Source organism: Urocitellus parryii, chromosome 10, assembly GCF_045843805.1.
Source record: "Urocitellus parryii isolate mUroPar1 chromosome 10, mUroPar1.hap1, whole genome shotgun sequence".
Classification (NCBI taxonomy): Eukaryota; Metazoa; Chordata; class Mammalia; order Rodentia; family Sciuridae; genus Urocitellus; species Urocitellus parryii.
Window position 1 is genome coordinate 50792739 of NC_135540.1, and position 144179 is coordinate 50936917.

General features: G+C 34.6%; 1 protein-coding gene across 1 annotated transcript; it reads right to left on the reverse strand.

Moving 5' to 3' along the window:
* Window positions 1-4881: 4881 nt before the first annotated feature.
* Tacr3 (tachykinin receptor 3) lies at window positions 4882-87406 on the reverse strand. Its single transcript, XM_026404657.2, has 5 exons — window positions 86862-87406; window positions 49522-49710; window positions 45288-45438; window positions 7363-7559; window positions 4882-5194 (listed from the first exon to the last, which is right to left on the reverse strand). The coding sequence occupies exons 1-5, from the start codon at window positions 87404-87406 to the stop codon at window positions 4882-4884; spliced, it is 1395 nt and encodes a 464-aa protein (XP_026260442.1).
* Window positions 87407-144179: the final 56773 nt, after the last annotated feature.

Below are 144179 nucleotides of genomic sequence, written 5' to 3' on the forward strand. Positions count from 1 at the left end.
GTAAACTTTGAAAAAAAAAAAACTTTCTGCTTTTTCTCCCTTATCTATCAGCCTCTAATGGTTAACCTTCTTATTTCTGAACCTGCATATAACTGTACCTACCTGCATCTCTCTAAAGAAGTGAATTTAGTTTTACATGCTGAAAGGAACTCCTTCTGTTGATTGTCCATGTCCAACCCTTCACCTATATAGCTTTCCATATTCAGGGACCAGAGACAGATAGCAAATTCCCAGAACACATGTATGCAAACCATGAGTTCTCATTGGAACTCTGAAAACAGCCCAGGGTCAAGTGATAAAAGTTCTTAAGTCTACCCATAGCTCCTCAAAGAGCTTTGGATGGAGGTAGAATGGTACAGGCAAAAAAAGGGGTTCGTCTAATATTTTTCTACATGCTCCCAATAATAATGATTATGTTTTAAACATTTTCTTTTTCCTGGTTGGCTTTGTCCTTTTTATATATTAACTCACTTAAACCTCACATTAGCTTTCTGAGGAAATTATTATTTTTCTTTTTATTACGGGTACATTAAGTGAGGCTCAGAGCAGAGAATCAAACACTCCAAGTCCCCCAGATATCCATTAGGGGGCTCAAATTTAAACTGGAGTCTGTTGCTGGGAATAGGCTGGATGCCATAGTTGTAAGATGCTCTATACTCGGCTACGTATGCTTTGAGTTCTATTCCTGTTTCTTTGGTCCTATTCCCTCTACAGAATGATTTTTCTGTACCTTGATAACTTTGCTCCCTTAAATGTTTTGTTTGAATCCAGGAAACTTACAAAAAATGGACATTTTTATGATAAAAAGACAGGGAGGTAGCACACGTTGTTTTGTGTGATAGTTGGGTGACTATGTTTACAAAAGATGAGACCCTCCATTACATATGTTTTAATAACCAACAGGAAAATTGGTATTTTTAATTTTTCATATCATTTTTAATGTATTCAAAGAAAAATACTGAAATTAAATCTATTACATAATACCATATATGCAAAGAACATCAATTGATTAAACATACTCAGTATGATTACCACACTTGAAAATACTATGTTCACTAGCTACAACTTTTATATACATTTATTTCTTGTATGCATATATTTTCCACTATATATATATTAAATCACACAAATAATGACCTTGTATAGCTCGAGTGGACATTATTCTCCATTCCTGTTTGGCTTGAAGGAAAATTATTACAACCTTATTATTCTACTAGGACAGTGTCATGCTTGATTTCCTGAACTTTTGGCACCTTGTCAAAGACAAATGGAACTCAAATTGTTACTGTTAGATGTTTAGCTGCAAATTTATATTTGATGGAGTAATTTATCAAACACTAATCAAAGGTTTTCCAAGTAAATTCTGTATTAACAAAAATGAAATCAAATTTTGAGCTGGCCTTCATTGATTTTTCACATTTATCTTGTTTCCAAATCTTGATACTTGACACTATGCTTCTTGGTATTTCATATGTGTTATAAGATTGGAGGTACTTTGAAGTCAGATGTCTGTTTATAAGAGATTTTCAGGAACTGGAATAGAATATGAATTTGGTGGCTAGGTCAGAAATGTCACTATTATGAGGTTGGGAGGTAGAATAGTGGAATAAAGCAACAGCACACTGAACCACCAAAAAATCCCAAAAGATAAATAAATAAAAAAATGTTAGATCAGATTATACAAGAACCATACTGCTTTTCCCTTGCAGATAATTTCAAACACTTTGTTCAGATGCAAAATAATAAAAAACATAATATTTTCATTTTCTTTTTTTCTTTTAAAAAGAGAATATTTAAAATGATGCAAGACATTTCAGATTTCTCTCAAAATATTTTAGATTTTTCTGATGTTGAGCAAAATCTTAGATAAAATGTCATGGGTTTTTTTTGTCTGCTCAGTATTCTGAGTCAGTGTTTTCTTGCAAACAATGAAGATTCATGCTGAACTTTAATATCAGCATACAGTGAATCTTGGAGGCAAATTCTTCTAAAACCTGGCAAATATGAAACATTGATTTAAAGTGATTTTTTTATTTATTTAGAGTGATTACTGTTGAAACTGATTTCCATATGTACTATAATCCTTAGTGTCAATTTAGACAAAAGATTGAAACTCTTACCTCTTTCATTCATTTACTTCATTATTATTATTGATTACATTTTTGAACTTAAACTCTGCCTGTATATATTGGTTTAAGAGTCATGAATACTGAATGAATGATGTCAATTTTCCTCAAAAGTATTAAAAAGATACATTCAGGCCTCAAGTATTTCTATTACACTAGAAGGGATGGTGTTCAGTGAAGGAACAGCAAATCTACTCAAGGAAAAAAAAAAATTCAAACAAACAAACAAAACTGACCAGGACAATAATTTTACTCAGAAATGTCTTAGCAAATTCCACTGAATTTTCCTAACAGGTGTGAAGGCCAGGAGTTAGATTTTTCAAGTGTATTTTGGTGGTGGCTGTTGATATGAAATTTGAAGGCCAAACTTCATATTTGTATTCTATAGCTAAATATTTCCCATGTGTCTTGTACATTAATTATGCCAGGCCCATATCATTCATATATTTAAGAAGAAAGTTACACCTTAATTTACATACTAGACTTTTTTTGACATTTTTACATTTGATAAGCATTAACATTTTTAAATATGAACATTAAAAAGGCATTATATTCAAACAATTAGATACTAAATAATGAAATTTGATTAAAACATGCACACAAGCTTCCTGGACTTTACTGATTTATTTATGACAACCCTCTAATTACCATTTACTATTTCAAAATTGATTTTTAATTTAATTTTTAAAGTTGTTATATTTATTGTATAATAATATATGCCTGAACACTCATGTATGCATTTTATATGCTTCCTTTTGTTTATTGGTATCATTAAAAGAAATTCAACTCGAACACATCTGGTGAAGTTATTTAGACTTTTAACACGTTGAAACAATTGGGTTTTTCTGATTTTGGCCCCAAAATAGGGAGGAGGATTGAAAGATTAATATGATAGCAATCTACCATGATTTGCCATTGAATAATTGCTTTTATCCTGTTCTTCAAAAAGATATTGGTTCTAATATTGTTAAATGTTACATGTAATTATTTGGACAATTTTAAAATGTAATGATATTTTAAAGAAGTTTTAAACTACACATCCACGTTCTCAGAAAGTTTGTGATTTTATTGGACAGGATTGACAGTATTCCCAATTTAAGGAAAGATGATTTATAAGGACTGAGGTCTGGAAGATAAATTCTTTACTCAGGTGTTCATTGTTTTGTTATGGGTCTCAGAAATGTGCCTACATATCCATCTGTTTGTTTATCTATCTATTTATCTATCATCTGTCAATCAATTTTCTGGTAATAAAAGGGCTTTATTTTTTCCCAGAGAAAGTTGGGGTTAGCTAAACTAGGAAGAGGTCTTTGTGTGAAAGGGTGATTGTTATTCTCTTGCTCACCTGACATTAATTAGCTCATATGTATCCAAACTATTCTAAAGCTTTTTTTTCTAGCACTTGACTTACCTCTCTACATCTTTTTTTATTTACTTGTAGGTATAGTAGTATTTTCAGTTACATTTTCCTCTTTAACTCCTACAACTTTTTTTCCCCATAAGGACTGGCACTCGAAACATATTCTGATGTATTCCACTAGTCCTTGCTTCTTTTTAAATTAGGGGAGTAGAAAAGTACACAGTACTATTGATAAAGTTAATTCTAAAACTTTTTCCTTAGACTAGAGGTGACAAACATCTGCCTTTGAAGTTAGCAGATGTTCCTGTCTCTTCATACCTATGAATGACTTTCTGTAGTTCTTGTCTAATAATTGGTAGCTAATTATAGAGGCAAATGGGATTCTCCTCTTCTGCATTAGAAGGCATCTTTAGTATTATATAATCTACCTAACTTTTAAAAATCTGTGAAAAATAAAACAGAAGAATCTAGGAATTCACTTTGTCCTTTTAAGGTTCTAAAGTTGACTATATAATAGATTGGCATTTAAAATATATAGTCAAAATTAGGTGATTATTTTTTTCTTTTAAAGTCACTTTCTCAGAAAAAATAATTCAGAGAATAATATGTCTATCTGCCTAATGACTTGATGTGATTTTATTTTCTGTTAAGTGTCTTTCAGGAAATCTTTAAACCTTTAACAGCTTTCATGCCACAAAATGAATTTTCTTGAAAAAGGTTTTTTATTACTTCCTACTTTCTGAGGTTAATTTTCCATAACTCTCATGGGAAAAGGAGCCATTGAACTTTTCCATTCTATAGCTGTAGATGAAAAGTTTCATTTTATGTAGAGTTTGTTTTTCCTTACTCAGAATATATTTTAAAGCTTCTTTAATCTTTTGGGAAAACTGTATGTCATTTTAGTATCACAAATGTATACTGTAGTTTTTCAATGAGAGAAACTCGACAATTGTCAAGGTTTTTAAAAATATTTCTTAGGTTGTAGGTGGACACAATACTTTTATTTTATTTATTTATGTGGTGCTGGGTATTGAACCCAGTGCTTCACTCATGCAAGGCAAGCACTGTAGCACTGAGCCATACAACCCAACCCTCAAGTATTTTTTAGATATATATTTTTGCTGCATATAATAATTTAGAGTTTTTAAAGAATGTACTTACATCCACTTCATTTATTATTTTTTTTTTTGCAGGGGGGCAGGGGATGGTTTACTATCTTAGTAGGGTCTTTGTTATATTTACATGCTATCTTTCTTGACTTAAACATAGCTGCCTAAGCAAAGTTGCCCTCCTGCTTCCAGAGAGTATGCAATACAATATTGACAGGCAGGAGAACGGGGACCCACGCTGGCACCATGATGGCCTCACACAAATCTTTCACCTCGGGAAATGGCCTCATGAATACTCCTCCACAGAGGTGTAGGGTGAGCTTATGAAACTGGAGGTGGTGGAGGCCGACTTGGAATCCCCACGGGAGCAGCCACTGAAGCTGGGGTCTCGGGGTGTGGCTCTTTTCTTCCGAGTGGACTTGGTGTTGTCGGTGTCACTGGGGTCGAACACCACTGTCACCGACTCCATCCTGGTCACGGTGTACAGGCTGCTCTGCCGAGTTGGGTGGAACCTGGTGGTTTTGAGCTCCAGCTCATCATAGCTGGAAACCTGGATGAAAGGACACCAGCGGAATGCTCTCTTGAAGCCAGCTCGAAATCTGAGGGGAAGAGGGCCACAGAGAGAAACAGTTATGTTTTCAAAGGGACATTTTCTCCAGCTGCCATAGGGAACCTTACTGAAGGCAGTTAAGCCTGATTTTCTACCCCAATTCAGAGTCTATGCCATGGTATTAGTATTAGTCTTCTCAGTTCTTGTTGGAATAGAATCTTGATGTCTCATCACTGAGAAGGAAGTCATCAAATAGAAAAGGAAAAGCACCAGGTTATTAATATGCCAAAGAAACTAGTTTTCTGCACTAATTGTATACATTTACATAAGTATAATTGAATTAATATGGCTGGTTATAACACTTCAGATGGAATACTGTGTTTAAAAATAGCTTCTCCACAAATAATTCCCATTTATAAATGATAACATCATTTAATGGTAGAATTAATTGTTAATCTTAATGGTTTTTAACCTAATTATATGTGAAAGAGTGAAATCCTTGTTTTGGTAGATGATTAAATGAAGTTTAAAAGCAAAGTATTGCTTGTGCGGTAGCTTAAATTAAGTGACTTATGCAATTAGTGGAAAAGAGTAAGAGTTAATTATTTAACAAACTTAAGGCACAGTGTGGCGGAGCCCCAACTGGGAAGAGGGCTTAGGATTTGGCTTATGCAGCTATTTTTATTAAGACCCATTTCTATTAGTGCATAAAACATCCTGGACATTGTCAACTTTGTGAAATTTAGGCATACCACTCTATTTGTGGAACATAGAAACAAGTTTTTTTTTTTTTTTTTTTTAAATCTGGAAACCACATTTTACTTTTTTTGTAGTCTTTTTTTTGCTAAAGTAATTTTATTGCAGTTGAAATTCATTTTGTTCACATAAGCAGATGTATAAATTATGTCTCATTTTCATTTTTTATTAGAAAGTGATAGTTTCTTAGTGAAAAATAGAAAAAAATTCCTGTCTAAGTAAATTTCAATGAGAAGTTACTGTTATCTGGCCATAGGTGACCAACACTGATATGATAATAAGTTTGTTATTTATGCATTTGACCACTAAAAGACCTATAATCTCAATTTTTTTATATTCTAATAATTATGCTAAAAATTTCACATACTTTATCTCATTTAATCTCACAACCACCTTTGAAGTTGATATTATGTTCTATGTTGCAAGTGGGGAAAATCAGGCTCAGAGAACATTTCATGCTTACATAGCTGGAAAATACTAGGTGTGGATTTGAACCTAGATCATTTTAACTTTAGTATCTGTGATCTTAACTTCCCTACAGAGAAGACAAGGGTAGACCCAAATCAATTAACTCATTTTTTCTTCTTGAGATAACAATGGCTGAAAAACCTAATCACATCTGTTGTTTTGCCAGCAAAGTCAAAGTCAGGCTCCTTTTTTTCTAGTCTTAAATATATATTTTTTTTTTTTGTATCAGGTGCTTGACCACTGAAGAATATCCCTAGACCTTTTTATTTTGAGAAAGAGTCTTCCTAAGTTGCTGAGGCTGGTATTGTACTTGTAATCCTCTTGCTTCAGCCTCCTGAGCCACTGGGATTACATGTATGTACCACCACTCCTGGCTAAGTGTCCTGATATTTTAAAAGCTTTATGAACATTTTTCCCTTGCTCCCTGACTTCTTTACAATCCATCTCAGTGGAAGCTGCATCCTCTAGAAATCACCCCTCATTGTTTCATGGGAAGGAGGACTAGGAGACTAGGATTCTCCTTGTCTTTCCTGTTTGTTATATCACTCCCACAGCAACATCTGTTTTAAAGTCAATTTATGAGACATCTTTTCTAACACAGCCCATTCACCTAAGTCATCAGCTCTCCATCTCATAGACATTATCTGTGCACCTTTATTTCCTTGAAGATTCAAACACAGTTCACCACTTTTAATCATTTCTTTTTCCTTGGCAGGTAAAATTCTGAAGAGTTTGGAGAGAGAAGTGGCCCACATACAAAAAATGCCCAATTATAACCTCTTCAAACACTGTTTTGAGCATGTAATTTTTAAATGTGACATTTTGTGAAGTAGGGTGAACTCCTTAAAAACCAATCTCTGTGCTCCTCTCAGCAGATCTTTACATTCTCCTGTCTTTCTGTATTTTAAATTAGCACCAAGAAACGGGCACAATATGTACTTCCAGCAAAGGCAGGGGTGATAAAAAGCTTGATTGGGTGGGTTCATTTTTTACCTCTTATTCAGACAGCAGTAGATGATGGGGTTGTACATGGTTGAGCTCATTGCCAGCCAAAAGCTGGCCAGGTAGACCTGCTGGATGTATTTCCATCTATTTAATTGTTGATAGATCGCAGTGAGAATGAAGTAAATATGATAGGGTAGCCAGCAGATGGCAAATGTCACCACAACGATGATCATCATTTTTACAACCTGGAAAGAAACAAAGAAATCATTTTTAACAAATTTTAAAAAATTAGGCATAATAGTTCTAATACCTTACTGCAAATACCAGTATAATTAAATACATCAAATACACAGTATGCCTAAGGAATTGTCAATATATTAAAAATGGTGAATATACCATAGAAATTCATGCATGTATACACACATATATGTAAAGATATACTATAAAGCATAAACATGCACATATATAAATATATATGTATATAAATATGTGTATATATGTGTGTATATATACACACATATATATATACACACATATATACACATATTTATATACATATATATATAGATAGCTAGTCAGCTAAGGTAAATCTCAAGAAACACAAAGTAGTTTGGGTTAACTTTCTGTTTCTACCTACCCAAATTAATGAAAAGCACTAATGCAAACATAAACAAATATATTTTAATTGACCTGAAGAAAGTGTTTCCAGAATCCTACAGAGCCTAGGGAGAGAGAAACAGGAGCTAGATATGGCTGTGCTAGACTGTCAAATGGAGAGATTCGTTCAGAGAAACTGACTAAGTTACTCTGGAGGCACATTGGGCTGCAAGGGTTAAGCTGGTTCTCATTATTATAGTCTGTCCAACGGCTTAAGGACATTCGGATTATTTTAATACCATGTTTGCTTTGAAACCTTCTGAATATTAATTTGGTTTCTCATATTAGGTTTCCCTGAATAGTGATTATGAATACTCACAAGAATCTAAGGAAATTTCACTAACTTTAAAATCCACAAATAGGTAAATGGCTTATATAACTGATATTTATCCATTGGCTCTTATGAGTTTAATAAGCATAGACCATTTCCTTTTATTTCAAAGTTTTGAACCATAATATCCTGGAAAGCTCTGGCCTACGTAGAGTGTAACTTTCATTTCTTCTGTACTTGGTCATGAATTCCTGAAAGGTAGAGAGAACCCTGCACTAGTATGGTCACCGGCATATTGCTGGTCATAAATAGATGAAGATCTATTTGAATGATGAATGGCAATGTACAGTTTGTAACAGGAGGTTGAATAAGCAGATGCTTCGTGAGTCTCCAAATCAAATAATTTTTTTCTATATTTCTGTATGTACAAGAAAGGTAGACTCAAAGTCACTCAAAGCAATATAGCTTTATGCATAAAATAGAATTAAATTTTGATGCACAAGGCCCTGGGTTCAATCCCCAGCACCACAAAAATAAATAAATAAATAAACAAACAAAACAAGTAAATTAATTAATTAATTAATATTTCTGAATTAATATTTCTCACTGTTAATCAGTCTCCTAAATTTGTTCTTTATGGGAATTTGGAAGTCATAAAATATTGGAATAAAATATATTCAACAAAACACTTTTGAGGCTTATCACAGTCAGATTAACACAAATCAGAAAAAAATTCTGATATATGGCCTAAGAGACATCTTAAGACAAGGGAACTACATTTTTCATGAGCTGGACTTGTCATTTGACTGAAAGTCGTGAATTTGGATGAAAGTTGGCAAGGTCAAGAATCATGAGAGACATTGTTCTAAAATAGACACAGCATGAAATGGATCAGTGTGGAAGGCAAAGTTTCCCTTGAGGTCTGAACACTACCATTCAGGTGACTAGTACTGAGCAGATGAAAAATTGGGCATCAGAGCAGAAAATTCGGGTCAATAGCTCACAGAATGTCATCACTGACCATGCCATGCAGTTATTTGATTTTCTCAGTGTTCTTCAAATTGCATTTTTTTCCTGAAGAACTATATTCAGATTTTTGAACTTTTACTCATATATCTTATTCATATATTTGTGGAATCAAAGTTAGTTCCATATTTTATCTAAGTTATGCGATATAGTACATATTAACATTTTACTGTCTTATAGTTGCAGAATATGAAACTGAGACAAAGACTAAAAGATTTGACCATTGCAATTCGTGGAACTAAGGGTCTTTAAAACTCAGACTATTAAATCTTCTATTATTCCTTCTTAAAGTTGACAACACGTTGAATACTAGTTGGGTATAGAAAATAATTTTGGGAAATATAATAGAGGATTCATTCCTTACCCAGAAGTTTGCAATATAATGAAAAAAAAGTAAAATCATTGTAAAAATGCATAGAAATGTAGTGAGTACAAACATTTGTCAATAAAATTGAAAATACTATTTACAAGAATGTACATGTTTATTACAATGAAAAATGGCTGAATGCATACCTGCTAACTACAGGGTTGGGGAGATTAGACTGAATGAGATGGTTCTATTGACATTTTCATTGTTAACTGTGGAAGCAGTTATTTCTTGAACAAAATAGGCAAGCTCCCGCTCCAGATTATTCTCCCTGACCTCCCTCTACCTGGAGCCCTCCTCTGTCAATTATTTCTACTGGCTAACTTGCTCATCTCCTTTAAGCATCTGCGTATTGTCAATTTTCTGAGATTCCTGTTTTCACGAGTCTATTTAAAATTACAATCTGTTATTCCAGCACAGTTAGAGGCCCTTACCTTGCTCCTTATTTTCAGTTTAAGTGTTCTGTTTATACTCCTACTAGAATACAAAAGATCAAGACTTTCCTGCTTGTTTTGTTCACTGATGTATTCTAGGCATCTAGACTGGACTTCAGAAATAATGGGTGCCAATTTTGTTTTAATTAAATGAATGAAAATGAATATAAAATTAAATAAATTAAAATACTGGTTAAGTAATGTCTAAGATTTCATTCATTTGTTAATTACGGGTATCATTTGCTCCCTAAATGTAAAATGGACATGTGTGTATAAAATGACCATGCCAGGGTGGCTATTTCCCATTCTGGCAAATAAATTCAGGTAAAGAGAATAAATGCAAAACAACAGAAGCATATGTTGTTTGGGTGTTTCAAAACATTAAATTTCATTCTAAATAAATGTTAAGAGCAAGAAAAGTATGACAATTAAATGTGTCCTCTAATACAGATGGACACAAACTGTCAATGCACAAAATTATTTCCCAACAATAGCAAAAATCTACTAAAGCTATCTGATTCTTTTTAAGAGGCTTCCAAGTAAAAACCTGGAAAAAGTCTAGGAAAACATGGACACAATTAAAATGTATGTGGAGGTACAGCAGAAGTTTTAGATAATTTCTGATTCATGTAGGTAGGATATTTAGGACCTTCTGGCAAATTATTTAGAAATATATTTGAAGATATTTGGGAAAAGCCAAAAAGACCCTAAAAGAAAGTCTCTTCTAAAGTGAAACAATTGTTATATTTTGTTTCTTTATTTCTATAAGATACTGTTACCTCAGCTCCCTGCTCCCAAAAATCATAGAGAATGACTTCAAGTATTGAACTTTTGGGACCCTTGCTTTGATATAATTACAAAGGTCATCTCTTGGGTGGGAGAAATTGTTTTACTTTGTGAGATGCTGAAACCACAAAATTGTGATTATCATCCTGATAAAATGCTGAAGAAAACCCTGTTTGAATTATAAGAAAACCCAAGTTTGAGCATCAATAAATAATAAAAAATGTGTAAATGCTGTGAGCAGATACCATTGTGTTGTGTGGCTAGAGAATGACACTAGAGAGCTATGAATGAGAAGATGGAAAGGGATTAGATGGTAGAGTCCTGAAGTCTTGAGATTTTCAGGCAAGATGAGAGTCTGGGATAGAGAAGATTCAAATTTTTCATTGTGTTTCAGCAAATTTCTTTGTAACTGGACTTAAAGGTTGATTGATATTCGGTATTTCTTGAGGCTGATAGACATATCCTGCTTCTGAGGCAATGGGAGTTATTTTCCATGGCAACATGTATGTTTTCTGCCATTTGTTGTCCTTGGTGCAGGAACTTACTAGCAGAAAGAGAAGTGTTGTAGCCCTTATTAAAGTTATAGTGGAAACAAGTGATGTAGCCCTTATTGAAGTTAGAGTGCTGCTGTTAGTGTTAAGAGTCCATTTTAACCATACAGGCTGGATTGAAATGCATGTTCTAGTTAGTGTGAATAAATTTGGGGCATGTTTTCCTCATGTATCTAAGGGAAAAATATCTCTGATCTTTGTATTGTGTGCAAGTTAGTCTTAAAAGCCTGAAGCTCTTCTCATCTATCACATTTAATTATAGAAGGATGAGTGATTTTAAGGTTTAGGTCATAAAAAAATCAGTCTAGAAATTAAATAAAATACTGCCAACTATTAAAATATCTAGGAGTCATATTTTTCAGTGCAAGATTTAGTCTTGTCTGAGCTAGAAACAGTTAACCTCATGTGAGAGGAAACTTCTAATCTTGGTTAGAATCTCCCCAGAGCATCTGATTTGAAGAACTATATCCTGGGTCATATCCTACCACCTCTCTATACCTTCCCTCTGCACATGTGTCCTGGAAGAGACCAATGCATTTCCTTAAGTGCAAATTATAGGACTGTTTATTTTAACCATAAATTATCCAGCTAAAATAACATTCTCAAGTATAAGCAATTAAAAAAAAAAACCTGTTAACAAAGAACATCTACATTAGGGGATGAGGCTCAGTGGCAGAGCACTTGCCTCGCACATGGGAGGCCCTGGGTTGAATCTTCAGCACCACATAAAAATAAATAAATAAAATTAAGGTATTGTGTCGAACTTAACTAAAAAAAAAAAAAAAAGAAATCTTACAATCCTTCTTCATGGGCTACTTAAGCTTGTTCAGTTTCAATGACTATATTTAAGAATTTCAGTCCCAGTGAGAAAATAAGAACTTAGTAAAGTTCTTATTGGAAACAGTGTGGGTTGTCCAGAGGATAAGTTGAATTTTTCTAGTAATTTCAGTATTAGGAGAATATAAGCATATTATGTTAGTATCATCCAAGAAACTGAACAGTTTCACAATCCAACCAACATGTGCATCCAATTTATAATAGAATAAGGACTACAAAAAATTAAGTGAAGCCCCAAACAATGAAAAAAAACTTATGTGCACATACATGAAAAATGACAGTATTGCATATATGTGCTGTTTTTAATCTATTTCTTTACATTTCATTAGTCATATTTCATTTTCAGTCTCACTTTATTTTTCCATTGGAAACTTGGGCATTGAGAGCACTCTAGGAGTCTAGGTATGTGAGGACTTTAAACCAAAGAGAGGGGTGCAGCCACATAGAGAAGATGAGTGGCATTAGAAAAGTCTGTACATTAAAGGAGAGGGTATAAAGATTGGTTTTAAAGGATCATGAATATAAATTAGAGATAACTTGTAGAGGTTTGTTATGCCCTGAATTGTGCTCCCTTCAAAATTCATATGTTGAAATTCTGATGCCTGCGATCTCAGAGTGTGATTGTATTTGGATATAGTGTCTTTAAAAAGGTAATTCAATTAAAAGGAAGTACTCGAACCCTAATCCAATATGACTGGTATTATTGTAAGAAGACACACAGTCACACAGAGGCAGGATGGCATGAAGACACAGGGAGAAGACAGCCATCAGTATGTCAAAGAGAGAAGCCTGGGAAGAAAGTAACACTGCTGCCCTTTTGTTTCTTAGACCTTCGGCCTCCAGAATTGTGAGGAGATAAACTTCTATTGCCTACACCACCCTGTCTATGGTCTTATGTTGCCCAGCAAACTAACAGAGGCTTCTATAATGAGAAATAAGGTGCTGCTCTAACAAATATTTAAAAGTGTGAAACAGGCTTTGGAACTGGGTAATTGGTACAGGCTGAAAGAACTGTGAAATGTGAAAATAAACAAGCCTGGATTGCCTTGAAGAAAGAGACTGTTGTTAGAAAGATGGGTGAGAAAGGCAGTTCTAGTGAGTGAGCGCTCTGAGAGAAAAGGACAGTAGAGAAAGATTTCATAGTCTTAGCAATGTACATACTGAAATTTGGGAGTATCAAGTTCATTAACAGAATATTGATAGAAATATAAACATCAAAGATTCCCTGGAAAAGCCACCAATGGAAATACAGAAATATTATTGATCATTGGGATGAAGACAGTTCTTGTAGAGTTGAAAAGAACTTGGCAAAATTGTTCTCTATTGTTTTGTGGAAAGTAAAACTTATAAGAGTGATAAACTTGGATATTTAGCTGAGGAGATTTCTAAGCAAAGCATTCAAGGTATAGCTCAGTTTCTCCTTGTTGCTTGTGGTAAAATGTGTGAGGAGAGATATATATTAAAGAATGAATTGTTAAATAGATAATAACAAGAACCTGAAGACTTGGAAAATTCTCAGTCTCTCCATATAGCAAAAACTAAGACAGGAAGTTCTGGAGAGAACACTGAGGATGTGGCTAGACCATCATTTGATAGAGATTACAGAAGAATGGCTTAAAGACCTAACTTGGTATCTCAGCAGAAGTTCTCAATAGAGATGAATTTATTTCAGTAGAAAACTTTGAATGGAACGTGACAGAGTTGGGACAAAATGGAAAAGTTGTCAGACTGTTTTGATTTATAGGTTAGGCCAATAGAACTCTTTTGCTACAACCAGACATTATCTTTCAAGAAAAGGGAAGAAAGACCCCAAAGCAGTTCTGAGGTTGGCAGGGCTGCCATTGCCACTGTAGATTCAAAGGTCACAAACTGTAAGCAGGGCATGGGGGACTGAGGCACTGACCAGGGCCAAGGCATTAGAGTTACTGCCTTAGTGGGCCCAGAGGACATAGCATCGAAGTAATGAGGATTATTCTCAAGCATTAAAATTTAATGAACTTTGTACTGCCAAGTTTCAGACTTGCTTGGGACCCATCATCCCCTTCCTTTTTCTAATCTCTCCTTTTTGGAATGGAAATGTCTATCCTTGGCTTTTCCTATCATTGTATTTTGGAAACAGATAATTTAATTGCCTACAGAGGATCATAGCTAGAGAGAAATTGGGTTCAAAGATGAATCTTACCTTGAGTCTCGCCCATACCTCAAAATGACAATACAATGAGATTTTTGAATTGAGAATTGTTAATGGAATGAGTAATGATTTGGGGACTATTTAGATGAAGTGAATGCACTCTGCATGTGAGAAGGACATAAATCGGGGTCACCAGAGGCAGAGTATGACAGTTGAATTGTATTTGCCCCAAGTTTATATATTGAACTCCCAATCCCCATTAGCTCAGAATGTGACCTTATTTGGACAGAGAGTCATTCAAGAGGTAATTAAATTAAATTAAGGTGAGTTCATTAGGGTGGGCACTAATCCAATATGACTGGTGACCTTAAAAAAAGATTACTGAACAGAGAAGGGAAGACCATGTGAATACACAGGGATGCCCATCTGTACACCTTAGAATAAAAACCTACCCTGTTGGCACCTTGACCTCAGACTTCCAGCCTTCAGCATTGTGAGAAAATAAATTTCTGATGCTTAAGGAATCTGGTATAAGGTGTTTTCTTTTATATTTATTTTTTAGTTGTAGTTGGACACAATACCTTTATTTTATTGATTTTTATGTGGTGCTGAGTATCAAACCCAGGGCCTCACAAGTGCTAGGCAAGTGCTCTACTGCTGAGCTACAACCCCAGCTCCAGTATAAGGTATTTTGTTATGGCAGCCTGAGCAGATTCTCAAATACAATATTGGAGGTGCTGAGGACAGAATGTTATGTGGCTTCATCCTAGCAAAGTAGGAAGCAAAATAGTGCACAGGGTCCCAGTAAAAAAGACATCTCCAGAGAGGTTTAGATTGCCAGTAGAATTGCTTTCAGCAGTATAAGGGCTAGACCAGCAGCTCCACTTCCTCAGTCGGGCCTCTCTTGGGTTATGTATTTTCTTCTTCACAAGCACTCCTTTCCATGCTAATTCCCTTGCAGCAGAAAGAATTACAAGTACCCAGAAAGCTGGCTTGCTGAGTGAGATGATAGATTTGTTTTAGTTTTTACACAACTCAAAAATCCATTTGAATCTGTCACTGGAGCTTAGATTGAAGAGCAGCCCTTTTGCTGATAGCAAAAGGCTTCTTAGTTATCACACTTGGGTATTCACCTTTGAAGGACTGGAGCTGACATGACTTGTTTGCTTTCAGAGTAAGAGAGTTAAAATAGAAAAGAGCCAGAAAACAACTTCTAGTGTTTAAAAAAACAATAGAAATGGATTTATTTATTTCAGGAATCCAAATTTTCAAAACCAATTTCAACAATAATTTTTTTTAAGTAATACCCACATACTATAAACATTGAGACAGATTCATTTTTTTGATGCATCTGTGACATTAGCAAAGGGAAGAATGTCAAATATGGTTTAAAAATGTGGTCCACTTTATATCTCACAAAGTAACATAAAAATGTAATAAAAGTATGCTATTGATAACATATGGACAAAATGTATAAAATAATATCTACAAGAAGGTAGTTGTGTAATGAGAATGCAAACTTGAAATTTTTTGATCAATGTTTTCTGCTCATTCTTATTGGGCTGTGTAGGTTTGTTACCCTGTAACTTGACAAAATAGACAGCAAGCTCCTTCCTTTGCATTTCCATTTTCTCTCTTAAAAATTCTTGAAGGTATGGTAGTATTTTCCTACTTTCCTGGCTATTTAAGGACTTTCTTTTTTGACTTTTTGAACATCTATCCCCCATTTTTTCCTGAGTTACAATCTTGTGACCAATTTCTGTTGATGCAGATTCTGTGCTCATCACGCAGGAAAAGGGCTTCACTCTGTCCATCAACTGGGTTGTTCTAACACTGATTTTGAGAATCACACAGGAAAATAACCCTGATAGTTATTTTGTCCTTTGAAAGAAAGAAGGCCAGAAGATAAGCACTGATAGATGAGTTAGTGGAATTGTGTCCCTCTTTGATTTTAGTAAAAGGCTTAGTGTTTATTTAATTTTTTTCAAATGCCTGAACTTATTTAATGTTCATGCCAAAAGTCTCTGAATATGGAAGTCATTTTTCTAAATTATGGATGAGGGGCTTAAACCTAAGAAGGTGTATTCATTTGTCAAGTTCCCAAGGAAGTCCAGAGATAGGATTACTAAATCTCTTAAATCCTCATTTTGCATAAACCCAACTTCTGAGGCTCCTTAGAAATAGCCCTTATTTCTTTCCTCTTTTATCATGCTCAGCAAGAAAGCAAAAGAATAAGGAAAGAAGTTGGAATGATGGTGTGGGTCGCTTGAAATTGGAGCCTGGTTTATTTAAGTCTACATGAATATGAATAGACTTCTCTGAATAAAAATTATGAAATAGAGATTCAATTCTTCAAATATTTTATGAGCTCATATGGTACAACCTACATTCACATTCTTCAATTAGGAAGAGCACATTTGAAGACAAATGGATAGGAAGTGTAAATCCTTGGCAATCTCACATATTCATTAAACTGGAAGCCATAAGGAAAGATCCACTGAAAGGATGTTTTAGTTTCAAATAAATAGCTACTGTTAGGGGGTTAAGTTCTTTGAAGCTCATAGAAGAGGAGAACATCAGGAACATTTCTGTTTCAGTTATATTTTCTGGAGAAGAGGGTGCAACAGAATAAACAGCTGTGACCTACAGCGGCCTGCTGGACACAGGCATGGGACATCTCATCTCTCTCTGTCCTGGGAGCTGCATGGAGAGCACTGGTAATTTGAAACTGTGACTGTTTTTTGGAAAAGGTTAGGGTTACAGCCTCGCCAGAACAACAGATGTTTTGCTCTATGTGCTGTAACTAGTCCTTTATAAACCCTTCTTATTGATTAATACACTGTAGCCTGAAATGTTGAGCCATCTTAAGATGCTTTTACCATTGACCTTTCATCTGGAATGTGTAAATACTTGATTTGCTTCTTGAAGCAGCATAAATTTAAATTATTCAAGATTATACTGTCCTGTACTGAACCTAGTAGAAAAACAGATCAGTCACCAAAAATGAATATTTTTGTCTTCAATATTTGATGAAGGAAGACAGTTGGTATATAAATGATGTGTTTGTTATCCTATGTGTACTTATGGTGAAGCAAATCTACAAAACTTGCACATGCTTCTCCCTTCACCTGGAATGCCTTGATCTCATTTCTTCACCTATAAAATATTCTACTGGGCAAGGCACAGTAGTGCATGCCTGTAATCCCAGTGGCTCAGGAAGCTGAGACAGGAGGATTACAAGTTTGAGGTCAGCCTCTGCAATTTAGTAAGACCCTGAGCAACTTATTGAGATGCTGTCTCAAATCAAAAACTCTTTTCTTCCTTGAGGAGGGGCCCCTCAAGTCTACCCTGTGAATATCCTCTATTTATTACTTCAGGCATGTAGTATTAGATGCTTTTCAATTAGTATAAAACATCATACATACATTTTGTAACACAGACAGTTGGTATTGTCAAACCTGTTTATCAGGGCACAAGTATTATTTGTCTTTGTGTCTCCAGAACTTAGCATACTTCTTAGCATTCAGTAAATATCTGTTGATCAACGTATCTGATTTTCCCACTCATTTTATGAATAGTTTAATTGTAAAGAGCATCATTTATTTATCTTTGTCTTACCAGTGTTTATTTCTATCATGCAAGATCTCTTGAAAGAAACATATTTAAGCTTAAACCTAGAAAAGGTTTAGGCAAAAGAGTGAAGGTCACATTATTCGTGCCCCTGATAACAGTGTGAATCAAGGCTCCAGATTGGAAGAAACCTTAGTGGATTTAAGCAAATGTGACCAAATGTCACTGGAACAGAGTTTGTGAGTGACAAAGATACACAAAATTTAGTTGGTAGAGTAAGTTGTAGCAAGGTTCCACGAGGTCTTGTACATTATTTTCAGAGTGTAAATTGCTTTTAGGGACTTTAAAAAATATATTGTGAAAACACTGAAAAATTGTAAGCAGAAGCATGAACAGATTTACATTTTAAAGAACATCATCATCACAGGCAAACCTGTTGGAGAGGTTGTCGTAATGGTCCTGGTGCTCAGTGACATATTTTGGAGAAGTAGTGTAATAGAGTTGGAGGTAAGTGGAGAAATGGGAGATATTTTTAGGGAGGAGAGTCATTAAAGCTTAGTGATGTGTTGGATGAGAGTTAGAGGGAGAAGAATTGCCCAAGAGTGACTTTTCTGAATATAGTATCTGGGTGAATGGAAATACTGTTTCCCGATGTTTGAATGGCTGTAGGAAGAGCTGTTTACATGGCAGACATGGAAATTTAATCTCAGAGTGAAGTTTTGTATATTAAAAATTAAAAATATTTGAGAATTTATCAAAACTAATATGCCAAGTTTCTAGACGATTCAACTTATAGGTCACAAAGGAAGTATTTTTTTTTTTAAAGAGAGAGAGAGAGAGAGAGAGAGAGAGAGAAAATTTCTTTTAATATTTATTTTTAGTTTTTGGCAGACAGAACATCTTTGTTTGTATGTGATGCTGAGGATCGAACCCTGGCCACACGCATGCCAGGTGAGCGCGCTACTGCTTGAGCCACATCCCCAGCCCACAAAGGAGGTATTGAACTGAAATATATATTTCATAGTCAGTGAAATGTGTGGATGATATCTAATGTCATAAGAATAAAAGAAATTTCTCAGAGAATGAAAAGGGACAACTAGCCCAGATCTAGCCCTGAGTAACTCAGATATTTTGAAGCCAGATAGAGGCATAGTTGAAAGCAATGTAAAGAGGTAGGAATAAAGATTTTGTAAGAGAACTTACTAGAGCGTGGTCAGGAAATGATATGGGTACCAGAAAATATGTGTGTGTGTGTGTGTGTGTGTGTGTGTGTGTGTGTGTGTGTGTTAGATAAAGACTGTAAGCATTATGTCCATGATGTAATGCAAAACTTAGATAAATTGCAGAACTTAGATAGACTTAAGTTAGAGTCTATACCCGGGTCTAGACACCAGGAATCACCCAGTTATCAGCTGCAAGCACAACCGAACTTAGGACTTAAAAACCCAGCCTTGTGGAAGCCCGTGGGACCACAGAACCCGGACAAAAAGACAGAGACCTCTGTCACTGTTGTCCCCTCTGTGCCAGGCTCCTCTGTCAAGGATCGAGTTCCAGGGATCCAGACTTAGGACACATCACAGGTGTATGCCTGAGACCCTTAGGTGTAGACTCAGTTAGGACTTAGAATTAGGATGTGTGTCTGAAGTGTGATGAGCATTAATAAAATAGATTTGGCTGAATCTACATGTGCCTCAGACGAAGTTTGTAGTAACCACTTGTGACAGGAAAGTCAATAGAAGAACTTTTCCCTCCTTTACAAGGGAGGATTATCAACTTTATAATGCTTTTCAAAATTTTTATAAGAATTTGCAGTTTCCATGAACACAAGTGACACACTGAACAAGAGCACCTCTGGTGGAATTTTGGAGGTGAAATCCAAATTGAAAAGCTAAAAGTGTGAATGAGATACGGAGAAAGGATGTATACATGACATGTGGTTGTTTTGGTTAGCTAGGATGGACAGATATAAGTTGGAAGCTGGTTGGGTGAACAGGTCAGAAACCAAGATAATTTCCTAATATTAGACATACTGATAGATATTATTCCATGGAATCAGCCTATCAGTCATTGGTTACAACTGAGGGCTTTCCAAGATGGTATGAGTGAAAAGAATCCACAAATGTTTGAGAGGTAGGCATTTACTCATTATGATGGGAACAAAGACTCTAGAGGATGTATGTAGGTAGATTTGTGGATTACACCATGGAAAATCTAGAGTCATTTCATCTAATGTCTCTGAGATTCTTAATGGTCAGTGCTCAGTATGCCTATAAAAGTAGAAATAACATAGTACATTCTTAATAAGTGTTCATGGAATAAATGAATAAAGTATGAGACAACATTATTAAATTGATGAGAAATGAATTTGTTCAGGAAAAAAGTATTCTCCCTTATGTCATATATACTGGTGTGAAACTGCAAGTGCCCAGATATTTGATTGCTTCTAGGCAGGCCAAAATATGGAGTAAATAATAGGGTAGTGTGTAGTACATGTCATAACAGCCTAGGCTTCATTTTTCTGTTGGGTTGATTTTTAATACACAACTGAGAAACATAGATATTTGTCTGCTATCCACCACTGAATTCAATTTCAGCAGTACCCACAAAACTATTTTCGAACAGAACTTATTTTTATTAAATGTGATAATGTGTCAATGTAGATTCCTTTGTACTCCAAAGTAAACATAATGGAAAATATACATGTTCAAGAAACTTGTGCTACCTTTCTTCAGCATCGAAACTTGTGCTACCTTTCTTCAACATCAGCAATGCTAAAAATAAAAAAAATGCTTTTAATTATAAGGAATAATTCAGAAAGAGATAACAACTTGGAACTACAATTAGTTTCAAAAGACTACTTATTAAAAACTATTAATAACTAAACAATACTGCAAAAAGAAAAAGTAAGGAACAAATAGTTGCCTCCTAAGACAGAAAGGAAATCAAAATTTGTTGAAGTCTTGCTATGTACAGGGCACTGTTCTACATGTGTTGTATGAATTGCTTCACTGGACCTAAAGAAACCTGTACGTGTTAGAGGTACCCAGCTAGTTGTTTCAATTCTAGTCAAATATCTAGCAAAAACATTTATTTTCTATCAGGGATGTCAAAAAAAAAAAAGAGAGAAAGAGGATACAGGAGCAAAACATAAATTAAACATTCTTCTATACATTAAACTCTTGGTTATTCAGATGAATGAATTCTTATCTCTTACTAGACCTATTTCCTAAGATGCTTTTTAAAAATATTTCCTCATGGGCATGAGATGTTTTGTTTTTTATTTCTTCACATCTCAACAGTGGCACTCACTTTTTTTCCTAACAATTGAGCTTTACATTTAAAGGTCAAATAGTCTCATGATTTCGTTTTCATGACATAATTTAAGTGACCTTATTCGTGTTTTAGTTCATGAAGTACAGCTAATTCTAGCTGTTCCACTTTGCCTTGTTTTGAGCAGCTAGATGTCCTAAGGTTTGTTTGTCTTTTCTTTCTTTCTTTCTTTTTTTTTTTTCCAAATCCAGGCTGTGCTTCCCTGTTCTATAAAGATAAACTGAAAATGTTCTGTTCGGGGATAGAGATCTGCAAAGTCATAGCAGGGAGAGTGTGTCCTGTCTGGTCCACCAGCGTGCATCCCCTGGGGAAGGAAGGAAGGCAGTTGGCCCAGGCTTAGAAAGTGGTCACACATGCACTCTCACCAACTCAGCAGCAGGAGGCAGGTGAGAAAAATCCTGTGCCTTTCTCTCCTTGGCAGCAGCACCCTCTGGACTTCACATGCACCTCTGAGCTCTGCCCACTCTCAGGAAAAGCAGCCAAATGTCAGATGAGAAGGCAGCACTTGGACTAGGCCCTTCCTTGCCACTGTCTTCCCCCAGATGGGTGCATCTATCCAGGCATCCCAAGACATCTGAGCAATTTTGCATTAAAAACAAACTCCTTCCTAAAAGCTATTCTTCCGTGAACCTTCCCATCACAGTAAGTGGCATTTACCAGCCATTCAGTTGCTAAAACAAGATAATTAGAAGTTATGGCCATTTCTTTGCTCTTATTTGCACTCTCATTAAATCCCTTAGAAAATCCTGTTGACCCAGACTCAAAATACCCATTTTAAATCTTTTCATGTATTTTCATCACTATTGCCATAAACTTTGAGGAGGCACTATTATCTCTTCCCTAGGCTAATTCAGCAACCATCTTGTTGGGCTCTACTTCCAAACAGCAGCTAGTGTGGCTTTAAAAAAAAAAAATGTAAAATAGATCACGCTCTACTTAGGATGGTTTTCTTAGTGCATCTGAAATGAAGCCATCCCTTCTTACTGCTGCTCCAAGCGTCTGCTGTATTTTGCTGATTCTCCCCTACTCTCCAGTCTCATTTGTCACAAGCTTCCCTCTCCTTCCTGCTCCAGCATCCAGACTTCCTTCTGATCCGTAAACACATCAGCTGCTCATGTTGTCTCTCTTGACTGGAATGGTCTTCTTGTACATCTCTGTGAGCCACACTTTTTCTCAATGATAAGAACTTAGCTAGGCAGTCCGGCAGGCTTTCTCTGTATTTAGTTCTATTATTTTCTAGATTTTCTCTTTAACACAATGATGACCTATTGAGATTTACCAGAAAGTAAGGAGTAAGGGGAACTCCCTTTGCAATCATCCTTTTTCATATCATTCTGCTGACTTCCTACAACATTTCCAATAAAATTTATTCTTATTTTTTTCCTCTTGGCAGCAGAAGTAGGGTGGGAGGTGTCTCTCTGCCTCACTTGCATGCAAATTCCATGAAGATCTGTTTTGTTGTTTCTCCAGAGCATAGAAGACAATATGATGACCCTCTGAATAAATGAATATTAATAATAAGTACACAAATGAAGAAGTTATAGATAACCCAAAATAGAAGACTGAATTCTCCTATGAGGATCTATGTGAATTTTCCTATCCTGGATTAAAAGTAGTTTTAACCTTATGTAGGCTGCTACAAGAGCACAGTAAAGTTCCTCTTTAGATTCCCTCTAAGATCTAAAACTATTTAATAGTATGTGGATACTATTGAATTGTGCAGAAATGGCAAATAACATTAGGAATATCTTAAGAGTCACAGTTAGTGCTGGTGACCATAGGTCTTTAGAAAGGCAAAGAACTTGCTCTTTAGAACCATAACATAGAAGGGTATGTAAAGAGCCAGGAGATATAAATTCTAGTGCCAGTTTTGCTATTATATTCATGTGTGATCATGTACAAGTTGTTAATCTCTATAAGCCTCAGCTTTCTCACATGTAAAATTTCACTAACCTTATAGGGTTGTGATGAAAATTATTTAAAATAATGCTTTACATCATGACATGGGGAGAACCGTCAAAATGATTATGATGTTTTGATAGAAGTAAAATAATAATTGTTTTATTCATAATTAAATACCATAGACTGGGTGGCTTAACCAACAGGCAGTTTAGGAGGCTGGCAGTCTGAATTAGGGCTCCTGAATGATTGGTATCTGGGGTGGCTTATATGTGGCCACCATCTTGCTGCAGATGGCCAGCACTGTGCTGTGTTCCTGTGACATCTGCTTTGTGGAGAGAGAAAGGGAGAGGGAGGGAGAAGGGGGAGAGATAGGGAGGAAGAGAGAGAGAGAGAGAGAGAGACAGAGAGAGAGAGAGAGAGAGAAAGAGAGAGAAAACAGCAAGGAACAAATTCTATCATATCAGGGCCCTCCTGTTATGACCTCATTTAACTTTAATTATATTTTTTATAGGTCCCTTCTCTAAGTACAGTCATATTGGAGGATATAGCTTCAACATATGAATGTGTGTGTGGGGGGGGGGAATACAAATCAATCCTTAGCAAAATAAATGTAAGATAGTGTCTTCAAAAGCTGTTTTACAAATGTGTTTAATTCTAGTATTTTCTAGATTTTTCTCTCCAAAACAACCTATTGAGGAGCTGGGGATGTAGCTCAGTGGTAGGGCGTTTGCCTAGCATTTGTGAGGCCCTGGGTTCAATCCCCAACATCACCACCACCACCTCAACAGAAAATGACCTATTGAGATTCACCAGAAAGTAATGTTTTCCTTTTAATATTATTTTAATTTTTATATTAATACATCATAACTTATTATTTGACCTGGGAGGTTGGGAGAGTCATATAATATAGAACTTATTTAAGGAAATTCAGAGAAATTTTTCTCTGATTATTTATTTATTCACTATTTTTTTATTGGTTGTTCAAAACATTACAAAGCTCTTGACATATCATATTTCATACATTAGATTCAAGTGGGTTATGAACTCCCATTTTTACCCCAAATACAGATTGCAGAATCACATCGGTTACACATCCACATTTTTCCATAATGCTATATTAGTAACTGTTGTATTCTGCTACCTTTCCTATCCTCTACTATCCCCCTCCCCTCCCTTCCCATCTTCTCTCTCTACCCCATCTACTGTAATTCATTTCTCTCCTTGTTTTTTTCCCATTCCCCTCACAACCTCTTATATGTAATTTTGTATAACAATGAGGGTCTCCTTCCATTTCCATGCAATTTCCTTTTTTTCTCCCTTTTCCTCCCATCTCATGTGTCTGTTTAATGTTAATCTTTTCCTCCTGCTCTTCCTCCCTGCTCTGTTATTAGTTGCTCTCCTTATATCAAAGAAGACATTTGGCATTTGTTTTTTAGGGATTGGCTAGCTTCACTTAGCATAATCTGCTCTAATGCCATCCATTTCCCTGCAAATTCCATGATTTTGTCATTTTTTAGTGCTGTGTAATACTCCATCCTGATATTTTAAAATGTATTTATTAACTTGGCTCTGTGTAGTGTTGAGTGGATGTTCAAAAGTTTAAGTGGATCTTCAAATGGATCAGTGGCCCATGTTTTTTATATCTGTCTTAGATATCTCCACACATGCATTCATTGTGCATGGATCATGTCCATCCATCCTCCTCCCATCCTGCCTCCCCTCCCCCTGGCATTCTTTTGGAGCATGTTTAAGCACATATTCTTCATAAAATTATTATATGCAAACCTTGAAGTCTTCATTGCCCAGAGTGTACTGCTGTGTTGAGAACATTAAAAAGAAAATCTCATTCTCACTTGTGCTTTGAGAATTGTTTGCTTTGCATCTTGTTCCAATATTATGGAGTTAGGCTTACATTTGTTTCATCTATATTTAGCATGTGCAGACTTTATCTGGTCAGGTTTTCACTCAACAATACAATATAGCAACTTTTTCATAATATTTACATTGAATTGAATGCTACAAGTAATCTAGAGATGATTTAAAGTGTATGGTAAGATGTCCATAGTTATATGCAAATAGTATGCCATTTTATTTTCAGGTCTTGAGCATCTGCTGATTTTGGTATTTTCAAGAGGTCCTGGAGCCAGAGCCTTGCTGATACTGATGGAAGGCTTTATATATATACAGAGATACATAGATGGTAATCTAGAGATTATTCAAAATATATGGGGTATATGTGATTATATGCAAATAGACTACATTATTTTATATAAGGGACTTGAGCAACTATTGATTTTGGTATTTGAAGAGGTCCTGGAACCAGTTCCTTGTGGATACTGAGGGAAGTGACGTGAAAATGCTTACACTTTGAGGGGTGCAGGGAAGTAGAAAAGGTCAGGGGTCAGAAGAGAGATGATTTAGTGCAAGATTATCCTTGAGAAGGCATATCCAAGGATCCAGAACACAAATAATGTGTGTATGAAGAAGATGAAAAGAGAGAGACCAGAGGGAAGAGGCAGAAACTTGATGAGACATTCAGAAATGATGTGGCAATTTATGACCAGCTGAATGAACCTCAAAGCCCAGATTGAAGTGAATCCGAATCTAATTCTAGAAATTGTTCAGATACTACAGAAAATCTTCCATTCTGTGGGGTTGTGAAGTTCAATTCAAGGAGCAATGAGACCCAGAAGACACCATGTCAAGATGGCTGGAGGAGGGCATTCACCCAGTCTAAGGGACTATATGTCCAAAGGCCAAATGAAACCCACGTTGAACTTCTACTCCAAGTGAATCCTAGGGCAAAATTAAAGATAGGAATGAGATATGAAGTCATTTGTCAGATTTACCAGTCCTCAAATTGTAGCATACCTACAACTCTCATGAAAAAGGATTCAAAATGAATGTATTAATCCTTTCTTCTTATACTCAATATTTGCATAAATAAAACTACACATTTTTCCACTTAAATAATATCACCTAATACTTTAGTTGGATGAAAAAATGTCTGCAAAGTTACACATTTCAGAGAAGTTAAAATATGATTTATGCTGTAGAGTCTCACAAAGAGACTGTGCTTTTTAAAAAAAATTAAATAAAAAGAATAAATGAAACAAATTCATGTACTAGGATCCTAGGAGCTTCTTTTTGTTATTTTATGTTAACATTTCTTTTGGTTTACTATCAAAATACATGATGGAATAACTACTTTTGGCCATATATATGCATGTGTGTATGTATACACACACACATATGGTAAAAATCTGATGAAATTAACTATAAGAAAGTGTTTCTGAACTATGTTTCCCATCTTAAGACTATGGTGCTTGAGGAAAGTGTGGGGCAAAATTCTCCAGTTTTGAATCATTTGCTTAAAACTACTAGGAAATCTTTTAGAAAAAGAAGAGAGTAAAAGAAGTTGAGTTGCAACATATAGTTTTCCATTCATTATATCACAGGTGATCTGAAATAAATTTAAGTTGATTTATCATCTCATACCACTGGATATAGAGGTTTCTATGCAAAGTCCTTTCCAGCAAAGAATCCCTGGTTTGGTGATGAACTGTTCTAGGAGATGCCTCATGAGATCTTATGGCTAGAAGGTATTGGGATATTGGAGAACTGGGTGTATTCTCAATCAAGCAAGTGAAACAGTGATTTCTAGTTCTCTATGAAATCTTGTTTTAAAATAAAAACACTTTATCTTCTAAAATGTGGATTATCTGTGCCATATGATCTTATAAACACCATTCACTAGCTTTCAGTATCTGCTGAGATATTGTTTATATGCAGGAACTTATTTTATACTAGATCTCCTACCTTTTACTCAGCATGCTTAACATTTAAAGGACCTGTTATCTATTCTAATTAATATTCAAGTTCTTATTTCTAGTCGGTGTGCAACTACTCTTCAATGTTCTTTTCAGTTATTTTATGGTGCTTTTTTCCTTTGCAGATTTACCGTGTGAAACAGGTGTGTCTTCTCTTAACGGTGTCAGTGAAAATAATTTTCCTTATCTGGGCTCAGATGGCTCCAGCAAAGGGCTTTTGAAATGCCTATCACAGAGATTTATATAATGCTGCCACTTCTTGGAGAAGGATGAAATAATGAGGCAGAAGTAATCTGAGGATAATACCTGGAAATCAAAAAGTATGAAGTAATCACAATGTATTATTCCACCAGTTCTGAACATTTCTAAATAAAAACTGATTAAAGAAGGTTTAGGAGGCATACAAATGATTTGACAGAGCCATTAACTTGGAAATACAGTGTGTAAAGCATATAGATGTACAGGAAAATTATAGCCCTTTAGGCATTTAGTATCTGAGCAAAGTTGTAGAGAAAAATCTCCCTGAAATTAAAAAAAAAAAAAGGCAGGAGGAAGATGGAAGACATCTGAAAGACATGGAGTAAATAATTGATTAATGTAAATAAAACATCTCTACAATATGGTGTGACTGGAAAAAATGTGATTTTTTATAATTATAATCCCTTTCTTACTTGAAGGAGAGTAAAATTGGGCCTATGAAGGATATTTTGTTTGCTGAGCAGAGTCACAAATGTAGATAAGGATTCACAAGTTTTGAATTATTTGAATCCCAGGGATAGTACTGTGGTTCTAATTGTAATACTAAATTTATATTTAAAAGGTACAGGTAATGGAATGTGATAGACATCATTATCCAAAGTACATGTATGAAGACATGAATTGGTGTCAACATACTCCGGGGAAAAGGGCACTCTTGTTCATTGCTGGTGGGACTGCAAATTGGTGCAGCCAATCTGGAAAGCAGTATGGAGATTTCTCGGAAAGCTGGGAATGGAACCACCATTTGACCCAGCTATTCCCCTTCTCGGTCTATTCCCTAAAGCCCTAACAAGAGCATGCTACAGGGACACTGCTACATCGATGTTCATAGCAGCTCAATTCACGATAGCAAGACTGTGGAACCAGCCTAGATGCCCTTCAATAGATGAATGGATAAAAAAAAATGTGGCATTTATATACTATGGAGTATTATTCTGCATTAAAAAATGACAAAATCATAGAATTTGGAGGGAAATGGATGGCATTAGAGCAGATTATGCTAAGTGAAGCTAGTCAATCTTTAAAAACAAATACCAAATGACTCCTTTGATATAAGGGGAGTAAACAAGGACAGGGTAGGGACGAAGAGCTTGAGAAGAAGATTTACATTAAACAGGGATGAGAGGTGGGAGGGAAAGGGAGTGAGAAGGGAAATTGCATGGAAATGGAAGGCGATCCTCAGGGTTATACAAAATGTCATATAAGAGGAAAGGAGGGGTAAGACAAGTTAATATAAATGGAAGAAATGATTTACAGTAGAAGGGGTAGAGAGAGAAAAGGGGAGGGGAGGGGAGGGGAGGGGAGGGGGGATAGTAGAGAATAGGACAGACAGCAGAATACATCAGACACTAGAAAGGCAATATGTCAATCAATGGAAGGGTAACTGATGTGATACAGCAATCTGTATACGGGGTAAAAGCGGGAGTTCATAATCCACTTGAATCAAACCGTGTAATATGATGTATTAAGAACTATGTAATGTTATGAACGACCAATAAAAAAAAAAAAAAGATATGGAGAGGGAGAGGCTCACAGCATTGCCTGGGAGCTGACTTAAAAGGATGATGAAAAGAATTTTATGCTTTGAGAAGAAAATTCTCCTTTTGGAGTAAACTACCAAATCCTTGGTAAAATGTACATTTTTCATTCGGGACATATGAAGATTAAAAACCATGATATAAACCGGGCTGGAGGTACACACCTAATCCCAGCGGTTTGGGAGGTTGAGGCAGGAGGATCGAGAGTTCAAAGCCAGCCTCAGCAATGGCAAGGTTCTAAGCAACTCAGTGAGACCCTGTCTCTAAATAAAATACAAAATAGGGCTGGGGATGTGGCTCAGTGGTCAAGCCCCTGAGTTCAATCCCTCATACTCCCCCCACCAAAAAACCCTGCAAACCCTCTAAAACCATAATATACATGAAGTTAATATAGTAATAACAAATAAAACCAGCAAATTGCTGTTTCATGTCATAAAAACAGAAGAGGTAAGAGTCACTTAAAGAGTACTGCAGAGGGAGGGATGTGTCTTGTTAGGCACATCAAAGCATGGTCCCTGTTACAAAGATCACATAAAGATGGGAAGGTGAAATAATTTCAAAAGCAACAGCTTCCTCTAAGGCAAGGATGAAGAAAGAGCAGAGGAATGGGAGGAAGCGGAAGCAAACTGCCAATGAGGCAGGAGAAAGGGAATGAGATGCTCAAGCCAAACAAGCAGAAGGAGAGTTTCCTTGATTTTTTCTCAGCTAAGGAATGCAACTGTCCATATGAGCTGGGAGAGTTCTGAGGAGCCACCCTTTATTCAGTAACTCTCACTTTCATAGAAACTTGTCTTCATAACAGCAACATTTCTACTTGGTGCTAGGACACTACCAGAATTTATGAGGTGGCTTGGATCAAAGGCATCAATTACTAAAGATTTTAAATGACCTCTTGGTTGTGGACTGAGTTGTCCCCACAAAATCAAAACCAAACCAAAACAAAACAATACCAAAAAAACCCAACATGTTAAAGTCCCAGCATTTAGTACTTCAGACTGTGACTGAATTTGGAGGCGGAACATTTAAAGAGGTAGAATTTAGAGTGAGGTCCTATGGTTGGACTCTAATCTAATATGACTGGTATCCTTATAAGAAGAGATGAGGACACAGACCATGTGAATACACCAGAGGAAGACAGACATCTATAAGCCAGGGAGGAGGATTCAGAAGGAATCAACCCTAAGACACCTTGATCTTGGGCTTCTATCCTCTATAACTGTAGGAAAATAAATTTTTGTTGTTTAAGCTAACCAGTTTGTGGCACTTTGTTATAATAGCTCTAACAAATGGAAACACTTTTTTTGTCTGCCACCCCCCCATCATTTCACTCATTTCCTAAATTATATAATTATATGGGGCAGATGTCATAAAATAACTGATATTCATATAGATAATTAACCTAGGTTGATCCATGATGAGTACATGCTCCTACATATCTAATTTACGTAGTTGCTCCTGTGGCTGGGATGGCCAATTTAATCTGATATCTTTTACTAATTACCTCCAGTAGAGATAGCTGGACATATGTCATCCATGCGCCTTGTTAACCAAAGGGACACTAAGAAAAATAATTTTTCTTTGGTTTGGAGGGAAAGACAAAATAGTTATAGCTGGTGTTACCATATGAAGGCCTAAGGAGGGTGAGAGGCTTATGGAAAAATTTGCTAGGTTATCAAAAATGCTATGGAGGTTTGCAGTAAGGCTAATAGTACAAACCCTTAGATAGCCATCATTCTCTTAATTGAACCACTGTATTAATAATTTTACTTGGCCAGGAAATTTATATTTGATGTTGATAAATATAGTCCTGCAAAACAACAAAGTGTTTTTCCTGCTATGAAAGAAAGTAGCATAGTTTAATATTAAGGGAATTGGAAATTTTATAATGAGTAATAAATGCATGACATAAATTCTTTACTAATGAGAAGTTTAGGTTTACTAGGATATTATCTCAAGAATCTAAATAATGTGGAAATTCCTAAGAACTGTTTTACTTGTAGTAGGGCTAAGAAAACTTTCATTTAAATATTCATGAACTATGGAATATTTTGAAGAACAGTTTTAATTTATTCGGCAATAAGATAAATAGGCGTCGTTTTTAGTCTTGAAAATAGTAATACAGTCCTGAGGACATTAATTTTTTTTTCCTGAAAATTTAGTCTACAATCTAGTCTGTGTGTGTCTCAATCAGAGCAGTCTCAACTATGAACAGAATAACAGATTGAACATGAGAAGATTAAATTTCAGAATTGCCTCCCTCTTTTTATAATTTTGACTCTGAGAAAGTCCCATCACATAACTGCACACTTTCTCATGTGTAAGACAAGAAAGTGGCTGATTCACAAAACTCTGTTCACCCATCCACCCCTGCATCAGGCCTTACACCAAGCACTGATTATGTACGATAGCACATAAAGAACATCAGTTGCTCAGCATTTTACAACAGATCCAAGAACTTGGGATAAAATCCCCACTGTGTGTATGTATGTGTGTGTGTTTTTGACTTGCATTTTTTTCTATTAGAGTTTTATATAACCTTGGTTACATAGTAGTTGGGTTCATCCTAGTAAACTCATACATGCATGGAGATCTACTTCACTTCATGGTCTCCCTTTTCCCTCCTGTCCCCCCTTCTCCTTCCCCTATTCAATTGAACTTCCTTTCACTCTCTATTAATTTGTATTTGATTGGTTCTTATGTTATCCTATCCTGCCATTCCCTTTCCTTTATTTTACTCTAGCACCTTCATATGATAGAAAATATTTGAACTTTGAGTCAATACCCCCCTTTTAAGGAATACTACCAAGCCTCATCTGAATTTAACCTAATTTTAATATACCTTCTTCTTTCCTCCTTTTTAAGCTACTCTTATAGCCACTTGAACTTATTTTTGAATGGATTTTAATTGTAGACTGAGAACTATAAATGGTTATTAAATGATTGTTATTGACAAAAGTGAATATTTCAAGTACACCAATAGCCTTAGTTGAGATGATCCAAGTGTGCCTTAAAAATGATTCAAGGAAGGGAAAAATAAGAGAAAATGGATAACATTTAGAGATAAACATTATTCTTAAGAGAGAGAAGACACAATAATGTTACTGGAGATTTACCTTGTCAGAAAAGACAGAAAACATTGAAACAAACTCTGACAAAATCTTGTTGCCCTAAAAGCTACACTGACAGCTGGATGACAGCTCATGAAGATAATATGTTGAAGAGCAAGGACAAATCTATTTTCAGGTAAGAGAACCCACACAGAAAATAAGGTCATTTAAGCATTAAAAATAAAGCCTAACAGTGGCCTGTAAATGCAACCACAATTATTCATGGATAATTAAAGAAGGTAAGGTATACTATTAGTTCCATGAGCAGCAGAATTAGAGGGATTAAGTATTTAGGAGGAATTTGTTTTCTTATAATTTACATATTGATTACATGTTAGAGAAAAGGCAAAAAGTGTTGGAATTAAGTATTAGGATATTATTTTCCTCACTCTTTGTTTACCTTTTCTCGTTTTTCATTGACATTCATTATGATGCTCTTGAACAGTATAAAGGGAAGTAGAAAGACAGATTATTTCCTTGAACATAGTGTTAAATTGGGTTCCAAACCAGATTCCTCCACTTAATTGACCCAATATTTCAAGCAGGCAAAACATTCTAAACCTTGATTATATCATCAGTTGACTAAGTATAATATGATCCTTCAGTATTAATAAGGCTATGAACACAGATAATATATATGATTAATAGTGCTTATTAGGCATATGGTCTTCTCATAACTGAAAGTACTAAAGAAGGAAACATTTCACATCTGAAGGCAAATGTATCCAGATTTTATAACCCAAATGGCTAAATGTATAAAGTAGCAGAGGTCCATGGGGTAGTGTATTTACCACGAATTTAAATGAGATGATTACTATTGTGAGTTGAGCTATTTAAAAAGTAGCCAGATGGTTTCTTGAGCTCTTTGTCTTAGAGATTAATTCCTCTATAAGTTAGATATTTTTGCTCTGTTTTATGGCCACATATTACCCCAACATCAGTTAGCTCTTTTTCAGTCTTTCAAAATAAAAGCTAGAGGAAAATATATATATACCTGCGTCAATCTATCACCGTGCTGAATAAACAGGCACAACTGCATCTCCTGCTGACACATAGTCAGAAGCTAGAAGATTACATACTATTATTAATACAAGTCACATAATTATGATGCAAAACTGGATAAGAATAGATGAAGGCAGGTGAAATCAACATGCTCATTTTGGAGGGCACAAAAATAGCTGGATGACATATCAGTTATTAACTCATTTTTTTTCAAAGGATGTTTTATGAATCTGTTATACTTGCTAACCTGTAGTCAAGAGGAATAGTGCTTTCAGTGGATTTTTATGAATTAGTTGAAAAATTTCACTAAATTGGAAATAAAAGTAAAAAAATAAATATAAATAGAAGTCAACAGTCTGGCAACCCCACCCCTCCTCCATGTTTACTCTGACTTGAGCTCTAAGAGGTCAGGAGAGTAGAAACTGGCAGGAAGGAACATGCTCAGTGAGTAGAGGAATTGATGCTCATGATTCTTAGTAGGATTATTATGCTATTCAGAGTGCATGATGAAATATTCTTCTTACAAACATTTCTGGTCAGAGTATACAGTGAGTTGATATGTACTGTGCTCCTAGGTTACCATTAGTTGTCATCTTCGTTAGTGTGAGCTTTGTATGTGCATCTCTACCTTGCTGGATTGTCCTAAATTTATCTTCTCCATCCCCGCAATTGCTGGATTTTCTTGTAGACTATTTTCTGTCCATAGTGTCCTTGTTTTCTTAGTAATTTCACCTTGAAATAGGATTTGCTTCATTTTCCCTTCACAGTCTCCACATCTAAACATTCATCAAACTCTATTATTTTCAGTCTTTCACATGGATGCTTATGTAAAATCACCATGCATAATGTCTGGGACACATTAGATGTTGGATAAATATTTAATAAATTTCAATCACTCCTTGATATTTATAGTGGGAAGAGAACTTAGAAGTTGTTTAGTCTTCTCATGGTACAAATGAGTTCATGGGTCTGAAGAAGAGATGATTCTACAAAGATAAAGCCAAGTTGCAGTACTAAGTCTAGCACTCAGACATGGTAAATTCCAGTTTCTCACCATTGTGCACGACACTCTCCCTCTCCTTTGTTTTGTATTGCCATCACTTTCCTTCCCAAGAGTTCCTCCCATTCCCTGTGTTCCTTCTTCCTCTTCTTTCTCTCTGCCACATATAATTTACAAAGCCAAATTTTCTCTAAAAATAAGAAATATTTATACCTATCTACTGAGATTTAACAAATGTCTGTTAAATTACATGTAATTTTTGGATTTAGCAATGTAATTATCATGAAGTTGTTTTAGTTGCAGTAAAACCATTAGTTAATATCAGTATGTTTCAGGAGGTTACAATTAAATAAAGAGAATTCATTAAAGAGACTGGTTTATTGTTTTTATTGGTATGCATTGATAGGAGCTTTATGATGCTAAAACTTAATTGAACTAAAAACAAACAGAAAATACTGAGATATATTTCTTAATATATATATGTGTGTGTGTGTGTGTGTGTGTGTGTGTGTATATATATATATATATATATATATATATATGTATACATATTAATCTGATTTTAAAATTTTAACAATTGAAAGACAGGAACTTCACAAAATAGCTGCATGACATATCAGTTATTAACTCATCAGTTATTAACAATTAAATAAAGAGAATTCATTAAAGAGACTGGTTTATTGTTTTTATTGGTATGCATTGATAGGAGCTTTATGATGCTAAAACTTAATTGAACTAAAAACAAACAGAAAATACTGAGATATATTTCTTAATATATATGTGTGTGTGTGTATATATATATATATATATATATTAGTATACATATTAATCTGATTTTAAAATTTTAACAATTGAAAGACAGGAACTTCACAAAATAGCTGCATGACATATCAGTTATTAACTCATCTTTTTCAAAGGATGTTTTATGAATCTGTTATACCTGCTAACCTGTAGTCAAGAGGAATAGTACTGTCAATGGATTTTTATGAATTAGTAAAAAGCATTAAAAATAAAACCTACTGGTGGCCTGTAAATGCAACCACAATTATTCATGGATAATTAAAGAAGGTAAGGTATACCATTAGTTCCATGAGCAGCAGAATTAGAGGGCTTAAGTATTTAGTAGGAATTTGTTTTCTTATAATTTACATATTGTTTACATGTTATAGAAAAGGCTAAAAGTGTTGGAATTAAGCATTGGGATATCATTTCTCACTTTGGTAAGTACATGCTCTCTAAGCCTACTGTTGAAGATTGTTTCCTAAGAATTAATTTTTAAGTTGGTTGCTGATACTTAAATAAATTTTTAGTTGATCAGTAGTACTGGAAAAAAAATTCCCTGGATATAGTATACATATTTTTTTTCAATGGTACTGGTAAGTAAACAAAGATACAAGTCAAAAATTATTTATTTATTTTTTCTTCCTTGAGCAAAACACAGAAAAGATCTATATTATACAAAATTAAGAACCCATTGTTTAGAATCAGATTTTCTGGGTTCAAATCTTAATTATTACTGAAAGACTGGGCAATTTACTTAACCCATCTAATTATTTTTTAGTGTCTGCAAAATGAAAATAACACAGTGCCTTACTGATGTGATTGTCAGGATTTAATTGCTAATCTATTTTTTTCTTTTTATTTTGCAGTTCTGGGTGTTGAACCTGGGGCCCTGTGCTTATTAGGCAATCACTCTGCCACTTAGCTACACTCTCAGGTCTGGCTAATCAATTTAAACCTCTAAAATCAAGTGTAAGTATAGCACATAATAAGTACCAATAAATGCTAGAACTATCACAAGTATTCCTTTTATTAGTGATCATAATTATTTTTTTGTCTTATACACAGACTGAAATACATACTGAATTCATATATCATGAACATTGGTAGCATACACTTTGACACATATATTATCTTAATTACATTCTTTTGTCTACGGATATCCAGTTTTGTGAAAAATCATTTACTGAAGATACTGTTCTTTTCCTATTGTCTGTCCTCAGTATCTGTGAGAGGAATCAATTGGTTTTACATGTGTAGTCTATGCGTCTTCTTTCATTACAGTATCACTGCTATGATTACTAAGATTTTGTAATATGTTTTGATATCAAGTTGCATGATGGCTATAAAGTTTTCCTTTAGTATATGAAAAAATGTACAACACCACTAACCATCAGGAAAATGCAATTTAAAATCACAATGAGATATCACCTTATACTTGTTAGAGTGACTACTACAAAAAAGTTAAAAAAAGAGCAAATATTAGTGAAGATGTGGAAATAATGGAACCCATGAATGCTGCTGGTAGGAATGTACATTCATATAACCATTGAGGAAAATAGTATGGAGGTTCCCCCAAAATGCGAAACTAGTAATATGATGTGATCCAGCAATTTTCACTTCTAGATATATCTTTAAAGGAATTTAAATTAATATGTTCAAGAGATATCTGGAATTTTCAGCTCATTGCAATATTACTCACAAATTGCCAAGAGAAGGAATCAACTTAAGCATATATGGATGGATGATGGTTTTAAAAATGTGATAAATATACATATGATAAATATACATGTGATAAATATACATGTGATAAATATACATGTGATAAATATATATGCAAATATATGGCCTGAAAAAAAGAAAGAAATTCTGTCATTTGAGACAACATGAATAGACTTAGAGGACACTGTGCCAAGTTACTAAACAAGAAACTGAAGGAAAAATACAACATTATCTAAAATAGTCAAACTCATAGAAGCAGAGACTAGAATGGTGATTAGCAGAGGCTGGAGTAAAGGTGGAGGACTGGAAAGATATTAGTCAAAGAGTACAAAGTTTCAATTAGGTAAGAGAAATAAGTTTTAAAGATCTATTGTGGATTGATAGAATTATGTTATGTGCATATACGAATATGGCATAATGAATTCCACCACTATCTATAATCAGAATGCACCAATAAAAAGTAAATTTAAAGAAGGATCTATTAAAAAGCCTGGTGACCATAATTAATAATGTATTTTATGTTTCACAAGAGATAAAAATGCAAAAGAGGTCAAGGTATGTGCCAGAGCCAGCATTTGAACTTGGTATAATGATTGTAAACTTTTGTTCTCAGTCACTATATTCTATTATTTGAAAGTAACTTAAAGGATGACATTCATTTATTAACTCATCAACCCATTCTACATCTCTCTTACCAAATAGTTATTGTCCAATTCACTCAAAGCTAATAAACAAGTTTATCCAATTCCATAAATAGAAATAATTTTAACTACAGAAAAATTATTACAAAAAAATAAAGAAGGTAGAATAATTAAGAAACTTCTTAAACAGAACAAATGGGGTAGATATTTGTCATTGTCAGATTATAGAATATACATTAAAGCTTCATTAATTTAGCCTAGTGTTAGGATGATGCATGAAGAGTCAGTTATATTATAGGAAGAGAGATGAAAGTCCTCATTGAGTTTCAAATAGTAGTAACTGTGACTTTTGAAGTTGTTGGCAAAGATAGATTCCTCAATACCTGTTGATGGAAACAACAGGAAAGCATCTAGAAAGTAAATCTGTAAGGTTTTCCCCAACTCAAATTCATTTCAGATGGAACTAAACTTTAAAAAAACATGGGAAGAGTCACATTAAATCTCTACTCATATAGTAATTTTATAAAACCCATTACAATTGATATAATTTTCAATTGTGTCTGTGTGTAGTGTATCCTGAAACATTGAAAATTATAGTGGTTGTTATATACTTCATATGCTAAGATTTATTTTCCAGATGCAATCCATGATGTCCGAACCTGTAATTGCAGAATGGAAAATGTTAATTTCACAAGAGAAATCTTTTTAAATGATTGTCATGCACTCAAGGGCTCTAGATATAGCCTCCTTGGAGTGCTTATCTTTTCTGTTGTTTTTAAGAAATAAAGTATGACTAATAAACCAAAAATATATTGAAACGCTTGCTGGCCATAGGGAGCAGGGAGAACACTTAATCAAGGGTATGGCTGGTATTTGCAAGGAATGCACAGTGTGGGACTGGGAGGCCCTCCTGATTGTGCCAGGTATAGTGGATGGATTTAGCTAGAGGGAACAAATAGCTATTTGCTCTTGGTAAGCTTCCCTGTTTCATTTAGAAATATTGTATGGTAATATTATTCAAATCCATCAAAAGTTTCAGGTATTTTTGACATTATTTTGGTTTTGGTTTTTTCCTTTTAAGAAAATAAATCTTCTTAGGGAACAAATTCTACATTTTCTCATCTTCCTCTACTGAGTTAAAATATCACTTTCTTGTATCTTTCTGCAATTTCAGAGAAGATGTAGGACAGATATGTTCTAATGGTATTTAGTGATTTATCAGCTAAAAAAGAAACTTTTCTTAAAATACCTGTATGAAAAATAAATGGTAAATAATCATGTATTCCTATATAAAATTCTTATAATATTTATTTCTTCTTTTTGGGGGGAGAGGTTTTGATACATGACAGAAATTTAATATATTTTGTGGCTCTCGACTTTCATTTCCCTAGAAAACTCACTATTAAAATGTTTGGTTTATTTTTCCCATTATTTTTATTGGTGCATTGTAGTTGTATGTAATGGTGGAATTCATTGTAGCATATTCATACATACACACAATTTACAATATAATTCGGACAATATCATTTCCTTTTCCCTCCCCTCCCCTTTCCCTGTGGTCTCTTTACTCTACTGGTCTTCCTTAGATTTTTATGAGATCCCTCCTGATCTTTCTTTTCCTTTTTCCTAAAATATTTAGTTTATACCTATATGATATTTTAAAATACAACACATGAGTGTTTAAAAGATGTTATTATTAATAATAATATGAGTAACAATAAAGTATCATTATGACAAACGGGGAAAGTTGGGTGGAAATAAGTGGAAGTGTGTTGCAGAGATGTGGAAATGAGAGTGACATAAAGATATGTCAATCACAACTGTGGCATGTGTGAGCTCACACATCTACATGATATATTAATATTGGAATTTATGTCATCTAGGTAAATTTAAGTTTTTCCAGCTTATATTTTTATTTCTTCTATTTAGATATTTATGGGTAGAGCGTATTTTGACATATTATACTTACAGGAAGTATAACTTACTCTAATCAGGATTCCATTCTTGTGGTTGTACATGATGTAGCTCTTTTTTAAAAAATAGTAATAAATACAGTGAAGTACAGAAAGAGAAAATGGTTATGAGGACAGTATCAGAAAAGTTTTAGTCTATTCACAAAGCCAGAATTTCAGGTTTCTCAATAACCTCTGCATATTTACTACCATTGATAATATTCAGTGAATTCTCTTAGAAAAATCTATACATATTTTGTTTCTTAGATTGCTAGAGCTGGTACTAAAGGACTTCACAACCGTGAAGCTAAAATTCACCTTAATAGAATAAAATATGATGTAAATATTAAAACACAGAGAAGGCAATGTGCTGTAAAATTCTTGGTTCAGATTTTTTTAATGGATATTTTCCAAGAGTAAGAGGTTGAGTTTATAGGTTAAACTGGAAAAATGAAAAAATACTCCTTGTCCCCCTCCACAGTGGTTGTTGTTTTGATACTATGATTAATTGTGCTCACAGGGAATTTTCTGTTGATATTCCTCATTATAATTAATGTATAGAAAAATCTTAGGGTCCTTTGGAAGTAGTATTATCCTTAATGAAATTTATCTTTTACAATTAGGGCATTATCATTATACATAACATTGTGGCTCATTTTGACATAATTAAACAAGCATGGAATATAAGTTGCTCCAATCCAGTCTTCAGTATTTCCCCTTTCCTTCTTCTCCTCTCCTACCCTGTTCAATTTCCTCTTCTTTACTGGTATTCCTTCTATTTATTTATAGTTTTTTAAAAATAGAGGTTTATAGTTATACATAAAGGTGAAATTTAGTGGGCTACATTCATATATGTGCATAGGATAGTTTAGTGAATTTCGTTCCACTGTTCCTTTTCTCATTTTACCCCACCCCTGCCATCCCCTTCCTCTAACTCCCCTGGTCTCTCTTCTATTTTGATGGGATTCTCCTTACCTTACCTACTCCCTGCCCCCTTTCTTTGGTGAAGCTTCTCTATATGAATGAAAACATTCAGTCCTTGACTTTCTGGGTCTGGCTTATTTTATTTAGCATAATGTTCTCCAGTTCCATCCATTTACCAGCAAATACCCTAATTTCATCTATTTTCATCCTTCCTTATGGCTGAGTAAAACTCCATTGTGTACCACATTTTCTTTATCCATTCATCTATTGACAGGCATCTGGGCTGGTTCTATAACTTGGCTATTGTGAACTGTGCTGATATAAACATTGATGTGGCTGTGTCAGTATAAAATATACTAAAATCTATAGCCATTATAATGAATTCTTATTTAATCAGATATTAATGTCTGGGCAAGAGTTCTCATCCAATTTTGGGTTCTCCATATGGAAAACGGTACAAAAATGACACAAGAAAAGGGAAATCTCAGCATGGAATAAGTATCTGCTTTGTAGAAGGCACAATGCTAAGTATTAGAACCATAGAATTTCAATTCCAAAATTAAATTTTTTAATTAAAAATTGAAATTAAAAAACTTATAAATTTAGTTTAAATTATAATAATGTAACTGTCTTCAAACCTCGATGAGTTTGAGAAAATAGGATGTAAGAAAGCTAGAGAAATGTGTCTAATATCACACTTAAGTAAGGCATTAACTTTGACACCTTTCAAGACCGCCATGGTATCATGATCATGGCACTGTGCTCCTGGCTTTCCTAGTTCCTGAATCAGATACCTAATATCTGATTCAGGAACTAGGAAAATGTCTCCGTACATTTAGTTATGTCATGATCACAGAACTGGTATTCTTGTGATGGATCAGACTTGAACATGGCAGCTCTGAGGGCAGAACTCTGTGGCATGCGAATGGTCCTTCCTCTGAATGTTGATGCACTTCATCAAAACAGATGGAGTAGCTGCCTTCAATAGTACCACACAACTTGCAGGGTTCATAAGGATATCACAAGACTAAAAGACATTTTCCCTAAATTAAGATAAATTTTGTGTGTGGCATTTCCACAATAAGAATTGTTAATAAATGATTTTTGATGAATGAATTGAGCTTGATCTAACTCTTCTGAGTGTTCATTTCTACCGTCTATTCTACCTAGTCACCATTTCTTCTTTTTCACATAGATTAATTTAATAATTTGATCATCAAAGCATTAACTAAGTTTTACATCTAATTCATGTATCTTTTACTTAATATAATTTATTTTCTTCCCATCTTGCTAATCTCCAGCCTTCTAGCATTTATGTTCTAGATAGTTACTCCAAGTTGCCATCAGGGATTCATCTGACTCATTCACACATACATTTTGGGATGTATTTTGTCATTGCCAAGAATCTTAACTTAAATCATTTATAGGAGTATGCCACTACATTTTTCCCACTCAAATTGGAAAGAGATAGTCTCTATTTATGAAAAAATTATGTGGGAAAGATGGATGACATATCTCTGTTTTCAATTGAGTGACTTCAAATTGAAACTACATGGATTTAGTTAGTGATAGATAAGAAGTTAAGTCTTATAATAAACATTACTAATGAGTTTGAGAAACTACATGTTTTTCCTATATAGAACCACTTAAGGAAACAATGATATTAATAAGACTGAAAAAATTTTAAAGTATATTTGATTTCTTTACCAAAACATCCTAATTATAAAATCAGATAGCATCTGCATTTATTTTTTTTCTCGCTCTGCATTTGGTTTTAGGCAAATGATTTTAGGAAAGGAGTCGTGAAGTTTTAGATTCTTTTTAGATCCATCATTCTAGATTCTATACATGATATATCATCCTGAAATACGAAAATGTGTTTTAAATTTGCTTGTGAATTGAACACTAGATATTTAAAATCTAAGTTTTCATATGACAAAACATAATACATTAAATTAAGAAATAATGTTTCAAGTTTTGTTGTATAATTATTATGACTTTACACATATAGTTTTAATACTTTTAACACAGGAAATTATAGTTGAGATTTTAATAGGAAGCCAAAATCTGTGACTTTTCTATAATAAGAATAAAGTAGAAGAGGATCAGTATATTTTTCTAGATAGCATATTATTCTCATTCTGGAATCTCATGATTAATAAAACATGCTCAGCAAACAGCATAATATCAGAAAAGCAGTCTCTCTTAAGAATTCATAAAAATGTAATAACTTCATTTTTCCGAATTAAATATTATAGCAAAGTACCAAATAGTTCACATTTCCTGAAGGAGAGCTTTGACAAGATTATTAACCAACTACCATTGAAGAACAGAATAAACCTTAGCCCAGTCTTTGAGGATTGTATGACCTTAATTGATATTTTGTATTTTGCATCCAGCTGAATATACTTTTACTTAAAGTACAGGAATTCTTAATTTAACTACTTTGCTACAATAAAGAGACTCACTATTTTAAAACATTTAAATAGACAACATATTTAAAGCCAATGGATACAAAACATTCAGGACTTTAAAACAGGATATGTACTATAAATTAAAGATACCCTTGGTTGTGTTATGAGGAATACAAAGTGCTTTGAAAACTAAATTACATAAAGGTTTCTTAATGTATTGTTATAATTTCTTTTTCTCCGATAAAAGACCAGTTCTGGAGATGTGATTAAATTGTTGGAACACTTTTACAGATTGCTTCTTGGATCTTATTAAAGTTCTTAGAGCCGTAAAGGTTAAAAAACTGATTTTCAGGTTCAACATTACAGTTTTAATGATGAAGTATTTATGGAGGTATGTTGACATATTACTCAAAATTAACAGTCTTCTCCCCAGTGCTTATGACAAGCAGTGGTATTATTTTCAAAATATATAATCTTAGGTAGGATATATGTAAAATTTGAGGGGTGGATTTATTTATTCTTGTACATGTATGTTTGAGAGTCAATATCTACCAATTTTTATTTTTAAGAGGATGGCTCATAATTGTTTATGGAGTTTTTCCCCCCAATAGTCATGCTTAATTTGCACTATCATATCCATATTTATCTCTCAAGTCCAGTCTGTATTATCAAGGTTGTGGTTTCTGTTAGACAGCCTATGATTAAATAGTAAGTCCAAGGTAAGACTTATCTATTTGTGACCACATAAAAATGTGAAAATATTATTAGTAGTAGTAATGTTTGTAATTCAAATCATGCCAGAACAATATTCAGATTTTTAGATGGGTACAATTATTATGTGTCAGTTTAAAATTAAAATGCAGTACCAATTTATTTTAAAAAATTAAAAGCTAACTGTATTTTGAAATTTTAAAGTTTAGAGCAAAATCAGTCCATATACTGATGGCCATAAGAGTGTGCAAGAAATCCAAGGACAAGGGTATTTCTTATAAGTCCCTGACTTGGATTTAACTTTGCATTATTTCAGCTCAGAACAATTTGAGAGGGAGATAAATGGACAAAACCTTTAAGTGTCCTCCTTTTCTGAAATGTTCTAGAAGAGTCACACAGGTTGAGTTGATATTTTACTTTGAAGTTGTAGGGTGATGAAATCAAAAGGGAATATTTATTCTTCACTCTCACTGGCTATATAGGGGCAAAGTAAAAATATGCTTCCTTTTGGTTTTGTTTTTTTCTAGGACTCTAAAAAATAAAGAACTGAGATTAAGTTTTCATTTCTTCTTAGAAAATTACTACATGTATGTGGGAAAAATCCTCTACAATCTATAATCATGGGTTTATTTTAATTTGTGTAGAAGTGAACAGGCAAAGGGGCAGAACAAAAAAGGTCTATACCAATGAGAAACAAAAGGTAACTAAGTAGGTAATACAAAGACAGAAATTATTCTGAAATATATAAAACATTACATCAATTATTTGATGTGTTGATACCCAAAACAGTTTAATATGAACAGTATATTTTAAAATAAGGGTTGAAATTGCAAAAGGGTAAAAGAAACTTCAGATAAGATGAACATATTATTGGAGTTCTACTTTCAGTAATACTTTTTAGATGTTGAATGCATAATTTTGTGGTTTGTATGCATCATTTTTAAGGTTAGTTTATTGAAAGAGAAAATCATGTATATAGTTCATACACATATGTATGTAGCATAAGCCTTGTCTAGCATAATTTGTCAATATCAAAGAAAAATCATGGTATTAAAATGGAATCTTTTTGCTGCATTATAGTTTTTAAACCTGAGTGATCATTGTTAAGTGAGTGTATGTTGTTAATTAGTTTTAATATTGTTGAGAGATTTTTAAAGGAAATGCCCATGTGATTGTTAGTAGCTTTACATGAATAAATTAATCATAAATGGAACAAATAAATAGTGATTGACATGCTCATTTATCTTTGAAATAAACCTCTCCAGTATGCAATAGGCACATATTAATTGGAAAGAAAATGATGAAATAAGATACTTTTTAATTTCACCAATTTTTTATAAATCTCATCCATTGAGTCAATGAATCAATGATAAGTGGAAAAAAAACTTTGAAAAAATTTTAGTGAAACATCAATCCTGTTTAAGTTTTAGGTGTTTTCTTACTAAATGTGAAGTAGTCAGAAATAGGCTCTTTTTGTATCAAAGAATTGTAGAAGAGCATGAATACAGTTCTTGTTCCTTAATCAGATGTACATGATGACTGGATCAGGAGCAAGATGGAGGCGGAATAGACATCCAGGAATTATAGCACTTTCTAAGAGAGATGTCATTCCTGGAAGATTATTGAGTACATCATAGGCACTCTGTTCAATCAGGGTTAATTATAGCTACAGTTGCCTAAATAAAATCAGCTGAGATTTCATTTAAAGTGAAATTTTGGCAATTTCTGGTAGAATAAATGAGAATACTCTGAAAAGGGTGATTTTTTAAAAAAAGTATTGCTGTAAGGAAGTAACTCTTGTTCTATCAGGCACTAATATTCTGATATTGTACATAGACAGTGGCTTACAGAATGACAACAACATAGAATACAAAAGAAAAAATATTGGAAAACAAAGGAAAGAAGAATTTTTTGTTGTTGTTACCAGGGGTACTCAACCACTGTTACATCCCCAGCTCTTTTTAATATTTCATTTAGAGACAGGGTCTCACTGAGTTGTTTAGCGCTTCACTAAACTGCTGCAGCTGGCTTTAAAATTGTGATCCTCATACCTCAGCCTCTAGAGCTGCTGGGATTACGGGTGTGTGTCACTATGTCCAGTGGAAAAGAAGACATTTTAAAAAGTGGAAGTAGAATATCAAATCATATTATATTAAAATGCCATGAGTAAGTTTTCCTGTCTCCTGTGTGCCACAGTTTGCACAATGCTAGGCGAATTATGCAGAACAGTACCTTTCGTTTGGCCTTCAGCTGCTCATGATACTTGTCACAGGTATCTCCTGGGATCTCTCCTCCCCAGAGAGTAATTCCAACGATGGTGTATGTGATACCCATGATGAGCAACGGGAAGCAGTACACCAGAATAATGACAATAATGTGGTACCTGTAAGGAATCAGAAAACAATCTTTTGGAAAAAAAAATATGTGGAACTTCAAATTTGTTTAGTTTTGAATCATAATAAAAAAATGCCAAAGATAATTTTCACTTTATGTCCTCATTTCACAAACTGATCAAAATGTCATGAGTAGTGTCACCTGGATTCATGTTTCAAATGCTGCCAATTGACCTATGTTAGTCTTTGTATATGGAAGCATGTAACTGCAGTAAAGTGCTCATTTAATCTATGTATATTTCCTTTGCTTAGTAATAGAGAATGAATGCCTTTCCTCTGCTTGGTTCTCTGTTTAGTAATTATTCAGCTAAGCTAAATATATTAGAAATAAATGTTAAAAATAAACTGTTTTTCATCTAAATGAAAATTAAAAATCAAGTAGGTACTCTGAGCTAAATTGGATACAGGAGTTATTTGTGGTTTTAAAAAATCTGGCAAAGACACATGCGTTTTTCCAAAGTCATGGTGCCTTTGATTTATTAGCTTGTTAAATAACAGGCATACAATATTAGTCATCAATGATTATCAAATTCAATTCTAGGATTCCATGGCTTTCAACCAAAATTATAAGGATTCAATTAGGGAGGAGTAAAAGTTTATGTAATAATTTTACAGACTAAATAGAATTTTACAAACTTTATTGTGGCTTCCATTTTCTTAAGAAGGCTTTACAGTAATTGAGGAGTTTATTATAATAGTCTTATCAATACCTATCACCCCCGCCACTCTCTCTTAAAGTGAATCTTAAACTTTGCTTTTCCATTTCTTAGTAGCTTGCTGTGTCTGATTTAAAGTTTGGTATCAATGGGGAGTGCTCCAGTCACTGTGTGGGTGGGGAGGGAGGTAAGCCTTCAGGCTTACACTCAAGGAGTGTACCTGGGGATGTGCACCTCAGGGATGGTGGAGGAGGGAGATAATTGCAGCACCAACCTGCTGGATTATATATTATCTAGATCCATCTGTTCTGTCTTGTGTTTCCTGTTTTATTATGTATCTGTGTTTGTTCCCATTCTAGCATCTAGAATTTTTTGGCTCTAATAAATGGGCCATTGAACAACAGCAAAGATTCCAGAAATCTGTAGCAATCTAGTAAAAATGTGACACAGAGCTGTGGGCTGGTTGAAACTCCTCTTTATGCTAAAGGAAGAAAAGCCATGATTGTTTCTTTTGCTGCAGTTGCTCGCAACTCCACAACCTGTTTCTCACCTCCTACTGGATAAGTGACCTTCTTACTGTTGCTTCCTGGACTAAAATCAACATGGAATCATTTCAAAGTATATTTCAGTGGTCAAAGGGAGATAAGCAAGCTTCTTAAACAAAAAGAAAAGAAAAAATGCATAATGCATCTGTTTTATTCAGTGTGGTTAATGGAATATGCATCACCTCTGGGAACAGTTTCTATTATACTGTTTGGATATTAAAATGTTACAGAAGTAGCTCTTGTCTGCCTCACTCTGCCCTTAGTTAATGGAAATTCACACTTTCCAGGTAGGACTTTGAATACAGTGTCATTGAGTCAGTTGTAGCTGGGCACCTTCTTATCAGTTAGTCTTGAATGGACAACTCATTAGTGAGTATGACTTATTTTGATTTTTCTCACCTGGATTTCATTGAATTCTTACTTTTGACAACTTCCTTTAAAAGAACACAGTGGTAAACTTTATTCAATGGTACGATTAACAGTGACTTTGGATGATCATTTAAGTTGATATTTGTTTTAGCTAGATATAAGGTACTGTATCTGTACTACAGGAAGCTGATTCTACTGTCTGCTTCCACAGTGTACTTAAAAAAATTGTCTGACTTCATGAGTAAAGACCAAGTTTATCACTTCTGATGATGAGACCAATTAAGATTCATTCCTTGTGCTGTTTCTTTACCAGGAGAAAAGAATCTCTCTGGAATAAAATGAAACTAATTCTATGTTCTAGTATGTGTAAATTTTGCTTGTGCAAAATTTAGCAATTTCCAGGAAACATTGGTACTTTGTTCCACACAGAGAATGAGACAGGTTTAGAGCTCTTGTTCCCTGCATTACTTTAATTAGTAAAGCTTTAAACCCTTTTGCACAACAGACTTGGAAAAGATCATAGTTAGAATTATTTTTAGCGTATTTTTCATTGTAGATATTCAGCTGACTTAAAGTACACAGTAGGCTAAAAAGCAGGTCTGTGACCTTTGACCAGCTAAAACAAACAAACAAACAAAGGATAGAAGACTTCCTGTGTTTGGTCAAAATTTAATGCCATAGAAAATAAAATAATTTTCTACTAATTATTTTTCTTTTTAGATATACATGACAGTAGAGAGTATTTTGACATATTTTACAAATATAGAATATAACTTATTCTTTATCATTCTGCATTAATAATGGTCCCCATCCCTTTGGCATTAAAGAAAGTGTCTACACCTGTGTTTGACTTTTTTCTTCATTATTTCTTAGAAAAATTAAGGGCTGGTGGTGAGAAAAGACTGGTGATAGCCGATCTCCTGTCTATGTATATTTTGTATAATCATTCTTTCCCTCTCAGTAGCTGAAATTTAGAATAGTTGAAGTCTGTAGAAATGAAAAAAGTTGAGGGCCAAAATGTAACATATTTGGGAACAATTCTTTTTCTTTTCTTTTTTTTTTTTTTTTTTTTTTTGGTACTGGGGATTGAACTCAGAGGCACTCAACCACTGAGGCACATCCCCAGTCCTATTTCGTATTTTGTTTAGAGACAGAGTCTCACTGATTTGCTTAGTGCCTCAGTTTTGTTGAGTCTATCTTTGAACTCATAATCCTCCTACATCAGCCTCCCAAGCTGCTGGGATTACAGGCATGTACCATGGCTCCCAGCTGGGAAAAATTCTTAAATTGATTAACTAGTTGTACTATAGCTTTATGAATTTATTTCACTGATGATGTCAAACCTGTTCCTTGTGGTGTATCTGTCCCTAAATAAGTATTTTCTCCCCTCCAATGTGACTTTAAACAGTAGCATCCATTATCATATGTTTGTATTTTTTTAATGTTTCAGATGATAACTACCTTAATTTTACATGTATTTCATCTTTGCAAATTTCTGGATTTGGTGTGTGTGTGTGTGTGTGTGTGTGTGTGTGTGTGTATGAGTGAATATATATTGTATTTAACTTATTTGGCAGTTTTAATTCTGTATTATTTCTTCAAATAAAAGAGGAAAATCTTGGGGAAAAAGTCAATGGAGAAGTAATTCAGTGAGTAAATAATTCAAGGATGATAATGTTATACAAATAAGATTTATTAATTATAATGAACAGAATACAGCATTCAGTTTAATAACTGCTGCCTGATTCTGCTCTACTAGTGCTATCTAATTTTTTCCTTCAAAATTATAATAAAAAATGACTGCTTAAAAGATGACCATTATTTGAATCATTTCTTAGTTTTAAAGAAAAAAATAGGTTATCAAAAGTAGGAAAATAAGCATTTTGTTGTAAGAAAATTCAAATGATCAGAATGACAAATATAATCAAGTTACAATAAATATAATCAAATGTATGACTGTGCTATTTTTCCCTTTTGCTTTTCTTTAGGTGGGTCCAAAGTACAAAATACCAAATTCTAGCTTACACCGTTCCTATTTCCTTTCTGACCCAGTGCTCCGGTTTCTTAATGCTGAAACGAATGAACAAGACCAAATCAAGCCAAGGAAAACTTAGAGGACCTGCCAGGACCTCCCTTCCCTTCCCAGGCTCCCTAAAAGAGCAATCAACACATTTGGGCTTTGGTTCCTCCCTTCGTACTTCGCAATCAATAACAACCCTGCTTTCCTTGGCAAGATGCTTTCATTTGTTATCACTGACTCCAGGAGACTCTCCAGTGCTGTCCCATATGGAAGTCATCACGTTTCCAATTAAAACCAGTGTAACTAATACAGACTTTCTGACCACATCACACTGTCTTATAATAATTTTATGTTTTTTTTTATTCCAAGTAGTAAGTGAGCCCTGAGAGAAACATCTATGTCTTATTAATTTCTGCTCCAAACCACTATTTCCCTAAGTGTCTGATAAATTGAATTGAAAATCATTAGAGAAAATTAACTTACGTGAAATGTTGTTTGGGACCTTCTGGCCATTGAACGTAGCAAAGAGTGCGGCTGGGCATGACTTTGATTTTGGAATAAAGACACTGAGGAAAGGCAAGTAGAAATGCCAGAATCCAAATACTTCCAATGACAATCCTGGTAGCTGTGGCAGACAGTCTGGGTTTCAAGGGGTCAATAATGGCCATATACCTATATGGAAAAAAAAAAACAAGAATGTTTTGTTGATTCTTTTGATGTTGGAGTTTAAAAATTAACTTCAAAGGTATTTCTATACATGCAATTATCTCTGTTCTGGTAAATGAGTTGATGAAGATTTGGGTTGTACAAAGGCAGTAGTCTGAGGAACCTGGCAGACCTAGGTTCAAATCCTATTCTGACAGCTGCTTAACCTTGTTAAACCTCAGCTTCATTATTTTTAAAATAGAAATAAGGACACCCACTTAGGGTGCAGTAAGATCAATAGAAATAATATAAGTGAAGAATATTGATTGTTTGGTGCTGTGCCTACCACATCATCAGAATTCATAAACGTGTGCTGAATTGAATTGAAAAGGCACATAATAGGTGCTTAAAAATACTAGTTCCTCTCCTCAAAGTCTTAATTTCTTTTCTGTCTCTTTAACTTCTTAAAAAATTCTGACAAAATAATATGGATGGTACCTATATAATTGACAAAGATGAAGAACTACAATAAAAAATGTGGTTAACATAGTCATTTAAAAGTAGCAAGAGACAAATTCAGGATTTAGGTAAGATGGGTAAATCAAATTTGAGGCCATGATTTCCTGTTATCCAACAAATTGGACTCACACTGCATTGTGTAAATCTTCCTGGTATCTAACCTAGTGCCCTTACAACTATGTAACTGGAAAACATAGTTATAAATGGGAAAACACATTTGAGGCTCTAGAGAGTACACTTACATATGACTGTCAGTGAATCATGGGAAGTTGGGAACTATGAATTCTTTTTTTTTATTGTTGGTTGTTCAAAACATTACATAGTTCTTGATATATCATATTTCACACTTTGATTCAAGTGGGTTATGTACTCCCATTTTTACCCCGTATACAGATTGCAGAATCACATCAGTAACACTTCCATTGATTTACATATTGCCATACTAGTGTCTGTTGTATTCTGCTGCCTTTCCTATCCTCTACTATCCCCCCCTCCCCTCCCCTCTTCTCTCTCTACCCCCTCAACTGTAATTTATTTCTCCCCCTTGTATTATTTTTTCCCTTTCCCCTCACTTCCTCTTGTATGTAATTTTGTATAACCCTGAGGGTCTCCTTCCATTTCCATGCAATTTCCCTTCTCTCTCCCTTTCCCTCCCATCTCTCATCCCTGTTTAATGTTAATCTTCTTCTCATGCTCTTCGTCTCTACTCTGTTCTTAGTTACTCTCCTTACATCAAAGAAGACATTTGGCATTTGTTTTTTAGGGATTGGCTAGCTTCACTTAGCATAATCTGCTCTAATGCCATCCATTTCCCTCCAAATTCTATGATTTTGTCATTTTTTAATGCAGAGTAATACTCCATTGTGTATAAATGCCACATTATTTTTATCCATTCATCTATTGAAGGGCATCTAGGTTGGTTCCACAGTCTTGCTATTGTGAACTGTGCTGCTATGAACATCGATGTAGCAGTGTCCCTGTAGCATGCTCTTTTTAGGTCTTTAGGGAATAGACCCAGAAGGGGAATAGCTGGGTCAAATGGTGGTTCCATTCCCAGCTTTCCAAGAAATCCCCATACTGCTTTCCAAATTGGCTGCACCAATTTGCAGTCCCACCAACAATGTATAAGTGTACCCTTTTCCCCACATCCTCGCCAGCACTTGTTGTTGTTTGACTTCATAATGGCTGCCAATCTTACTGGAGTGAGATGGTATCTTAGGGTGGTTTTGATTTGCATTTCTCTGACTGCTAGAGATGGTGAGCATTTTTTCATGTACTTGTTGATTGATTGTATTTCCTCCTCTGAGAAGTGTCTGTTCAGGTCCTTTGCCCATTTGTTGATTGGGTTATTTGTTATCTTATTGTCAAATTTTTTGAGTTCTTTGTATACTCTGGATATTAGGGCTCTATCTGAAGTGTGAGGAGTAAAGATTTGTTCCCAGGATGTAGGCTCCCTATTTACCTCGGAAACTATGAATTCTTAGGTAGCAGAATACAACAATTACTAATAGGGCATTATGTAAAATTGTGGATGTGTAACCGACGTGATTCTGCAATCTGCATTTGGGGTAAAATTGGGAATTCATAACCCTCTTCAATCTAAGGTATGAAATATGATATATCAAGAGCTTTGTAATGTTGTGAACAACCAATAATAAATAAATAAATAAATAAATGAATTTTAAAAAAATCAAAAAAAAAAAAGAAAGGTCAAATCTTATTCCCTCGGTAAAAAAAGAAAATGATGTATCTCAGAGAAATAATTTTCAGTTTAAATGGGATACCATATGGCTAATTGCAAATTTGACTAATGTTTAAAGAAGAAAATAATATATGATGTTAAAATTTAATATTTATATCAATAAAGCATTACACTGTTGGCTATTTTGTGTTTTTCACAGACATTTTAAAATACATAAAATTTCCAAAGATGATATTTCTGTCAAAGAATGACTGTTGCTTAGCCTAAAATATTTTAAACTTAAGAAAAATCATTTCAAAATAAGGATAATATAATTTACCAGTTTGTTTATTTCTCTTTGTGTAACTATTAGAACTTTTCATATGTTTATTTTTATGCAGTGCTAAGGATCAAATCCAGTGCTTCACACATGCTAGGCAAGTGCTCTGCCACTGAGTTATGGCCCCAGCCCATTACTATTAGACTTTTAGTAGCAATATTGGAAATTATGTTTACATTATTATTAATATTAACTTTAGTTACAATTTTCCTAACATAATATTCTTTATTCATTATGTTTGATGGCTAATAGGCAAACATGAATCAGACATAAAAAAAATTTGCCCTTCTGTGATTGGCTTATTTCACTTAGCTGGAGGATTCCACATATCTGAGGTTCCTAAAAATAGTCAAATTCCAGGGAAGCAGATAGTAGAATGGTGATTGGCAGTGGGTAGCAGAAGACAATGAGAAATTGTTGCATAGGGTGTTAACTTTCAGTTTTGCAAGACAGAAAACAGCTCTGGAGATCTGCTATTCAATAGAGTACCTTAATTTTCAAGTGGTATAGTTTAAAATTTGTTCAGAGGATAGATTTTATGTTAACAGATATGTTGTTACTGCATAAACAAAATAAAACAAAACAACTCTCCCACATCATATCACAAAGAAAGCTTTGGCAGCAATGGATATATTTAATATCTTGCTTGTTGTGATTATATCATAGCTGTATATGCTTGTTCAAACTCATTGGAATGTATATGTTAAGTAAGTACAATTTTTGTGTGTCAAGTAAATCTGAATAAAAAAAAGCAGAAAAATAAAAACTATAAAATAAAACCTTGGTTTAGGAAAACAAAATGAACCATATAAAGAAAATATAATGAACAGTTAAATGGAAAACTATTTAAAATTCACCTCTTGGTGCTTATGTTGGTGAAGACATTACAAGAAACAATTTTTGACTGCTAACCAGGGCCATTTTATATATTTAGTACCTAGAGTAATATTATCAAGTAGATAATATCTTTATTTTACAGAAAAGAAAATTGAGTTTAAAGTGATTAAATAAAATATTCATAATGACAAGAGGAATTCTAAATTAGTTGTGCCAGTCTTAAAAATCCATATAGTTACTATTTATAGCTTTGGAATATAACCATTCATGTAAAGAATTGTGGAATAGAAAAAAAAGATGTAATGTTGCTAACTTCCCAAAGAATCAGAAGTAGTATTATGCTTTTGAATCCAAAAACCTTTATGTGTAATATTAAAAAAAATCAAACATGAATTGCAAGCTATCTTGCCACTGCTGTTGATAACCCACACAGTATTTATCACAGTATATCAATATGTGTTTCCCAAGCACAACACTTGTCGATAAATTTTATTGTAGTACTAAAATAAATATTCCCCAATTCTATTGTAATCTTTTACTTTTTGTGCCCTAGAAGTTTATAAATGCAATTTGAATATTTATACAGTTGCTTTTATAAGACTAATAAAAGACTCTTGTATGGCTACCGTTGCTCAGACAATTCAAAATAAATTGCAAATTTATTATTAATCAATTGGGCCACTTATCCTGATTCTGTATAAGCTATTTCCTGAGAGGTAAACTATTGTTTTATTTGAATTATGTGGAAACAATTTATGTTCTCAAAATAATATTTTAGTGAGAATAAAAATATTGAAACTTCAGGCAGGCATGTTTGCCATTTCTTGTCTGTTCTATTATTTATTTTTCCAACAAAATATTTATTGAAAGCTTCCTGTGGTATTTCAAACACCATGATAATACAGCACAGAGCAAAAATGACCTTCACAGATCTCAAAGCTGATGAAATAGATAGGTACTAAATTAGTCTATTTTCTGTTGCTATGAAAAATACCTGAAGCTGTGTATTTTATGTGAAAAAGAAGCTCTTTGGCTCACAGTTTGGGAGGCTCAGAGACGAGGCACTGGCATCAGCCTGGCTCTCCTAAGTGCCTTGGGGTGAACAGGACTACAGTGGCAGGAGCACTTATGAGAGGGAACACCACTTGGGAAGCCAGAGAGTGAGGAGGGGCCAGGCTTGCTCTCACAAGAACTAATGGGGATCCCTTGACTGTTAAGTCTCTGAGAGGGCAGCCCTGGTGACCTAACCATACTCCACTAGGCTCTGCCACCATTAAAAATTCCCACCACCATATTAGGGACCTAGCTTCCAATACATGAATCCCAGGGGGATAAATCACAGCCACATCCAAACCATAGTACAATGTAACCAAACGATCTCAACAATTATAAAAATTACAAATGTAAGAATTGTCATAAAGACAAAGTCAAGTGAATGCATTAACTGAGAAAAATATGTTGAGACGATATATGAGTCTTCCTTAAGATACACCACTCTGGGTTGAAACATGGAAACCTGAGTAGACAAAGTGGCAGAAAAGTGAGGGTGGCAAAGAAGATTACTGGGGGGAATGGATAACATATGGAATACTCTTGGGTGCATGGGGGTTTTTAGGTGTTGGATTGTGCCTGTCCTAAAAAGATATACGGAAGACCAAAATCCCCAGGATCCTAGAATGTGCCCTTATTTGGAAAGAGGATCTTCACATAGATTGTCAAGACAAAATGAGGTCAATTCAATATTACTGGTGTCCTTTACATAAAGGGGAAATTTGGAAACAGAGAGATACAGAGAGGGAGTGCCATGGGAAGATGGAGAATTGAAGTGATGTATCAACATGTCAAGGAACACCAGAGATTGTCAGAAACCCAACAGAACTTATAAAGAGGCAAGGATGGATTCCCTACTTGTTTTTGAGAGAGCATGACCCAGCCTACACCTCAGTTACAGAATTTCAGTTTCCAGAACTGTGTGTCAATAAATTTCTATTATTTCAAGTCACCTGTGGTATGTTCTTAAGTCAAAGCAGCCCCAGGAAACTAAAGCAACAGGGAGAAGCATTAGAGACTATTGAAGTGGAAACAAAGAAAGTAGAAGGGGGGCATGTGGTTTGAGATGAAGTTATAGTGCATATTATAGATTTTTTTTTACTATGAAAAGTAATTGAGAGTATTTAACTAGGGACTGGAACGATCAGATTTTCTTTCCAAACCAGTGTCTGGTTTTAATCTGGAAAATGGACTGATGAGAAAGAATGAAAGCAGAGATGCAAGTTACCTGGCAAATATTTTGGTTTGGGTGAGAGAGAATTTCTGCTTGCAATGTGGCTCTGTCCTGAAGTAGTTTTAAATGTAATTTCTATCAAATACTAGTGAATACTTTCAGTAGGAAAATGCTTTTGAATTTGTGACAGATAATTTTCTTGAAAGCAATGCTTTCATTTAAATATATATTAAGTTGAAATTCACCTATAAATATATCTCTAGTATTCAGTGTTTTAAGGAAATAACAAAGATAGTATATATAATCGTTTATTATACATGATATTCTCCTTAGACTTTAAGGTGATATACTTCCCTAAGTACATACAAAGTCCTTTTGCAGGGCAATAGAAAAGCCATTTAATTCAGTTTTACTTCATTTTGAAAGGGGAGGCGTTTTTAGATGAAGAGATGATGCAAAAGATTGCTCATAGGTAAAGGTGTTACTGGAAAAGAGCTGAAGGAACTTCCAGATAGGAACAATAGATATGTCATAAAAATAATTTTAAAAAGTAAAGAAAGTGAAACCTTAAGCCCAGAAAAGAGGCAGAGCCCTCGCTTGCTTTAATTAAATATATGAAAGACTGTAATGTGGGACAGATATTAGAGCACTGTTATGCACTTTATATCTAATGCTGCAATGTTTCTGTAGGAAGATGATCACATCTGTCCTGGGGAACTGAGAATTGTCACCAGAATTTGTCCTTACACTAGGAAAATTGGGCAACCACTCTGGAAAGCAGTATGAAGATTCCTCAGAAAACTTGGAGTGGAACAAACATTTGACCCAGTTATCCCCATCCTTGGCATATTCCCAAAGGACTTAAAATCATCATATTATAGGAAGATGATCGCAACTGCTCAGGGGAACTGAGAATTGTCACAAGTTTTTTTGGGTTTCTCCTTTCTTCCCTCCTTCTCTCCTTCCTTCATTCCTTTTCTCCTCTCTCTCTCTCTCTCTCTCTCTCTCTCTCTCTCTCTCTCTCTCTCTCTCTTCAAGCTCTGTTGGAGGTGTTCAGGAATAGAGTAACCATTTATTGTGTGGATCAAAGAACATAAACTATTAGATGAATTACTGAAATAGATGAAATTAAGCTTTCTCTCAATTTTGAATTCTAGCTCTAATCACAGACAAGTTATTTGAAAGCTAATCATAGTTCCAGGCCCTTACACTTAGGATTAAGAGAAGAAGCATATTGATAGGGACAAACTAGTGTGCTGAAAATTGCACATGTTTGAAATAACTGTTTTTACTTTGTGTGACTTGAAAATGCTACAAGTATGACCTAATTTTCAAATATTACTGAACTCAAATTCCTACCCAGCTATTTGTTTCCCTTACTGGCTTCTTTTTCTATGCTCCATCTATGTATGCAGTTAAAGAAAGCTACATATTAAAATTGGCAAACTAAATAATTTTTGCATGAATTTTTCTCAACCAATAGCTAAATTAAGAGTGCCATGCTCAAATCCCCATCATGTCAGCTTAGAAACAAAATTCCTCATCAAGACTTCTAAAGGATAAGAAGTAAAATCAAGAATCAATAAATGGGATGGTACCAAACTAAAAAGCTTCTTCATAGCAAAGGAAACAACCAAGAAAGTGGACAGAGAGCCTACAGAATGGAAGAGAATCTTTGCCACCTGTACCTAAGATAGAGCATTAATCTCCAGAATATATAAAAAACTCAAAAAACTTAACACCAAAAAAACCCCAACAAATAACACAATTAATAATTGGGCAAAGGAACCCAACAGATACTTTACAGAAGAAGAAATATAATCCATCAACAAATATATGAAAAAATGTTCAACATCATTAGAAATTTGACAAATGCAAATTAAAACAACACTAAGATTTCATCTCACTCCAGTCAGAATGACAATTATCAAGAATAAAAGTAACAATGTTGGCAAGGATGTGGGGGAAAGGTACATTCATACATTGCAGGTGGGACTACAAATTGGGCAACCACTCTGGAAAGCAGTATGGAAATGCTTCAGAAACCTTGGAGTGGAACCGCTATTTGACCCAGTTATTCCCCTCCTCAGCATATTCCCAAAGGACTTAAAATCAGCATATTACAGTGACACAGCCACATCAATGTTTATAACAATTCAATTCACAATAGTTAAGCTATGGAGCCAACCTAGATGCCCTTTAACAGATGAATGGATAAAGAAAATGTGGAATATATACCCAACAGAATACTACTCAGCCATAAAGAAAAAATGAAATTATGATATTTGCTGATAAATGGATGGAACTGGAGACTATCATGCTAATTGAAATAAGGCAATCCTAAGAAATCAAAGACTGAATGTTCTCTCTGATATGTGGATACTAACACAATAAGGAGGAGAGAGGAGAGGAAAGAATAGAAGTTCAGTGAATTAGACAAAGGGGAATGAAGGGAAAGGGGAGTGTAAATGGGAAAGACAGTGGAATGGATCAGACATAACTTTCCTGTGTTAATATATGAATACACAGTGTAACTCCACATCATGTTCAACAACAAGAAAGGGAAGTTATACTCCATGTATGCATAATATGTCAAAATACATTCTACTGTCCTGTATAACAAAAAGAATAAATAAAAAATTACAGAAAAGGGTGTCATGAAAGTGGATGCAAATTATTTTATATATGTCCTCTTGAAATGTGAATGACTTCAGAAGAATCCTGAATGTGACCATATATAATAAAATATGCTTATATTTCATCCATTGGTTTTTCATTATTGGAAAGTGAATATTTTGAGTGCTGTCATTTGAAATATCATATGTACATATTATTTGTTTTGATTCTTTCTATTTTTTCATTTCCTTTGCATAGTCACAAACTTACCAGTCCAATTTATGATATCACCAAATCTGTTCTTTCCCTCCCTTCTAATTACCAATGTCTGGACCATTGAACCAACATAATGTGTTTTCTTGCTATTGCTCTTTCCTGGATTTCTTCACAATTATCTTTCTCAATATATCTTTGTTTCTTTGTTTCCTATAGATTAATAGCAACACTTTACAGTCTTTACTATAGTGACAGTAACATTTTTTTTTCTCTGAAACATAGTACATTATACCAGTCAAAACTCCAGGAAAAACATGTGGCATAGTCCAATAAGAAAACAAAACAGATTTTAATAAAAAGGCCATTTACAGAGTTGTGATTGTGGTGCGAATGATTAAACTTTAGGATTAGCAATACTAAGGAGTGGGTACCACTGCTTTCCCAGGCCTAAAGGATGAAAGGATTCTAGAATCTGAAATTAGGAGATGAAGTGTGAGGAAGACACTCAACCAGAGATATGGATATATTTTGAAGAGCCAGCCAATTTGCAACAGTCCTGAAGGACTATCACTATCACGCCTTCTCTCATTTCCTCCCATTGTCTAGGCAAGGCCAACAAATTCTGAATGAGAGGGGTTCTCTTCATGCAGTACCCACAGTCTTGCGGGTGGGGACATAAAAAAGGATGGAATTCACAGAGAGTAGAGTAGATCTGAACCGAAAAGTAGAAATGATCCCTTTTGTTCATACCTTGGTTTAAGTTCTATACTTGGGAAACTACCTTTCCTTTGATTTCCACTCAGATACAGAATGATCACCACAGATCCTTTCTGTTCTCTTCTTCCTGAGCTAGTTTTTACATACTCAAGTGTTCCAAAGGTATTATGCTCATGCTTAAACTTTACCTCATGATCTCCAAGAGGAAAGGGATACTGATTTATTCTTTCTTGGGTTCCATAATATCTTTTAATGTATCTGGTCCACAGTAGTCATGTAATTGTCAAATGGTGACCACAGATTGTTCTTGAATATTTAGAAATAGGTACAAATGAATCATCGTTTACAAATGAATGCTTCAGAATATATACCATTTTAAGGGGTTAGTTTTCTTTATTTTGCTAAATAGGAATAAAAAAAACATTACAGAGTATCTTTATAATGTCAAAATTACCTTAAACTACACAATACATTTGAACAGAGTTAGATAATGTCAGCCACAATAAATACTCAACCTAAGTCATTCTAAACTACAGTAAACTTGATGAAATTAACATTTGGGAAGAAAAAGATCCATAGAGGTAAACTTAAGACAATAGAAAAATAAGAAATCACATATTTAAAGTGATTCTTAGGTGCTTGTGGTTGACATGGAAAAAATAAGTTTATGTGAAAATTCCAATCTAAGGATTAAAAAAAATCAATTTTTAACACTGTCCCTAGCTTTTCAAGAGAAATTACTTTCATTACAGTAATGTGGAACAGGTGGTGATTCTTTTAAATCTCTCTCTTCAATAACTTTTTGAATAAAGAGTAATGAGATCTTTTCTATAACTTGAACAAGGGCCTGTAGTGTTCAGTGATTCACTGGTTAAATTGAAAGAGTTCATGCCACATTTGGAGAATTTGTAAGTACTTTAGTTGCCCTAGGAATTAATCATTTTATTTTGTTTAATCTAGAGCCACAGCATATCAAACACTTTTCTTATATAGGTGCCTGTGCTAGTTCCAGTATATCATCCTTAAATTCACAGGGACAAGGACATCAGTCAAGTAGGAGAATTTCCAAATGATTTGGGTATTTAAGTCACAATGATATAATTGGTTAAGTATGCAAGTGGGAGAAAGTATTAGATAATCTCAAAACTCAGATAATATAGGTGGAAAATAGATGCCTTTTAATTACATTTTCATGGTATACTGTAAAAGTTGATTTGAGCTCAGTTTAGTCAGTGATAAAAAGAATTTCAAAACTTGCCCCTTTGCAATCATCCACTCTTACAATAAGCTTGAATGTAAAAGTTATCTTAGATTTTATGACTATAACAATAAATAAAAGTGATAATAGTAAATGAAATTAAGTTAAGCAACAATAAAAATGTGGAAAATAGCACAAGGTAAGGTAGTTGTTTATTGTTTTGTAATGACTACTTATCTGCATATCTCATCTATAAATCTGAGATTCTTTATTTTAATTGCCTCTGCACTTTGTGGACTATTACTCCTCCAAGTCTTTCCAAGCTCATGAGATAAATGATTTAGGTCATATAATTTGACTTCAAAGAGCAAGTGTTTTCCAGTTTTGTAATTTTCACATTTCACTACTGAAGCAAATCAGGATGCCAGACAGTTCACCCTGAATGATCAATTTCTCACACTCTGGATTTAAGTTCCATTAATTTCAGAACATTATTCTACTCATTTTATTATCTTCACAGTGTTAACTGACATCTCTCATGGTACATTACTACGTACAAATAGGAAATTAAAATTTAGTTCTGGAGGGTCTGACTCTGCCCTGTCACATTGCTTTCTCTAGTTAAAGACCAATCATGGTCCTGAGTTCATACTTCTCCTGGTCCAAAATAGTTAAACAGAATTCTCATCCTTCCTGGGGAGAACTGTGCTTCTGTGTTTGAAGTGACAATACAGCATATAAATAATGGCTCTTATGGACATCTTAAGATCAGCATATTTCAAATCTCAAGATTGGAATAGTTAGGCAGGTGGCAAAGGTTTTCTGCAGGGACTATCATATTTGGTTTTTAGGAGCCAGAACTCTAACTCAAGGCTGTAGTTGTAATTTTTGTTTTCATGAAATGTGCATTAAGGGTTCTCACTTCAGGAGTTTTCTCATTTTCAGGCTTTAGGTGCAGACATAAAACATCTATAAAACAGCAAGATTATATAGTCACTTTTGAGTTTGGGAAAGCTGGGCAAGAGAAGAGGGTATGGGTGTTTTTAATTGCATTCTACCTATTTTAAAAATGTAAAATAAGGCACTTTTAAACTTTAGTTTGAAGATGCATATTTAAATTATATGATAGATGGTTTATTGTGAAAGCTGTCATCAGAGGAATAAAAACTACATAGCATTTTTCTCTTAAAAAAGGGGGGTGGGCAAAAAGGTAAATTGGAAGCACTTGGAATGCAGGAATTGAGATACAACATTTCATATCTTATTATTTTTGTTATTCTTTTACATATGGAGTCATTTGGTGTAATAAAAAAGGATTTGTGACATCTTAAATTCCACATGGAAAGCCTGTTATTGTACTGATAAACAACTGTTTGTTTTCTGTTTCTCTTAAATACTTTAATTGAAAGTAATCTTTAACTCCTGTCAAATTATGCCTAAAATTATATTGACAGACTATGTGCAAGCAATGTCCAGTCCTTGAGAAAATAAAAGTGGGTTGTGCTCCTTAGATCTTAATGGGGATTAAGGATCAGTGGGAAATCACTTGCAAATATTTTTGTGTGCTTTGTATAATTAGATGAGTTAGGAGCTTTCGAAATGCAACCTCTATTTTGTGATTTTAATTTTTGATTATCATATTATTTGTTAACTAAACATGGGAACAATTAAAATCTGTCTCAAGAGTGTCTGGCTTGATAAAATTTCATCATTCCAGTGTAAAATATGTGCAATATCTAGCTACTTGAAAACCTTCACATAGAAACTAGACAGGGTGAATGACAGCAGGGGATAACTCAGATTGCCAACTGGTGTAGTTAGCAACTTCTACATGTTGCATGCTAATGATATAAAGAAAACTATAGCTTAGTATTCATGCAAAAATTACTACATATTACATACCTAAAACTGAAGGTCTTCAATTCTGCCATATTTTCATCTTCTAAAACAGAATATTATGAGCCATTCATATTAATTTATGAGGAAATAGTATTTAATACTTCTTGCCAAATACTCGATGCTTCTTAGGTTCCATTAACAAGTGGCTTTAAGGAGTTTCCAAGTCTATTCCTACAAGAGTAGACTGATGATTTTACTTCTTTTCAATATAGCTGTGCTTTGGGTTATTATTCTAAGTGGAATAACATTGAATAAACTTTGTTCTAATGGATTCCCTGCTCCTTTTTCATGATTAGCAGCCTCATGCGTTTATAATGTATGGTTTGGATCTACAGGCAAAACTGATTTCAGGCCATGCACGGTGGTACACACTTGTTGTCCCAGCAGTTTGGGAGTAGAAGTCATGAGGATCTCAAGTTCAAAGCCAGCTGCAGCAAAAGTGAGGCACTAAGCAATTCAATGAGACCCTGTCTCTAAAATAAAATACAAAATAGGGCTGGGATGTGGCTCAGTGGTCGAGTGCCCATGAGTTCAATCTCTGATGTCACTCCCCAAAAAACGAACAAACAAATAAACAAAAAAAAAAAAAAACTGGTTTCAGGAAAACAAGTAGCCAATGTGAGCTTGGATACTCTTTCTATTGTTAGCATAAAGAGCTACTTGATTGAGTAGCAATCACAATGACAGAATGTAAAGAAAATGGTGTGAATCTACAGGAGCTGCTGGAATTAGGAGGAATGTTTAAATTAGATTAAGAGAGAAAAACCTGAGCATGCCCAGTAGAAATGAAGGAACATACTGTAACAGGAAATACTATGGACATTTGCTCTAGTCACATTCCACGAGAAGATTTCCAGGTTTATCTAAGGAAAATATATTGTTCTCATCATTATCAAGTGGAACTGCTCTGATAGCTGTATATATACTAGTGTCTCATTTGTACCTTAATATGTAGCTAAGGATGGAGATCTGCTCAGGAGGCATTTTTTTGGACTTTATCATCTTTTACTTAATCCATCCATCACCTGAAATTATTGATGACAAATATAGATTCTCTGGTTTTGTTTTTATCACCATGTAAAGAGCTTGTTAGCTCTCCCGAATAAGAAATTTCATTTATGTTCTCAGTAGGGCTTAATAGGGATATTAAATAATTGAAAAATGTTCTGTAGCTATAGTTGAACATCTACCTGTTTGATAGCAGCAGTCTCAACATTTTTCAAAAGAAAATGCTAATTTGTTCATAGTTTTCTATTTGAATTAATTGTTTTATTTAAGTGTTCTCTCATTCTCCCATATATAGCTGAATAAAATTACTTTTTTGTTTTGTTTGGCTACCCTTCCTTATGACATATTACAACCAACAGTCTCCCTTGTATGCTTTTTAAAGTTTTGAAATAAATTCACTTACCAAATTCAGAATGAGATTGAAGTTTAAAACATTAGAGGAGGTTAAATTGCATATAATATTTCACCCCCCACCAAAAATACAGATTAATATTCTTAAACTTTAAGAAGGTCTCTCAACTCTAGTCACTTTTTGATGATAGCAAATTTACCGTAAAGCATAGTATCTCTCTCATGTCCTAAAATATATTGTCGGAAATTTATTGAGCATACTGTCTTTCTTTGTTGCATCATCTTTTGTTTATAACTCATCTGAAGTCACAGATCATAAAATCTGTACCTGAATGAGAACTTTTATAATGACCCAGTATATTAAAAGTAAAACAATGATAAAAGATCTAACTTTTTAAGACAAATGGAGTGGCTGAGTTACCATAGTGAAATAAGTCAGGCATAGAGACACAGATACTACGTGATCTCACTCACTTGGTATTTGAGAAGGTTGTCATAGAAGTTGTCATGGAAGTTGGTTAGCAGAGGCTGAGGGGAGTAGGGTAGAAGGGAGGGATGGGAGAGACAGATCAGTGGGTCTAAGTTACAGTTAGACAGGATCAAAAAGTCCTATTGTGCTATTGCACAGCAGGGTGATTATGGAGAATAATAACATAGTGTGCACTTCAAAAAACTAGAAAAAAATTTAAATGATAAATGTTTTAGGAATCACATATATTTATTTACCTGATGTAAACATCATATGACGTATATATGTATCAAACTATTATATTGTATGCTATTAGTATGCACATTTTGTCTTTATGTATCAATTAAAATAAATTCAATTAAAAATTGAAAAAAAATTATAAAAAAAGATTCAATGCCTATGTTACTTTTAGACACAGAAACATCAAAGAAAATTACCAGATATAAAGAAACTACTACAAAATGCTGAGGGTCAATTCACCAAAAAGTGTAAGAAGAATCCCTAATGTATCTGATAACAAGAGCTTTAAAATAAAGCAAAAACTGACAGTATACGAATACATATTCAAACCCATAATTATAATTTAGAACTTCACAAACACTTCCTTATTAAAAATTGAAATAAGTCCCTTAAAAATGGGGATGCATTCTGAGAATTGCAATGCCGAATGATTTTTGTCATTGTTCAAACATTTTAAAGTGTATTTGCTTGTGGTATATATACACAATGGAATATTAATCAGCCATAAAGAAGAATTACTTTATGACATTTGCCAGTAAATGGATGGATCTGGAGACTATCATGCTAAGTGAAATAAGCCAATCCCAAAAAACCTAAGGTTGAGTGTTCTCTCTGATATGTGGATGCTAACCCACAATAATGGGATGGGGAAGAAAGAAGTTCATTGCATTAGACAAAGGGGAATGAAGTGAAGGGAGAAAGACATGGGAATGGAAAAGACACTGGAATGAATCTGATGTAACTTTCCTATGTACGGATATGGACATACCATAGTGAATCTCATCATCCCATACATGCACAAGACTGGGATCCTAATTAGAATAAGATATATTCCATGCTTGTCTAAATATATCAAAGTGGATTCTACTGTCATGTGTAACTAAAAAGAACACATAAAAATAAAAAATCAAACATTTACAATTTAAAAAAAATAATAATAAAGTGTATTTGGACATGTGTAGGTTAGGCACTTGATGTGGCCTCAATGCAATTCAGACAATGATAAACATGAGCTACACGAAGTTATTTCCTTGTCACTTGACATACTGTTTTAAGTAAACAATTTTTAGTAAGTAGAAGGAATACATTCTAAAATAACATTAACAGTATAGTATAGTGAATTCATAAGCTAGTAACAGCCATTTGTTATTATCAAGTATTATAGATTGTACATAATCACATGTAATATAATTTTATATAGTAATTGGCAATAAAGTAGGTTTGTTTACACCAGCATCACACAAACACGTGAGCCCTGTGTTGCACTAGGATTTTTCAGCTTCTTTAACTAAGGGACTACCATCACATGTGTGGTCCATCAATGACTGAAACATTACCATGTGGCACTTGACTGTTCTTATAGAACTCAGACAGAAAATCAGCCAGAACATGGCAGAATGAAACAACTCTACCTCACACTGGATCTAACTGATGATTAGAGTACTCAGCCAAACAACAGTAGAATATGCTTTTTAAGTGCAAATAGAACATTCACTAAACAGTCTATATCCTGGAATATAAAATAAAACTTTAAAAATGTGAAAGAATCAAAATAATTTAAAAATCTTCTTTAGTGATAATGGAATTAAATTAAAAAAATCAATAATAGAGATAATATGAAAATTTCCAAACTTCAAAATTACACAAAACACTGCTAAATAATCCATGTGTATTAGTTTTATATGCTGTATTATAAACTGTGACTGATTTTAGTGACTTAAAACAACACACAGTTATCATCTCACAGTTTCCATGAGTCAAGAGTCTGGGGACAATTTGGTTGAGTGCTCCACTTAGAATCTCATGTGCTTTGTCAAGATGTTGGCTTGGCTGTTCCCATCTGCAGTGCTGACTGGAGAGGGATCTACTTTTGTCCCTTGAAGGGTTTTGGGAGAATGTTTTTGAGGCAACAGATTTCATGCCAACTCGCTTATTTAAAGTCATCAGTAGAGAAACAAAGACTCTAGAGCTATCTGCTAAGTGAGATGGAACCTGTGATAACATGAGGTGAGGACCAGCATGACATCCCATCACATTTGCCACATTCTATGGGTTAGATGCAAATCATCCATCCAGCCTTCACTCAACAGGAGGCAACTTTAGGGAGGAAGACTGGGAGGAAGAGAGAATAAGAACTATCTAAAAGTACTACAAAATGGGTCAAAGAAATCTCAAGAGAATTAAAAGGAATTTTGAGATGAATAAATGTAATACAAAATATCAAAACCTGTGGATTCAGCCAGACATGGTGGTACTGTTAGGGAACAGAGAGAGGAGGATGGTGGGAACATGAGGTTAAGAGAGTAATTATATAAAATGGGCCCACTGGGCTGACCTCCACATGCCTCTTTTGCCAAAAGGCAATTAACCTGCATCCCTGCCTGGCCTAAGTGGAAAGGATATGTCACATTCCTCAGGAAAACTACCTGGTACCTGCACAGAAATGCAGGCCTGAAATAATATTGACGAGAGGAACCCAAGTTACTTTGAAGGGAGGGAATTTGGTGACCCTTTATGTAGACCGGAAGAAAGGGACAATTCCTCCTAACCATAAAACCTGTAAAAATGATTAAGAATCCAACTAGAATCAGTCAGCATGGGCCAAGGTGACATAGAGTTGCCATGGCAATGGGGACTTAAAAGTCTGATGTCATCCCGCTGTCAGTCAAAAGTCAAGAGGTAGGTTCACAGATGCAAGGACTATGGGAAAGACTCTTTGGAAACTTCTCTGGTACCCCCAATAAAACTGGAAGGCAGGAGAGGCACATTGTCCCTCGGCTCTCTGAGAAAATGCATCTCTCCCTAGAGAGTGTTCCTTTTCCTATTTCTTCAATAAATGCATTTCTGTTTCTTTGATGGACATGTCTGAAATCTTTGACTTGATCACATGAATCAGGATTTGAAGGGGAGTCTTGGCGCTGCTTCAGTTTCCTGGAAGAGCCCAGTTCTGTAATAGCATATGCCTGTAATCCCAGTGAGTTAGCAGGCTTATACAGGATAATCAGAAGTTTGAGACAAGTCTCAGTAATTAGTGAGGCTCTAAGCAACTTAACAAAACTCTGTCTCAAAATAAAAAATAAAAAAAGGCTGTAGATGTGGCTTAGTGGTTAAATGCTCCGACATTGAATCCCTGGTACAAAACAACAACAACAACAACACACACACACACACACACACACACACACAGAGATCTGTAGGATTCAACTAAACAGTGCTTAGATGTTATTCTTATGTTAAATTTATAATACTAAATGCTTAAAGTAGAAAAGAAAAATAATTGTCAAATAAAGAATTGAAGGTTTTGCCTTAGAAAGTAGAAAAAAACGGGCAAAATAAACTCAAAACAAGAAAAAGAAAATAAATTAAAGAATAAATCAATGAAAGTCAAAGTAGAACAACAATAGAATTAAAAATAAATGAATCCAAAATCAATTCTTTGAGAAGGTAACTAAACTTGGTGTTATACTAGCAAGATTGACAAAGAAAATAGAAAAGACACAAATTACCAATATCTGAAATGAAATAAGTTTTATCACTACAGATACAAGTATTTGAAAAGAGTATTATAGAATACTATGATCAACTCTTCACACATATATTCTCAGATAAAATAGATGAATTTCTTAATATCCACAAGCTACAGATGGTCACCCAAAATGTTGGACTTTCAAAATATGAATCTCTAGGAGAAATGGTATTATGATTGGATTCTATGAAATACTCAAAGAAAATAATGCCCCATAATTGAAAAATAAAAGAGCTTCACAGTTCATTTTTAAGCCAATACCACCCTGATACCAAAGCCAGATAGAGAATATAATAAAAAGAAAGCTAACATTCCTTGTGAAAATAGATGCCAAAACCCCTAATCCCTAATGAAAGTTTTAATCATATATAATATTTATATATAAGCATATATATAATTATATAAGTGCATAATCATTTATATAAATGATTAAAATTATATTAGAGATTATATAAAGAGTCAGAGAGAGAGAGAGAGAGAGAGAGAGAGAGAGAGAGAGAGACAGATACAGAGACAGAAAAAATAACTCCATCCACAACTGGTGTTTATTCCCATAATTCAAGAATTTTTTTTTGTGGGTACTGGCAATCAAACTAGGTTTTTGCTAAATATATGCCCTACCACTGAGCTATGTACTCAGCACCTCAAGGTTTTAATATTTAAAAGTAAATAAATTTAATACAAAGTAACCATGTGAACATATCAATAATGCAGAAAACATTTGATGATGTTCAAAATTTATACATTTATTATAAAGTTACAGCACATTCAAACAAAAAACAATTTTCCTAAATCAGTTGATAAACTCTCTATATAACCTCTAATATCACATCTAATTTTTAAAAGCTGTATATTTTCCCTATGCCCAAAATAATGCAAGAATGTCCACTTTTACCATTTTTATCTGACATCATACCTGAAATGCAACAAGTCATGAACAAGAATTGGCAGGCATATGATTCAAAGGAAGAAATAAATAATCTCTATTCACATTAAAGAATGTTTATGCAGATGATCCTAATAAATCTATTAACCTACCTAGAACTAATTAGTAAGTTCAACAAGAATTCAGGATACAAGATCAGCAAACAAAATTAAAAAGTAATTGTATATATTAGTAATGAACAATTTGAAACTGAAATTTTAAGATACCATTTATATCGTCTTAAAAAAGTAACACTTGGGCATAAAATTAACAAAATATATGCAGGATCTACATGCAAAAACCACAAAATGCTGCTTTAAAAATGTCTAACTAGATGGAAAGAGATATGTTTGTGGTTTAGAAGTTTTAGCAAATTAACTGTGTTGATAATCTCCAAATTGACCTATAGATTTCATGCAATTACAATAAATTCAGGAGGATGTTTTTGTAGACATATAAAAACTCGTTCTAACTTTTATTTGAAAAAGTAAAATAAAGAACGGTAAAAATAACTTTGCAAAAGAAGACTAAATTTGGAAGAATCATGCGACCGCATCCTAAGACTTAGTCTGCACTGCAGTAATTGAAATTGTGGATTTGGCACAGGCATAGATCAATGAAACAGAATGGAGAGTCCAGAAATAGACTTATATAAATATGGCCCATTGATTTTTCCCAAAGGTGCAACAGTGATTAAATGGAAAAATGATATTTTTTCACCAAATATTTCTAAACATTTGGGTATCTATATGCCAAAAAAAAAAATTTACATTGGGCTCAACCTCATACTTCATTCAAAAATTAACTCAAAATGAATCATATATCTGAATGTTCAATACAAAACAGTAAAATGTTTAGAAGAAACACAGGAGGAAATCCTGGTAGTCTGTGCAAAAGCAGAAGAGTTTTTAGATATGACAATGAAAGGATGACTCATATAAGCAGAAACAATAAGTTCACATTTATCAAAATTTAAAACAATTGCTCTACCAAATTCTGTGAAGAGAAGGAAAAAATTAGGACTACAGACCAGGGGACTTGCCAATCACATACCCGACAAAAGACTTATATGCAGAATGTATAAGAGCATTTAAAATGCCACTGAGTAGTGCATATTCCCAGAATGACTGTGTGAAGAGCTCCAGAAAACCTGTGCTTCAAAACCAGTGAAAACATTCTGAACACAATTGTCAAAATTAACTATTACAAGCCTTTAAAATTAAACAAGGGTCAAACAAGTTAACACATATTTATTCATGAAAATCTTCTGGATCTCCATGAGAACAGTCAAAGTCTGTTTATGGTGTGGAAATTCTGCCTGCTGTGGGGACATTTGTTATTACTCTTACCTCTGCTGCCCTGCTGACTTTATGAAAGCAGAGTATGGAAAAAATAAAACCACTCCTGGGGGAGCAAAGACTAGGAAACAGCATTGTCCATTCTCTTTGGGGCTGAGAGAATTAACTCACTAGTTGCTCATCTTGGGGGATTCACAGGGGGCCCACCAAACCAGGCTGGAAGCAACATAAGCGACCCAAAGATTTTCCCTGCCTCAAGATAATAGAGCATCTGCTTAAACGAAAGAAAATAAAACACAATAGCTATCTCAATGGTAAACAATCAGGGAAGGCTAGTAATAAGGTAGAATTCTTCTTTGGAATAAGCAACAAACCAGAGGCCAGTTATACATTTATAGGGTTACCTCTGGAAGTCACTAAAGGCTCTTTTAAAATGGCACATTACCCTGGTGGTCTGGAAGACTGTGCATGCAGAGTTGTGTCCTTACTTCAGAGAGACTGGACAAAGTTCTTGAGAGTTACTGGATGCTGGAGGAAGGTGAGGCAGACTTGTAACTCTCAGAACTCTGTAAGGATCCCATGAGGAAGAATCACTTCCACCACCTTGAGGTGTTTAAGCACAACCTCTGACCTATCTTTGGCAAATCAGCTGACCACTAAAAGCCGACACAGACAAAACTTTCTTTGGATGATAGAGTTAACAATAAAAATCAGGAAAATAAAATCCAGAAACAAACAACTAAGTAGTGACATTATAGGCCACACACTGTGGGGAAAGCAGACCCCACAAAATCAGTATAGACAAGCCATTATATAAATAAACAATAATTAAACAAATAAGAATCCATAGCACCAATAAGCCCCAGACTAGAATGGAGGAATCAGAACTCAGAGAGGCTATATAGTTTATATCAAATGTCTGGTTTTCCACACAAAATTGTGAAACATGAAATAAACAGAAAAATATGATCCAGACATGGAAATAAATGCCTTCATTAAAAATTATCTTATGAGGGCCTTACAAGTTAGACTTAAAGACTTTAAAACACATTAATAATATGTTTGGAAAACTACAGGAAGCTATGTCTTAAATCACTGATTCATCAAAGAGACTATCAAAGACATATAAATTATGAGATAAAATCTCATTTAAATTTTGTATTTATTTAGTAAGCAGCAGCAGCAACAACAACAACAGAAAAATAAAACCTCTGTAGATATTTTTGAACTAGTAGAATAAGGTACCAAAGAACTTATATTGATAGAGATTTCCGATTAGAAAACAGGAAGAAAAATTAAAAAGAAAAATGAGCAGAGCTCCGGTGATTTGTGAGACACAAAATGCAAAATGGGACTATCTAAAGAAAAAGCAAGAACAGGTAAACATTTGAGGAAATAATAATTTAAAACTCCCCAACTTTGATAAACATTAAACTATCTATAAAAGTACTCAACAAACTCAAAGTAGGATAAACACAAAGATCAGTACCTGGACACATCTTAATAGAAGTGCTGCCAAGTAAAGGCAAAAAGGAAAATGAGACAAATAGACATACTTTTGCAGTTAGCAAGTTAAAAGAAACTCATTGCATGCAAGGGAGCCAGCTAAAATTGACAGCTGACTTTTCCTGGGAAACAACAGAAACCTGAAAAGACAGTGGTACAAAGTATTCAAAGTGTAAAAGAGAAAACTGAAAAATATACTGCAAAAACACAGTTGAAATAAAGAGACTCTCAGATCAAAGAGACAGAATTTTTTTAAAAAGGACTGCTCTAAAGTAAATATTCAGGGACTTATCTTCGGGAAGAAGGAAACATCAAATGGTATTTCAAATCTGTATGAAGAAAAAAGTTTAAGTAAACTAGTTGGTTGAAAGTAAAGCAACAGAAAAGGACATACTGTGCAAACATTTAATGACAGTAAGTGAATAAAAGTAAAAGAGATGGGGGCTAGAGTAATATCAGATGAAATGAACTTTAAGACAAAAAAAGTTACTGGAGACAGAGTAGGTATTTATTGGGAATATAAATACAAATAGATACAGATTTAAAAGATAATTTCAACATATATAAAGTAAAACAGATATAATGAAAGAAAAATAGATAATTCAACAACCACAGTCGAATACTTATACTAACTACTTTTGAAAATGGGTAGACCGAATCTAACAAAGATTGATTAGACTTGAACAACACAATCCACGAAGGAGTCTGATTATTTGTAGAACATTAAATCTAACAGCAGCAGAATACACATCTTCTGGGGTAGGGGGCACTGTCTAGGACAGACTATAGCCAGGCTATAATAAAATCTAAGAAATATCAAAGGATTTAAGTAATACAAAGTATGGTATCTGACCACAATGGAATGAAATTTGAAATCAACAAAAGAAAGAAACTTGGAAAATTCAAAAATATGTGGAAATTAAAAAAAGAGATGTTTTAACCAATGGGCTAAAGAATAAATTATAAGCCGTGCACGGCGGCACATGCCTGTAATCCCAGTGGCTTGGAGGCTGAGGCAGGAGGATTGTGAGTTCAAAGCCAGCCTTAGCAACCTCAAGATGCTAAGCAACTCAGTGAGATCCTGTTTCTAAATAAAACACAAAATAGGGCTGGGGATGTGGCTCAGTGGTTGAGTGCCCCTGAGTTCAATACCCAGTAAGCACACCCCTTCAAAAAAAAAAAAACAAAACAATAAATCACAAGGAAAATTAAAAGGTATTTTGAGCTGAATGAAATGAGAACATATCAGAATTTTAAAGAGAGAGTCAAAGAGTACCTCCTGGGAAACTGATAGCTACATATGCATTCCCGTATTAGTAAAAAAGAATGATTCGATTGATATCAAAATCTGATCTTCCACTTTAAGAAATAAACATAAACTAAAGCCAAAAAGAGCAGTAGGAAACAATTAGTAAAAATCAAAATAAAAACAAATTAAAAAATAGAAGATAAAATAACAAAGATAAGAATTGCTGTCCAAGGAAGTACTCATAAAGAAAACCAATAAAAGAAAATAAGTATATAATAATCCTTGTTCTTATTACATGTCCATAAAATTTTCTGAGTAATTATCTTTTCAAATGTGAAGACAATATGCTCATTAGCTGATAGTCTGATGTTTTCTCCAGTTTCTATGAACTTTGTTAATATTATTCAACTGTCCTGGTTTGGAATTAACTCTGATCTATTTTAAGTCTTAGGATAAGAACCAGGCAGGGCAGAGTTAATTCACGAGGATCACTAGGCCTCATAAAATGTTGTAGCATCCAACTAGACAGTCTCTTCTCTGAAAATACTACCTGTTGGAAAATGTAGTGTTTCATTGTAGGTAGACACTCTTCTTCAAACCTAAAACTTGAACTGCAAAGCATCCATATTTTATTTATTTATTTATTTATTTATTTATTTATTTATCTATCTATCTATTTAAGAGAGAGAGAGAACTTTTTAATATTTATTTTTTAGTTTTCAGTGGACACAACATCTTTATTTTATTTTTATGTAACGCTGAGGATCAAACCCAGTGTCCCGCGCATGCCAGATGAGTGCACTACTGCTTGAGCCACATCCCCAGCCCTACCAAGAGTTGTTTTTTTTTTTGCAGAACAAAATCACATGCTTTAGCTAGACTTATGAGAAAAGGCAGAAGATAACAATTTTTAAATCCAGGAAAGAAAAAAAAAAGGGGCATTGCTATTGACCTTATCAAAATTAAAAGGTTATTAGGTATTACTTTGAACAATTATATGCCAACAAATTAGAAAATTTAGATGAAATTTAAAAATGGAAAACAGAGACAAATTACTGTAACTGGCTCAATTAAAATAAAAAATATTAATAACTTTATGAAAAGTAGAAAAATAAAATTAACAATAAAAATATTTCTATGAAGAAAAGTCAGGTCCATATTGTTTAATTGGTGAATCTGCCTAAATATTTAAAATATATATGTTACCAATAGCTCATGTACTATTCCATATAATAGAGAAGGGAACACATCCCCTCTCATCATATGGGAAGTGTTTATATCAAAGTCAAAATATTTCACAAGGAAAGAAAAGTCATAGACCAATATCCCTCATGAATAGAGATGCAAAAATCCTGAAGAGCATATTAGCTAACTAAAATTTCAGAAACAGAAAAGCTTTATTCACTATGACAAAGTAGTATTTATTTCAGGACTTCAAGGCAGGTCTTCAATTTAGGTAATACAGTAAAAGGAAAATAAAAAATAAATAATCATATCAATATAGACAGAAAAGCACTGGACAAAAGCCACCCTCTTTTCATAATAAAACTGTCAGAACATTAGGAATAGAAATAAACTTCCTCAGAGTTTTACAATAAACCTACAATTAAATCACACTTAACTCTTAAAGGCTGAATTCTGCCCTATAATCTCAAACAAGGCAAGGGTGTCTGATTCCACCACTTCCCTTCTTATTTGTACTAGAAGCTCTAGTTATCAAAGAAAACATGAAAAGTTCCTAATCAGTCAGGTAAAACATGAAAATAATGAAAATAAAATAAATGAAAGGCAATCAGATTGGAAAGGAAGAAGTAATACTCTCTTTATTACATATGACACAGTTTTTCAAACTAAAAATCCCATGGAATCCACAAAACTCAAAGCCTAGTAGATTAATAAATAAGTTCACTAAGTTCATGGGATTTATGTGAAATCAAGATACTAGCTATGGACTATCTGAAAATAAACATTAAAATTACTTCATAATAGTCTAGAAAGAATGGAATGCTTAAGAATGAATTTGATAAAATAAGTGCAAGACTTATACACTGAAATCTACAAAGAATTGCTAAAAAATTAAAGACCTCAATAAATAGATAATCAGTATTTATGGAGTGGAAGACTCAGTACTCTTAAACTGACAGCACTCTTCCATGGTAATGTTATCTTTGTAAAACTCTTTATTCTATATCAGTTTGGAAAAACCAGATCCTAAAATCATGAGGAAATTCAAAGGTCCTAGAATAGTCAAAACAATGTTGAAAAAGAAGAAGATAATTGAAAGATGGCTCATATTTCAAAAGTTATTACAAAGGCACACTAATAAAAATGTTGTGTTACTGCCATAAGAACAGGTATATATAGATCAATGGTGTAGAAATATCAAAGATCCCAAAATAAAAGCTTAGATTTATATTCAACAGAATTTTCACAAACATGCAAGAAACTGTAATCTTTTCAACAAATAGTACTAGGATAATTGGCAAGCCACACACAAAAAGACCAAATAGACTGTTACCCCATCACACACACACACACACACACACACACACACACACACACACATTCACACACACACAGCTCCAACTGTATCATACAAAAATGTAAGATCTAATATTATAAACCTAAGAGAACAGAACATAAAAGTGAATCATCACAACCTTAGGTTAGGAACTGATATCTTAGATAGGACCACAAAAGCATATAATAAAGGGGGAAAAGAGTGGCATATTATACTTCTTCAAAATTAAAAATGGTTATTCTTTAAATACACTGTGAAGATAAGCCACAGACTCAGAGAAAATATTTTCAAATCATGTGTCCAATCACAAACTTGTGTCAGAATGTGCAAAGAGCCTTACAATTTAATAAAAATATATAAAATGCAATTTGAAAATAGAGAAAACAACTTGAAGTCTATACAAAAGACTATGTATTGTGTGATTTAAATGATATGAAATTCCAGAGACGTCAAATCTATATTGGGAGAAAACAGTTTAATGGTTGCTAAGAGCTAGGTGTGGAACAGGAATTAACTGCAATTGGAAGTGAGGTTTCTTTCTGGAGTGATAGAAATGTTCTAAAACTGGATTGTGTTGATGGCTACATAGCTAAAAATTAACTAAACATCTGTGAGTTGCATATTTAAAATGAGTACATCTTTTTTCTTTTTTTTGTACCAGGAAGTCAACCCAGGAGTGCTTAACCACTGAGCCACATCCCCAGCCTGTATGGTTTAGATATTTATTAGATGTTTTCTAAAAGCTCATGGCAAGAAGGTTTGGAGGTGAAATGATCAGGTTAAGAAAGCCTTAACCAGATCAGTGAACTGATCCTCTGATAGGGATTAACTGAGTGGTAACTGAAGGCAGAGGGTGTGGCTGGAAGAGCTGGGTTTGTTTTTAAGGTTTATAATTGTCATGGTGAGGAGAGCTTTCTCTATCTCTGCTTCCTGATCATCAGGTCATGAGCCACTTTCTTCTACCATACTCTTCCACCATATTGTGCTTTCTCACCTTGTGCCCCAAAGAATGAAGTTTACCATATATGGACTAAGACCTCTGAAACTGTGAGCCCCCAAATAAATAAACATTTCCTCCTTAAAATTGTTCTTGTCATGTGTTTCGGTCACAGCAGGAAAAAACAAAAGAAAAAAAATTATTTTTTGAGACAAGGTCTTGCTAACTTGATGAGGCTGGTTTTGAATTTTCAATCCTGCCTCAGACTCTCGAACTGCTGGGATTATAGACATGTGCCAATGGTCTGGCAAAATGAATGCATCTTACAATAAATTATAACCCAAGAGGTTATTAAAAATTTTCAAACCCTCAACATTAATAACCCAATTTATAAATGGAAAGGACATTTTGGGGGCAAATAAGCACACACAAGATATTCAGCATAATTATACATTAGTAAAATTTGAATTAAAACTACAGTGAAGGCTGGAGTTGTGGTTCAGTGGTAGAGCACTTGCCTAGCACACAGAAAGAAATGGGTTCGATTTTCAGTACCACATTAAAAAGTAAATAAAATAAAGGCATTGTGTCCATTTACAACTAAAAAAAATTTTTAAAAACCACATTGATATATAACTATACCACATTATAGTTAATAAAATAAAAAGAACATAATATTGCTTGCTGGTTAGAATCTGGAACAAGTGGAGCCTTCTCATAAACTGCTGGAACAAATACAAAATGGTATATCCGGTATAAAAAAAGTTGTGCAGTTTCATATAAAGTTAAATATAATACACACACACACGTATATATCTCAAAATGGTAAATATGTATTTAAATATGTATAAATATTTATGTTTCCATAAGACAGAGTCCTGTAATTTCTCATTATTTTACTAGATAAATGAAAATTGTGTTTTCCAAAACCTGTATAGCCGTTCTATTTATAATTGCTCAAAACTGGGAAACAACCCAAATGTCCTATACAGAGGAATGAACAAACTCTGGAGCAGCCATACTATGGAATACGCTTAATGACAAAAAAAAAAAAAAAAAGCTTTTGATACATTCAATAACTCAGATAATCTCTGGGATGTTTCAATGAAAACAACCAGTTTCAAAGTTTTCATATTATATAACAATATTAATATGATATTTCTCCAAAGACCAAACCACACTGACAGAGGATTGTTCAGAGTTTCCAGACTTTTTGGCAGGTAAAGGGTATGAATATGAAGGGACAGATTGAAGGACCTCCCTTGTGGTGATAGAATTATTCTATATCCTGATGGTAGTGGTTATGGATGAATTTATTCATGCAACACAAATCCTATACCTGTATGTCAAGTAAAATACTTTTTACTAAAATAAAATAGAATAATGCTACTACAATTTACATACCCACAGATCATGACATTAAGCTCTTGATTTATTATTATATTAAATATCCTTGATAGTACTATATTTAAGTGAAAAGATTGACTATAAATATAACACAAAAATTAGACTTTGAGATGTGTTTCTAAATATAAAAAGGAATATTTGATTATAATGAAAGGGTCAATTCAACAGGAAGGCATAACAATCCTAGATTATATTAAGATTACCTCAAAGTATACAAAGCAAACTTATAATCAAGATAAGAAATAATTCCCAACTATAGTTGGGCTTTAACACCCTCTCAGTAGCCAAGAGAACAAGAACACAAAATGAGAATAAAGAAATTTAGTAAGGATAAAGAATATTTGAACGCCATGATTAATCAACTTGCCATAATTGAGGACAGTCATCATGTGAGATGATGTCAAAAATTGTCTCCAATAATTTTGAAATTTTATATATGTGTTGCTAGTAAGATATTTTTCTGAACCTTTCAGAGTGTTTTCCCCTCAAAATTTACCAACAAAATGATGTAACCATATCTAGCTGACAATGAATGAAAATTCCATGCAATGTGTCATTAGATATCTGCCATCACATGAGAGACTTGCCTGTAAGTGAACTGTAGTGTGAGTTCTAAGGCAACGTCTAAGGGCAGAGTCACAGTCATTGATTGCCTGGTTTTCTAATAGTAAATCAACCACAGAATAACAGAGCAATAACAAAGCGTATGCACATTTAGTTCACTGTTCTAAATGAAATTATGGAAGAATAATCTTGTCTTACTTTACAAGAGGTTACACTTTTCCCCAAACCACGAAATATGTACATGTGAAATATATGTACATGTGAAATATAGAGATATGTGTGTGTGTGTGTGTGTGTATGAAAACACAAATTCCCCACAAACCTATCACTACAGAACAACATTGCTATACATCCTTGTTTGTTTAGCACTTTCTTTCACTGTTTTATTTATTCATATGTGTATTTACATGTATATCATTATGCATATACTATATTTTGCATATGTTTATATTAACTTTTAAATTAATATTTTACTCTAATTTTGTATAAAATACTCTCAAAATGTTATTTTTAATCACTGATTAATGCTCACTGAGGGAAAGTCTATTTTAGAACTATTTGTAATATTAAAAATCACAAGCAATCAAATTTTCATAGAAACTTCATTTTCTATAGAGAGGTATAGCAAGAGGGAGAGTTATTATGTCTAAGGGATGAATGATTTCAGTATACATAGCCAAATTGATTTCTCTAAAGTTGTTCTGGTTTAAAACTGAAATGGCTACTTATTCAACTTTAATCATCAATATATCAATATCAAATATGGTAGTTTTAAAAAATTTAGTAGTTTATTTTTAGGCAAATGCGAATTTATTTGATTATTGTAATAATGACTATATTTCATCTATTTAGGTAACAATTGTGTTCTTCTAAAATTGCCGTTTCTTACATTTTTACATTAATATTTTCTTATTGACTTTCAAGAACTTGTTATAAGTTAAAGTTATTAACTCTAACATTTATATTGTAAATGCTTAAACAGTATGTTTGCCATTTTATTATGCTTTAATGTTACTGACATATAATTTAGAGATAATCCCAAGGAAAGAAAATGAAAATAGAAGTTGAAGAAATTCTGGTTAGTAAAAAATCAGAATCCAATTAGCAAAAAATTAGGGAGTCATTCTTTTAAACTCATGAAAAGTTCAGGCAGAGGACGAAGGTTATAATTTGTGAATTTTGCAAAATCAAATGCAGCATACCAAAACCAGCAATCCAAAAATAGAACATGATTACTGCTCCAAGAAACAGTCATGCTTTGTATCAAAATGTTGACATTTAGGGAGAAGTGCTAATGAGAACTCCTGAAGGAAGAACCAGTGTCAGACACACAGCCTCCCCACTGCTAGGGACTCTGAAATAACTGGGAGACCATAGCTAGAAAATGTCTGGATATTCATGCCGATTTTATCACATTTATATTCGTGGACCTGGAGGCTTGGGAAGTTCAGAGTTATATTTAAACCTGTGTTTTTTTTAAAAAAAAATTCTATGTAGAATTTCCTTTTTAGATGTTCTGTCATTTATTTTATCATTTTCTTTTGTTGAGATTTTGAATTTTTTTCAATTGCTTGAATTTTGGTTTGAAAATAATATCCTTGAACATGAATTTATATTACCATCTATGGTTACTATTTAGAACTAATTCTTAAGAGTAGAATGACATAAAAAGATTTAAAGAATAGAGTGGAATGATATAGGTATTGTCAGATTGTATCCTGAAATGGTTTTGTCAATTTATACTTAACTGTTAGGTTAAAGTATATGAAATAATAATTGATAATTTCAAAGCTTAAAAAAAATTGTAGTTTCAGGGCTGGGATTGTGGCTCAGCGGTAGAGCGCTCGCCTAGCACGTGTGAAGCGCTGGGTTCGATAACCAGCACCACATAAAAAAAGTAAGTAAACAAATAAAATAAAGGTGTTGTGTACAAATACAACTAAAAAAGTATATTTTAAAAATTGTAGTTTTATAAATGTATAAAAATGACCTCATCACTGGATGTTCTCTGACAATTTTAATAGATAAAAGTGATCTCATTGCCTTAATTTTCATTTATTTTATTATTTTTATAACTAATTTATGTAACAATCTGTGTGTTTTACAATATTCAAGTTATTATAACAGGGATACATATACAAAGAGGGCCAAGAACAGAATTGACTCTGCCTCTCTTGTGTTCAGTCTGTTAGAGAAAGTTATTAATTTATTCAAATTAAATTTGAAATTTAATCTATAAAAAATGTCATGACTCATATGTTCAGAGAACCTGTAAAAGGACATTTAAATTGGAGAGTTTGCAGAAGTCTTCTCTGTGAAAGTGACATTTGAACTGTTATCCAAAAGAGGAGTACATCTGGCTAATAAGAAATTGAAAGAGGGGATCAGAGGCAGAATGAAAATGGTATGTTCAAAGGCTGTGACAAAAGATAGTATCATACAGCTGTGAACTTGAAAGAGGATCTGAGAGGTGGGAACAGAGATTAGGCCATTGCATCATGGTATGGTTGAAGTAGTTTTCTGGATTAAGAATATCCTTTGCATAAGAACATCAAGAAGACATTGTAGGATTCTAAGTAGTGGTGCAGGAAACATGTTTTCCATGCATGTTTTGAAACATTATTCTGTGTTGCAACACGAACGCATTAAGATGAGTTAAGTTTAGATATGGGAGACCAAGGAGGAGGCTACTGGAGTTCTCTAGTAAAGAATGAGGGTTTCTTATACTAAAGAAGAGGTAGTTAAGTCAGAAAAAGGTAATAGATTTGGGAGCTATTTGAACAACTGGCTGGATGATTTTACTACTTATTGAATTGAGGAACATTGCAGAGAAAAAGATTTGGAAGAAAGATAATGGGAAGAATTTAAGGAGGCTTTCAGATATCCGAGTAGAAATGTCAAGTAGGTAATTGGGTATATACAACTAGAGCTCAAAGCAAGCATTTGCTTTTTGCATTTTGTACCAAATAAATTAAAGTAAAAATTTTATAAAAAAATACAAAAATATATATCTTGGATATGTGTTTTTGTATTTCGATACCAAAATATATCCAAGATCTATAATCTATTAAAATGTTTAATAACTCAGCATGTTAATTTAAATATGACATAATAAGGTGATACTATTTTAGCTATCAAATAAATATACCTGTATATAGGCATTATGTTATGTAAATAAATTCATATATTATATATGGCTACAATGAAGAGAAAGAAAGAGAACATAAATAAAAAATCCATGAAGAGTTGCAATGTGGATGTGAAGATCCTTGGCTGGCTATATTTGGGAAGTAGAATAATGTGTTTGTGTTTCCCCACTGTGCAGGTGTGACACTTAATAATGAACTAGAGAAAGAATATATTCAAATGCAGATACAAGACTGGGAAGGAGAATGGATCAGGATCAGAGACTAGAGACAGGAATGAAAATGACTTGGAGAACTTTGACCATGTACTACAACTTTGAGTTACCAACTTCTCAAGCTATATACAAAGTGCAGGTGAGGAACATACTACTGGAGAAAATATAGTTTATCGTTCCTTACAGTTTTATCCTTGCATCAAGCGAGAATATCTGCAATCTGTGATCACATGTTGCTTTAGTACATGAGTACTGAGAACTCTGTTATTGAGTTGTGCATTGACACCATGCAGTAGGCTTTTGGCCCACTCAGAGGAATGCTAAGAAAAAACTGTAGAAAACCTGTCTTTGCACTTTCAATAATGTAATTGAGGATATTGCCCATACAAAGACTCCTTGAAACCAGAATTTTTTTTTTAACACTTAAAACATATGTGTGCACTGTCGTTATGAACAGTGTAAACTATATTACTAATTTTATTTCCTTTTAATATGTTATCAAGAGGCTTAGTGCCATATTTCAAATTCAAACTTCATAAGATATTAGGACCTCTTTGAACTGAATGTGTGTTACCCTTTTGTCCTAGACATCGTTTTATTTATATAAAAAGATATATATTAATATCTTATTCTACATATATTAATATCTTATTCAGCCAAAGATTTATAAATTTACTAAAAGTAATATTTCCCATATGTATATATTTTTATACATCTTGCCTTGTATTAATTTTTGGCACATATATATTTGTATTTTAATTCTGTGGGCTCTTGTATGCCACCTATAACCCAGAAAAACAATTAGATTTAAAAAAAAAAAAAGCTCTTCATTCAAATTTGATAAATGAAGCTTCAGGAGTGGATGAAATTACGTGGGCACAGAAAATAAAATTAAGAAGAAAATCATACAGAGAATTTAGCTTTGAGGAAACTATGTATTTAATTACTATATGCAGGTAGAGACTCAGAAATATAATCATGAGAAAAAGGCCAGGTAGGAAAGAGGAGATTAGAAGGGACTGGGAGAAGGGACTGGGAGGAGTACAGCCAGGTGAAAAAAGTCAATAACTGAGATATTCCCTAGCTTTGATAATGTTACTCTTCAGGTAGAGAAGAAAAGAAATGAGATTTGAGTGGCTTAAGGAGCATTTATCAGATGAGGAAATGGAAATATAGAATCTAAGCAACTGAGAGTTTTATGTTTGTTTGTTAGGTATTTTATTTCTTCTTCTTTTGTAAACTTTCCATTTATGTCCTTTGTTCTTTTTATCTTCAGTTTATATAATTTTCTTCCTTCCTTCATATATTCTCTCTCTCTCTCTCTCTCTCTCTCTCTCTCTCTCTCTCTCTCTCTCTCTCTTTCTCTTTTGTGTGTGTGGTACTAGTACCAGTGACTGAACCCAGAAGGGCTTAATCACTGAGCTACACCTACAGTCCTTAATTTTTTTTTTTTTTTAAATAGGGCCTGGCTAAGTTGATCAGGCTGACTTTGAACTTGTGATCCTCCTGCCTTAGCCTCTCAAACTGCTGAGATTACAGGTATATACCACTGTGCTCCATGGATTATATCAATTTCTTAGTGTAAAATAATATGTGACATGTAATGGTTTCTTTTTAACACTATACCTGTTAATATACTGAAAAGCCTATATTCTTTAATTGAATGTTCTATTAAATTTATTTATGTATTGCTTTTTTGATGTGCTCATAATTAATTTTATAAGAATTGAAACTATAGTTTTAACAGAACTTTCACACTTCACTAAAGCAGTACTTTTACTGGACACTGATGGGATATTTTTAAATCCTTGAAAAGAACTCCAAGAAGCCAAAGATTTATAAATTTACTAAAAGTAATATTTCCCAAAGTATGGCTCTAATTACTACTTTGTGAATGGTTCAAGGGCATAAAATAATTGACTTTAGGCTAATTTCATCAAGTTTATTATCTGGACTAAATAATGAGCAGAGTATGACTATCACATTAATAAAGAATATTAGCTACATGAACAGTGACCTTCCCTAGAAGATGAATGAGACTGTTCAGTGTACTCAAATCATAGGAATAAATAATTTCTAAAATTTTACCAGAACATTTATATCTACAATATTTACAGCCATATATAAAATTTAACATAATACATTTAGATAATCTGTTACCAGATCAAAACCTCACAAATTTTTATGAATGTTTAATATTATTTCTTCATAATCAATTTTGAAAGTACTTTATAGAGGTTCAATGAATAATTTGTACAAATTAGATTTATAAAAAAGAGCAAAATTGAAGATGAAAGAAATTTAGAAGAGTAGTAGCATATAATATACATTTTTTTCTTTGACTAAAAATATTCCTTTAGTTCAACTACATATTCCTTTTAATAATTATTCATGCCAGGTATGTCTCTGGGTTTTAAAGACATATTTTTTTTGCTATCTTTGTTAGTACTTTGGAGCTATTAGATAAAGCATATCAAATCTCTCTCTTAAGGTATACCAGGAAACAACAATGAATTAAAGATACATGGTATAAACAAGTGTTATATCTAATTTTCTTGAAGATGCTGACTTTGTCCAGTCAAATACAGACTTCACAACTAGTTAGAAGATGTAATAATGCAGGTGTGAAGACTACTGTCTTTCCTAGAGCAGAGTGCTGTGATTGAATCTTAGTTTAACTGCAGGATCTTTGGAAAGCTTGGCATCTCTTAGATAAGTCTAATTTCCAAATGTTATGTTTCAAAATGGCAAGTTTGGGAAGGACAGCGGAAAGAAAAGCAACTTTTCATTGGTAAATAATTCTACCATGTGTGTTTGTGTGGGCAGGGGCATGGTGATGGTGATGAGGTGGCCTTCCAGGCAAGAAGGACTGAAAGATTCTTGACTAGTAAGAAAACTGGAATTTGTAACAAAGCAGTAGATACCATTCTTCAGAGGAGTTGAACTTGTGCCCTCACATTCAAGTTTTTAGTAGAATTATTTACAAAGTAAAAATAAAAAGCAAACCATTCTGGTGCAAATGAGTGCTAAACATTTCACAGAAAACCCAGTGCCTTTTATTATGACAAACGTGTGACCATTAGCTTAAAATTCTCCATTTGTAGAATACAGGTCTTCATAAACCTTTTCAAGCCTAACTTTGACACCATGATCTAAATGATGTATTTCTTTATTAATGAGAAACAATTAAGGATTATTTAGTATTTACAGTTATTTCAATAAAGCACTAATTTCTACGAGCATATCCTAAATATGTCCTCAGCTCATGAGGCAGTTAGGCTATGTAACCATAAGCAAAGGCATGACTCACATAACCCCAGAAGGATTTATTTGCAAACTGTAATCTATAAAATGACTGAAAATCTCAAAGGGTCAGCTTTGCCAATCCATGTTTGACAAGGCATCAATGCAGAAAAATTCCATGGACTGGTAAATTATTGAGAGTTTTAACACCTGTAATATTTACACAGTCTTTGAGTCCAGAAATTATCATAATCAGAGTTTTCTCAACTTCTGTATTTCTTTTTAGCTATTGTCCGCTGAAATAAGAACATTTAAAGAATATTTTCAGTATACAAACCAAGTATATTTCAGATTTTATAGCAAATTGTTCTGTATAAATTTTGTATAGCTGTAGTGATATAAGAAGGAGAAAAGAATAAATAACAAAGTTCACATTAATCTCAAACTAGTGAGTGTAATCAAATAGCATTATGTTATCAATCAAATAGCATTATGTTATCAGTTAAAATAACCATTTCGGAAATGTTGACAGGAAGAAATTGGAAAAATAACCTGTTTTTTTCCCCTTAGAACCGAAATGCCAACTTCACATGCACTAAAATTTCTATCAAATTTTATATTTTGTCTCATTACCACTTCAAGAAGATTGTGAGCATTTTATAAAATTATATGCTAACACATCTCCTCTGATCACAATATTTAAAAAGCAAATACTTAAGAGAAATTTTTTAAAAATATAAAAGATGTACAAACTCAAAGAATATTCACTTCTATATTGGTGGAGCAAGACAGGAGACATTTTCACCTGTCCCAACTTAGGGCTGATTTTGTTCATTTTCTACATTCACTTCCATCCAGAAATGAAAGGGTGAAAGTGTGTGGAAGATCAGAGGTTAGGAGAAAGGGAAAGTACGAGTTCTAAGGCTTTTAAAAAGTGTTACTTTGTGTTTATCCTAGTGAATGTAATAACTGCTTTTTCAACTTAACCCTTTGGGCCTGGTATGTGAGAATAGTTTCTATAGATCTATGTTATTAATACCACTGTGCTTGCCATTTCAAAATAGTAAGCATAGAGGAAAAACTAGAGGAAAAAACATTTGACTTTTTAAAAGTTTTTTTTTTTCTCATAATGGCAACTGAACACAGTAACAATTAGTATTTAGCCTCATTTTACTTTGAAAAAGGTTTGTTAATATAAAAAAGTTCTTTTTTCTTTTCACAGATTAGAACATTGAGACATTAAAGTGACATCATTCCTCTGCATCTTTCATTTAGCAGTCAATCACAAAGCCAGCCCTGGAATCCACTGGTGTGATTTGTTTCTTCTTAATATTGAATTAAAATATATCTAGCTTTCAATAACAGGTAGATTCACCATTGTCTTTTCACAGGGGTGTACATTTCACACTGTTCAATATAAGAAAGTAAATTTAATGCATGCAGGATTTTTAGAAATCAGAATACTGGAACAAGTGTTTGAGGGTCATTCAGCTTCTTTTAACTGCTCACACATCTCAGAATTCCTAGTGTGGATAGAGGTTCATTCTGAAAAAAAATATTTTAAACATCTGTAAAGTAGTGTGTCTCAGTTTTAAACCACTTAATCCTTGGGATTAATGTTCTCCATCTTCTGAATGATTGTTACACACTTCCAGGCACAGGATTTATCCAGTTTATGATCTTCACAAATTATTGGAAATTAAAGCTAACAGAGACATGATGGGAACTGTCAGTTTGGCAGTTGGAGGGAACTTGCTGCCTCTGATATAAATCTACAGCACCGGGAGCCTAAACCTTTGTTGGTTTTGAGACAAAGTTAGGGAGTGGGGAGAACCCTGTGAATGAGGCCCAATAGACCAGAGAAAGGGGGGGAGGTCAGTGGGTAACTGCCAGGATAGTGACCAACAGAAAGAAAAGGAAGACAAAACAAAAACAAACAAACAAACAACAACAACAAAAAAAAACACATTTTACTGTGAACCTAAATTTCAGGCAATTGTTTAAAGTCATTTGAATAAATTTGGTATCATTAAATGTTTCTAGCTAAATGGGTCCTACTCAGAAGGAAAGAATTTCTTTTTTTTTTTTTTAACATCACTTTCCTTTGCCCTCTTCAGTCCCTCTCAGATGCCCTCAAAGAGTTAAGGCTTGAGTGGGAGGAGGCCACGGAACCAGGAACCAGACACTGGTTCAGCCACTGGACTCTCTCCAAAAACTCTTAGTTCCTTTACTTTTGAAGACCCCCACTAAGTCATCATTTCTTTTGTAACTTTATCTTGCAGCCTAGTTCTCTCTCCTTCCTCCTTCCTCCCCCTCTTCTCCTCACCTGTCCACTGCAATGGCCGTCATAGAATAGATGCTGGCGAATACAGCTGTGATAGGAAAGAAGTTCTGGAAGCGGCAGTAGTTGGCGCCGAAGTACCACTCGCTATGAAGCGCGTAGATAAAGTTGACCAACGCGTTAAAAGCTGCCATGGAGGCGTCAGAAAAAGCTAGGTTCACCAGGAAATAGTTGGTGACGGTCCTCATGCGTTTGTGGGCCAGGATGATCCAGATGACAATGAGATTTCCAAAGACCGCCACTGCCACCACCACGCCATATGCCAGGGACCAAAGAGCGATGCGCCAGGACGGCTGCACGAACTGGTTAGTGAGGTTGGCCCGGGGCTGGGAGGACGCGGGCGAAGCCTCAGGCAGTCCCAGCTCGGAGGAAGAGGAGAAGTTGCCACCTGGCACTAGCAAATGCAGCCATTCGGTCTCCGCTGTCCCTGTCGCCGCTCCGACTCCCAGAGCAGCACTCAGGTTCCCGGAGTCCACATCGACTCCTCCCGGGGAGTCTGTCCAGTTCTCTGCGGCTGGGAGAGAGGCCATGGCCCCAGGTGTGTAGCCCGAGACCTCGCCCCACACCCGCTGCCAGCCCTAGCCCACTCCCTTAAAGTTGTTCTTTGCCTCCTGGTCACTGTCGTGTCCGGCGGTCGTTAGTCCCGCTTGGGAAGCGGGCAGACAAAGTACCCAAGCTCTTGCTGGTTAAGGGATGCTTTGGTCCAGCCTTTAATGGGGAGCAAGAGCCGCACTTCCTCTGAGGAGTCTGCAGTCCTGGGAGGCGGGAAGGACAAGATGCGAAAGAAACAATTTGGGACTGTACCCAGTGGGGAACTCAGATCCCGCCCTGGCGGATCTCTGGGCATAGGCTGGAGAACTGAGAATCCTGAGCTGCAGGCGCGCTTTATAGTCTCTTCGGTGACGTTGTGGGGGCAGCAGAGCTGACGAACCCCTTCTCCCGCTCTACGATTGCGCTCCTTTTCTCCATCCCGCCCTTTGGATTTCATTCATTCGCCAGACAGCTGAACAGAACCATGGAGGGCTGACGCGCGCACAAGAAAGGGCTGTATTTTTATCAACTATCATTAAAATCTTTCAAATGTTGTTTTCCTTCCTTCAACTCCCAGGATTTTGCTGATGTACCCGCTCTCAGACGTTTACTGTGGGACGAATTTTTCTAAATAAACTAACCATTTACCCGTAAGGCAAAGGCAGGATCCCAAGTGATCTTTCCGAAAAGATGTGCACACCTGCTGGGATCTGCTGCAGGCTGGGGGCACTGGGATTTGCAACTTTCTTTTGTTTCAGTGGCCTTGGGAGTTTCATTCAACATTCTGCTCCGGTGTTTACATTTCCTTGTCTTAGATCCCCCTTTCCTCTGTTTCTCACTTGGATGGGTTTCCCCGCCCCTCTATTTACCTTCTACAGTCACCAGAAATCAGTTCTATCCACTCATTGCCTTCAGGCTGAGAGAAACAATGGTTTCTTCTGGGGTGGGATTCTAACACGGAGGGTAAACCAGAAATCCCAAGATTTAAGTTTTCTTGAAATACAAGGACGATTTGGGTCGAACTGTATCGCATAGGCAATGTAAATGCATACATTTTTTTTTTTTTAATGTGGTTCCAGCCATTTGTCGCTTTGGTTTTAAGGGTTTGAACCTGAGGACCAGCAACAATAAAGTTTCCCAGGCAGACCAAGGGGGCGACTCAAGAGCTCTGACTAAGAGCAGGTGAGCTAGTTCTTTGTGGAGGGCACATTGGAGAAGTAGTTTGTGCTTAGACTGATCTCACAGGCAACTTTACAGGATGTCTAGTGAGAAACCCTCCTTCATTAGTTTCTTAGCGTGTGTATAGGGATGCATCATAAGGGGTTAAACATTTTCTTAACCATCTTCCACACACCACTCTCTTTGAGTCTCAGTTTCTTTACTCGAAAGTAAAGATTATTTATAAATTTAATTTACAGCATAATTTTGGATTAGGAGTTTCAACAGCCTTCAGCAAAACAAGGTAAGAAGAAGACCCCAATAAATGTTAAGTATCCTTCCTTCTATTTATCAACCTGCATTGCTTCTGAACATTTTCAGATGAAATGGATCTGAGCAGTAAGTAGCATTTCTGATTGGAAGACATTCTGCATTCTTACTTTTTCTAAGTTAGAACATATGTTTCAAAAACCTTGCTGTGATTGCTATGCAAAATGTACTCAAGGTAAATGAATAGAGTTTTCCTTCTTAAAATTTTTGTGACCAAAAGGGTAGTGTATAGAAATGTCTAAGGCAATCTGAAAACCATTATACTGAGAAAACCCTGCTTCACAATAAATGCATGCTAAACATGATCATTATCATGTTATTATTTCCTATTTCTTCCCAGAGAAGCCTGTGAAAATATGTGCTAAATCATAGATAAAGCTAATAAAGACTTCATACTTCCTGATTACTAATTCTAAATTAAATCATTTTATTTTGAAAGGCAAATGGCTTCTTTCTTCCTAATTCAACCTCTAGAAATTATTTGAGTGACAAATGAAAGTTTCTTCCTTCTCAAACGATACAAGAAGGAGTATTTTAGAAATACTCTGTATGACACACCACTTATCAAGATTATTTTGCACTTTTACTTTATTTCTAATACAATCAAATATTATAAGTCTGCAATTCTATCTATATTAGGCTTATAGAATAGTATAGGTGATATGACCCCCCTCCTAAATGAAATAAAATAAATGATAATGATGGAGTCAGAAGCAGATTCAATAAAAAGAGTTTTAAAAATCTTTTTCCTTTCCAAATGAGGGGTCTGGAGGCTTCAAAACATGTCTTTCCTTCTTTGATCTGTCTTAGAATCTCTCTGGATCTCAATAAGTTCATCAGTATTCCTTCCTGTCTATCAATTCTCAGATGTGTATTGAGTGTACTTCTTGGTACTGTGCCAGGTACTGGGAACATGGCAACAAAGCAGTTAGCTATGAACTCTCTCCTCATGGAGTATAGCAGTATTTTTGCCATTAAAGCAGATGCAGAAATAGGAATAAGAAAATACAGAGAAAAAATAAGAAAGTTAATCCAGTACTGTGTCCATTGGATTCTGGATTCTCGGCTTCTCTTAATAAATTTCTTTGTGAGAAGGTAGTAAAGTTCCAAAAAGAAAGACAAAATTATCAGAAGTGTATACCTTGAAAATTGAGGTTGATAAGTTTAGGGCTAATAATGAGGTTTCTTGAGTAAGAGAATTTGATGAACAATCTGCCCATTGTAGCTCCAGATTCTGAATTCTGCTCTTATCTGAGTTCACTCAGCTGTTTCCTTCATTTTTTCTCCTCCTCTTTCTTTTACCATAAGAACTCCAAAAGTATTAGACTTGGACCAGTGAAGGAAGAAGCAGAAGAGCAGAGAAAATGTTAATGATTCAAAGCTCACTTTTTAAACAGGAACTTACACTCTAGTGTTTAAAACCTGAGAAAATGAATATGTACTTATGCTAATGTACAAGACAGCAGGAAAAGAAGTTAAGGTTGGTAGATCTCTTGGTAGATGATGGTAGTAGGTTTTACCTAATAGCAAATTAAATTAGTTTAATTGCATAAGTATCATCCAAATTATGATTCTTTTTGTGAATACTCACTATATATATATATATATATATATATATATATATATATCCCCAATGATCAAGAAGTATGAATGCATTTTATTATGAAGTACTGTATTTAAAAGATTATACTTCTTTCTTTCTTCGATTTCTTGCAATATAGAACTGGCTTTCTCTGGGGAATATGCATAAAATGACTTTTGAAATCACAATCACAATACTCTTAGTTATTAAAAGCATATCATTCAGATTTCATCATATAGTCAGGACTGTATAACCCGGCTGGTTGACAAATAAATGGGTGTGCTCACTTTTAAAAAGAATAACTATTACCTTTCTTTCATTTCTCAAAATAATGGTTAGTATATATATATTTTTAAAGATATTATAATTCTTCTAAATTTCATTTACTATCTATGATTTGCTTAGAAAGTATAATGGCAATGTTTTTCCAACTGTTTAACAACTTATAATAAGAGAATGGACATTTGTCATGCATTAATTATTCTTTTCTCTCTAGCAGCTTGAACTTAGTGCCATATATTTCATACTTTATTTTTTATTGTAACAGCCCTCACCAAAATAAGTATAATAGGATAGAATTTCAGGTAACGTTGCTGGCTAGCTAGTGAAGGAGTTATTTTGGGGCAGAAGAGCTTGTCTAAATTTAATATTTATGTCTTTGACAATGAACTTCTGTTTGACAGTTTTCACTTCAATATGTTCAGTTTTTCCCATTTTGAAAAATTTCCCCTTCTTTTCAATTTCAGTACTTTCACCCCTGATTTATACATTTTTCCTTGATGTTTTTCATCACAATTGCTTTGCAATTACATTGAGTCAGTTTCACATTTTGGGTTTGGGGTGCTGTAATCAAGTTCCTAAATATTGATTGCAATCAATCAATCAATACATCTCCACTTAATTGTGTAGACAGGTGCTTGCATCTTAAAACTTCTTGCTTTCTATCAGATACCTCTCCATGTGTATAATCAGTTTCCATTTCGAAAATATCCATCTATTTGTCAAATCTCTTCCTTCTCTAACCTCTTTCTTAACACTCAGCAAATGATGTTGTTTCCAATTTATCTGACAAAGCTAAAAACCATCAGCCAAGAATTTTAACTTTTCTATGTATTTCATCCATTTTCACCATTTTTTATTATCCTAGCGGTAGTCATTTTTGTTTTTCCTTTGGTACTTTCTTTGGAACCCAGGGATATTTAATTACTGAGTCAAAAACCCAGGCCTTTTTATTTATTTTTATTTTGAGGCAGGGTCTTGCTAAGTTGCTGACTTTGAACTTGTGATCCTCTTGACTCTGCCTCTTGAGTTACTGGGATTATAGTTATATGCCACCATGCCTGTCAGCCATTTCTCTTTCTAAAAACACATTATTTTATCTGTGTTACTTATTCTTTTAACAATTTCTTTTCTTTCTCTTCAACATCTTATTCATTTTTACCTTTCCCTTTAATACTAAGATATATCTAATAATCAACATTAAAATATACTTTCTTGCCTATATCCCCTTTTAGTAGCTATGTTTATTCATTTTATTCAACTTCTTCTATCCCTAGATTTAAATTCAATATTTCTACTTCTTCACTGCATGATGTCATTTTAAAGTATGGAATACTTAATACTGGTCTATCAATGCACTTTTCTATTACTTATCTGCATATTAAGCCAATTAGTCATTTTCCATCCTTAACTTCTTGATCTTTCGGCAGTAGTAGCATTTGGTATTTATATTAGTTTACCAGGCTTTTAATAATAAAGTACCATATACTGAATGACTTAAAGCAACAGAGATTTATTGTCTTACAGTTTGGGAAGCTGAAATGAAGTTGGGGACAAGGCCCTGCAAGAGTCTCTGGGGCTGACTCTATTTCATGTCTCTCTCCTAGATCCTCTACACAGTCTTTGGGTTCTTTAACTCATAGATGGATCACTCTCTAATCTCTACCTCTGTCATTAGATGGTCTTCCTCCTGTATGTCTTTACCATCACTTTCCCTGTATGTTTCTCTATACAAGTTTCTTTTTATAGAGAGAAATTGTTTGAATAGAAACAATCTTGAATCACTATACCTCATTTCAATTTTCTTACTTCTTCAAAGACCATATTTTGCAAACATTGTCACATTTATATTTACCGGGGGTGGGACTTAAACATTATTTTTTGGATGGGACACAATCTGTCCTCAATAGTATGCCTTCTATTCCTCCCAATCATGTTCATTCCGCATGCGAAATATATTCACCTCATACCAGCATCCTCAAAAGCCTTAAGCCATTCCAGCATAAAATCTATATCCAAAATATCTAAATGTCAACTAAAAAGTCCTTACATGTCATCATTTAAATCAGTTATGAGTAAGACTCTCTCTTACTCTTATAGTCTGTTATGGGGCAAAATTCTTCTTCATTCACAGGATTTTGAAGCTGAGAAACAAATTATCTTTTTCCAAAATATAATTGAGAATAGGATAGGATGGACATTCCCATTCCAAAATGGAGATAGTGGAGGAATTAAAGGATCACTATCGAAAGCAAGTTAACAATCCAGTAAGTCAAAATTCATTCCAGTCAAGTCCTGGGAATCATTGTCTATGGTTTAAACTCTGTTCTCTGGGTGCCCATGTCTCTAGGCCTTCTAGAACCCTATAGATCCTTGCCTCTGGGTCCTTGGTGGCATTACCAAGGAGGTGATGGCCTTGCCCATCGGACCCAAGAGGGCAGAAGCCCTGATAACTTCACAGCCATTTTTGGAGCTGTTTGTCCCCTTTTATGAAAGATAACACATGGTTTGTTCTGAGTACTGGTAGTAGGACATTTCCTGTTTCTTACCTATGGAATTCCAGAAGTCTAACTGCCTTTCTTCATTTTATCTTGTCTTTTCCCTTCAATCCATGTTGGCTGTGCTTCTGCTGAGCCAGTTTATTGGATCCATGTGTCACATTCTTAAACTTTCTAATAAAGAAGGATTTTGATTTTTTTTTAGATCATAGCTTTATCACATTTTGCAATATAGACAGGCTGTGAATTTTACAAATATTTCAACATCTTCTGGCTCTTTTTTCTTTAACTGTTCCTTCCTTAAGTTACATCTTTCCTATTGGCATTACACTATCAGCAACAAAGAGAAACCAGGCCTTTCATTCCACACTTTGTTTGGAAATCTCCTCAGCTAAATATCCAAATTCATCATATGCAAGTTTTAGTTTCCACATAAAAACAAAACACAATTCAGCCAAGTTCTTTGCCTCTTTATAAAAAGGACCATTTTACTTCCAGTTTCCAAGAAAATATTTTTCATTTTCTTCTAATACCTTATTGAAATTCCCTTTAGTGTATATTTTTAGTAGTCCCTTCAAGGCAATCTAAGCTTTTTCTATCATATGCTTAAAATTTCTTCCTGCCATAAACCTTACTTAATTCCAAAGCAACTTCCATAATTTTGATTATTCGTTATAGCAGCACACCCACTTCCCCACAAGCCAACCCACAACAATACTATTATTTTCTCATTATTGAGTCTCTCTCTCTGTGGGGATGTAGAACAACTCTCTGCTGTATCTCCCTTCCTCTATTCCCATGTCTAAGCAATATGTTTTGAGATTTTCCTTCCCCTAACTAGCACTTATATTTGGTGTTCCCAAGGATTCCTATCTTGACTTGCTTTTATTACTTTTCCTGACATAGATACTTCACACGAGCCCATATCCTTTCATGAAGCCCATCCTATTAGATGTAATGTGCAGTGTCTATCAGCTATTTTTCCATGGTCACAGACTTAGATACTTCAGATGTCCTACAGTCATTTCCCACTCTACAGGATGCAAACTAAATCTGTCTTCAAGATCTTTAGTCTGCTCTTCCTATTTTTGCCATGTTGATAAGGAAATGCTTGGCTGAATTGAATTTCCCAAACTAGGATATTGAGAGTGTCAAAATTTCTTTGTATTTCCCCATTCCCCTTTGCCACAAATCCAGTAACTTACTAACTTCAGTAGAATGATTTAATATTCTTAGCAGTTTTTAATATCAATTTTCTTATTTAAATTCCTACTTCCTTATTCCCTAGTTCAAATTCCTATTACTTCTCCTGTGGAGTCTATGATGGGCTCAGAACAGATTTTTTTTTTTTAAATTTGATTCTTTAAATTCCCCAGAACTTTCCTTTCTCCTCCCTTCTTTTTTCCTGTTCTCCTTCCTCTATGGGTCTCCCATCCATTTTTATGAAATTACCCCCTCTTTTTTCCCCTCCCTCTAGCTTCCATATGAGAGGAAAACATATGACCTTTGACTTCTGATTCAGAACAGATCATTCTAATTTTAGTCCACACTCTTCCTGTGAACTATTCTCTAACATGGGATAGATGGATCTTCTAGACCTAAATCAGATCAATCATTCCCTTGACAAAAGCCATTTGTTGAAGAGCAACAATGTTGTCCAATATTTGGTCTCAGCTTATCTCAATTATTTGTTTTTTTCTTTGCCCTGGATGGTTCTTTTCTTTATAAAATAAAGCCACTCGCAATTCTTCCGATGCATCCTATTTTTTTTACACACCTAATATTCACAATTCTGTTCCTTCTTCCTGGAAATCCTTTTTTTTTTCATTTCTATTACTTAGTCACTTGTTTCTTAAATTTCGTTTTACTTATTTCCTTTTTAAAGGAAAGTGCCTATGAAAAAGCAGTCTATCACTCTATCCTATTCAGCTCAGATGCTTTTACAACATCTTATAATTATTGATTTACCTGTGTGATTCCCCAATTATAAGAGATTTGAGAGTAGAATGTGAATTTTATTAAAGTGATTAGCATAGTAGATATTTTAATGGAATTGTGATATGCTTAGCATATTATTTTTCTTCCTGTTTATAATATGAAATTGACAGTTCCTAAATTAGATACTGAAGTGCTAATGGGCACGTTTAATTTACAAAAGCATGAACTTTCAGAAATAAATATTATTTCATGGAATTTGTCATTTGTATGTGAAGTTTTTATTGTATTGCAAATTGTAACTTTAGAACTTAATTTGTGTTTTAAACCATGTTCAGAAGAAATGATTTTATGTTGTGTGTAAGAAAACACACCGGTGAATTTCATGTTGGAAATAGTAGGATTGTGCATTGTTCTTTTTCCCTTACTCAAGGGACCTGAGGTTAACACTACTGACTGTTGTTACTGGATTCTCAGATCATGCTAGATTTTGTTTTAGTACTAGGTACGCAGTTACTTCAAGATGACTTTATTTTTTTGCACATAATAGAAAGGCAGAATTTATAAATTCATATTTGATATGTACATAGACATGGAGTATCTAAACACCACATTTAATCATTGTCACAAAATCCTACATTAAATTTCCACAGAACAAAAATTTTTATTCCTCTTCTCTATAAAACGTGTACTTGGAAATATTAATTTCCTTTGATTACTGGACAATATCATTAGAAATGTAGTTTTCACATCTCTACTTACATAGTTATTAGGAAACTACTAATGTGTCAAAATTTTGGGCTCTATTTACTATTTTACTGATAACATTACTATTTTATTTAAATTTTATCTATTTTTTATTTGTTTTTAATAGTTATACATGGCAGTAGAATGTATTTTGACATGTTATACATATATGGATTATAAGTTCCCAGTCTTCTGGTTGTATATGATGTGGAATTACTTTGGTCATGTATTCAGACATGCATAAAATAAAGTAATATTCAATTTATTCTACTATCTTTCCTATTCCCATTTCCCTCCCTTCCTTCATTCCCATTTTTCTAATCCAAAGTGCTTCTATCCTTCCTCCTCCTTATTTTGAGTGATCATCCATGTATGGGAAAGAACACTCAGCTGTTGGTTTTTAGGGATTGGTTATTTTACTCAGCATGATAGTCTTGAGTTCCATCCATTTACCAGTAAATTCCATAATTTCATTCTTCTTTTTGGCTGGGTAATATTCCTTTGTGTATAGGTACCCCATTTTCTTTATTCATTCATCTGTTGAAGTTTAACTATTGTGAGTTGAGTTGCTGTAAACATTGATGTGGCTCTACTACTGTAGTATGTTTATTTTAAGTCCTTTGGGAATGTGCTGAGGATTGGGATAAAACTGAGTCAAATGGTGGTTCTATTCCAAGCTTTCCAAGGATATTCCATACAACATTAGTGATTCTTGTGTGTATTTCCTTTAACAAAATTTAGGCAAAGAGATGCAATCTACATAACATTTTTGGTTTACATTTAAAGTAGTAAGTATAAAAAAGCTCTTCATATCCAGTTAACTGAGAAGGTTTTACAAAACATGAGTGAAGAAAAAGTACAAAATTAAATTATACTGTTTGAGAATGTAAGAAATTAAATCATTTGGAAGTGTACATTTGATTTCCTGGAATTTCTAAATGAATCACTTGTTGGAAGTAAGGCTATAATTTGTTCCTCAGAGGCTTATAATACCAAGAAACATATTAATTTTGTTTTACAATGATCTTTCCTTAAAATACTCAATTTTCACAAAAGACAATCTGAAACTAATCTTCATTCTTTTGTTCACTTATGTCTTGCAAGTTACTTCCTGTATTTATATCATGTTGAATGAATTGTTGTCCCATTTAGTTATTGCTTTCTGTGATACATATGTTTGGAAACAATAGCATAGTTGGGTAAAAAGAATACTGAGATTTTTGAAATAGGGAGTTCATTTTGAATATATAACTTTCTTCTTTGGAATGGTTTTCTTTTTTTTTTTTTTGTAAAAGGAACGAACATGGTACCACAAATGCTTAAAGGTTGGTGTATTTGTGACCAGAGCCTTTATTATAGGCTTTAGTTGAAAGAATGACATTTTTCCTGTGACTTTGGAACTTTCAGTGGGATGGGGAGAAGCTGATCAGCATTCACTGAATTAGAACATACTAACTGAGCATGTATTATATGACAAGTGATAGGGTAGGTTTGGGAATCTTAAAGGACTTGTGCTTTGATGCAGTCTAGCTAGGGAATTTTTCTAAACATAGTCTACTTTCATTTTATGCTGCTATAACAGAATACTTGAGGGCATGTATAGAGAAGAGGATTATTTAGCTCACTGTTTTCAAGGCTGAAAGTTCAAGATTAGTCAGCACTGATGGATCAGCTTCTGGTGATGGCCTTCTGGATACATCACAACATGGTTGATGACTGCCTCAACCCGGCACAGAAGCACGAACCGTTCAAGCGGGGAACAAAGCTTTATTTAAAAAAGCCGCCAGTGTCCAGTGTGCGTCCTGCTAGCAAGCCGGTGGACCTACGTGTGTCACTGGAACCGGGCGCCCGGACCTCCCCCGGAAGTTCCCTCCTACTATCCTTCCCCGACCAATGGGAACTCTCCCATTACATGAGTGACATGAGTAACCTGAGTCCTGTAACAGGCCAAGGTGAACAGCAGGAGTCCAATTACCATATGAATGTAAAGCTTAACATAATCATATCATCTCAATGGCTAGCTGGCAGTCACCTAAACCAAAGGTACCATGTATCAATACTTTTGCTGTGGCTCCTAGCAGATGACATCATGGTGGGAGCATATGCAAGAGGAGAGATCATATGATTAAATAGGAAGCAAGTAAGATTCCGGGGAGGTGAGGGGCTTCCATGTAACAACTTATTCTTGCAAGAACTAACGGGAGTCCTGAAAGAACTAAATTAATACCTTCTGAAGTGACCTAATAATTTTCACCAGGCTTCACCTTTTAGTTCTAGTAGTGTCACCACTCTGAGAAACAGATTTCAAGCAAATGAAATTTTGGGAGACATATTCAAATCATATCCAATCACAGTAAGTAGTATGAAATTATGTATTGGTTGCCTAGAAAGACTAATTAATTTTACCTAACTTGAATAGCTATCATTTAGGGAACATGATACACACATAGCTTGTCCTTTACCCTTAAATTACAGTACTGAGGTATCTGTCGAACCCATTTTGCAGATGAGAAAGCAAAGATTTCAAGTGATTTTTCTTCAAGCCAGATATGTGTTGCATGCCTGTAATCCTAGTGATCCTAGTGACTCTTGAGCAGCAGGTTCCCAAGTTCGAGGCCAACCTCAGAACTTAGCGAGACCCTGTGTCAATATAAAAAAATAAAAGGACTGGGAATGTAGCTCAGTGGCAAAGTGCCCAATGGGTTCAATCCACCTCCCTGCACCCCACCAAAAAGAATTTTTTTCTAAGACATAGGATGGCAAGTGGAAAAAGGCACAGGTTCAAACAAACTGCACTTACCTGCTACGTTTGAGCAACTGCAGTGTTGAAGGTAATATTTAAGAGATTTTAAATTGGAGATTGGATGCTTATGTGCTGTATATAGATGTTACTAAATGAAGCATTGAGTGGGAAGCAATGTTTAAAGAAACCATGAATAAAAGTACCATGAATTCCTCCCCACTTCAAAATTGTAATTTTAAAATTATATATTACAATAATATATGTTGATACATAAATTAAGGAAGTAGAAATTGGTATAATATAAAACAATTTACTAATACATACTATCTTAAGAAAATTCTCACTATTACAGTCCATTCATTTCAGTGTTAACTTCTAATAATTTGATCAAGAAAGCAATCAGAAATTCATACAAAAATTCACATACAAAGACACATTGTAGCAATATTTTTGAGGGTGATAATGTAAATAATTCTGGAATGGTAAAATGATGAAATATGGCACCTTCAAAGATGAGCTTTTACCCTTCCATTTGAAGAACATATTTTAAAGACTGTTAATGATATAACATCCATATTTGTATATATACATAAACACATGTATATAACATGATTATATATATACATATATATACACATATAGTTGTATATATATATATAACACTATATACATATATGTGTGTATATAATTATAGATACATATATACAGTTATATATATCTCTCTATATGTATATATATACAGTTTTTTATATATTTATGTATATATATATATCCTATTGTCTCTATTCCATGAACAAATAATCTACTTGCATGATCACAATGAGAAAAAAAACCTTTAAGAATGTTTACCCTTATTGATTTAAATGGTTACTGTTGGAAATCCTAAACAAGACTGTTCAGGATTTTAATATTTTATTCTTACACATCTCTTTATGTCTACAAATGGATTGTTTACATACCTTTAAAATTTAAATTATGAATAAAAAGATGATCTTGTTTAGGAAATCCTTGATACAGAGAAAGAAGGGGACAAAAGAAAGATGATTTCTGAATCTGAGTGACTAGTTGAAAGAAATATCTTCTTTACTGTGAGATGTCCCCTATTAAACAAAAATTCCAAATGAAGATCCACTTTTATTAAAGATCTGGTATTGTTGACTGGTGAGCTAATTGAATCTGATGATGTTCTAATAGCATTACTATAATATCTCCAAAAATAACAAAACACAGTTAACAAAAATGACACTCTGCATACTTATTAAATTAGTGTTCTGTACTTTAGTAAGTAATGGCTTGAGACAACCAATCAAGCAATAACCATCTCATCTCTTATTATTGATTTTTTTATTGTTCCTAGGAAAGACTAAAGAGTTTAAGCTTTTAAAACAGATGTTAAGGTTTTATTGGGACTCTTACTCTCTTTAACGAACTGGTCTTACCCTCTCTTAGGCTCAGTTTTATCCTCAGTAAATTGTGATAATTATATTTAATCATATATCTTTTGTATTAAATGTGTACCACATAAAGCATACTAAATATGTAATGCTTATACTAACTGAATATATCTCCTAACTATAGATTATTTTTATCAAAAATAATTCATTGAGTACTTTTTGTGTCAGGCACTATTCCAATCATGTTACTTACATATCTTATTTATGTGTCCTAAGGATACTACATGATGCTGATAATATTTTAATTTTTCAATAAAGAACAAAGGTATTAGGATATTAAATAACCGAAGTCACACATACTATATCAGAAATAATGGGAGGCAGAAATTGTATCCAGAATTTAGAACCAGTATCTGGGATCTTAGTCATTTTATTATACCATTGTTCCACAAAAATAAACCATAAAATAGTTGGCAAACACATCAAATGAAAAGTTGAAACTGCAGCTAAGTGCAATTGAATTCATTGTTATTTCCCTAAATTCTCTTCCTCTAATCAGCTCAACTCTAAGAGAAAAACCAAACCAAATCAAACAAACAGAATAACAAAAAACTCTTTAAAGCCTGAACATTGTCTAGTTAAAGTTGATGGCCCAAATATGATTACACTGCTCTTTTGTCTGAAACAAACACAAAACAATAAAAATTTTAAAAATAGGTATGAAAACTTCTGTAATGGAATCTATGAACAGATTCAATTTCAGAGAGCAATAAGCAGAACAGGATTGGCTCATGCAATTATATATCATTTCAAGGCCAAGAGGAGTGTTTGCCAAATGACAATAAATTGGTAGAGTTGAGTTTTCCTATTAAGTGGAATACAAAAACAGAGCCAAAAAAATTGTTATTTAGCCCCCGATTGTGTAAATCAATTAGAATATAATGATATTGTTGCTCCAACAGATTGTGAACAATTTTGAGACCTGTGTAATAAAAAGAAGTGGCAGTACAGGAAAAATTCAGCACAGACATAAACATTCAAGCCATTTTTGCAGAATAGATTCTAAAATTATTTAGGTTAAATATAATTGTCAGTTTTTGATTTTAGAAAGCCAGAGAAACTCAAGGAAGAAATTATTACATAAAAAAGATGACAGCTACACTATAAGATGTAAAGATTTTATACACCAGAGCACAATTCATCAGAAAGTGCTCAGTGGTAACAATAGACTAAACTCAAACTTTCTATCACCAAGAGAAGAATTTGGCCTTTACCTCATTTTAATCTGACAAACAGCTGGCTCAAAAAGAGCACCCCGGCCCTTTTCACATTCACAAACTCAAAGATGAATAATAATTGTGATGGTTGATTTTTGTTGTCAACATGTATGAACTGATATCTGCATAGAAAATTGGTAAAGCACACTTTGGATGTGGCTGTGAGGGCATTGCCAGATAATTTCCGTGTGGGTTAATGAACTGAGTGGGGAAGACCTGCCTTGAATGTGGATGGCATTCTCCAATAGGCTGGGGACCTGGTTGTAATAAAATGTGAAGGATTAAATTCTCATTCTTGCAATGTCACTATTTTAAAATTTCATTTTAAAAATTGTTCTAATTAGTTATACATGACAGTAGAATGCATTTTGACACATTGTATACAAATGGAGCACAACTTCTTCCTCTGGCTGAATATAGTGCACAGTCACAGTGGTAGTATAATCATACATGTATATATGGTAATAATGTCCATCTTAGTCCACTGTCCTTCCCATCCCCAAACCCCTTCCCCTTCCGATTCACTCCTCTCTGCACAATCCAAATTTTCTTCATTCTTCCCCACTCACCCACCTCATTATGGATTAGTATCTGCTTATCAGAGAAAACATTCTGTCTTTGGTTTTTTGGGATTGGCTTATTTCACTTAGCATGGTACTCTTCAGCCCCATTCATTTCTTTAAAGCTGAGTAATATTCCGTTGGGTATATGTACCATATTTTGTTTGTTCATTCATCCATTGAAGGGCATCTAGGTTGGTTCAATAGTTTAGCTATTGTGAATTGGGCTGTAAACCTTGATGTGGCTTTATCACTGTAGTATGCTGATATTAAGTCCTTTGGATATGAGCCGAAGTATATGCCAAACTTTCTTGAGTGGGTCCATGTTTTGCTACTGTGGCCTCTGAAAATCAGACTCCAGATTCTTCAGCCTTCAATTGTGGATTTGCACCAGTGACTCTCCAGGGCTTCCAAGAGCCTCATTCTTGGGCTGGGGCTTCTCCATTGGTTCCTCTTATCCTGAAACTTCTAGCTTCTTGAACCCAGCAGCTCCAGGTTTCTTTGGTGTTCCAGCCTGCAGCCATTTTGAGTTGATTCAACTTCTGATTGTGTAAGTCAATCTAATAAATACCCTCTTATAATTTTATATATTCTATGGTTCTATTTCTCTAAAGAACCTAATACAACAATCTATAACAATTATTAAATACCTAATCAAAGATTTCATATGAAGTAAAAAGCAGAAAACTGACATGATAAAGAAATATACGACGAAAAGTAAGTATCTTAAAGAAATAATTAAGTTTATAAGTGAAAAAGACATTTAAATAAATATTTAATTAAATTGGGTTCAAATAATTTTTAAATTACAAAAATAATAAAATATGTTACAGGCATACAACAAATGAATGGCTACTACAGAAAAGAATATAGAATGCAGGTTTGACTAGAAGCACAATTTAGTAGGTAAAAATAAAAAGATTATAATGTAAATTATAGTTATAGAATAAAGATGTCATCCAACATATGTATAGAGTTTCTGAAGAGCAGAATCAGAGAAAAGGAATGGAAAAATTGTGCAAAAATAAAATATAAGAGTGCGTTCATCAGACTTGGTGGAGAAGGGAATTTCCAAAAGTCTGTTTACAAAAGCAATTCATAAACTGGTTGGAATTAGCTTTTTCAGAATTCTGGATATTAATAAAAAGTTTACATATATAAAAACACGGTCAACCACAATATCAAATCACCTATCTGTTTAATAAATCAATCTCTCCTTGGAATTTTACAAAACAACCTTACTTTTGGAAGACAGTTGGAGAAATCTTCAATTTTCTTTGGGAAATAAGAATGTGTTCCAATAAATTTATTCCCATTGTTTAAACTTATGTTAAAATATAAAGATAATAGAAAGACATTTTTAAGCATGCAAGGACTCAGGTCTTATAATGATTGTTAGAAAATGAATGCAAAAATTCTCCAACAAATAAACAAATGGCGAGTGGAGAATCTGGAATGAAAACACTGTCCACGAAAATAAGACTGAAGAAATTATGATTTAAAGAAGGCAACCCTGAGCTAGAGCTGGGTATGAGCCAATGTGCTGATTCTAGATGACTGAATCTCATATGGAAATGTTTCTAGCAACACACACATAACACACAACACACACAAACCCAACATAGTTACAGATAACATGGGGATTAGCTTCTATAGTCTATACAATAAAAGGTCATAATCTTAAAGTTACTCTGGAGAATCCTTTATATCAGCTATAAAGTATAGGTAAGAACCATATTTCTTAAAGAATGAAATAACTAGTCTTCAAATTTTGGCATACATTTCTGCTTCTTCAATTCAGCTCAAGATGAAAGTACTAAATTATGTTCAGAGATCAAATGAAAAGGTGCATTTCAAACACCAGAACCATATTTACTTGTTCAATGCCTTCACTGTGAGAGTTAGGAATAATTGAAGAGTCTTGTCTCCAATCTCCTCCTCTCTCTAGTATATATGCTAGAAATGAGAAGCATATTATCTGCACGATATAAATTACCCCTGTCTCTACTTTCTTCGTTTTTCTTCTTAGCTCTCATCCCCTTTCATTTCTTCGAGTTTCCCAAGTTTATTTGTTGGGATCTTAAAATATCTAATGCATGTACAATATAATTCCATAGAACTCTCTAGATGATTATTTTGCCATTGGGATTTTGTCTTCAAGTAATGTGGAGACAATATACCAAAAAATAAAAACATTCTTACAAATTCCCTACAAATAAAAATTATTCTAGTAACATCAGGATTTGTTTCCTTTAATAGTTTTATCTAAGTAGCTATGGGGCTGTAGGTCCCACATCTGTGGACTACCAGCAAACCCTAGGATTTTCCCTATTGATTGAAGTGATATTGGTGACATAATTGAGAGGAAAAATTAAATTTTCAAAGCTTATTAGAGACTATATGACTTCAAATATAAGAATGGGTGATTTATGGAGGTGGGTGTTAGTGGTTGGGGAATAGTTGCATCATTCAGCTTCTCTTTAGTTCTAGTGATAGGAGCCCTACAGATACTGTTAATTGAATTAAAGTTCATTAGTGATACTGTGAGATTCCATGATTGGTATATACACTTCTTTGTTTTCCTTTTAATGAACAATTAAAAATTAGTATGTACCAGAGGGGCTGATGTGTCTATTTATGTAGGGCATGTCACATCAGAGAAATAGAAACCTATAATGGAGAAAAGAAGACCTAACTTACAGACTGATGCTCATTTCCTGGTCTTGAGGTTGCACATGGCTAAGATGGAGCCTGGTGATCAGCCAGAGGCGTTACCATGGGTTGTGATAAAAAATCGGACCACCTCTAGGATAGGCTCAGAACCCTTCTGCCCTCGTGGACAGCGCATGTCTCCCCTTACTGAACTCTACCTCCCTTGTGGACAGCTTGTGTCTCCCCTTACTGTCTCTCCTTACTGTAGAATGGGTGTACACGTGAACTCCCCTCACCCTTCTGACCTTTATCCTGATTGGCTCCTGGGCCTTATATTAGTTGTGTGTGCTTCCTCAATAAAGGAGCTCCAGCCTTGACTGGTCTCCCTGACACGTCTGATTGTCCTCCAGTGAGGGAGAGATGGGTGAGGGTGGTCAGTCAGCCCTCTCCTTTCTTGGCTCGTCCTGGCCAGGACGTGTTCTCTCTATCTCTCCTGCAGGTGGGGAGGGAACAAGGACTAAAACCCCCGACATCTGGTGCATGAACAGGGACATGAAGAAGTTGGTTCACCAAAAGTGAAAGTATTGATGAGCCAAGCCAAGCCAGTTCCGAGGTAAGGGTCTCCCTGAAGAGATGGGGCAATCTCACACTAAGCATGATGCTCTGGCTCTTAAAGCACTAAGATTCATGCTCAAAAGCTGAGGTTTAGAGATCTCGGATGCCCAGGCTGTAAAGGTCTGGGAAACCTTGATACACATTGCGCCCTGGTTGGTGGCTGCCCATCTTTTTGATTGGGCCACCTGGGACCGCGCAGACAATGGCCTCCTAGACCTTTTTGATCCTTGGCATGGTCCTCTGAGTTCCATACCAAGTGCTTCTGTCACGGAACACATGGTAGTCATGTGTCTCCCCTTACTGAACCCTTCCTTACGGGATGGGGAGCAGCCTCCGTCATATTGTCACCTCTCCCCCCTCGGAAATTCTCTGCCAACTTGTGCAAACCCAGAAAAGCCTGTTAAGCCACCATCTCGTAAGACCAGCAATGACTTATCCCCATAGTGTATGGCTTTCCCGGTAAATGCTAACCTGGGGGCAATAGACCAGCCTTATGGTATCCCTGGAAGGCCCAATATTTGAAAGAACTCAAAAAGGCCAACTCCAAGGATGGACCTAATTAGTCCTGGGCTGAAACCATCTCCAGGGTCTGGCCCATCAACAGTGTACCACCCAAGACTGGAAAAACTTAACCAAGGCTGTGCTTCCTGGTCCCCTGTACCTGAAATGGTGTGCTTTTTTTTTTTTTTTTTTTATGAGGAGTGCCGTGCTCAGGCTGAGAGGAATCATGCTGTTAATCCCCCAGTTCCTGTAACTTATGGGATGCTGTCAGGGTCCAGTGATCAATTTTCCACAGACCTTTAGCAGGCTGCTATCCCTGCCCCCTACCAGGTACGGGCTTTGGGGCTGGCAGCATGGAAAAAGTTGGAGGAAGGCTCCTCAGAGCCCCCAGTAGCAGGAATTACTCAGAGGGCTACCGAGGATCTTGCCACCTTCATCCAGAGGGTGGAAAAGAGCCTCCAAAGGAAATTCCCCCCAGGGCCCCTTCGGGACCAGTTTGTCAAGATGCTGGTCTGGGAGGGGATGACCACAGACCACAAACTAGCCTGTGCGGGGATAAAGGACAGATCTATGGGGAGGTGGATAGTGGCCACTGAGGATGTTGGTACTCAGGCCCACCAATCACAGTCATTGGTCGTGGCCTTGCAGGCCCAAACTGCTTGGCTTGCTGAGCCCTTACTACTGCCCTCACCTCTTCCAGTGGTGCCGGGAAAGGGGTTTGTCATGGGTGTGCTTAACAGGGCCACTTCAAGAGAGAGTGCCCTACAGGCCGAATAAGACCCAGTGCCCCACAGGATGTCCTTCAGGCCCAGCTAAGGGGCAAACTCCACCTAAGACGCCTTGCCCCGGGTGTAGAAAGGGATTCCATTGGCAGAGGGATTGTAAGTCCAAATTTGATATTGAGGGGAAGCCTTTAAACTAATAACGGGGCACCCTCCATTCCCGTCACCCAAAGGAGGCGCCCTGCCTAGTGACCCACCTAGAGCCCACTGGACAATACCAATAATCCTGGGAATTAGGCCCCAAATGAATATCTTCTTAGCAGGGAAAAAGTTCCACTGCTTGATTGACACTGGAGTGGATCGGACAGTATTAAGGAAAGAGGAGGTTCCCCCACAATGGAAGCTGATTCCCGGACCTCAGATATTGGGGGTGGGGGGGTGATACAAGGTCTGAAGAAACCAAGGATTGGCTTACTTGGAAGGATGTAGATGGGAGTCAGGGAGAGGTATGCCCTCTGGTGGTGTCTGGCCTGACAGCTAATCTGCTGGGACATGATATTTTTGAGGAAGCTGAGGTGTTCATTTCAACAAATCACAAAGGGATATATGACTATATCCTAGAGGAAGAGGAGTACCAGCAACAGTTTGGCCTATCAGGTCACCTTAGCAATTACCCGGTGGGGGGGGGGGATCCACTTTTTGAGATATCCAGGCGGAACACTCCTGCATCCAGTGTGAAGCCTCATCCCCAATCCTAGAGGCCACTGTTCCTGCTATTCCCGCCATTCAATGGCTTCCAGGCCCTCCAGTGTGGGTAGAACAGTGGCCGCTTCCCCTAAATAAACTACAAAAGTTAAAAGAGATAATATCAGAACAACTGACCCTAGGGCATATTAGGTCCTCCCTGAGCCCTTGGAATAGTCCTGTATTTGTCATACAAAAGGCCACAGGGAAATGGAGAATGTTACAGGACCTAAGAAAGATTAATGAGCAGATGACTCCCGTTGGTACCCCCTTGTGAGGGCTACCCTGGATCCCCTCTTTTCCCCTTGATCCCCAGGACTGTGAGAAGTTTGCCTTCTCCATTCCCTCTGTTAACGTCCAGGGACCAGACCAAAGATATGAGTGGGTGGTGTTACCCCCAGGGCATGGCTAACAGTCCAGCTTTTTGTCAACATTATATTTCACAAGTCCTGCAACCCCTTCGGAGGCAATCGGACATAATTCTATATGTTTACATGGATGACATCGTTATTGGGGAGGCAGACGCTAAAGCTTTAGGCTCCACCTATAAGGAACTCCAGACTCTCTTACAGAAGGAAGGATTACATATATCTAATGACAAGGTCCAGACCTTACCCCCTTTTAACTTAGATTGGACTCTGTCTGTCCCTTTAAGCCTCAATTACTTTTCCAGTCGTCCTATACCTTGGTGGAATTACAAAAACTGTTGGGCGATCTCAACTGGTTAAGGCTTTGGCTTCACCTGCCTACAGAAGACCTGCTTCCATTTTTTGACTCTTTAAGAGATAAAGTCCCCACAGATGTCATCACAATGACTCCATCGCATCAATTGATATTCCAAAAGATTCAGACAGCCTTAAATGACGCACAATTGGCTCGCTATAGGCCCCAATGCCCCCTGTCTTTGGATCCTCCCCGGCTCAGAGCTTTCTTCGGCCGCCATTACTGTTAGGTCAGCCTCTCCAATGGATACATGCGTCTGTGGGAGGGGCCCCTGGGGTCTATTCCCAACTTGACCAGTTGTCTGACCTGATAGTTAAAGGTAGGGATAGTTCCCTGAGACATTATGGGTGGGATCCTAATGTTGCTAGTAATCCCCTACCGGTTGTAGGACTTTGGGTCAGAAGAAACCATAGTCAGGTATCCAATGCCTTGGAGGGTTTCATGGGAAAGGTGGATTGTCATTATGGTACTTCAAGATGGGTGACATCATTCTCGAAGTTACAATGGACCCCCCATACTTCTTTCTACCAGATCCCTCACTAAAGTGGTAAATGTCTTCACTGATGGGGGGAAAAGCAGGATCTGCCGCAGTGGTGTACTCTGCCTCTTCCCCTGCCAATGAAGGGGAAAGTACCCACCATTTTGAGCCAGTTACAGGATCTGCACAATTTAAGGAACTATATGCAGTTGCCCTGGCCTTAACCCATGTCCATGGACCAATGAACTTGTTTTCTGACAGCCTATATGTAGTCAACTTGTTACCAACTCTAGTGTCAGCGTATATTAAATTGGACAAAAAACCAATTACTCCTCTAATGATTCAAGTCTGATCCTTGTAGAAAGAGTGGGCTGAGCCCATTTTTCTGCAGCATCTCAGAGGACACCAGGAGTTACCCGGAATCTTGACACGGAGAACCAAATGGCTGATAAATTGGCTACCAATGGGACTCTCGTAGCTACTGCTCAGTCTCAACAGAACCTTCAGATGGCTCAAGGACTTCATGAACTTACTTAAACTGGAGAGGGTTACATCAGAGATTCCCCCTGATTCCCATAAAAGATTTTAAAAAGATCATAAGGACATGTAAATTATGTATGCTGTTTTTACAGGTCCCACCTCTTCAATCCCCCGGTGTCAACCCCAGGGGCCTCAGACCTAATGTTGTCTGGCACTATGCACCTTTTGGTAAATTAAATATATATCTGTGTCTATAGATAACCATTCACATGCTTGTTGGGCAACTGCTCATTTGGACGAAAAAGCTGGACACTCTGAAAGCTATTTCCTACAATGTTTTGCCATTTTGGAATTACCCTTACAGGTTAAGACAGACGATGGGCCCTGCTTTGTGAGCAAATCATTATAAGAATTCTTTCAAACTTGGAATATTCAACACACCACTGGAATACCATACAATCCAAAAGGTCAAGCTATAATTGAGAGGCATAATAAGACCTTCAAGGACCAACTAATAAAACAGAAAGGGGGAAACAACCCCCATGACCAATTAAGAACAGCCATGCTTACATTAAATATTTTAAATTTTTCCAAAGACCAACCTCTAACTGCTTTCCAGAGACATTGGCCTAATCCGACACCTTATTCTTTATTTTCTCATATGTAATGAAAAGACCATTCTGGACGCTGTGCCTGGTTGTGACCGGACTCCTCATTGTTTCCCTTGTGGCATTCATGTTTGTTGGGGGGAGACACACTTTGGGGAGGCACGCTTTGATGCCGTAAACAGTGGTAAGCCAATTTGTTGGTCCTTATGCTCCCCCTGGGAAAGATTGGACCATTAAAGGCTACTGCCATTCCCCTTTGGTGGAATATAACCTCACCTCTTCCTAGTAGATGCCCTATACTCCCACCCCACTCAGAAGTCTTTTTGCCCTTGGTGACCATGCCTAACTTCACCTGTCTTACTAGAAATGGCACTCACTATGTGGGGACATTGAATCCCTTCTGGTGTGGAGGCAATAGGTTTTTTGATGGATCAGTAGGTGGTATGCTCTGTCTTCCTAATGGCACTGCCTTCTTCTGTGGGGATATGGCGTACAGTGTCCTACTGGTTGATTGGAGTCGGATCTGCATTGTGGTCCTCCCCCTCCTCCCTGACATTGGGGTCCTCCCTAATAACCAGTCCCTGCCCATACCTGCTGTTGATTAGTCCCTTTCCAGGCCCTGAAGAGCCATTCATGCTGTTCCTTTGCTGTTGGGTCTGGGGGTGGCCACAGGGATGGGAACTGGACTTGCTGGCCTCTTTACAGATGTACAATAAGCTTTCTTAGCAGATGATAGATGATAGGCACCATGCTGCCAGCACTATCTTGGACCTGCAATTTCAACTCGATTCCTTGGCTGCAGTAGTCCTCCAAAACTGTCGTGGCCTGGACCTGCTTACCGCCAGAGAGGGAGGATTATGCCTGTTCCTACAGGAGGAGTGCTGCTTCTATGCCAATCTCTCTGATATTCTTCAAGATTAGATTAAAAGGTTACAGGAGGACCTTGAAAACTGTCAGAATGAGCTGCAATCAAGTTTTCTATGGACTGGGCTAAACGGGTGGCTCCCTTACCTTCTCCCCTTTGTGGGACCCTTGGTTATTATAATTCTTGTATTTACATTTGGACCTTGTGTAATCAACAGGCTCCTCCAATTTCTCAAGGATCGAGCCAAAGCTGTTCAATTGATGGTGGTCCGGCAGTGATATGCTGTCTTACAAGATACTGACTGGGAATCCTATGAGGTTGGCCATGGCCCCTACCAGGATGTGCAGGTGTAAGTCAGAGGCAAGAGGGTTTTTCTTCATAGGCCTAAGTCACCTCCCTTCCTTGAGATTTCCCATTGGGTCTGCTGACCTGCAGGTGAACTGCCTGAAGATCCAGAGTGGTAGTCAATGATGGGTAAGATCCCCAGAAGGGGACAACCTAAGACAGGCACACTCTCAAGTAAGGCAGACACCCGCCAATAAAAGAAAAAGGGGGAGATGTTAGGGCATATCACATCAGAGAAATAGAAACCTATGATGGAGAAAAAGAAACCTAACTTGCAGACTGATGCTCACTTCCTGGTCTTGGAGCCGTACATGACTAAGATGGCGCCCGGTGATCAGCCAGAAGGCGTTACCATGGGTTGTGACAAAAAAATCGGACCACCTCTAGGATAGGCTCAGAACCCTTCCGCCCTCATGGACAGCTTGTGTCTCCCCTTACTACCTGTAGAATGGGTGTACATGTGAACTCTCCTCACCTTTCTGACCTTTATCCTGATTGGCTCCTGTGCCTTATATTAGCTGTGTGTGCTTCCTCAATAAACGAGCTCCTGCATGTCTGATTGTCCTCTGGCTAGAGAGGGCTGGGTGTGATGGTCAGTTGGGCCCTCTCCTTTCTTGGCTTCTCCTGGCTGGGGCGTGTTCTCCCTATCTCTCCTGCAGGTTGAGAGGGAATGAGGATTAAAAGCCCTGACATATTTACATATGCTTCATTCATGGTTTGTAGAAATTTTCATTTTAAATACTATGATTATTGAAGAATGAAAGTATGTTAAGAGAAAAATAGATATAATTTTCTTATAATGGCATAGGAAATTTTCTGGGCCCACATTTACTCCTAAATATTTGTAGTGTATTTCTTAGAACATTTCTAAGAAAATAATCTATAATCAACAGCTGATTTGATTATGGATTGTCAACATGATTTAGATTAACTTTCAAATACAACTACCTCTCTGAAGATGAATTACATTACAATATTCATATCATATTCTGGCTAGTGTGGTATTCTACAAACTTATTGATCCAGACCTAAAAAGAAAGCATATAATATATATATTATACAATATATATATAATACATATATAGATATATATTATACATATATAGATATATATTTACAATTAAAACATAATTGTACTAATATATATTAAAATATTCAAAAATAAAAAGGAAAGATAAAGCAATTGATAATTTTATAAAAAACACATGTAGGATCCCTGCATATAATCTCCACTTATACAAAATATCTTTGGTCCTTACTTTCATAATTAATTAAAAATGACATTTCTGATGTCACACGGGCATTTCTGTTCCACAACCATTAAAAACAAAATCATGAGGTGGCTACATGTTGGACACTCGCTGCTGGAGGGTGGGTAGAAAATTCAAATGGAGGAAGAAAAATTCCTAGTCAAAATCCTTATACTGTTCACATTTGGGTTGATTACCACAGATATTTCAAATCTTAACATTTCAAGCAGCAAAATCTCACACAGTTTGATTACAGATTGCAGTTAATTTTCTCTTTTTATTGAAGTCAGCAATATTACAATGACGTGATAAAAGAGAAGGCATTGTTTGGTATTTTCTCCCAGTTGACTGAATCTCACAGCACTGCTAATTATGCTAACCCTTTCTTTCTTACTAACGTTACACTTTTTTGGTTTTTTAAAATCTGAAATCTACTGAGGATATTGACAAGGAAGCATGAGACACTGTGGCGGGTGCTCTTGATTCCTCCCCCAGGTCACTTTAACAACCGTGGAGTTGGTCTGCAGGACAGGTGGATAGTTTCTGCTCATGTCAGCTTCCCAATTCAAGCCCCTGGATCCTTAGTTTTCCTAGGCTTGAGGGGCTTCCTGTAGCCCTACAGGAGCTGCTCAGACTCACAGAGCAGAGCAGAAGGCTTAATTTTTCCAGCAGGAATCCTCAGCAAACTCAGGGAGTTTGTGTATGACCATCCCTGAGTCCCCAACCCAGGTGTGATAATTTGGGGCAGTGTTCCAAATGGTTCCAAATTTATTTTTTCCTTTTTTTTCCCCCTTGAGGGTTCATCTTCCTCCTTGAGAAGCTATTGATCCTAACAACTAATGAGACAACTCTGAATACTAAAGCACTTATGGCTGCATGGGATTGGCAATTTAGGGAACAATGATGATTTTCTTATTGGGCAGTTGTTGAAGATGCATATCTACCGAAGTTGCCTTCAACTATGCTTAGCGTCCCCCCAACCCCATACTGATTATTATGCTTTGCTGCCTGGGTTATAACACTTGTGAGAAAAGTACACAGAGATTGTCTCCATTAATGATTCTGAGAGCTGTTCCTAACCCTATTTTCCTCATATGCCTCGTTTCTAAAAAGGTAAATTCCCACAGAATGAAAACCTTTCAGGAACATTTACACTTAGATAGTACAAATACCAGTGTATTGTTATTATTAATATCTTTATTTTATCAATGAGGAAACTGAGAAATAGAGAAATAATTTGAAATGTGACTGGAAGGGCCAGGAAACAAATAGGTGTGCAAATCTCAAACTCAATCATCGCATTCTCTGGCCACAATTTCACTGGGAAGTCATTGGAAGAGGCTACTTTGGGTTTTTATGTTAAATCATCACACAAACATAGTAAAACAGGGTGATGCAAACAAAAAGAATGTCCCAGCAATTAGTAAAAAGTCAACAAAATAAAAGGGAAAAATATAAAGGGAGCATTTAAAAATTATTTATACTTCAATTTATGTTATTCTAGAGAGATGTTTTGAATATTGATTCTGATAATATAGAAACAAAGCCTTTATGAGGGTATTTTCCTTGATGATTTCATTATCTATTGTAAAAGACCCGTGCTTCCCTTATTTGTGTCCTGGCTTCTGTCACCACTATTTCCTAGGCATAGAGAAGGTACATTACTTTCTGCCACCAGCAGATTTTTCCTTGTTGGCTTCTACTTCCAGGACTACAGGATGTTGGGGTAAAATAATCTTCCTGACTTGCAGTGACAGTGTGACAAATGAGCTTACATAATAGATTCTTTTTCACCTTAAGCAATTAGGCTTGCAATTTCCACTCTCTATGGCAGACTTTAAATCCAACTCTGATGATTTGTATTCTACTTATCAGATATTAATCATTTATCCAGGGATTTAAAATTATCTCTCTGGACACACCAGGCTGATAAACATTCATGTTTTTTTCCTAGGGAGAGATTAATAACATTTTGGGGGGATGGGGGAAGCTTGTATAAATTATTTTTAAAATAGGGAAATTTTGATCCTAGTCTTTGTAATATTTACTACTGTGGCTTAAGATGCTACAATTTATTACTTGATAATAAAAATATTATCTGCTATGCTTCAAGGAAAATTGTGTTTCTAAAATCTTAGAGAGTAAATTTATTAAAAGATAGCTTATTTAGAGAGTTAACTCTTCAGACAAGTATTTATAGATTCTCTTGGGTCTTCCTAGGCTTAGAAGAAATTGATATCTTCATCTGCATAAATCATTTCCTTGGATGATTGAAGAAAAAATCAAAGGAAAAAACAAAACAAGTCAAATTATTGAATGTTCCCTTTTTGGAGGGAAGATAGATATCACTTAATCCAGCTCCCTCAGAGATAAACAATGAATCAGTGGGAATTGACATACAGTCATTGCATTACATGACCTGACCTAAGATAGTGAAGAGGCATCATTATGCTGTGCTCAATAAACTACCAGACTGAAAATTGTAATGAAATTAAAAGGGTACATAATTGAATGGGCAGGATATGGTGACTTCTTTGCATAAGGCCTGCTAGTGAAAATATGGTTCAAAGTGGGAATTTATGAATGAAATTTATGTATAATCACTGCTTCACTGTTAGTTGAATTTATTATTGGAATAAATATAACAACCAAATAGGAAAAGTTTCCTTGCTCAAATCATTAGAATAGGATGCTGTTTATATCTTCTCTTCATCCTGTTTAAAACTTAGCATGCTAAATTGGAATCTTTTCAGTGAACTAAGACCACTCTGTGGGTAATTTAAATCTATAGGAAAAATGGAGATCATAAATAAATTTTATTTTAATTTAGGATCTTTTTGATGCAGGAATTAGTACTTACCAACTCTTACCAAATATGACTGTTAAGAAAAGCAGATGGATTCTGGAAGTTAACCAGAGATTACAGAAAACTGAACAGAGTGATGCTTCAAATAGCATTAGCTGTGTCCAATTTGATATTAATAATTATGCTGTCCCATAAATATAGGAAATTGATATTTGAAGATTGATTTCACCAATGCCTCTATCTTAGAAAAAATCAAATTCAATTTTCATTCATTTGGAATGGCCTCTACTGTGCATTTATTGTGTGTCCACAAAATTTTAAAATATTCTACTTATTGCCAAAATCTAGACAGAAGATACTCACTTTTGATTAAGTTGGAAAAAAAGCTCTTTTATTCATTATATTGTTGATATTTCAATATGAGAACAAGCTAGGGCTGAATTAAAAGTGTTTAATAATCATATAATTTCCAGAGTAATGTTGTTCAACCAAGCTAAAGTATAGGAATTATAGCAAATAGAAAAATGTCTTGGCTCAACATGCCATAGGAATGACTGGAGATATTCCTCAGACAACCAAACATAAGTTGTTGTCTCTGCCAGATTCAAAATTAAAACAAGTGGCAGGGGAAAAAAACTGAATTTGTTTTTTAGTTTGTGGAGAAAACATACCACATCTGGAAATTTTACTATCTCCTGCTCATGAAATTATCAGGAAAAATACAACTTTGAAAAACATTAATTCTTAAATTTGATCAAGAAGCGATTTCCTTTAAACTTCAAAAGCCCAGAATACAATCAAACTCATTTGGACTTCACTCTGACACACTTACATGGTTTTGGAACTGTCTGCAATATGTAGCTATGTTGAATGACATTTAGCAAAAGTCTGTTACTGCCACCCAACAGAAACAACTGAGGCTTTTGAATTAGGATATAATATGATGTGTCTTTAATGTACATATAGAATAGCTAGTCTTTTGACTTTGACTGAACTTTCTTTGCAGAAGAGCATACAGTTATTTTGAAGCTGGAAATATTCTTTGCTGCCTGGGTTATAACACTTGTGAGAAAAGTACACAGAGATTGTCTCCATTAAGAGAAAATAACATATTCAAGAACATGCAACAAGGGAAGCCCCTGAAGTTATCAATCACATGAATATACAGGAGGTCACTACATATGCCATTTGGGTCTTCCATTAAAACTATCCCACTCATGATAGCCTCAAAAAAATATTTGGGAATCAATCTAACAGAAGAGATGAAAGACCTTTACAGTGAAAACTATAGAACATTAAAGAAAAAAAAATGAAAAAGACCTTAGAAGATTGAAAGATCTCCTATGTTCTTGTATAGGAAGAATTAATATTGTCAAAATGGCTCTACTACCAAAAGTGCTACACAGATTTAATGCAATTCCTATTACAATTTCAATGACATTCTTTGTAGAAATAGGAAAGGCAGTCATGAAATTAGTTTGGAAACATAAAAGATCCAGAATAGCCAAAGAAATCCTTAGCAAGAAAAATGACACAGGATGTATCACAATTCCAAACCTCAAGTTATACTACAGAGATATAGTAACAAAAATGGCCTGGTATTGGCACCAAAACAGACATGAAGACCAGTGGTACAGAATAGAAGATACAGAAACAAACCCACATAAATGCAGTTATCTCATAGTAGACAAAGTCACCATAAACATACATTGGAAAAAAGATAACCCCTTCAAAAAATGGTGCTAGGAAATCTGGAAATTTATATTGTAGCAAAATGAAATTAAACCCCTATTTCTCACCCTGCACAAACCTCAACTCAGAGTGAATCAAGGACATAGGTATTAGACCAGAAACTGTGTACCTACTAGAAAAAAAAGTAGGCTCATTATGTCAGCTTAGGTAATGAATTCCTCAATAAGACTCCTAAAGTGCAAGAAGTAAAATCAATAATCAATAAATGGGGGGCTGGGGATGTGGTTCAAGCCATAATGCGCTCGCCTGGCATGACATAAAAATAAAATAAAGATGTTGTGTCCACCGAAAAATAAAAAGTAAATATTAAAAAACTCTCTCTCTCTCTCAAAAAAAAGAATCAATAAATGGGATGGTACCAACTAAAAAGCTTCTTCACAGCAAAGGAAATAATCAAGATCATGAACAGAGAGCCTACAGAATAGGAGAAAATCTTTGCTACCTTCATTTCAGATAGAGCATTAATCTCTAGGATACACAAAAATTTGATCCGCAAACCAAAACAAAACAAGAACCAAATGACCCAATCAAGAAATGGTCAAAGGAACTGAACAGACCCTTCACAGAAGAAGAAATATGATTGGTCAACAAATATATGAAAAAGTGTTCAACAGATCTAGCAATTTGAGAAATGCCAATCAAAACTACACTGAGATTTCATCTCATTCCAGGCAGAATGGCAATTATCAAGAATACAAGTCATAATAAATGTTGGTGAGGATGTGGGGGAAGAGGTATGCTCATATATTGCTAGTGGGACTGCAAATTGGTGCAACCAGTCTGGAAAGCAGTATGGAGATTCCTGAGAAAACTTGGAATGGAACCACCATTTGACCCAGTTAGCCCACTCTGCAGCCTATTCCCAGAGGACTTAAAATCAGCATACTGTAGTGATGCAGCTGCAACAATATTTTTAGCAGCTCAGTTCACAATTGCTAAGCTATGGAATCAACCTAGATGCCCTACAACAGATGATGAAAATATGGTATATACAGATAAAAGAATATTGCTCAGCTATAAAGAAGAATGAAATAATGGCACTTGTTGGTAAATGGATGAAACTGGAGCCTATATTATGCCAAGTGAAATAAGCCAATTCCAAGAAAGCAAAGGCGAAATATTCTCTGTGATATGCAGATGCTAACACACAATAAGTGGGGGAGCTGAAGAATAGAAGTTCATTGGATTAAACAAAGGGGAATGAAGAGAAGGGAGGAGGCATGGGAAGAGGAAAGAAGAGAATGAATCAGACATAACTTTCCTATGTTCATATATATGAATACATGACTAGTGTAACTCCACATCATGTGCAACCATAAAAATGAGAAGTTATGCCTGGTGCGGTGGCACATTCCTGTAATCCCAGCGGCGCGGGAGGCTAAGACAGGAGAATCGCAAGTTCAAAGCCAGCCTCAGCAACCACAAGGCACTAAGAAATTCAGTGAGACCCTGTCTCTAAATTAAATTAAAAAAATAGAGCTGGGGATGTGGCTCAGTGGTACAGTGCCCCTGAATTTAATCCCCAGTACAGCTCCCCCCCCAACATGGGAAATTATACTTCATGTATATATAATATGTCAAAATACATTCTATTGTCATGTTTAACCAAAAGGAAAAAAGAAATGAACAAACAAAACCCCAAACAGTAACTGAAGAATTATTTTAAACTGAGGAATTCCATCTAAATACTAAACAAAAAAAAACAACCCAGATCTTCCTCAGTAAGTACCTAATCCATTTGGTTAAACATGACTATCCCAACAATCATTTATCTGAGAATGCCAAAAAATGTAACATGCTTTACAGATACTGTCTCAAGAGTAGAAGGTTGATTGACTCTTGTTATGATTTGCATCTAAAAATATACCCCAAAGTTCATGTGTTAAGCAATCTAGCAATGTTCATAGATGATAAAGTGGGATTAGGAGGGCTGTAACATCAGTGGATTAGTACATTTGATGAAGTAATAAACTGCTATTGCCAAAATAAACTGAATGGTGGTAACTGTGGGAAGGTGGGGCACAGCTGGAAGAAGTAGGTCACTGGGATCATGGCATTGGACTATACCCATCTCTGGTTCCTAGCTCTTGTTTTCTCTACTTCCTGGATGCCATGAGCTGAGCAACTTTCCTCATGAAGAATCAGGAAGAAATATTAGAAACCGGGCAAGAAATTATGCATGTATTTACATCATACCTCATTCTCTCTTCCCCATGTTTCCCTCAATGTCTCAATAATCTATTCAATCGTGAACCTTTTATATTCTCTCTCTCTCTCTCTCTCTCTCTCTCTCTCTCTCTCTCTCTCTCTCTCTCTCACACACACACACACACACACACACACACACAGCTTCATTTGGGGCACAGAGCAATGGTGTTAGCTAACAGGGAACTAAACCTCTGAAATTGAGCCCCAAATGAACTTTTCCTCATCTAAAGTGCTCTTGTCAGATATTTGGTCAATGTAGTAAAAAGCTGACTAACACTCAACCTAGAAAGCATCCACCCTGTGACTGGCTAATAGTTATACCTACTTGAAAAAGGGAAATGGTAAATTCACTCAATGGGCATAGTTAAGATAGGTATTCCTCATGGCATCTGACAAACAATATTATAACAATCAAGATATTGCATGGATTCTCATATTTATTAGGCAATAGCTAATGAAACAGGGATATATCTAGAAAATGCAACTTAAATAATTGGAAGATGAAAGAAATCTCAGTGTGAGCTATGTTATGGAAAATTTTATGGGTTTAAAAGTGGGAACTCTAAGTGGAAACTAAAAATGGTGCATGTTGGTGCTCACCAAAAGAACACTATCCAAATGCAGGTATGAACTAGAATTGAAATACTAATATAGTTGTTCCTTGGTGTCTGTAAAAATTGTTGCCAGAACCCCCATGAATACAAATTACAAGTTTGTTATAAAAGATGGATGCTCAGGCTCTATATGGAGGAGTATTCACATAAAACTTATGCATACTTTATATACTTTGTCATCTCTAGATTACCCATAATACCCAATAAAAATTAAACACTAGGTAGTTATTTTACTATATTGCTTAGGAAATAATGATAAGGAAAAAGAGATTATAGAAGTTCAATACATAACCAATTGTATCTTTTTCCAAGTAGTTTCTATCCACAGTTGGTTCAATTCTCTAATGTAGAACCCAAGAATATGAAAGACCCTGTCTGCTCCTGCTGACTTCTTGGAAATGATTACTTTGATATATGAGATCAAGGGGCATTGAGGAATCAATGACCTCATTGACAGGAAAAAAAAATTATGTCTTGGAATGTCTCACTCAGAATCTTATAATATCTGTAATAATTCCCTTTTTCTCTCCTCCACCTACTTCTCTCTTTTTGTCAACAGGAATGCAGACAATGAAAGAAGCTATGGGCTGCAGAATGAGCAGATCCTGGATGGTCAAGAGCTTGCATGAGGATTACACTGGCCCATTACTCATGATGCTAGATGGATACCAAAGTACCTACATCAGGTTAGACACTCAATCTAGATTTGGATTTACATTTCCATGAATTGAAAAAAAAAAACTTCCAACAAATCTAAAGCAGAAAATTTTCAATATGAATATTCTGTTCTCATGGCAGTTGATGAAGGAATGCATTTCAGTATAGACAAAGTGGAGCAACAGACTGAGAAACATCGTACCTTTTTTATCCACAACAGAGTGGAAAGGTTGAATATTAGAATGGGCAATTGAAGGTGCTATGTCAAACACTGGGAGGTAATAAAAACTAAAAGGATAGCCTAAACAATTAAATTAATATGTGTATGAATATAAAATGTTCATGACTGAATATATTGAAGGAAACTAGGGAAGAGGGGCTGAGGGAAGATATAGACACATGAATAATTTGTTGCCCACTTTCTAATATTTCTTGCTGATTCTTCAATGTGGGACCTGGATTGCATCTATAAATTCCAAAGGAATAAATTATTGTTAAATCTGACCCATGACAGTATTTCTAAAGGAAAAGGAAATTAAAGTGAAAAAAAGGAAATAATAATTCTTTAAGAGAAAATTGCAGTTGAAAGGAAAAAAAATTCAATATATTAAGATTGGCATCCCAGAAGTAATAAGCAATGAAGTAGAATAGAACAAGTACTAAAAGTCTTCATTAAAGAAAATATTCTAAAACAAATTGGTACTTATCATGTATGGTCATGCAATCAATTACAAAAATCTAGCCACTTAGTAAATATTTCCATATATTTAAATTTCTCTAAAAAATGGAATATCTACTATATTTTTCATCCTGTAATTTGTCTTTTAAAAATTATATATATATAATGGTCCCATATAATATGCATACAGCACATTTTATTTAGTTTCAATATATACAGATAATATTCTATTTACTAGGTACAGGAAATTCTACAGTACTATATGATATACTATATTTAAGTATTAAGGATTCTTCTATTGTGAATGATATCACTACCCAATTTTATGTTATAGTTTTTATTTATATGCTATTTATATTCTTTTTAATGGAAATTTTATCTTCGAAGGAAATATTCTTAAAATTGAGTCCCATAAATCTGTTTACTTATGTAACTATAACTAGCAAAGAAAAAAGTAGAGTAAATATCTGTAGATATTGTTTCGTGTAGATAATGTTTCAACAAAAAGTAGAAACAATGTTGCTGCTTTCTAAAAGAAAACCAAACCTTTGTCATTATTGTTAGACTCACACACCATTATGATACAAGTAAAAACACTGAGTAAGCACTTGATTTAAAGTCTTTAAAACTGTACTCACATAAGAAAATTGTATCATAATTATTCATTGTGTAGTAACTTTGAATGTATAAAGTAGATAAGAAAATAAGATTTGCAGATTTTTGCTTTTGTTGTGAAGAACAAAGTCTAAAGGTAGTGACCATCATGTTGAGTTGATACCAAGCTAGCAAGCATTTAGAGAATGAGATACCCATTATAGTTTGAATATCACAGCTAAAAATGATAGATTTATAATAGCCATTTTGACAGCAGAAATTAAAAATATGAGATTATATAACAGTTCAGCACATCATCTTATGGATGAAGAATTCGTATCTACTTTTCAATGTTGTAATTATTGCATTTATGGAATGATAGTGGATATAATATGGCTTAAATAAGTTAGGCTTTCATATCTATCCAGACACAGATATTCACTAATATGATTACATTTTGCATAAGCATGCTTCCATAAAATTATTATTCTCTTTTATGAAGTAATTCCTAGGTATATGTGTGTATATGAAACTATGTAGAAATATTTTAAATAGACATAAATGTTATGTAGTTATATAGTTGTATTTTATATGGTGAATTTATATTATGATTATATTTGTATATAATTTGTTATATATTTATGTTTTTAAATTACATACTTAAATTTTGTTTCTATCATCTATTTCATGTTTCCTTACATGTATTATTTCTTATTGCTACATCTGTTGTCCTGTCATCTGGGAAGCTGTGTGGGAGCTGGCTAGGTGACAAACTGGGCAATGGGTGTGACTAAATCTCTCTCCTTGGCTTCTCCACTCCACCTTCATTATCAGAACTTTATAATGCTTTCTTCTTTTCTTACCTTAGCATTACTCTATCTTCTGATTTGATTAGGTGTTTTAGTGATTCTTATCTTTAATTTCAGTATCTCCTCTTTGTTTTAAGATACCTAATTTAGAAATTTTAATACATATATTTTGACAATTTTTACACATTTTGAATTAATTTTGTAAATGCTGCGAAGTTTATTTCTCACTAATTTTCCCTTCATCTTTCTCTGTCTTCAAATCTCATGATGTATATGTCACTTTCACAATAGTCTGTGGATGCTATTGTGTTGTTCTCTAGATGCCAGTATTGGAAGAATTCCAATGTCAATTTAATTTTGTCTTTTGGGTAAATTTTGCACATGAGATTTTTAGTTTGATTTGTCACTGTGTATGATTTGCTTTTATTCTTAGTTTTAAAAAATGGATTTTTTAGGGGTTGGGGTTGTAGCTCATTGATAGAGTACTTGCCTTGCATGTGTGAGGTACTGGGTTCGATATTCAGCACCACATAAAAATAAATAAGTAAAAGATAATGTATCAACTACAACTATTTTTTTAAACCAGAAATGACATAACTGAATGTGACTTTTAAAAATGAATTTAGCCTGAGTTTTTCCAATTTACAAACCTGTGTTTCTTCAACTCAAGGACATTTTCTTCTCTTTCCAGTTTAGTTTTTATCCTGCTGTATCTGAGCCTTTTAGTTTTCTAATTTAATTACTATTATTCATGCTTTATGTGCCACTAATGTGCTCTTCAGTCTCACCTTTTTCTTTATTTTATCTTTGTTTACATTTTGGCTGTGATTTAGATGTTTCTTCAACTTGATTTGTCAAGCTACTAATTCAAGTTTTAATGATTTCCATCCTCTCATTTGATTCATCTTCTGATTTTGTTTATCTGGTAAATCATGTTGTTTGGTATGCATTTGTTTTTATATTTGGAAAAACTCTTTCTTAAGCCATGGCTAATTTTAGACATTTTGACTGTTATTGTTAAGTTCAAGTTTCTGCCTCCTCCATCAGCTCTGCTTTGCTGGATTTTGTACTGTCTCTTTCTACTCATCTTTCCCTGTGGCAACTGTATCTCTCTGGGGTGGTAGAAGACAGCCTATTTTTTTTTTCTATTTTTCCATCCTAATGAGCAAGAACAGCTAGTAACTCTTTCCAGTTCTTAATTGGATTTTTAGGGCCAGAGAGACTAAGCATAGAACAGGCTTATGATACAATTCTCAGAGGCTACTGCAGATCTCTTGTAGCAAATTCATGTCCAGAGAGTAAACTGTGGCTTTGACTTGCAGCTCTTTCTCCCCAAATTGTCTTTGAACACAACTACCTTCCTGTTGGTGAATAGCACACCTGTCCTCTCAATAGAAACCCCAACAGACCAGAGCAGACCTAAATGAAGAAACCAGAGCCAGCGATTATTTGGTTTGAGAAAGAAAGAATCAAGGACAAAGAGGAAGGAAGAACTATTTAGTATTTTGCTTTGGAGGAATACTGAGCATGTGAGATACCACTGAACTATATCCCCAGACTTAGTTTTATTCTTGTAATCTCTTCATGTCTATCTCACTAATACCCTCATAATTGAAATGTAACATATAAATTTAAAAATACACTTATAGTACTCCTTAGAGAAGAGAAAAAGTTTCATAGCTTTTTTGTTTGTTTGTTTATCTTTTCCACATAGGAAGGTAAAGGATACATATTGTACAATGTAAGAGAAAAGTAAATATTTGGCTTGGGCTGGGTTTGTAGCTAAGTATTAGAGCACTTACCTAGCATGTGTGAGGCACTGGGTTTGATCCTTAGCACCACATAAAAATAAATAAATAAAATAAAGGTATTGTGTCCATCTACAATTAAAAATATTTTTTAAAAATTGATTGCACAGGCCACTAAAATTTTAAATGTTTCCATCCTTTCATTGATTTGTCTACTGATCTTTTTAATTGGTAAATCATAGTGTTTGGTGTGTACTTGCTTTTAGATTTAGAAAGACTTTTTCAAGCCACAGCCAATTTTCAAAATTTTTCTGGATTTCAAAATAGGACCTATGAACATCATTCTATGTTTTATCATTTAATAAAATTGTTTGTTAAGCCTATACTACCTGAAATTGAAACAAATTTCTTCCTCACATAATGTATGTCCCTTTAACTGTTGCATTTATTTCTATGAGAGTTTAAATAAAGTCAAAGAAACTTGTATACAATAGCTATTTATACATATTTATATTCTGATATTTCACTTCAAATCATGACAAAAATACATGGAAAATGTGATTTAAGTGTATTTTTGTTTAAATCATAATGTGAATAAAAAGAAATAGCCCCTAATATTTTCTTAAGAAAGTGAATTGAACATATAAAAATCTTTCATTAGTCTGAACTACTCTTAAATCCAATGTTTTTTAAAGATTTTTTTGATCCATGAAATTGTGACTTAGTTCTCTTTGAAGAAAATTGTATAACCGCTTGCTCCCTAGGATAGCTCTTCTGAAGGGACACATCTGTTAAATTGTGAAGAAAAAAAAATATCAATATATGTTCATGAAATAAGTCTATGATCTCTGGATGTATGTTATTCTCAACATTACTTATAACCAACGTCATCTTCCCACTTTGTGTAATATTTTAAAGACTATTTTTGTGTGGTTGCTCTTATTGTGGATAGGATCCACCAGAGTCTGAACATAGCTTCCACAGAGTGAAGAGGTATTTTCTCATTAGTTTCCAGGAGCACACCACAGAAAATCAATACAACAAGAACTACACCACAATTAGCAATATAGCAAGAAGAAAGAAGCTTGTAATATTAAAAGACCAAATGTATTAAATGCCAAGAGATAGATGTCACAATAGGAAACAGAGGAAGCCATGATCACATGCAACTTGAATGTCAGCAACACAGTTTGTGACTTTCTGTTATTTAATATGTGAAGATATTGTTAACTTACCATCATAACAACTATTTAAGTACTTTTATTGTCGTCACCCTAAAGAAGAAAAAAATCAGCTTAAAAGAGGTCAAGTGACATAAATAACTGGTAATAATTTAAGTGGATGAAGAATCCAATCTAGCAGTGTGACTCCAGCTACCCATCCAGTTAACACAGTCTAAGGATATTGGGAGAAAGGAATTTATGGCGGAGAAGACAACATGAGTGAATAGGACAACAGAAAAGTCATGTATTTATTTAGGTAATATTAACTGGCTTTGCCATGGGGACCTTGTTTGTGTTGATTCAAATTCTTTAATTGCAACAAAACAAACTTTTGCTAACTTAAGCACTTAAGCACTGTTTTGTTGTTATGTTTCATTTTATTTTTCCAAAGACTTTGGGTTTTTCACAACACTAATAGAAATGCTTGAGAAAGAGGTCCAGAAATGAAGATCAGAGCAGCTCTAGAATATTCCAGGTTTTGCTACAATAATAAATGAATTTTTTGCTTGCATTACTTCTATAACTGTAATTCAATAAATATTCAAATAATTTAATTCTGAGTATATTTTCTTAGATAAAACTGAAAGGTCTAAAGGAACTGGAAAATAACTTTGAACTTTATCCAGTAAGTTTGCTCTTAGTAGGGGTCCTAGCCATGTTATTATTATTATTATTATCACTATTATTATTTGCCAATCAGAGAAAGACTGTTTTGGAAAGCAGATACATGTTCAGAGGAGAATACAGGCTATCTAAAGGTAGAGACATCTTTTGGGGTAAAGAAAGTAATACACATCCAAGGGAGAATATGGGCCATCTCAATTGGGAGAAATAGCTCCTAGCCATGTAGTTATGAAGCATATTTTAAAAGACCTATAAAATGGAAAAATATATAGGTACATTGACTAATTTTAAACTAGAGTCCTCATAGTGGCAAAATGAAAGGTACAAATGCTGGCGATAATAAAAAAGGACTCAGGATATTGGATTTGAATTAGTATTATCAAACTCAGAAATTAATATTCTGCCTCTGCTCAACTAGGAGCTAGATCTATGGCTTCTAAATATTGTTCCCCACTAAAAGAAACCAGGAGTTATTGGAGAGTTAACAGGTTGCAGAATTGGAATAGATAAATTAAACAGTCAAAGAATTAAATCTTATTTTAGTGAAAGCAAAAAAGTGTTCAAATACTGTTGTGATCATGGTAAAAGGGCTGATAGCCAGATTAAAGGGGAATTCACTTGCCAAATTGGGCCCAATTAGGATACAAATAATAGTGATAGTAATGCATGGTGTAGGGAATGCAATGAAAGCATGAGTCCATTTTGAACTTAAAAAGTAGTAAGGAATAAAAAGCTTTTATTTGCCAAAAAATTGCCAATGAACACATCTATAGGAAGGATATGGTTATAAAAATCACTATTTTGTAATCACAGTGTAATATTTACTTTAGGCAGTCATTATCAATTGAATCTAAAATCTATACAAAATGAAAATTTATGCAGTATTTAAATTTATTTCATCATAAAATTGATTCCAAGGGAGCTACATGGTTTGCAAGAGGTGTCATTTTATTACTATTTGTCAGTTTTCAGAGAGATGTGATAAACTATGACAAGAGTTATATTTAACAACAGCAACAAAAAAATCACCACAGAATGATTATTGCCAAATTGACTAATGAAATGTGACAACAACATTCTATTTTAGTGCACTTATTTCACGCAAAAAAAAGGTAGTTCAGATAGCTATAATTTACAAAGCAGAAAGGCAATATTTAGACATTTATAGTAGACATGATTGTTTACATATATAATGTGGTATTAGTCAATTAATTTCCTTCTGTACCATAGGAATTTACTAGAGTTTGAAATACATAAGCTAGTTGGTGAGATAAGCATTAAATTATTAAAATATTGGAAGATATAGTTTGTTCTTTGAATAATTACTGATAAAAATTTAAAAAGACATTGAGGGATATCTCATTTGATAGATCAAAAGTAAAAAGTTTCATGCAAGTATTTTATAATATTTATAAACCCAGATCATTTATTTATTTTTTATTTTTTAATTTGTTCTAATTAGTTATACATGACAGTAGAATGCATCTTGATACATTGTACACAAATAGAGCATAATTTCTCATTTCTCTGGCTGTACATGGTGCTGAGTCACACCAGTAATGTAATATAATTCAGAGATTGCTTAACATGATATTCTCCAGCTTCATCCATTTACCTGCAAATTTCATAATTTCATTCTTCTTTAAGATGTAGTAATATTCCATTGTGTATATGTGCCATGTTTTCTTTATCCATTCATCTGTTGAAAAGCATCTAGGTTGGTCCCATAGTTTTGCTATTGAGATTTAAGTTGCTATAAACATTGATATGGCTGCTGATTTTAATTGTAAGCTTTTTTATAGAGAAAGGATACAGATTAAAATTAGTAAATGAAAAGCTACACAAGGCAAATTGTTGTAGGGAATCATCGAATTTGAGGGTAATCTTGAGAATTTTATCACAAATCCTTAACATAGTAGTCAAAATTATTTTATTATTTCTGCTATGATAATGTCAACATGTGTAGCATATCTAATCTAAGTCAGATGATTATATTTAGATTGTGTTGTATTTAGATTGTTTTGCCTTTTTTGATACTTTCTAAAATTTTGTTGCAAGCTAGACATGTTATATTGAATAATAGGAAATAAATTGAATAGGCCTTCCTTTAGCATTAGGGTTTATGTTAATCTGTCCTGGAGTTGGGCTATGTTTGATGCTTTTCAATGTACAGGTGCTAGAGAATTCAAGTTTCTCCAGTGTCCTTGTTTTTTTCTTTGTCTTGTTCCAGAGGCTGCTATATGTGTGTCTGTGCTTGGTACCTTTCAGTTGTAATCAATGGAGCGCCTTTGCTGTGGTGGTAAGGTGTGGGGAAAGGGTCCTTCTATAATCTTTTGATTAAATATCAGTCTACTGAGGGACAGTAGTACCTCAGGCTGTGGCCTTTGCAAATATCACTGACCTTCCTCCTGTATTACAGCCTTTCATTATGACATTTTGCTGGTAAATGGATGGTTCTGGAATCTATCATGCTAAGTGAAATAGGCCAATCTCCAGAAGACACAAATGAAATATTTTCTCTGATATGTGGAAGCTAACTTCCTATAAGGTGGAGGGGGGATGAAGAATAGAACATATGATACACACACACATACACACACACAGGAGTATTAGGCATAAAGAAGAATAACATTACATATGAAGCCATTCTATCATTTATTAAGCAGAAATAATGACATAATACCATTCTTCTTTCTGGTTAAGTACTCCGTTGTGTATATACACCATATTTTTTAATTTATTCATCTATTGAAGGACACCTAGGTTGGATCCCTAGCTTAATTATTTTGAATTGAGCTGCTATAAACATTGATGTGGCTGAGTCACTATAGTATGCTGATTGCAAATCCTTTGGATATATACCATGGAACAACTCAAAAGGCATATCCTTTTGTAAGCAATGTGTGTGCGTGCACACACACACACACACACACATATGCCTAATTGGAGTATTTTAGTCTACTCAATAAATTACTGATGTACTAAAATGATTAGGTGAAGTTAAAAAAAAAGCAGTACATTTTCATATAGGATTATTAAAAATCAAAGAATATCTTCCAGAAAATTTATATTTAATTGTGCATGCTTGAAAGGGAAACAGAAAAGTCACAGTAGGATGAGTATAGTTTATAGTAATTTATTACACATCTTATAAGGAATGAGAAGAGAGGAGTTTGAAGGCTCCAAACACAAATGATACATACTTAAAGAGATAGAAATCATAATTAAACTGATTTGATCCTTATATATTATATACATTTATCAATTATCACACTGTTCCTCATGAATATGTATAATTAGTATATGTCAGTTAAAAACTTAAAAGAAGAAAAGGCATGGCGTGGTCTAGTACTTTGTTGAATTTGCCATGCTAAGATTGAAATGAGATAGTCACTTAGTGAGAAATAGAGGGAGGGTTTGCAGATGGGGGTACTCTGGAGAAGCAAATGGAAGTTTTTTATTCAGATAACATTTTGAAAAAGAGTTTGCCAGCTGGAAGTGTGCAATACATAATTTCCTAAAGGAGAAAGAGGGTTAAGACCAAAAGATTATATACACAACAATTATAATGATAATGGTCAAAAGAAAATTTTATCAAGTAGTGATAGTTGAAGCCCAGTCCATTGTAGAGACAATCTTTGAAAAACCACCCATAAGTCCTCTTATTTGTCTCAATGTGCTTCAAAATCCTTTGAAATATTCAGCAAGCAGACATAGTCATTTAAGAATGGAAATATAAATACATGATATAGGACATTAAAATATTAAAAATTTGATAAATTTTAATTGTTTTAGTTTTGTATTATATTACTCCTAAGTAAATTAATAGCATACTTAGCCACTAGAGAAAACAATCATATATGTTAGATAATAGTTTCTGTATCATAGATTTGTGTTTTGTAAGGAATTGATCTTTTCTAGATTCTCAGAGAAAAGATGTTGTTTTCAGTCATTGATATTCAGAAAATATATTTTTTAAAATGAGTCATTTCAAGTAGCCTGGAAAGATTTTTTTCCACTTACTTTCCAAATTATTTTAAATATACTAAAGAAATGTCTTTTGAAATGTATTTAACATAAAAATGGAAAGATCTATTCATCAATATTCTTTCAATAAGGAATTTTTATACTTGCCACCAGTATTTAACCAGTTATAAGTTAATGTGAATTAACTTATGATTTTGTTTCATTTCATATAGTAAATAAAATGTGATAGCTATTTTAGGAAAAAGTTGTTTTATATTAAGAGTTATATTCTAGGCTATTTTAGAAATTCTTATCATTGATCCTGTCAATATCAACAATTTCTTCTCCTTTTACTTAATATTTTTTCAGTACTAGGGATGATACTCAGGACTTCATGGATGCTAGGCAAGTGCTCCACCATTGAGCTGATTCTCTGCCCTCTCCTCTTTTAAAACACTCACTCTAATAACTAATTGGCAGGCCACAGTTTATTCTAAATGGGAAAGGGAGACCATCTGGGTATTGATATGTCTTTTGCTGAAGCGTATAAGGAGAGCTAATACCCACTGTGAATTGGCCTTTTCTAATACCTTTGATTCTACTTCTTAGAGTAGATCTGCCATTTGAACCTTCTCTTTGGAAGATCCAAGACAGCTCAATAAAGGTGCCCTGTGCTTGCCTCTGATGCAGAGAAGAACCTGGGCAGCAAAGGAATGGTTGAATTTGGGGGGAAATGTTTGAGGGAGAACACTAGAACTCAGTAAGAGACTGGAACCATAAACAGCAAGGAGACTTTGGAAGGGAACAAAATGTGCCACAACCATGACCCCATGGCTTTGGGGAGGGAAGCATTATATTCCCAGGAAGAGGGAAGCAGATAAGCTCAGTGACCACCATCATCCCTGTAGATTGTTAACCCTATTTATCAAAAATTCCAAAGTTCTCCCAGGTTTTAAATCTAGTCCAGGGAGCTACCTGGGGTCTGTAAAACCATTTTGCTCCAGAACTCACTGGACTCCTCTCACCTCTAGAGATCAAGTGGTTACAGCACAGTGCCAACTTGATACACAGTCAGGGCAAAAGTCTGTCCTACCCTAAGGGTCATTAGACAGTCCCAGCCTTATAGCTGCCTCCATCAGGAGTCCTGATGACACCTTGCATTGCCTGAGGATAGGCCCATATATGACACGTGATTCTGGGATTGTGGTTGCTTCTTCTAGAAGCCTCAGTGCCACTGGTGCTCTCGCGGGGATATATTTAGAAGATCATTCACCAAGAATAATGGAAAATATCCCAGAGATCTAAGAGTGGTTCAACATATGCAAATCAGTAACTATGATACACCACACTAACAGAATAAAGGACAAGATCCCTATAATCATTTCAACAGGTGCAGAAAAAACATTTGATAAAATTGAACAAGTTTTCAGGATAAAAATTCTCAACCAATTAGGTATTGAATGAATACATCTCAATATAAACACGAACATATATGTCAAACCTGCAGCTAAAATCACATTCAATGGGAGTTTATTTCTTTAAGAGCTAGACTAAGAGAAAGATGTTCACTTTCTCCACTTCTATTCAAATATACTGGAAGGCCCAACCAGAACAATTAGGCAAGACAAAGAAGTAAAATGCACTCAAATTAGGAAAAAAGGAAGTTAAACTTTCTCTGTTGCTGATGTCCTTAACTTACATTTATAACTAATAGAAAAAATAACTCGGTAAAGTTTCAGGTTGTAAAATCAATATGCAAAATTCAATGTTGTTTTTTTATGCTAGTAGTGATTTGCCTGAAAAGAAATTGAGAAACCTATTTCATGCACAAAGGATACAAAAAAATAAAATACCTAGAAATAAATTTTAAAAGATTAAATATATTTACAATGAAGACCATAAAATTGAAGACACAAATGAATGAGAAGTCATCCCAAATTCATGGATTTGGAAGAATTGGTCGTGCTAAAACATTTATACTACCCAAAGCAATTTACATATTAAACGCAATCCCTAGGAAAATGCCAACAACACTTTTCACTTAAGAATAGAAATCTTAAAATTTGTATGGAATCACAAAAGACCCAGAACAGCCAAAGAAATCCGGAGAAAAATAACGAAGCTGGAGGCATTAAATTGTTTAGCACAGGATCCGCTGCCCTTGGAGCACAGTGGTGACTCTGATCAGCAGCAGCAGCCCTACAGTGGGGGATTCACTCACTCCAAAAAGCAGAACAATGGGAGACTTACCCCTGAGAGCCAAAAGCAATTGTGGAGCCCATACAAAGCCAAAATGGGTGCAGGGTCCTAAAGACTGCCAGATCTTTGTGATCTGAGAGGAGGGATATTGAATGGGTGGCATGGAATATCAAGCATGAGTTTATTTAGGAAAATCAGATAGATAAACCTACAGTAGGGGCCAAAGAGTGGTCTGGAATCTGTGTGGGAGGATTGTGAACTTTTCACAGAGCTGGGATTTTTTTAAGGGGATTGAAACAAGTTGAATTTGAAAATGCTTTCGCCCTCTGAAATTAGATATTGGTCCCCCAAATTCTTACCTTACCCCTTTGATGTGATAAGGAAGGTTCCAGAGACTAGGAAGGATATGGAATTCTCTCTGATATGGATTCTCTCCTGGAACCTTTGGGTGCTATAAAGGTAATAAAAGCCACCCGATCTTCCTTTCAGGGTCATTTGTGCTCTTATTGGCAAGTAGTTGTCCTTGGGCCTGAATTTATCTGATAGATAACAGGCTGTTTGCTGAGGGATGTAGCATGCCCATCTATTTGTTACCTGATGGATAACAGACAGATGTCAGTGGTGAGAATATGAGGTTAGGAGGATAATAATTCTATAAACTCAGCCCCTTGTGCTAACCCCAATAGGTTATTTTTTTAAGGGTAATTTACCTGTGGCCTTGTGCTTGCTGAAGTCAATAGGATATGCTACATTCCCCCTAATAATCTGCTATCTTGCAGGAGAAATGCAATCCCAAAATGCCAATAAGAAGCACCCAAGTTACCCTGTAGATAAGAATGTAGGAATTTGTGACAGGACTGCTGTGACTGCCATCACCTGCAGCAAGTCCCTGCCCTGTACCAACATGCTGTTTGGGTTACTATAGCTTTGTAGTATATTTTGAGGTCAGATTGTAGTGGTCCTCTCTCATAGGTTCTTGCTACTATGCCAGAAAGATTTCTGACAAGTTGCTCTGACTAGAAGGCATCAGTTAATTGAAGGAATAGGAAAGGGAGAGAGTGGGTTCTCTCAGAGACGAGAAGAATGACACACTCCTCCTGCCCTCTAGTTTTATTTGGGTCCCAGATCTATCTCTTGACTGACAACAGGATGACATCAAACTTCTAAGTCCCCACTGTGAAGAGCAAAGGTTGGGGCAACTATGGAACAATTTGGGCCATGCTGACTGGCTCTAATTGGAATCTGTTCTTGTTTTATAGTTTAGGAGGAATTATCCTTATTTCCCTGAGTTATGGAACCTGGTCTGTATTAGAGTCACAAAAGTTCTCCTTTCCCACCTGCAGGGTAACTTGTGTTCTTCTAATTGGCATTTTGGACCTGCATTTCTCCTGTAGATAGCAGGTTGTTTGCTGAGGAATGTAGCACATCCCGTTGACGTTGACTTGAGACAGGCAGGGCTGTAGGTAAATTAGCTGCTGAAGTGTCTGTTACCCATCAATGTTACTGTTATAACACAAAGATATGCACTGATGGAGCAGAATAAAGAAACCCAAAACAAATTCATGCATTACAGCCAACTAATGGCTTTTGTTTTTTGCCACTGGAGATTGAACTCAGGGGTGATTTGCCACTGAGACACTCACCCTAGCATTTTTGTTTTTTATTTATTTTTTTTTATTTTGAGACAGGGTCTCACTAAGTTGCTGAGGATGGGTTTGAACTAGTAATCCTCCTGCCTCAGCCTCCTGAGCGGCTGAGATTACAGGTGTGTGCCACTGCACCAAGCATCTGTCAAGTTTTTTGATAAATGTGCCAAGAACACAAATAGTGAATGGGCCATCTCTTCACTCAATAATCTCTTTTCCACTTAGGAAAAATGGATGACTGTGTGCTGAGGAATAAAATCAGAACTTTTTTTTCTCTTATCAAGTGCATAAAGTAAGCCAAAATAAGTAAACAAACTGGAACTATGAAACTCTGAAGGGAAAAGAAAATGGAAGACACCCTTCATGACATTGGTCTAGGCAAGAATTTTTATTGATGAACCTAGAAGATATTATTTTAAGTGAAATAAGGAAGGTGCAGAAGGGCAAATGTCGTATGATCTCAATCACATGTGGAATCTGAAGAAATTGATTTCACTGGAGTTGAGAGTAGAACAGGAGTTACCAGAGGCCAGGGAGAGTGAAGGGGAGGGAGGAATGGGAAAGGTTGGTCAGTAAGTATATCATTCTACTGAGAGAGGAAGAACAAGGCCAGGTGTTCTATTGCACAGGAAGGTGACTATGATTAACAATATTGTATTGAATATTTTAAAATAGCTATGAGATTTTTGGATGTTTGCATCATGAAGAAACGATAAATGTAAGAGGTAATATATAAGCTAAACATCGTGATTTGATTATCATATGATGTATACACGTATCACTGTGCTTCATAAATATATATATATATAATTACATGGCAATTTAAAATAAAATAAACAAGTTGCCTATTTCTGTAACAATTGAGTTGATTTTGCAAGTTTTCTTTTTATCCTTATGATTTTATAAATTACATGTATATGTGTAACATATACTACATTTTAATGACTTAAGTCCATGCAGTAGCAAATACGAGACAATCAATGAAGAATATGGAAAATAATTTCCCCCAAGAAAAGAGAAATGACAGGTCTCAGGGAGAAAAGGTGGACACTGTGATGCTGGAGAAGAGGGGAAGGCAAATGTTAGGCCCTGGGTTATGGGTTTTCATCCTTTCCAAGAACAATGGGTCCCAAGAGAGAGAGAGAGAAGGTTAACAATGGGTTCTGGGTTCTGAATTTTTATCCCAGTAACAATGAGTTTCAAGCTTTTACAACTATTTCCCAGAGTTAGAATGAGTTTCCAGTTTTTACAGCTGATTTCCTGAGTTAGATTTTTAACTTTTACAACCTGTTTCCTGACTGCCCAAAGGACATGTTTTGCTGAAGTCTCCAAAGATCAATTCACCCTCATTGTAACCTATAAAGCAATTGTAACCAGTCGCCATTTTCTCCCCTGAAAATGTGCCACGTGCCATTCCACCACTGCTTAATAGAGACAGCTTGCTGGTCTGTTTGTGGTCCAATCCCATTCTCAGTTATTTGTGCTTATAGTCACAGTTTCCTTTTTCATGAAAGTACCACTCTGCTGATAATAGTACCTGACAGGGTGAGGGACCCTTAAGACTTCCAAGAAATGCTTTAATCTCAATTTTGCCTGAGCAGGATAGAGGAATCCTTATTCCCTTCTGGCTATTCCCTTTTAGAGACATCATAGCACCTTCCTGGAATGGAATCTGCATCTGATCTGTATTGAAATGAAGAACACCCTGCAAATATTTGAATTCTTTTAAAATGTATCTTTAAAAAAGTTTAGGTACACTTCCAACACAGTTACCACATATTTTCTTGAGAAATTCACTGGATTGGGTTAAAGTGAAATTCAATCTCATATTCCTGTGACATGATAATAGCAAGTAGAATTAGTCCTATCTCAAAATGTGAAACAAAGTGTTTAAGTTGACCAGAATAACGAGATAAGCTACCTCTCCAATTTAAGAGAGACCAAAGGATTGGATAAAAACTAAAAGACTGCAGAAAGCAAGTTGGAAGTATATCCAGAAAAAAAATTATTTGGGGGCTTTTTTCTTCTTTTAAATGACATGATGACAACCTAGTTAGTAAAGATAGCCTATAAAGGTCATTAAGCCAGCTCATATGTAATCAGTGCTTGGATTTCTCTGGTTCAACCCTGTATATGAAGGCAATGTATTTTTAAACACACTTTTACTGCACTGAAATTTAAGAAAAATATCAAATTCATCTAATCAATACGTGTAATGCAAGAAAATCATATTTCCAGTAAATCTGTTTCACTTACTCTCTCTTCCAAATGTAAACATTTGTTTACTACTCTCTTCTCTAAATAAAGACTCTATTACACACTGAAGGCAGAGTAGTAAATAATGTTTCTTATTCCAGATCTCACTGAGCAAATAACAGGACAAATAAATAATACTATATAAACTGAATGAGTTTATATAATGACAATAAAACACAGTGACAAAAAAGAAGAAGACAGAGCTATTGAATTGTATGTCAGGGTAGAATAACTATTTTATATACCCCTAAGTGTGGAATATTTGAGAAGACTTATCTGGGTCCAAATCTTTTCAGACGCTCAGTATCAAGTCAATGCCATGTTAAACTGTGATTTCTCTTATAACAAAATATCTGCTGGTTTATTGCTATAAATCGCATGTCTTATTTTCCCCTCACTCTCTTTGTTATTTTTTTCTCATTTGGAATTGCCTTCTTTTTATGCCTTCTTTCATATTTGTATACTTTTTAGCAGATTACTTCTTTTCCCTCACACTATGGACAATAATCAGTTGACACAAACCTCTGTTGAATGACTTGCTGTATACCCAGAATGTATGCAGATATGACACAAGAAGCTTAAATGACTCCTACCAATCATGGTGAGAAGAACATGTCCAAACTGTCCCTGGTCCACTGAGGATGACAGTTACATAGGCAGACTTGAATTGAGGTCAAGGTCAAGTGAGATGAGCTTGAAGCAAAGCTGTCAGCCCAACTCAGCTCAGAACACGGATCACATGCATATCTGTGAGAGTAAGGACAAACACTTTTTCCAGTAAACGTCTGAAGTGTGGTGTGATTTATTATACACTATTGTGGCAATGGTGACTAATGGAAGCTCCTTTCTCTTCCACTTCCTGTCATCTGCCCACACTTATTCATCTATAAAAAAATATTTAACAGTTTTTGAAGCCAAGTTCAAGGTAAATATCTTACATAAAGCTATTTGTTACAAACTATAGCTCTTACTATCTGTGATTCTTGAAATTCACTTATTCACAGAGTATTTTCTACAAATTTTAACAATAAATTTCTTTGCTTTTTAACATGGTATTTATTTTTCTTACATTGTAATTCAATCTCTTTATGGCTGTTTTATATTTCACAAAGATGCTTCACTAATATTTTCCATTCCATACAAACTTTAATGATTTGACCTTGACACTGTATCAAATCCTTCCTTTGAATGTGGGGAGGCTTGTGACAAGATTATAACCAATGCAGTAGAAGTAGTGCTATATGAGTAGAAAGGTTGCCTCAGAAAAGGTAATGGACCTGAGTTCTGAGCCATTTAATTAGAGTCTTATAAAGCTACTTAAGAAGTTTCACCACTCCAAGCAGTCACAGTTTGAGATCAGAACTGCATAACAGGGCATGTGATGTCTCACCAGACAGCCAGCCTCAACTGCCAGACATATATAAATAAACTTTCAATTGATTTCAGTCCTGGTTTTCTTTTTTTTTTCTTTTTTTCTTTTTTTTATTGTTGGTTTTTTTTTTTTTAATTTTTTTAATTTGTTTTTATTTTTTATTTTTCAGTCCTGGTTTTCACATCAATGTCAGTTATTTAGTTTTCCCAGCAAAACAAGCAACACCTGCTGTATCCTCTTCAAGTTCTTGATCCACAAAATCTATGCAGGTAAAATATAATTGTTTTAAACAATTACATTTTGAAGTATTTTTATCAATCGTAGTAGAAATTTCACTGATCTTAAATTTGGAGGGAATGGGGTAGGTATTATAATCCTTTTGTCCCCATGTAGTCCTCTGGTGCAAATGAGGGAGAAAAATTGCTCTACCATCTCACAAACCTCCTTCAACCAAAGAGAAGCTTCACCAAGTTGCCATCATTCCCAAAACCGAGACTTCAAATATGACCAATCTGTAGCAATTGAGATTCTTTGGTAGGAATAGAGTAATTATTATCTAGTCACCTTCCTTTATTTTCTACCTTCTTCTTCAAAGTTGCTTAGAAATTATAATGATTTCTAAGATTAGAGTCAAAATCTAGAAAAAAAGGAATTTTCTTTAATCTTTTTAATTTAGGCTTTTACCCCATCTTCACATTATTCCTAAAATTTGGGTTTTTCACTCAAATGCAACTGTATTAAAATGTGCTCTGTTTTCTTTTCCATTTTTGGTACGAGGGATTGAACTCAAAGGTGCTTAACCACTGAGCCACATTCCCAGATCTTTTAATTTTTTTTTTTTTTTAAATTTTGAGACAAGGTATTGGGAAAGTTCCTCAATCCTCACTAAGTTGCTGAGGCTGGATTTGTACTTGCTATCCTTCCATCTCATCCTCAGAGGTGCTGGAATTATAGGTGTGCACCACCACACCCAGCTAAATGCACTTCTCTCTTTTGCCATGCTTTCAACTCTCTTGAGCCCTTCCTTGAGATCTTCTCTCTTAAAGGAATGGGTGAATGCAAGAGTTGTGCCAGCTTTCAGGGATTCATTAGTCAAATACCACTCATTAGATGATCTATTAATTTGTAATGGTAAAACTCATAAAGCATTAGTTAAATAGTTGATTACCAACAACCAGAGTTTATTCTTTGGGAACAAATAATAATCATAACAAAGATAACAGCATCTAGACTTTGTTGAGAACTTCTTAAGCAAGAGCCTTTCTAACCCTCACCCTGTCTTGAATGTGTTCTGTCCCAAAAAACCTGTGAGGAGGCTTCAGATAAGATAGAGAGCTTATTTGTATTTGGGACATGAGAAAATTGAGAAGTAATGATCATTCTAGTTCACACAACCAATGAGAAGCAGCACCAGAGTAAATCCAGGCTATCCAACCAGAATTATGTCTTCAGCTTACATTTTGCTGAAACTGGAAGTAGATTGTTTAGGAAGCTGATTGTTTCCATCTTCAAGCACATTCAGAGTGACCAGAGTTTTACCCAATTGGAAGACCAAATGTGGGACCAAGAAAATATTTCACTTAGGAAGTTTTTTTTTTTTTAATCACTGAAAGCAGAGATTTAAAATTATTGGTACAAAGTCAAAAGGGTTTGTTGAGGTCACATAATGGATTTTTTTTCTAGATGGGACTAAATGTAAAGACAAGTTGTTTAATGTAAATGTAATGTTTTGATCTTCTGGTTGATTGCATATGGTATGTGAATGGATGTTTCACTTCCCATATTTTAGTATTTTTGATTGATCTACAGAAAAAAAATGAAGGAGACTTAACCTCAGCATGAACATAATATTTATTCATAGCATAGTGTTGAGGGACTTTAAACAGAATGCATAGTGAAGTGAATTATTTGAAGGCAGGAGATAACAATATCAGATATGTAGTCATTCACTACAATAATGCAGTTAGCTATGATAAAATTTCTAGTAAATTAAGGTAAACTGTCAAAGAAAACATATTGAGAGATTATATAAGATAGAACTTTTATCAACTGTAAATATTACTGCATGTTTCAATATGTTGTCCACTGATTACAGAGGCTACTTTATATAATATTATTACTTTCTCTGCTTCACAAACTAATTTAAATTTGTCATTGGGCATTAAAAATGCTGTGGCAGAGACTTTGAGAGACTTTAGCATTTTTTCTATGCTTTGTGAAAAACTATAAATTTTACCTTTTTATTATTTGTATTTCTAATAAACTTGTTAATGTATAACATGGTTTCTAGGAAAATTTGAGAACTGTTTGTTCCTTATACAATTAATTGGAGAACTATAATTATTGTATACTTTGACAATGAATAACATCAATTCAAGACCTTGCTAAGTCCCTCAAGAAATAAAAATTTGAAATTATATATGAAAATTTTCAAATGAAAGTTTTCAATGTAATAAAATGATATACTTACTCATGACAAAGCATATTGCACAATTATTTATTTTTGACAAAGTGATAAACTAGCATACATTTACTTCATTTTAAGAGTTTTACCTGTGTAAGAGACTTTCAAATCCTTATATACAAGGAAATGTTTAATTTAAATACTTACCATAAATGCAATAAATGAAGATACTGAATGTTAGTAATGGAGAAATTTTATTGAAATTTTTTTTTTGCCCAAATAACTGATTTTAAGTTGTGTCTTCTGTTTCCATGTTCTGTAGAATTGAACCAGTTCTAGTGTTTGGGAAGAGGGCTAGTATTTGGACTCTGATTTAAAGATGGGGGTAAGGTACAGAAATGATTGCAGTACTTGTTGTACCTGTGAAAATTGTCTTACTTTAAGTGGGAAACTTAAGCCCACTTCTGTTTACAATATTAGAACAGACTAGCTTTTCCCCTCAGTCTTCCCCAGGCTCTTCCTATTGCAATGAATGCACCTTCATTTCCTCTTTATTTATTTATTTATTTATTTTTTAAGAGAGAGTGAGAGAGAAGAGAGAGAGAATTTTTTAATATTTATTTTTTAGTTCTCGGCGGACACAACAGCTTTGTTGGTATGTGGTGCTGAGGATCGAACCCGGGCCGCACGCATGCCAGGCAAGTGCGCTACCACTTGAGCCACATCCCCAGCCCTTCATTTCCTCTTTAAACCATCCTTTTCCTCTTCACTTCTTGTGCCTCTGTTCTGTTTACTCACTTCACTTACCTTTATCATACAAGAACTTACTTACCTTTGAAAATAATACATTATGATAAAGACAATATACATTTTACACATATATTCAAGCACTTTATACAGATAAAAGAGGAAAAACAATTATTTGTTAATATTGAGTTTGGAGCAATGGCATTAACAAAAAAAGGAAAACTATCAATCATTAGAGATAGTTGGTGAGAAAAAAGGCCCTCAGGGCAATGAAAAGATCCTGAATTATAGACTGGATTATGTGTTTTGGCCACATTGCATAACTCTATTAATAATAGTGAATAAGAAAAATAATAATTTAGTATAGTAAATTCAATAAATTAGAAGTTAAAGAACTTAAAAATTTAATGAAATTCCAGTTAATGCTTAATTTAGGAACTGCTGGCTAAATTAGAAAATTTATCATTATCTCTAATTAATATGAAGTTGTTGGCATAATTGCCTCCTTTTCATAAGGGCTGAATACAGTGTAAACAATCATCATGCTCTAATAATGGTATTTATCCAGTTTCTGGAATTTTGATTGTGAAAACAAATAGCAAGTTTTTGTTGCTTCCAGAATAGTCCACACTTTAAAGGATAATGATGGAGAAATTGGTTTTGTTCAACTGTATTAGTTCAATATGAGTCTCACCATGCATTCGTTTATTGAAGTATGCATTCATTCAGGTGATATTCATTAAGTGTCTCCTCTTTGGAGTGGTGGAGATACAGTGGTGAACGAGACATAGAAATGTGTACCCTCGAAATAAATAAGGAGAGCATCAAGTAATCACAATTTTGAGGATCATCACAAGTATGCATGCAAACATTATTGGGGGACAGGTAGTTTGATCTAATGCAGGTAAAAACAGATTCTTTGATGTACAATTCTTGGCAAAATTTCTAATGAAACTTAAAAAAAATTTAACATAAAACTAGGATATTTTTTAACTTTAGCTTATTTGCATGCTACAAGAAACATCAGGATTGTGTGTATCAAGGGTGTTTCCAGAGATTATTGCCACAGGGATTCTAGCACTGAGTGGCAAAGACCTATCCTGGATGTATCCTGCAGGTGGCACCATCCAGGTGGCTGTAGTCCCAGAAGGAACAAAAAGCAGAAGCCAGGGGATATAGATCAGTTGGCACAGTACTTGCCTCATATGCATAAGGCCCTGGGTGCAATCCCCAGCACCAAAAACAACAACAACATCAACAACAATAACAAAAGCACTCTTACTGAGTGGGTGTACTTTTGCTGTTGCTATTTCCCATGGACATCACACTCCAAATTCTTTGTCCTTGGTACCTAGATTTATAGCAGGGACTCTGTAAAGGACTCCCACACCTTCAGCCTGCATCATTGATCCCTCTTTTTCTGAGATTTCCAGATTTTTTTATTGAATAGCCACTGGTTTCCTTGGATCTCTAGTCTGCAGAAGGCCATTTTGAGACTATTCAGCCTCTGATCATGTAAGCTAATCTAATAAACTCCCTCTTACAATTACATATACATTCTATTAATTGTATCTTCTGGAGAAACTTGACTAAAACAAATACTTAAATGAAAAATTTGGAATTCTTTAAAACTAGTTTATCATTTGAATTTGTGTTTTTACCAACTGAAAATTTTGTATGTGCTCCTTCCTCAAATCTCCCTGCAAAGAAGAGGAGTTGATAAAATACCTGCAGTGTTGGATGACTATATAATCCATTACGTGCTTGTAGCATCTGTGATCTGATAAATGGTGGTTGAATTATGATCATTCACCTTTCTCCCAAAATTGTCAAGAATTTTTATTTTTTAATTAGGTTAATATAAGTACTACCTCTTTGCCATTATTCCGATATTTTCTTTATATAAAGAATTATTAGATAAGAAACAGAATATCCTATTCTCTGTCAGAGTCTCAGGAGCCTTACTTATATCTGCAAATATTAGTGAAAAACATTTTAAAAAGCTGCATTAATTTACACTAAAGATTAAATAACATATCTATGTTTTCTACATAATGTAAGAAAATAATGTTTTCTCTATATGAGCAGATTATCGATTTAGAAACAAATTATAATATTGATACTAGTAAAACAGAACACAGTAGAGGGAAATAATTACAAAGATTATTAAACCCATTTTATAAAGCGTGGTTCCAATTCTTCCTGCATTAGAAAAATGATATTTATTTTGAGAAATATGCCACCACATAGAGGTGCTTTTGAAATAAACTTCTATTTGCAAGATTTGGATCAAGAAGCTTATGTCATAAATATTCGATTTATAGAGAAGGAGATATTCTCTGTTTTTCCGATCTTCACAAGATCATATCTATTAGATTATAACCAAGTGTTAATAACTGGATAGAACACTGTTGTCATTGTTAAATCACTGGGTCAGATTGATTCCCATTGGGTTATTTAGTAAGCAAGGCCATGAAATACAATTGAATATCACAGCACTGTATTCCCTACACTCTTGAAATTATCACTAATCATCTCCAATAACAGAGCTCTTTACTTTCAAAAATTGTATTCAACATATTGTCTATGCTAAATGTACACATTTAAAAAAAGTATTAAGGTTATTTTATGTACTTGGAAAAAATTGTGATATATGTGCACCACAAAATTGCAACACACATATTTTATACCCTTTATTCTATTGTGGTACATATGTATTACATGGTCTTATTCTTTGAGGAGATCAGAGTACAACAGACATAATAACAAGTAAACATTTGCTATGTGATGTGTGCTAAATTAGAATATATACATGTTAGAAACTGTTAAATAAAAGGTGAAAGAAATACTCATAGACTGTAGAAAAAGGAGACAGTCTTCTATAGTGTTTTTATATAAGAAGCATAATATTTATGCAAAAGACTAACAGTAAAATTTTGAGAGAGATTACAAATCAGTACCAATATAAACACTGCTACAAAAATCCTGAAAACATTTTAGCAACATAATCTAGTGTAGTATAACTTCAATAATTAAGATTTATTCCAAAAATGGATAAAATCACCTGATTTTGATATTTAAAAATTAAAGATATCTAGAGAAAGAAATCATACAACCATAACTACATATGTTTGATTAAATATACATTTTTTAAAAATATTTTTAGTTGTAGATAAACACAATACCTTTATTTTGTTTATTTAGTTTTTTTTTTTTTTTTTTTTAATGTGGTGCTGGGGATCAAACCCAGTGCCTCATGTGTGCTAGGCAAGTGCTCTACAGTGAGCCACAACTTCAGCCCCAAACATGCATTTTTATAAATAGTACAATACTTTCTTTAATATATGAAATATGCATACCTCAATGTAAATACCAATATTATATTTATAATGAAAAATAATGTACATCAAATTGAAGTCAGAAAAAGATAATATGTTTATGATGACCACTGATATTTTATTTTTCTGTATTTTAATAATCATTTTGATTTACAACACTACTAATATTTTGACAGCTCTTAATGCTATTGGTATATGAAGAGAATCACATATAGGAAAATTAATTCTCTATGAAGATGGCTATATATTTACTTATTTATAAATTTTATTTACTCTATAACTTCATCAGAAATTCAGGTATACCTGAGTGTATTATTTCCCCAGCAATGCAGATTATAATAATTAATATAACTCTCCACACAGTGTTTATTGTGGGTCACAATTCCTCCAAGTACTCTACATCTCTCAATTTATTTAATATTCATGACAATCTTGAGTGAGGTGAAACTAAGAGGAGTGGAGTAATTTGTCCAAGATCACATAGTAACCAGTGGTAGAATGGGATTCAGCATGGTCTCTGTGAGCTCACAACTGGCTTTCCTGTAATAGCAGATCTGTGATTATTTCCATCAAGACTAGTCACTCTGTTTTAAACTTAAGCTATTAATACCATACCACTAATTTTTCCCTCTGGTGTATACAAT

Coding starts and splice junctions, on each gene's coding strand:
- Tacr3 (XM_026404657.2), bottom strand. CDS start 87,406: ATGGCCTCTCTCCCAGCCGCAGAGAACTGGACAGACTCCCCGGGAGGA. Junction 7,560..45,287: donor AGCTGAAGGCCAAACGAAAG/GTACTGTTCTGC, acceptor GTTTCTTTCCAG/GTTGTAAAAATGATGATCAT. Junction 5,195..7,362: donor TACTGCTGTCTGAATAAGAG/GTAAAAAATGAA, acceptor TCTTCCCCTCAG/ATTTCGAGCTGGCTTCAAGA.